The following is a 137,210-nucleotide window of genomic DNA, read 5'->3' as shown; positions in this document are numbered from 1 at the left end:
ATCCAACAGAAAATCACTCATCATACAAAGAACTAATTAAACCACGACTTGAATGAGAAAAGACAACTGATGCTGAAATGAATTAGATGTTGGAACTATCTGACAAAAATTTTAATGCAACCACCACAAAATTGCTTCAGCAGGTATTTACAGGTTCCCTCAAAGCAAACAAACAAACAAAAAGAAAACCTCAACTAAGAAATAGAAGATATAAAAAAGAACCAAATAGAAATTGTAGAACTGAAACATATGATCATTGAAAAAAAAAAGAAAGAAAAGACTTGTCAGATGGGCTCAATAGTAAAGAGGAGAGAACATAAGATAATATCAAAACCCCGAGGGTAGATCAATAGAAATTGCTCCACCTGAACAATAGAGAGAAAATAAACTGAAAAAAAGATGAACATAACTTCAGGGACCTATGGAAAAATAATGAAAGATCTAATATCTATATCATTGTAGTCTCAGAAAGAGAGGAGAAGGAATGTGGGGCTGAAAAAGTACTAGAAGAAATAATGACTGAAAACATCTCCAATTTGGTGAAAGATGTAAACCTATAGATTCAAGGAGCTGTTCAACCCCCAAAGAGAATAAACCAAAATAAATCCACAACAAGATACATCATAATTAAACTTCTGGTAACTAACGACAAAGAAAACAATCTTGAGAGCAACCAGAGAGAAACAATGCATTACCTATAAGGAAAAATAGTTCAAATGACAATGATTTCTTATCTGCAACCATGGAAGTCAGAAGGAAGTATCACACTTTTCAAGTGTTGGAAGAAACAAACTGTCAAACTCAAATTCTAGAACCACCAAAACTATCCTTCAGGAATGAAGAGGACATAAAGACATTCTCAGACAAAGGGAAACTAAGAGAATTTGTCATTAACAGATTTATCCTTAAAGAATGGTTAAAAGAAACTCACAAAACAGGAAGGAAATGATAACAAAAGAAGACTTAGAACTTCAGGAATGAAAGAGCAATAGAAGGCGTAAAATTAAGGATAAATATAATAGACTATCCTTCTCCTCTGAGATTCTTAAATCATATTGGATGATAAGAGCAAAAATTATAACATCTGTTGTGGTGCTTAATGTATGTAGAAGAATCCCTGGGACCATTAAAAGTGGGGAGAATGAGGGGACAGAAATAGAAGTAAAGTTTCCATACTTCACTCAGAATAGCAAACCTCAAGACCAGCAAGCTGTGATCAATTATGAACATATATGGTGATACCTAGAGCAATTGCTGTAAAACTATAAAAAGTGATTTGCATTTTACATACATTATGCATTTTAATATTTTAATAACATTATATCTGTACAATAAGCATTTTAAGATATAGATTCTTAAAAACTGCTCAGGTAACTCACAGAAAGCCGGGTAAAGAAAGCTGTCTATAAGAAACTCGCTTCAAACACAACAAAACAGGTAGGTTAAAAGTATAAAGATGAAAAATGATATATCATGCTAACAATTCTTTTAAAAGCAGTAATAACTATAATATCAGATAAAGTAGGCTTCAGATCATAAAAATATTAGTAGGGACAAGAAGGGATATTACATAATGATAAAAGGATCAATGCACCAAGAAGACATAGCAATCCTAGTTATGTATGCACCAAACAACAGAGCTCTCAAGTGTATAACATTCAAATTGATAGAGCTGAAAGTAAGATAGATAAATCCACAATTACAGCTTGGACTTCAACACCATACCCTCAGCAACTGATAGAACTACTAGACGGAAAATTAGAAAATATGTAAAAGAACTGAACAACAGCATCAAACAACAGGAGTTAATCGACATTTATGAAACACCCCTTCCAGGACCAGAACACACGTTCTTTTCAAGCACTGAAGAACATTCACCAAGATAGATGCATCCTGCTTCATAAAACAAACCTCCATAAATTTAAAAGAATTGAAATAATCCATAGTATGTTCTCTGACATAATAGAATAAAACTAAAATTCAAACATAGGAAAATCTTCTAACACTTAGATATTAAACAATGAACTCCTTTAAAACAAAAAAAAAAATGGGTCAAAGGAAAAGTATCAAAAGAAATTTTTTAAATACATGGAACTGAATTAAAAATGAAAATACAACATATCAAAATTTGTGGAATGAGTGTGAGAGGGAAATTTATAACATTAAATGCTTACATCAAAAAAAAATAAAAAATAATCTCAATTCCTACTTCAAGAACCTAGAAACAGAGCAAAAGAAACCCAAAAAATGAAGGAAGGAAATAATAAAAATGAGAGCAGAAATAAATGAAACACAGAACAGAAAACAATAGAGAGAAAAATAAATAAAACCCAAACTGGCTCTTTGAGAAACAAATTGATAAACCTTTAACAATAGAAAAAAAATTCATAGAATATAGAGGGGGATGTCACTACAGATTCAGCTGCCATAAAACACATAATAAAGGAATACTATGAGAAACTTTACTCTCATAAATTCAACAACTCAGAAGAAATACATCAGTTGCTTGAAAACCACACAATACCAGATCAATCAGATGAAATGGATGACCTAAATAGTCCTATAGCCATTCAAGAAATTGAATTTGTAGTTTAAAAGTTCACTAAAAACAAATCTCTAGGCCCAGATGGCTTCAATGGAGAATTTTTACCAGATATTTAAAGAAGAATTTTTACACCAATTTTTACATAATGTCTTCCAGAAAATAGAAAAGCAGAGACTGCTTCCAATTTTCATGAGGCCAGTATTACTTTGATACCAAAATCAGACAAAGGGAACTAAAAATATATATATAAATTGTAGATTTATATCTACATATATCTCTCAGGAACTTAGATGTAAAAATACACAACAAAATATTAGCATATCAAACCTAACAATGTACAAAAGGAATTATACACCATGACCAAGTAGAAATTTATTCCAGGCAAGCAACACTACTTAAACATTCAAAAATTAATCAATCAACCATATCGACAGGCTAAAGAAGAAAAATTATATGACTATATATATAACCAGAAACAGAAAAATCATTTGACAAAATCCAACACCCATTCATGAAAAAAGTAATCTCTCAGCAAGTTAGGAATAGAGGGAAAATACTGCCACTTTATAAAGAGAATCTACAAAAAGCCTACATCTAACATCATATTTAATAGTGAAAGATTGAATGTTTTTCCCCATGATATAAGGATAAGACAAGGATGTCTACTCTCATCAATTCTTTTCAACATTGTACTGGAAGTTCTAGCCAAGGCAATTAGGCAAGAAAAAGAAACTAATGGCATCAGATAGGAAAGGAAGAAATAAAGTGTCCTATTTGCAGATGACATGATTATCTACATAGATAATTCAAAGGAATGTCAAAAAAAATCACTCCAAAGAAAGTGAAATGCCTAGATAGCCACTTAACAAAACATGTAAGGATCTGCAGGCTAAATATTACAAAATGTTGATGAAAAAAATCAAGGAAGACCCAAGTCAATGGAGAGACATATCATGTTTATGAACTGTCGGACTCAGCAGAGTAAAAATGGCAATTCTCCCCAAATTGATGTACAGTTTTAATGCAATTACTATCAAAATCCCAGAAAGGTGTTTTGTAGACATAGACAAGCTTATTCTAAAATTTATATAGAAAGGCACAAGCACTAAAGTAGCTAAAAGAATATTGAAACAGAAGAATCAAATGGGAGGAATCACTCTTCCCAGTGCTAAGGCTTAGTTTATAGCTATAGTAGTCAAAACAGTGTGGTATTTGTGGAGGGGTAGACATATAAACCAATGGAATTGAACAGAGAACTCAGAAATAGACCTATACAAACATGCTTAACTGATTTTTGACAAAGGAGCAAAATTTATTAAATGGAGGAAGGATGGCCTTTTCTTTTTATTATTTTTTTCTTTTTTGCTTGAGGAAGATTAGCTCTGAGCTAACATCTGTGCCAATCTTTCCTCTATTTTGTATGTGGGTCACTGCCACAGCACAGCTTGATGAGCAGTTTAGGTCTGCACCCGGGATCTGAACCCACAAACCCGGGCCACCAAAGCAGTGCACACCAGACTTAACTACTATGACATGGGGCCAGTCCCAAGGATGTCCTTTTCAACAAATGATACTGTAGCAGATGGACATCCATGAGCAAAAAAAAATGAACCTTGACCTAGTCTCACACTTTATACAAAAATTAACTCTAATTGGATCACCAAATTAAGTGTAATAAAATGTAAAAATATAAACTTTCAGGAAAAAATGAGAGAAAGTCTAGGCAAAAAGTTCTTAGACTTGATAGCAAAAGTACAATTCATAAAAGGCAAATTGATACATTAGACAATCAAAATAAAACTTTTGCTCTATGAAAGACCCTGTTAAGGGGATGAAGACAAATTATATGATGGGAGAAAATATTTGCAAACCATATATCTGATGAAGGACTTGTATCTAGAACATATTTTTATCTTTTGTTGCTGTGGTGGTGGTGGTTGTTGTTGTGTTGCTGAGAAAGATCCACCCTGAGCTAACATCTGTTAACAACTTTCCTCTTTCCTATTAAGATGAGCCCTGAGCTAACACCTGTGCCAATCTTCCTCTATTTTACATGTGGGTCATTGACACAGCATGGCTGATGGGTGGTGTACGTCCACACCTGGGATCCGAACCCACCAACCTGGGCCTCCAAAGTGCAGCACACTGAACTTAACCACTAGGCCATGGGGCCAACCCCTATATTTTAATCTTTTTATCCAGCTTTATTGAGGTGTAACTAAAAATAAAAGTTGTATATTTTTAATATGTACTTCTTGATGGTTTCATATACATATACATTGTGAAATGGTTACCACAATCAAATTAACACATTCATCACCTCACGTAGTTACTTTTTTTGTATGAGAATACTTAAAGACTACTCTCTTAGCAAATTTCATGCATACACTTCAGTATTAATTATCTCACCATACTGTACTTTAGATCCCCAAACTTATTCATTATATAACTGAAAGTTTGTACACTTTGACCAACACCTCCCCATTTTCCCCAACTCCCAGCCCTTTGTAACACAGTCCAACTTTATTAGACTCCAAGTATAAGTGAGATCATGTAGTATTTGTCTTTCTCTGGCTTATTTCACTTAGCATAATGTCCTCCAGGTTTATCCATGTTGTCACAAATGTAAGTATTTCCTTCTCTTTTCATGGTTGAATAATACTCCATTGTATATATATCCGCTCATCCTTTGATCCATATCTTGGCTTTTATGAATAATGCTGCAGTGAACATGGAACCACAGACATCTCTGCAATATAGTGATTTTATTTCCTTTGGATGTATACCCAGAAGTAGAATTGCTAGATGATATGGTAGTTCTATTTCGAATATGCTGAGGAACTTCCCTATTGTTCAACACAATAGCTGTACCAACTTGCATTCCCACCAGCAGTGTACATGGATTCCCCTATCTCCACACTCTCAGCAACACTTGTTAGCTCTCATCTTTTTGATAACAGCCATTCTAACTAGTGTGAGGTTATATTTCATTGTGGTTTTAATTGGCATTTCCATGACGATTAGTGATGTTGAAACTTTTCATCTACCTGTTCGCCATGTATGTCTTCTTCGAAAAAATGTCTATTCAGGTCCTTTGCCCATTTTTTTTTTTTTGGAGAGGATGATTTGCTCTGAGCTAACATTTGTTGCAAATCCTCATCTTTTTTTTTTTTTTTTTGCTTGTGGAAGACTAGCCCTGAGCTAGCATCTGTGCCAATCTTCCTCCACTTTGTATGTGGGATGCCTCACATACACAGCATGGCTGTTGAGTGAAGTAGGTCTACACCCAGGATCAGGACCTATAAACCTGGGCCACCAAAAGTGGAGCACTCAGCCATGGGACTGGCCCCTTTTCCCATTTTTCAATTGGGTCGTTTGGTTTTTTTGCCATTGAGTTGTATGAGTTCCTTATATATTTTGGCTATTAACTTTTTATCAGGTATCAGGTTTGCAAATATTTTGTCCCATTCCCTAGATTTCTTTTTTATTTGCTGATTGTTTCCTTTACTGTCCAGAAGCTTTTTACGTTGATATAGTCCCACTTGTTTATTTTTGCTTTGTTTACTGTGTGTTGGCACCATATCCAAAAATCATTGCCAAGATCAGTGTCAAGCTGTTTTTCTTCTATGTTTTCTTCCAGGAGTTTTATGGTTTCAAGTCTTACATTTAAGTCTTTAAGCCATTTTGAGTTGGTTTTGTATAAGTTATAAGATAAGGGTCAAATTTCATTCTTTTGCATGTGGATATCCAGCTTTCCCACAATTTATTGAAGAGATCATCCTTTTCCCATTGTGTATTCTTGGCTCCCTTGTCAAATATTACTTGACCGTGCATCCATGGGTTTATTACTGGGCTCTCAATTCTGTCCCATTGGTCTATGTGTCTGTTTTTAAGCCAGTACCATACATTCTGATTACTATAGCTTTGTAATATAATTTGAAGTCAGGAAGTATGATGCTTCCAGCTTTGTTCTCTTTTCTCAAGATTATTTTGACTATTCAGGGTCTTTTGAGATTAGATACAAACTTTAGGATTGTTTTTTCTATTTCTGTGAAAAATGGCATTGGAGTTATGACAGAGATTGTTTTGAATCCATGGATCATAGTACAGACATTTTAATAATACTAGTTCTTCCAAACCAGAACGTGTGATATCTTTCCATTTATTTGTATCTTCTTCAGTTTCTTTAATCAATGTCTTATAGTTTTCAGTGGATAGAACTATCACCTCCGTGGTTACATTTATTCCTAAGTATTTTATTATTTTGATGCTATTGTAAATGGGATTGTTTTCTTAATTTCTTTTTCAGATAGGTTTTTCTTAATGTATAAAAATTCAATTGATTTTTGCATGTTGATTTCATATTCTGCAACTTGACAAAATTTGTTCATTAGTTCTAACAGTTTATTGGTCGAGTCTCTAGGGTTTTCTATACACAAGATCATGTCATGCAACCAGAGAGAATTTTATTTCTTCCTTTCTGATTTGGATGTCTTTTATTTCTTATTCTTGCCTAATTTCCTGGGCTAGGACTTCCAGTACTATGTTGAATAGAAGTGGTGAGAGTGGACATCCTTGTCTTCTTCCTGATCTTAGAGGAAAGATCTTCAGTCTTTCACCATTGAGTATTGTGTTAGCTGTGAGCTTGTCATATATGGCCTTTATTATATTGAGATACGTTCCTTCTATACCCAATTCATTGAGAATTTTATCGTGAAAGAATATTGAATATTGTCAAACTGTTTTTCTGCATTTATTAAGATGATTATATTCTTTTGATCCTTCATTCTGTTAATATGGTGTTTTACATTGATTGATTGGAGTATGTTGAACCATCCTTGCATCCCAGGGATAAATATTACTTGGTCATGGTTTATAATAATTTTAATATGCTGTTGAATATAGCTTGCTAATATTTTGTTGAGGATTTTTGCATCTATGTTCATAAGGGATATTAACTTTAATTTTTTTTCTCATACTGTTCTTGTCTGGCTATGGTGTCAGGGGAATGGTGGCCTTATAAATCAGTTTGAAAGTATTTTCTCTATTTTTCAGAAAAGTTTGGGAAGAATTGGCTTTAAATGATTGGTAGAATTCACTATCAAGCTTATGGTCTTGGCTTTTCTTTATTGGGAGGCTTTTTACTACTGCTTTAATCTCCTAACTTATTATTGGTCCGTTCAGATTTTAAGTTTGGCAGATTGTGTGTTTCTAGGAATTTATCCATTTCTTCTATTTGTTGGCATATAGCTCTTTGTTGTAGTCTCTTATGATCCTCTGTATTTCGGTGGTATCAGTTTTAATAGCCACTCTTTGTTTATAATTTTATTTATTTGAGTCCTTTCTCTTTTTTCTTGGTTAGTCTAGCTGAAGGTGTTTCAAAATTGTTCATCTTTTCAAAACAACCAACTCAGTTTTGTCATTTTTTCTATTATCATACTATTCTCTATTTCATTTATTTCTGCTCTAGTCTTTATTATTTCCTTCCTTTTGCTCTCTTGGGCCTATTTTGTTCTTTGTTTTCTAGTTCCTTAAGGTGTAAAGTTAGGTTGTTAATTTGAAATCTTTCTTTTTTCTTAGTATAGGCATTTCTTAGTGTAGTGAAGTTCACTATAAACGTCCCTCTTAGAACTGCTTTTGCTCTATCCCAGAAGTTTTGGTATGTTGTGTTTCCATTTTCATTTATCTCACAATACTTCGATTTCCATTTTTATTTCTTCTTTGACCCATGAGTTTTTCAGGAGTGTGTTATTTTCCACATATACGGGAATTTTTCAATTTTCCTCCTGTTATTGATTTCTAATTTCATACTACTGTGGTCAGAGAAGATACTTAGTACAATTTCAATCTTCTTAAATTTGCTAAGACTTGTTCTGTGACCTAACCTTTGGTCTATTCTGGAGAATGTCCCATGCATGCTTGAGAAGAATGTTATTCTGGAGCTGTTGTATGTAATGTTCTGTGTATGTCTGTTAGTTCATTTGGCCTATAGTGTTATTCAAGTCCATTATTTACTGCTTGATTTTCTGACTAAGTGATCTATCCACTGTTGCAAGTGGGGTTTTAAGTTCCCCATTATTATTGCATTGCTGTCTATTTCTCCCTTCACTTCTGTTAAGATTTGCTCTAAGTATTCAGGTGCTCCAATGTTGGGTGCATATATATTTACAATTGTCATATTCTCTTGATTAATTGACTCCTTTATCACTGTATAGTGATCTTCTTTGTCCCCCGGGACTGATTTGACTGAAAGTCTATTTTCTCTGATAAAAGAATAGCTGATCCTGCTTTCTTTTGGTTACCATTTCTGTGGAATAGCTTTTTCTATCTCTTCACTTTCAGACTATGTGTGTTTTTAAAGCTTAAATGAGCCTCTTGTAGGCAGTGTATTGTTGATCTTGCTTTTTTCAAATCCATTCTCTGTGCTTTTTGATTAGAAAAGTTAATCCATTAATATTTAAAGTAATTATCAATAGAGAACTTACTATTGCCATTATGTTGTTTTCTGACTGTTCAAAACAGTTCCTTTTAAAGTTGCCTTGTTTCTTTTATCCTCCCTTGCTGTCTTCCTTTATGTAGTGTGATATATTTTTCTTTTTGTAGTGTGATGTATTTTTTGTATACTTTAATTCCTTTCCTTAGCTTTTGTGTATCTATTAGAGGTTTTTTCTTTGGGGTAACCATGAGGCTTACACAAAACATAGTTATAGCAATCTATTTTAAGCTATTAAAAACGTACCTTCGATTACATACAAAAACTCTACAGTTTTACTTTTCTTTCCCCCACATTGTGTCACAGTTTACACGTTTTTATATTGTGCATTCATTAACAAATTAGTGTCGCTATAGTTATTTTTATTGCTATTCTTTTAACTTTTATACTAGAGTTAAAAGTGATTTATGCATCACCATTCAGTATTAGAGTATTCTGAATTTGACCATCTATTTAATTTACCAATGAGTTTTATACTTTCATATGTTTTCCTGGTGTTTCCTAGAGTGCTTTTATTTCAACTTGAACAACTCCCTTTAGCATTTCTTATAAGGCAGTTCTAGTGGCGATGAAGTCTCCCTGCTTTTATTTGTCTGATTTTTCTCCCTCCTTCAATCTGAAGGACAGCATTGCTGGGTATGGTATTCTTGGCTGGCAATTTTTTCTTTCAACACTTTGTATATATCATCTTACTTACTCCTGAACTGGGAGTTCTGCTGAGGGGTTTCTGAACTGGGGGTTTCTGCTGAGATATCTGCTGATAGTTTTATGGGGCTGGGGTGTCCCTCGTATGTGATAAGTTGGTTTTCTTTTGCTGCTTTCAAAATTTTCTCTTCGTCTTTGACTTTTACAATTTGATTATAATGTATCTCAGAATAGTCTTCTTTGAATTGATCTTGCTTGGGGTCCTTTGAGTTTCATGTACCTGGATGGCCATATCTCTCCCAAAGTATAAGGAGCTTTCAGTGGTTTTTTCTTTAAATAAGCTTTTTGCCTCTCTCTCTCTCCATATTCTCTTTCTGGGACATCTATGATGTATGTTTGTTCACTTACTGGTATCCCATTATTCATGTAGGCTTTCTTCACTCTTTTTCACTCTCTTTTCCTTTTCATTCCACTGGCTAAATTCAAATTACCTGTCTTCAAGTTCCCTGATTCATTCTTTTTCATGATCAAGTCTGCTGTTGAAACCTCTATAAATTTTCAGTCTGTGATTGTGTTCTTCAGCTCCAGGATTTCTGTTTGGTTCTTCTTTATGGTTTCTATTCCTTAAACTAATTTTGTTCATACATTGTTTTCCTGATTTTGTTTAGTTGTCTATCTGTGTTCTCTTGTACCTCATTCAGCTTCTCTGAGGTGATTACTTTGAATTCCTTGTCAGGAAATACATATATCTCCTTTTTTTTGGCTCAGTTACTGGAACTTTGTTGGTTTCCTTTGTTAGTGTCATGTTTGCCTGATTCTTCATGATCCGTATAGCCTTGTGTTGGTGTCTGTGCACTTAAAGGAGCAAACACCGCTTCCAGTCTTTACAGACTGGTTTTGTCAGGCAAAGACCTTCTACTGTTGGTTCCCCAGGCTGATGAGATTACCTTTGGAATCACAGTCAAGCTGTATTGGAGCTGAACCACAGTGCCTTTTCTAGGCCTGCAGTGGGATTTGTGGTTGGCAGGCCTGTTATAAAGGGCTTGGGCAGGCATGGATTCTAGCTGGTCCATGGTTGGACATGAGAGTCTCCAGGACCCAGTTCAGCAGGGCAGGTTCTGAGGCAAGTGTACAGTTTAGGTCCACAGTTAGGTCTACAGACAGCAGGCCTATTACCATATGCAGGGATGAGTGTGGCTCCCACCAGATCCTTAGGAAATCTCCCGTCAGGACACTGAGTGAGCCCTGGGTAGGCAAACTGGGCCCAGATCATGGCTGAAGGGGGCTGGAACTGAGTTGTAGGGCTGCTTCAGGGTTCACAGCCAAGACTAAAGTCTCCTGGCCTGGTTCTGGAGGCAAACATGGGTGTGTCTCCTACTTGGTATCTGGGTGGGAAGGATTGCTCATGGATTGTGACTTGGATGGGCCAAAGCCAAGTAATAGGGCTGTTTCATAATCTGCTGTCATACCAAGGTTGGCTGTCCTGCTTCCAGGGGCACTGACTGGCATGCCTCCAGGTATGTTCCTATGCTGGCAGAACTGCCTGTAGATGGCAGCTCAGAGGAGCTGGATCGAAATTACAGGGCCATGTCATCATCTCAAGGTATGCAGATAAGCATGTCTCCCACCAGATCCCTGGACTGGTAGGACAGTGCAGACTGCAGCTGGGAGGGGCTAGAGCTGAGTTAAAAGGCTATCTCAGGATCTCAGACAGACAAAGTTCAGCAGGCTTGCCTGCAGGGGCTCCCGGACTGTGACTGAGAGGGCCAGGAGCTGGATCACAGGCCACTTCAGGGTCCACAGCCAGGACAAAGGTCTGTGGACCTAATTCCTGAGGTGTGGACAGACATGACTTCTCCCAGGTTCTTTGATGTATAGTGCTAATAGTAGGATCGGGGCCATACAGGGATATATCCAAGTTCATATGAAGACAGATGTGTTTCAAAGTCTGTAGCCAGGACCATAGTTGGTGAGTCAGCCACCTTGGCATGAGCCTGCATTCTCAAAACATCCTTCCTTCGTCTTCAACTCCACCAGGATTTAGCAATCTCCTATCTGGATCCCAAAGCTCCTACAAAGGCACTTTTGTCCACGGATGACTCCCAAATTATTGCTGCTGAAGGGAGATATGAGCAAGGAACCTCATATTCCACATCTTGCTGATGTCACTTTGCTAGAATACATATACTTTTAACTCTAAAAACACAATAGTAGAAAAGAAATAGTAGAAAATGGGCAAAAGACACAAAGAGGCATTTCAATGGAGAGTATATAGAAAGCAAATAAGCACTTGAAAAGATACTCAACTTCATTAGTTGTGAGAGCAGTGCAAATCAAACCACAAAGAGATGTCACTACACACTTATCAGAATGGCTAAAACAAAAATTATGATAAAACCAAATGTTGGTGAGGATATGGAGAAACTAGATCTCTCATACCTTGCTGGCAGGAATGTTAAATGGTATAGTCCCTCTGGAAAAAAATTTTGCAGTTTCCTAAAGAACTAAGCATGCAATTATCATTACAATCCAGAAGTTTCCCTCATGGGTATTTCCCCCAGAAAGACAGAAATTTATGTTTACACAAAAGCCTGTACATTAGAGTAGAGCTAGAGGAAAGATGGCTGAGAGGATGCCCCAGGAATCCATCTCCCCACTTAGACAACAATTGCGCTGACAGAATCTGTCTGATGAAGCTATTTTGGAACTCTGGACCCTATTTGAAAGCATAAATTCCAGAAACTTAGACAGCAAATTGTGATTAATTTTGGCCCATTTCAGCTCTTAGTATGCTACTAGCCACCCATCTTTGACCCCCTAACCCTAGCACCATGGCAGGCAGCCATGCATGACTTCTGGAGAAATTTACACTCAGTTTTCAGATGCAAGGCGGGGAATAAAGACTCTGTCCTCCAAATGTCAGGGATCTGTGCTCATATTGCTGATTGCTGCTTTTGATGACAGAGGTGCAGAAACAGAGACAGGCAGCCGTTGTTGCAATCCCCACCACAATTGTTGCAACACCCTCACCCTCCAGCCAAAGTGACTTCCAGGGGATTTGAAGAGACGGAAACTTTTTCCCCGCTTCACTTTTTTCTTTTCCCCTTTTTGGGAGCCAGATTTTAAGGATTAGTACATTTAAAAGCAGTCACATATGCAGGAGAATTTTAAAAGTCACCATGTTTGTTCAAGCAAAGATGCAGGCTCAGGTTAGACTAGAGAAGACCTTAAGTTTACTCCTTAATCTGATCCCCAACACAGAGATACCCTCTGAAAAATTTTTTAAAAAACAACAAAATCAGGGAACTAGTGAAAATCTGATTTCTAGAGTTACCACTTACAAGATTCAAATTCCAGTTTTCAACAACAGCAAAGGGTACACGGCATACAAAGAAACAGGAAACTACAGCCAATTGAAAGTGAAAAGGTAAATCCACAGAAACTATGCCTGAGAAGACAAGATAGCGGACATAACAAGACTTTAAGACAACTTCTTAAAGATGTTCAAAGAGCTAAAAGAAGACACAGACAAAGTGAAGAAAATGCTGTATGAACAAAATGGGAATATCAATAAAGAAATAGGAAACATGACAAGAAACCAAAAAGCAATTCTGGATTTGAAAAGTACAATGGCTGAAATGAAATTTTCACCAGAGGGGTTCAAAAGCAGATTTGAGCAGGCAGAAGAAAGAATCAGCAAACTTGAAGATAGGACAATTGAAATTGTCAAGTCTGAGGAACAGAAAGAAAAAATATTGAATAAAATTTAACAGAGCTGAAAGGACCTTTGGAATACTATCAAGCAGTCCAACATATGCACTGTGGAAGTTCCAGAAGGAAGAGAGAAAGAGAAAAGTGCAGAGAGACTATGGAAGAAATAATGGCCAAAAACTTCCCAAATTTGATGAAATACATAAATATAAACATCCAAAAAGTTCAATGAACTCAAGGCAGGATAAGCTCAAAGAGACTCATACCAAGGCACATTATAATCAAACTTTCAAAAGACAAAGACAAAGAGAGAATCTTGAAAGCACCAAGAGAGAAGCAAATCATCACATATAAGCAATTGCCAATAAGATTATCAGTAGATTTCTCATCAGAAACCTTGGAGGCTAGAAGGCTGTTAGTAGATATATTCAAAGTGCTGAAGGAAAAAAACTGTCCACCAAGAATCCAATATCCAGCTGAACTATCATTCAAAAATTAGGGTGAAATTAAGAAATTTCCAGACAAACAAAAGCTGAGGAAGTTTGTTACCACTAGACCTCCCCTGATTAATGCTAAAGGGAGTCCTTCAGGTTGAAATGAAATGACATTAGATGTAACTCAGTTACATAAAGAAATAAAGATGTCTGATAAAGGAAAATACATTGATAATTTTTAAAGCTATTATTCTAACAATTATTTTAAATAATCATTATTTTAAGCAATTTTAAAAGTTATTATAACTTTGGTTTGTAACTCTACTTTTTGTTTTCTACATGATAGAAGAGACTAATGCATAAAAATAATTATTAGTCTATGATTTTAGACACATAATGCATAAAGGTGTATTTTGTGACATCACTAACAGAAAGGTGTGGGACAAAGCTATATAGGAGCAAATTTTGTATGTTTCTGAATTTAACCTGGTATAAATTCAAATTAGAGTATTATAACTTTAGAATATTAAATGTAATCCTCATGGTAACCACAAACAAAATCACTCTGGAATACACACCAAAAAAAAAGAAAGAAGTGTAAATGTTTCACTACCAAAAAATCAATTAAACACAAAAAAGGCAGTAATGAGAAAATGAGGGACAAGGGATATTTAAGGCACATAGAAAATGAGTAACAAAATGACAGAAGTCCCTCCTTATCTATAGTTACTTTAAATGTAGACAGATTAAACTCCCCAATCAAAAGACAGAACTTAGCAGGATGGATTTTTAAAAGTATGAGCCATTATGTGTTAATTATATCTCAATAAAGCAGGGAAAAAAGTATGACCCAACTATATGTTGTTTACCAGAGACTCACTTTAGATCAAAAGATACAAAAAGGTTGAAAGTGAAAGGATGGAAAAAGATATTCCATGCAAATAGTAACCAAAAGAGAGTAGGGACAACTGTACTAATATCAGACAAAATAGACTTTAAACCAAAAAAGTTGACAAGAAACATAAAAGAACATATTAATATGTGTATGTATTATGTACATTTGTAAATATTTATTATTTGTGTACATACATACATAAATACATATGTAATATGTAAATATTTAATACATTAAATATTAATGTATATTAATAAAAGATTCAATATAGCAAGAAGATACAATACTAATAAATATTTGTATACCTAATAACAAACTACCAAATATATGAAGCAAAAATTGACAGACTAAAGGGAGAAATAGAATTCTACAATAATAGTTGGAGAATTCAGTACCCCATTCTCAATAATGGATATAGCAACAAGACAGAAGTAAGGAACGGACTTCAACAACACAATAAGCTAACTAGATCTAACAAACATGTACAGAACTCTCTACCCAACCACAATAGCATACACATTCTTCTGAAGTGCACATGGGACATTCTCCAGGTTAGACCATATAATAGTCCACAGATTTAGTCTCAATAGATTTAAAATGATATCATGCAAAGCATCGTCTCTGACCTCAGCAGAATAAAGTTAGAAGTCAATAATATAAGAAAAACTGGAAAATTCAGAAATTGGTGGAAAATAAACCCATTCTTAAACAACCAATGGATCCAAAAAGAAATCACAAGGTAAATTGGAAAATACTACATACCAAAACTTATGGGATGCAGTGCAAGCACTGCTAAGAGGGAAATTCATAGTTGTATAAAGTACCTACATTAAAAAAGAAAAGTAATCTCAAATCAATGACCTACATTTATAACTTAAAGAACTAGAAAAAGAGTAAGCTAAACCAAAAGCTAGCAGAAGGAAACGATGAGATTACAGCAGAGACAAAATAGAGAATAGAAAAACATTAGAGAAAATCAATGAAACCAAAAGTTGGTTCCGTGAAAAGATCAACTAAATTGACAGACCTTTAGCTAGGTGGATTAAGAAAAAAAGACAATCAGAAATGAAAGCGGAGACAATACTACCAATATTATAGAAATAAAAGGATATAAGAGAGTACTATGAATAACTATATGTCAATGAATTGGATAACCTAGATAAAATGGACAAATTCCTGGAAACACAAACCTACCAAGACTGAATCACAAAGAAACAGAAAACCTTGGGGCTGGCCCCATGGCTGAGTGGTTATGTTAGAGTGCTCCGCTTTAGCAGCCCAGGGTTTCACTGGTTCGGATCCTGGGCGCAGACACGGCACCGCTCATCAGGCCACACTGAGCGGCATCCCACATGCCACAACTAGAAGGACCTACAACTGAAATATACAACTATGTACTGGGGGGATTTGGGGAGAAAAAGCAGGAAAAAAGAAAGAAAGAAGATTGGCAACAGTTGTTAGCTCAGGTGCCAATCTTTAAAAAGAAAAAATAGAAAATCTTAATAGACTCACTCTAGTAAAGAGATTGAATCAGTAATCAAAAACCTCCTAGCAAAGGAAAGCCCTGGACCTAATGGCTTAATTGCTGAATTCTACCAAACACTTAAAGAACTAATACTAACCCTGCTCAAACTCTTCCAAAATATTGAAAAGGGAATATTTCCTAACTAATTTTATAAATTCAGCATTACCCTGATACCAAAGCAAGACAAAGAAACTACAAGAAAATGAAACTTCAGACCAATATCCCTGATGAATATTGATGCAAAAGTCCTCAACAAAATACTAGCAAATAGAATTCTACAGCATATTAAAAGGATTATGCACCACAACCAAGTGGGAAATATTCTTGGAATGCAAGGATTGTTCAACAAACAAAAATCAGTCAACGTTAAGATGTCACATTAACAGAAAGGGGAAAAACACGAGCATCTCAATTGATGCAGAAAAATCTTTTGAAAAATTCAACCCACTTTCATGATAAAAATACTCCAAAAACAAGGAATGGAAAGAAACCAACTCAACATAATAAAGCTCACATATAAAAAATCCACAGGTAATGATACCGACCCTGATATCAGTTTCCTCACATTAAACCCAGCATATATGAGGTTAAAACCAAAACACTCATTCCCTGCTTACTCTCTGGCTTCCTGGCTTCAGAATCCGCTATCCTCCATAGAGACAGACACCGTCAAGGACAAGCACCTGGACCATGTCCTCCCCACAAAGAGATACGGGCTGGTGGGAAAGCTGCTGACCAGCAAGGTCACGGGCTCCCTCCTCTCTGCAAGTTGAGTCTTGAGACTTCAAGGCCAAAGACAGGCTGGTGGGAAAGCTCTGACCAGCAAGGCCATATGCTCCCCCTCCCCTATCTAAAGCCCCAAATAAAAACCCTTCCTTTTAGCTTTTCGGGGAGTTTGGGATTTCAGCGTTAGCTGCCCTCTCTCCTTGCTCAGCGCCGTGCAAAAATAAAATTCCTACTTTCTTCCACCACACCCGGTGTCAGAGATTGGCTTGCTGTGCAACGGATGAGTGAACTCACTTCAGGTTTGGTAACAGTAATATCATACTCAATGAGCAAGACTGAAAGCTTTTCCTCTGCGATTAGGAAGAAGACAAGGATACCCACTTTCCCATTTTGATTCAGCATAGTATTGGAAATCCTAGCCAGAGCAATAGGCAAGAAAAAGAAATAAAAGGCATCCGAGTTGGAAAGGAAGACATAAAATTATCACTGTTTGCAGATAACATGATTTTGTATGTAGAAAACACTAAAGATTCCACACACACACCAGAAACCTGTTAGAACTAATAAATAAATTTGGCAAAGTAACAGGATACAAAGTCAACACATAAAAATCAGTTGCATTTCTATACACTGACGATGAACCAAACAAAAAGGAATTTAAAAAAATAACCTAATTTACAATAGAATCAAAAACTATAAAATACTTAGGAACAAACTTAACCAAGGAGGTGAAACACTTGTACTTTGAAAACTACAAAACATTACTGAAAGAAATAAAAACACAAATAAACAGAGAGACATCCCATGTACACGGATAAGAAGACTTAATATTGTTAAGATGCCAATACTACCCAAAGTAATCTACAGATTCAATGCAATCCCTATTAAACCATATGTCATTTTTTGAAGAAAGACAAAAATCTGTCCGAAAATTTACGTGGAACTTCACATAACAATAGCCAAAACAATATTGAAAAGGAAGAACAAAGTTGGATGTCTTGCACTTCCTGATTTTAAAACTTATTACAAAGCTACAGTAATCAAAATATGTAGTACCAGCATAAAAACAGACAGATAGATCAATGAAATAGAATAGAGAGGCCAGAAATAAACATTCACGTGTACAATCAAATGATCTTCAACAAAAGTGCCAAGACTATTCAATAGGAAAAGGAGTCTCTTCAACTAATGGAGCTGGGAAAACTGGATATATACGTATGAAAGGATCCAGAAGATGGACCCTTACTTTACACTATACAAAAAAAAAAATGACTCAAAATGCACCAAAGACCTAAACTTAAGAACTGAAACTATAAAACCCTTGGAAGAAAACATCACGAAAATTTTCATGACATTGGACTTGGCAGTCATTTCTCATATATGACACCAAAAGCACAGGCAACAAAAGAAAAAAATAGATAAATTGGATTAAATTAAAAATTTTTGTGTACCCAAGGACAAAAACTACAGAGTGAAAAAGTAACCCATAGAATAAGAGAAAATCTTTGCAAATCATATATCTGATAAGGTTTTAAAATCCAGAATATATAAAGAATATCTACAACTCAACAACAAAAAAAACTGATTCAAAAATGGGCAAAGGATTTAAATAGATATTTCTCCAAAGAACATATACAAATGGCCAACAACAAGCATATGAGAGGATGCTCAGCTCACTAACCATTAGGGAAATGCAAATCAAAACTACAATGAGATACCACCTCACACCCATAGGATGGCTACTATCAAAAAAAAAAAAAAGAGATTAACTACTGATGTGGAGAAATTGGAACCCTTGTGCATGCTAATGGGAACATAAAATGGTATAAATGCTATGGAAAGCAGCATAACAGTTCCTAAAAAAATTAAAAATACAATTACCATATGATCCAGCCATTCCATTTCTAAGTATGTGTCCAAAGAATCAAACGCAGAGTCTCAAAGAGATATTTGTACATCCAAATTCACAGCAGCATTGTTCACAGGAGTGGAAAGGTGGAAGCAATCCAAGTGTCCATCCACAGATAAACAGATAAACAAAATATGGTATATTCATTGAATGGAATTTATTATTCAGCCTCAGAAAGGAAGAAAATTCTGATACATGCTACGTTAATGAAACTTGAAGACATTATGCTAAGTGAAACATCAGTCACAAAATGACAAATACTTTATGATTCCACTCATATGAGGTATTGAGAGTAATAAAATTCATAGGGACAGAAAGTAGAGTGGAGTTTGCCAGGCACTAGGTGAAGGGAGAATGGAAAGCTATTATTTATGGGTAGGGAGTTTCAATTTTGCTGAATAAAGTTCTGGAGATGGATGGTGGTGATGGTTGCACAACAATCTGAATATACTTAATGCCACTGAGCTGTATGGTTAAAATGGTAAGTTTTGTGTTATGTATATTTTACCACAACTTTTAAGATAGTATTTTTAAAAGATTTGGGGGTGGGGGTCGGGAAGAGCAAAAGATGACACAGAACTCCATGTTGCACAACTACAGAGGGCGCCATTTACATAGACCACACTGTGAAGGCATCTCTCTGGAGTTATCTGGCTTGGCAGCCCTGAATCCCCAACTCTCCTACCCATGGCAGACATCATTAATCAATCACAGGCCTTGCTCATCCAGCACTGGGCTCTCAGATTCCTTCTCCACACGGGATTCAGACAACCCCTGGTCCTTCAGAGCTGATTTATGAGATGCCAAGTATTTGCCATCATTATCTCAATGACCTCCTTGAAATATGTCTGACAAAGAGAGCTGGGGACAAAGATATAACAGACCTGATCATTCCTTTATTGGAAAGGGTATGCATTGTTGCACTTTACAAGCCTGTGAGCCCAAAGTGATTTCAAGTTGAAGATTCAGTTGGTTTTCTTTGAGGTCGTAATGGCCCTGAATCAAGCCACGAGTGTGGCAACTATGCCAGCGCCAATAGGCCTGGATGATGTGGACAGCATGGAGCAAACGGCAGAAACGAAGGCGGATGCGCCACATGCGGACCCAGGACTGCAGCTTGACCACTGCCCATTCCTCCTGCGCATATAACACCAGGGCCACCCGCCGCTTCCTCTCCAACAGTATGGCCAGCTGCTGCTTCCACCAGCACTGAATGACCCGTACTCTAAGCGCCAGGTGCAGCAGCGTCCGACGCACCAGGGTGCCCCGCCACCAGGCCTGGATGAACACGACTCGTTCATTTTCCGTCGTCTTCCTCGTCGTCGTCGTCATCACAACCTTCACTTTTTTGGGCCCTTATAAGACAAAACAGAGACACTTAGGAAACATACATTTCAGCACTAAGGAAGGGGCCTTATCCTCTGTCAACACTCGACCCTTTCTCCGACGTTCAAGAGAGCTGTTGTGGCTAACAGCTAGTCCTAGGAAACAAGTAGCATCCTGCTTCTGCCACTCTCTGATTAATGGATGTGGACACATCCTCTTTCCCTCAGGGTCTCAGGGTCTCCATCTGTAAAATGGAGGTACACCTGCACTTGCAACCAAACCCAGTTTTACGTGGATCTGGTTGGCCAGTCTAGAGCAAGAACACCATGATCTAAAGATGAAAGAGATACAAGTTTCACCTGGACCTGACCACCTAGCTGAGATCCATGTCTCTTCTCTTCAGGTCCCTCCCATCTGCTGAAGAAGTGACATCCTTTGCTCCCCCTGCCCTCTCACTTCTGACTTCAGGTTAAACCCACAACATGCTGTCTCTTCTCTGCCTTTCCAGAGTATTAAAAGACTCCTCCACCTCACACACTTTGTTAAGAGCCTAAACACCAGTTAACACATATATCAGCACAAAGATACACATGAACACACACTTCTAGACCTAGTCTCCCTATACCTTGACCTTTGCATTCCCCAAACACAGTCCCCACCTTGTAGCTCCCAACTCTATGTGATCTGGGTTCATATTCTTTGCCCCCTCCTTGGAACTCCTTGGCCAGACCCACATCTCTCAGCCCAAGGAGAAAATGGAGGGAAAGGACAGCCCAGGAAGAGTCAACCACTGTTCATTCCAGCTCTATGTGTGTGACTATTCATCCCAGTTTACCTGGTACGTACTGGGTTTACACCTGTTGTCCTGGTGTAATGTTGATAAGTGCTCCTTTCACTCACTGAAGTATCTCTCTTTGGACAATAAGTCACGTGGTCAGAGACCTTTGGGTCATTCCACTGGACCACAAGGGTAAGAAATGGCACAACTCAAGGCTCCCCAACACAGCAAAGCCTGGATCCATCTACCCATTGGAGGGGTAGGGAGGGCAGTGGCAGTGGTATAAGTGGGGGTATCAGGGGTAGAGTCGCTTCCTCTTCTCTCCTTTGCTCCTTCAAGCTCTGTTCTATCAACATGATTTCATCATTTGATTATAATTTGGAAGGTTTGCTGACCTTCTGTAATCAGAATTTCAAGAGAAATACATGAGAGAAAGTGAGGGTGCTCTCACTACCACTAGGCACCAAGTCAACCACACACTCAGCTTCCAGGCCTTTCCTGGGACCTTAGACATGGAGGAAGGACCCCATCCTGAGGTAACTGTGGGAAATGTACTGCCCTCCCAGAAAGCCTGGGTAGATCTGACTGTCTCTTACAAAACATTAAATGCCCTTGACTTGGAGTGTATAGCCAAATCCCCTCAGATATGCACTCTACTAAATTACCCATGGTTAGGGGCTTGATGGTCACATCCCTCTCCGGTCTGTTCTCCTTCAGCCACAGCTCTGGCAGGAAGAGTGGAGGAGGGGAGAGAGCCATGATGTCATAAGGGCGCCTATGACTTGGACACCAGGATGTCTCCCAACAGGTGAGCCCCCTCTAAGGAGAACCTGGAAGACCCATCCTTTCTTTCCTACCAGAATGGCTAGAGTTCTGGCTACAAACAAGAACACCTCAAAAACTGACCCAGTGACACAAAAGTATATAATGATACTCATTAAAGCCTGGCTGGTATTCATCAAATGGATTTAAAGAATAGTATATACAATTTCATTTAAACAATGGTATACCAAATAACATGAAAAAGAATGAATGTGCTCTCTATGGACAGATATAGAGGAGTGTACAAGATTTAACAAGATTAGCAAGTTCATCAAATCAAGACAAATTCAGTACAAGTAAATATTTATATACATGTATTATAAAGGTGTTATTTTAAAAGGGGGTGAGGATTATGAAGATATACACAAAAATTAGCAGTGATTATCTCTGATGAGGGTAGAAGAGTTGAGGGAACAAAGTAAACTCCCTCACCAGGGCTAGAGCTCCTGTGTCTGGCCCATCTATAGATCACCTAGTTATCAGGCCCCTGGGAAAGCAGGACCCATGCAGGCCAACTCATGAAGCCCCCAGGACCAGCCAGGGCCCCTATCTCAGGCTCATGTGGCCTCACGTACCCTTCTGTCTTCCTCTTCCCCTGAGGGGCTCAAGGGTACAGTCAGGAGATGGGTGAGGGTCAGCCTCTGCACAGAAAGGGGCCCACCTTTGCCCATTCCTGGCCTCTGAAGACCCTCCTGGTCATCGTGAGGCCCTGTTTCCCTCTTGGGATCACAGTCCCAGGGGTCACTGAGAAGTGTATTTGCAATGTGTAGATTAAGTATGGGAGAGGCCAGGGTGGAGCTATGAGGGAGATGTAAAGAAGGGGGTTGCGGGGCTGGCCCCATGGCCGAGTGGTTAAGTTCATGTACTCCGCTTCGGTGGTCCAGGATTTCGCTGGTTCGGATCCTGGGCGCGGAGATGGCACTGCTCATCAAGCCATGCTGAGGCGGCATCCCACATGCCACAACAAAAGGACCCACAACTGAAAATACACAACTATGTACCTGGGGGCTTTAGGGAGAAAAAGAAAAAGAAAATCTTTAAAAAAAAAAAAAAAAAGGAAGGGGGGTGCATTTAAAGCTGGAGGGCGTCAGTGTAAAGTTAATGGGATGAGAGAGGTGAAGAAGACAGGAGTAAATTGGAGAATAGGGGAAATAATCAGGTATGGTGTGCGGAGGTGCAGGAAGCATCTGTTTGAAGATAAAGGTGTGGGCCAGGCCCCCAGCAAACCCACATCAGTTTAATGCCTCCATTTGTCTGGCTCCAGAGTCTAGCCCCTAATCACCACATTCCACTGTCTACAGTAACAGCAATGGAGTGATGACATTTACCCCACTTCACAGATGAGCAAACTGAGGTGCAGAGACGTACATGGCTTACCCTGGTTTCACAGCTGATTAGTCATGGAGCCAGCATTATCCCAGCTCTGCTCCACTCTGAGACCCTGCTCTGAACTGCTACACCTTGTGAACTCCAGCACCTCCATGCTTTTCTGATGCTTCTGATCCTCATTTTTCTAGAAAAAAATCTAAGAAACTACCATCCTGAATCTTTAAAAATTAGCTAAGTGAAAGAAGCCAGACTCTGAAGAGGGCACACTGTGTGAATCCATGTATGTGTGCTACAGGAAGGACAACTGTCGTCAATGGGGACGGAGCAATGGTTGCCCTGACTTGGGAGTGGGAACCGTATGGGAACTTTGTGGATAATGGAATGTTCTATATTTTTATTGTCATGGCAGTCACACATGTTTATAGACTTGTCAAAAATACCACTGAAATGTACTCCTAAAATGGACACATGTTATCATATATGTGCAAATTATACCTCAATAAGAGTTGATTTAAGTACCTTCATCTATGTTGACTATAATGCAGAGGGCCTCGTGCTAGGATCTGAGTATGTTTGAAGTGGTAGGGGAGGGATTCAAGTCCTGCACTCCAACAGCACAGGATAGATCCCAGATATGGAGCCCAGGGCAACAAGGAGACTGGGGCCCAGGATAGAGGAAGACTCACACAAGGAAGAGGCCAGGAGCTGGGGTGTGTGTAGATGTGGTGACCCTAAGGGCAGGGAGAGTGCTCGGCCCTTGAGTGCCACCAGGTCCAGATTCAAGCCAGTTGGCAGAGAGAGCCACCCTATCATGTAGTCACTGTTTGCTGACCAGCCTCTTCCCTCTCTGGTGCCTGGAGAGCAGAGCCTGAGCATTTGTCACATTCATGACCCCAGAGTCTACACAGTATAAGGACATAGTAGGTGAAAAATAATTGTTCACTGAATGAGTATTGAATGGATGAATGAATGAACTATCCACCCCTAGCCCACTTCTCTGAGGAGACCCAAAGCCCTCAGGGCCTATAACCCTTCTCTTCATTCCTAGATAGAGTCTGTCATGCCCTCCCTTCTCCCCTCTGCCCTGGTAGGGATGGGAGTGGGCATGGGCTGGTGCTGAATATCCCCAGGTGAGATGAGGACTTTGGCAGTGGGAGAGAAGGGTGACACTGGGAAAGCAGGGGATGGAGCGAGGAAGAACCCTGGGAGGGAGAAGAAAGAGGAGAAATGTGGAGACTTGGGGTCTGAGAGAAAGGTGGGAAGAATGGAGGAAGAATGAGACAGAAGGTGACTTTTCCAGCCTACACCCAGTGGAAGCCCTGAAACCTCAAGCTCTCCCCACTGAAGAGTCTTGTTGCTGCTGTCTTCTATCCACTCAATGCCCACTGCCCCTGCCAGGAAGTCCTGGCAGGTAGATTTTGAGAATGAGTCCAAGACTCCTTAGTAGCCCAAATGAGACCCTTGCTCTAGGGCTGTGGGTGGGGCAGTTGCCCACTGAAGACTCTTCCTCTATCCTTCCTCATGTTCCCCAGCCCAAGCCTGAGCCTACCATGGGTCATCAAGTCCTGGAACCACCACAGACCCCATGAATTTACCTCACTTGGAATAAGGCCCTGGCCCAAGAGACACATTTTCTTTAACACTAGGCCCCAGACTTGACAGTCCTGTAGAGTCTCCGTATTGCTTATTTAAGGTATTGTGGGGTCAGGAAGCTCAGGACTGCATAGTCCTTGGCAGCTGACTGCCATGACAATATGGCAGACCGGGGTGTTCTTTGGCCCGACCTGCCTTATACTGGGTTCTCTAACACAGACTCCAAGATGGAAAGTTGCGTGTGGATGTTTAATTGGAGAGTGCTCTTGGGAGATACACTTCCAAGGAAGTGAGGAACACAATATTGGGCAGAAGGGAGAAGCTGCCCTACAATATATTTACAACTGATCTCAGCCCATCCTACAGAGAGCTTGGCAGTTGGGATGGCCCTTCAGAATTTTTCCAAATTCAGGCCCGGGCACTTGGCCTTTGTATCCAACTGTTTAGTTTGCTAGGGCTGACATAACAAAGTACCACGAACTGTGTGGCTTAGAACAAAGAAATTTGTTGTCTCACAGTTCTGGAGACTAGATGTCCAAAATCAATGTGTTGGCAGGGCCATGTTCTCTGTGAAACCTGTAGGGGGAGGATCTTTCCTTGCTTCCTTCCAGCTTATGGTGGTTTGTTGGCAATCTTTGGAGCTCCTTGGTTTATAGATACATCACTCCAATCCTCTTTCTTCAAGGGACATTCTCCCTATGTCTTCCTTCTGTGCACATCTCTGCTAAGACCAATGTGTTTTCTTCTAGGATTTTTATGGTTTCAGGTCTTACATTCAAGTCTTTAATCTATTTTCAGTTAATTTTGGGGTATGGTGTAAGATAATGGTCTACTTTCATTCTTTTTCATGTGGCTGTCAAACACCATTATTGAAGAGACATTCCTTTCTCCATTGTATGTTCTTAGCTCCTTTGTCAAAAATTAGCTGTCCATAGATGTGTGGGTATATTTCTTGGTCCTCAATTCCATTCCGTTGATCTGTGTGTCCGTTTTTCTGCCAGTACCATGCTGTTTTAATTAATATAACTATTGGTAAGGATGTAGTTATTGACATTTTGTTATTTTTTCTAGATGTTTTAATAGTTCTCTGTTCATTTCTTCTTCTCTTGCTCTCTTCTCTTGTGATTTGATGGCTTTCTTTAGTGTTATGTTTTGGTTCCTTTCTCTTTATTTTTTGCATATTTATGATAAGCTTTTGGTTTGCGATTACCATGAGGTTCATGTGTAATAACCTATGTAAATAGCAATTTATAGTAAGTGGATTGTCTCTTAAGTTTGACCTCTTACTAAAAGCTCTACACTTTTACTCCCCACCTGCCATGTTTTTGATATCATATTTTACCTTTTTAATTTTTATGTATCACTTAGCCTCTTATCATGGAAATAGATAATTTTGGTACTTTTGTCTTTTGACCTTCATACTAGCTTTATAGGTGGTTGATCCATTACCTTTACTGTATATTTACCTTTATCAGTAATATTTTTTCTTTGATAATTTTGTTATTCCTATTTGTGGTCTTCTCTTTTCCACCTAAGTAAGTCTCTTTAACATTTTTTGTAAGCCTTGTTTAGTGATGATGAACTCCTTTAGTTTTTGGTTGTATGGAAAATTCTTTATCTCTCCTTCCGTTCTGAATGATAAACTTGCCAGGCAGAGTATTCTTAGCTGTATGTTTTTTCCTTCCAGCATTTTGAATATATCATGCTACTCCCTTCTAGCCTGTAAGGTTTCTGCTGAAAAGTCAACTGATAGCCTTATGGGGTTTCCTTTGTATGTAACTTGTTGCTTTTCTCTTGCAGCTTTTAGGATTCTCTCTTTATCTTTAATTCTTGACATTTTAATTACAATATGTCTTGGCATGGGCCTCGTTGGATTTATCTTGTTTGGTACTCTCTGTGTTTCCTGTATCTGGATATGTGTTTCCTTGCCCAAGTTAGGGAAGTTTTCGGCTATTTCTTCAAATAGATTCTCTCCCCCTTTTCCTCTCTCTTCTCTTTCTGGGCCACCTATAATATGGATGTTAGTATGCATGTTGTTATCTCAGAGGTCCCTTAAATTGTCCTTGTTCTTTTTAATTCTTTTTCCTTTTTTCTGTTCAGCTTGGGTGATTTCCTCTATTCTTTCATCCAGATCACTGATCCAGTCTTCTGTGTCATCTATTCTGCCTTGGATCCCTCTAGTGAATTTTTCATTTCCATTATTGTATTCTTCAGTTCTGAATGGTTTTTATATTTTCCAATTCTTTGTTGAAGTTCTCACTGTGTTCTTTTCTTCTCCCAAGATTAGTGAGCTTCCTTATGACTATTAGTTTCTACTCTTTATCAGGTAGGTTATCTCTGTTTCATTTAGTTTTCTTTTTTTTCCTGAGGATCTGTCCTGTTCCCTTATTTGGAATATACTTCTTTGTCTCCTCATTTTGCCTACTTCTCTGTGCTTATATCTATGTATTAGGTAGATCAGCTATGTCTCCCAATCTTGGAAACGTGGCCTTATGTAAGAGATGCCTTATGGGGCCCAGCAGCATGCTCCCCTCTCATCACTTGTGCCAAATGCTCCAGGAGTGTCCTGTTTGTAGGCTGCACTTGCCCTTCTATCATGGCAGGTTTGCTATTGCTGTTGGCACATGGGTAGGTTAGGCTGGCCTCCAGGCCAGCTGGTTGTAAGGGTCAGCCACATATAGCGGCTATGGTCACTTTATTGGGTGGGGCAAGCCCTGACACAGCTGGCTGTGAGGTCTAACAGCATACAACTACTTCTAGTTTGCTGTTAAGCGAGTCAGGCCCCCAGTGTGACTGGTTGCTAGGCATAGGGGCTCACAACTGCTGCAGGCCACCAGTGCATCTCCCTGTAGTGTGCAGTTGTTGTTGGCTCTCTTTCAGGTAAGGTGGGCCTCTGGCAAGATCTGGTTATGCTGCCCTGCAGTACACAGCTGCCTCAGGAGCACAGATGGGTGGAGCCAGCCCCAGGCACTGCAACACACAATTGTTTCAGGCATTGGGAGGCAGGGCAGATCCCCTATGTGGCTGTCTGAAATGGCCAGCAGCACAAGCCTGCTGCAGACCCACTTGCCTCACGACCAAGGTCCTACATGCCCCAGCTACCTGGGCCCACAAGTTTGCTATGGGGTTCCTGGTGGGCAGAGCCAGTCCCTGCAGTGGATTACCTGCCTTGGCTGTGCTCGATTGCCTCAGGTGCTCTAGTGAGCAGGGCAGACCCCTGCACTAACAGGCTAGGAAGGAATCTGATGGTAGCTGCCAGCATCTGTGTTAGCACAACTGAACTAGGTCACAATAATGTGTTTCAGTCCCTGGGAGGTGGACCCAGCCACCTCCTGCCTCTCTAAGATGTACTCAAGCTTAGTAAGTGAGTCTCTTTTACCAATAGACTATGCACTTTTCTATCGGTATTTTTGTGCTGGTTTCTGGATTGAGTGAATCCATGCATGGGCCCTTTAAGAGCAGGTTTTTCTTTCTCTGAAGTCCTATAGTTTTCCTGGAAATATTCCCCATTGGTTTTCAAAGCCAGGTATTATGGGATCTTGTCTTGGCTGTGCTGAATTTAAGGACTGGGATACCTAAGGTGGAGCTCAGTTCCCCTGCTCCTCTGGGAAAAACTCTGTACCTTTGAGATCACTCTCAGCCATAAAGTGCCATGGCTAGTGATGCGGGGTCGGTGAGCCGAGGAGTCGAAAGAAAGATTTCTTAGACTCTTAAGATCTGGCAGTAGTGCTCTTTTATTTAGAGAATAGTATAGAATAGCATGGGGACAGGACCCATGGGCAGTCAGAGCTCCTGCTGCTGCCATGGGGACAGGACCCATAGGCAGTCAGAGATGCTGCTGGCATGGGGAGCTACTGCTGCTGCCGCTGGCATGAGAACAGGACCCATGGGCAGGCAGAGCTGCTGCCGGCATGTTGCTGCTGCTGCTTCTGCTTCCCCTGGCATGGGGAGTTGCTGCTGCTGCCGGCATGGGGACAGGACCCCTGGGCAGTCAGAGCTGCTGCGTGGGGACAGCACCCATGGGCAGGAGGAGCCGCTGCTGCTGCAAAGTTGGTTGGAGAGTAAGGCTAAATTTAAGGCATAGGTATGTGAGTTATCGTTTTACAAGACAAAGAATATGTAAAAAAGTTAAAATGGGCCATTTGGCGGTCCCACAACTTTTAGGTAAGAATCAAACCAGATTGAGTAAATGGCAGAAGTCACCGCTTGAATATTATCCTCAGCTAAAGACAAAGGAGGATTGGGGGGTTGGGGGTCAGTTACATGAGGTTGCCAGACAGTAAACAACTTAAGTTCTTGCCTTCCCCTTTAAGAGTTTCCAGAGATGAGGCCATCCCCCTTCTTCCTGGCACAGAGAGGGAGGCATCTTTACAGGTAGAGGTTTCCCTTAGAAATGTAAATGTTTCCCAACAAAGGGGCAAGCAAATTCCACTCCTCGGAGTCTGCTTCTCATCTGTAGTTTTAAAATTAACCAGCCTAAAAATCCTCATCATAAACCGTTTTAAAATTAAGCAGCCTAAAAATCCTCATAAGCTAGGGTGTGGTTTTTTCCTCAGCAGGACTGTATTCCTGCCTCTTCCACCCTGTCAGTGTTGTCCCTTGTTTTGAAGGTTTTTTTAAAATCCAGTTTCCAGATCTCTCTCAGAGGAAATCGTTCCACAGGTAGTTGTAAATCTGTTGTGTCCATGGGAGGAGGTAAGTTCAGGGTCCTCCTATACCACCATCTTCCAAACTCTTCCTCAAAAAGAGGACTTTAAATGTCTCACTTTTAAGACAATGGCAAAGTGTTGTGTTCATTATGCAATGACACTATAGCTGTGCTAAAAGAATACAATAGTATGCATCTACATTACCAGACTAAGCAATCCACAGTATTCCTAAATCACAAGAAAGCAATGATCATAAAATTTAGAAATTTAAATTGTAGTATGTCATCACAGTAGAATTTCTTCACTAAAATAAAAAATAAAAATGAGGCTGCAAGCAAATTAAGTTTCCACATTGCTCATTTGTTGGCCAAGAAAGAAAAGATGTTTACTACTGGTGAGTTAATTAAATCATATTTAATTGCAGCCTCTGAAAAAAATGTGTCCAGAGAAAATAAACCTGATCCTATTAGACTTTCAATGAGAAAAGCTTCTCCAAGAGTTCAAGACATTGAGAACAAAATGATAGCCAGTTAAAAACAAGGCAAATGATTTCAACTGGCTTTTCTTGGCTCTAGATGAGTTGACAGATGTTACCAATATGGCTCAGCTGTCACTCATTGAATGGGTAAATACCAAGTTTGAGGTGACTAAAGAATTAGGCTCTCTGAATAGTCTACATGAAACAAATACAGCTAAAAATATTTGTTACATAGTCAAGAAAACACTAATTCAGTACAACCTGAAGTGGAATCCATTAAGATGTGATAAAACTGAAAATGTACGTGGAACAGAAAAAAGGCTTAGTTGGACAAATTTACAAAGTTTATGAAAATATAAAGTGCTAAGGCTTATGATTACTCACTATATTATTCATCAGTAGGTACCTCGTGGAAAATATTTGAACCAGTAATGTCAATGGTAAGCTTCACTTGCCAATATTGACTCAACTATCATTAGTTCCACAAATTTTTGTCAGAAATTAAAGCTGAATATTCTAACTTACCCAACCACACAGGAGTTCCATGTCTCAGCAGTGTTAGTTTTATTGGGGGACTTTTAGGTTCAGGGTCAAGATTGAAATTTTTCTGAATGAGAAAAACTGCCTTCAACTACTATGATCAAACACTGAATGGCATTAGAAATAAGCTTTCGTTGTCGTCTTCATGTTTTTTAATGAATTAAACCTTAAGATGACTGGCAAAACAATGCTTTTGTGTGAAATTTATACTGTGGTAAAGTCGTTTTGAGAACAAGTAATTTTAAATCATAAGCAATGTCAAGCTGCTTTATGTGTTTCCTGAGCCATCAAAGGTTAAAACAAGATGGGAAATAACCATTCCCACACAAGTTTGCAGTGGATATATTTTCTGAGCTCAAACTACAGTTCCAGTAGTGAGAATTTTTCAGACATCCATTCAAGTGTGAGAGGAGTTTCCATATTTCTAAATTTATTTATCTAAGCAATTAAGGAGCAACGACCTGAACTTCAATTGGAAGTAATTAATCTGCAATGTAATGACATGCTGAAAAGCAACTATCAAGAGAAGACTCTAATAGAAGTCTACAAATGTCTTCCAAGTGAGGAATAGTCTCAATTAAAATCCTATGCTCATGGATTTACATCAGTATTTGGCAGTACCACATATTTCAGACAGCACCTGTGTGTGTAAAAAGACATTTTCAAAGATAACATACGTAAAACTTCATCACAGACAAGCATTAACAGGTAAACATTTGCAATTGATTCTGGTGAGAGGGAACACTAGCTTTCAGCCCCAACTAAACTAAATGTTATTCCCCTCCCACCAAAAAAAAAAAAAGATGCATTATTCTTATTAGTAGAACTGTACTACAAAAATATACTCAATTATTACTGTATTTTGAATTTAATCAATAATTTGTTTTTTCTCTTGTTATGTAACTATCTACACATAATATTATCTATTTTTCTTCTTAGCCTATGAAGCCTAAAATATTTACTAACTGCCCCTTTATAGGAAAAGTTTGCCAACTCCATTTCTCTAATGGCTACTGATGTTGAATATCTTTTCATGCACTTATTTGCTATCTATATATCCTCTTTAGTGAAGTTTCTGTCCAAATCTTTCATCATTTTTTAATTGAGCTGTTTATTTTATTCCTGATTAGTTTTTAGAATTCTTTATATATTATGAATACAAGTTCTTCGTCAAATATGTGATTTACAAATATTTTCTCCCACTTTATTTTTTCATTCTTGTAACACTATCTTTCATAGAAGAAAAGTTAGTAATCAAAATTAATGACTTTTAGGAAGCCCAATTTATCAATTTTTTTCTTTTATGAATCCCACTTTTGTTATCATGTCTAAGAACTCTTTGCCTAACCCCAGGTAATAAAGATTTTCTCCTATGTTATCTGCTAAAATTCTATAGTTTACTTTACATTTTATATCTCTGATCCATTTGAATTAATTTTTGCATAAGGTATAAGGATTAGGTTGAGATTAATCCTTATGCATATGGATTTCCAATTGTTCCAACACCATTTGTTGAAAAGACTATCCTTCTTCCTTTGAAATCCTTTTGTATCCTGTGAAAAATTGATTGGACTTGTTCGTGTGAGTCTATTTCTGAACTCTCTATTCTGTTCATTTATCTGTATTCTTTATCCCTTCACCAATACCACAGTCTTAATTATTAGTATAGCTTTACAATAAGTCTTAAAATCAGATAGTATGATTTATCCAACTTTATTGTTTTTCAAAATTGTTTTGGTTATTCTAGCTCTTTTGATTTTCCATGCAAAAAAATTTTAGAATCAGCTTGTCTATACCTATAAAAATCCTCTTGGATTTTGATTGGAATCTCACTAAATATATAGGTAACTTTGAGAATAATTAACATCTTTACAGTGTTGAGTCTTCCAATCCATGAATATGGTGTGTTTCTCCATTAGCTGGATCTTCTTTAGTTTCTTTCATCATCATTTTGTAGTTTTCCACATACAGATCCTGTATGCATTTTTTTAGATTTATACCTAAGAATTTCATTTTATGGAGCTAGTGTAGATGGTATTGTATTTTATATTTTAGTCTCCAATTATTCATTGCTTGTGTACAAAAATACAGTTGACTTCTGTGTGTTGACCTTGTTGCTCACAACCTTACTCAATCCTCTTGTCAGTTCTAGGAGAACTTTGGGTTTTGTTTCATAGATTCCTTGGGATTTTGTACATAGACAATCACGTTGCCCACAAATAGAGATAGTTTTATTTCCTTATATCCAATCTTTATATCCTTATTTCTTTTTCCTCCCTTATTGCTCTGGCTAAGACTTCCAGTAAATCGGATTGGTGAGAGAGAACATCCTGGCCTTGTTCCCAATCTTGATGGAGAGCACTCAGCTTTTTGCCATTAAGTAGGATATTAGCTACAGGATTTTTGTTGATGGGCTTTGTCAGGTTGAAGAAATGCTCTGCTGGTCCTAATTTGCAGACAGCATTTATTATGGATGAATGTTGAATTTTATCAAAAGTTTTTGTGCATCAACTGACATGACTATGCAGTTTTTCATCTTTAAATTGATAATATGGTGGGTTACAGTGACTAGTTTTCAAATATTGAAATTGCATTCCTGAAATATTGAAGTTGTGCATTTCTGAAATAGAGCCTACTTGGTCATGGGGGGGGTGATGTATAATTATATACTTTATATATAATATATGCTGCTAAGTTGTATTTGGTAATGACTTTTCTCCTATGTTCATATGGTATATTGGTCTGCAGCTGTCTATTATACTCCCTTTGTTTTTGCTATCGGGGTAATGTTAGCTTCATAAAATGAATTGGGAAGTATCCCCCTCCTCTTCTATTTTGTAGAAGAGATTGTGTAGAATTGGTGTTATTTATTTATAAAATGTTTGGTAGAATTTGACAGTAAAACCATCTGGAAGGTTTTAACTACAAATTCAAATTTTAAAGTAGCTATAGGATGATTCAGGTTACTTATTTCATTTTGGACAAGTTTCGGTAGTTTTTGGTTTTCAAGGAATTGATCCATTTCATCAACGTTGTTGAATTAACGTGTGTATAGTTGTTTGTAGTATTCCCTTATTATCCTTTTAATACCTATGGAGTCTACAGCAATAGCTCCTCTTTCATTCTGATATTGATAATTTGTGTCTTCTCTTCTTTTTCTTGGTCAATCTGGATAGTTTTATCAGTTGTATTGATCTGAGGCAATGTAAGATCCCATGCAGGCGGATCACTGTGTAAACCCTTAGATTGTTGGGGGAAGTAAAGGTAAACTCATAGTCATAATATGTGTCTATCACTGTCAGAACAAATCACTGGCCCTTCCCAAATTGGAAGAGCCCAATGTAATCAACTTGCCACCACCATCTGGCCATTGGGTCACTTCAAGGAAAGATGTCATATTAGGAATTCATTGTTGGTCTCTGCAGCTGACAACTTGAACACAGCAGTGGCAGTAGCTACATAAGCCTTGCTAAATCAGAGCCTATGCTGTTGGGTTCATACGTGGCCTCTATCTCTGCCTCCATGATCACCAGGACCCATTGTGCCAGCACTAGAGTGAGTGACAGAGGCTGCCTGACATCAATCAGTCAAGGAATTTTATCTGCTTCACTGCTTAGTGCCTGTTCTGTGATGAATGCTCCCTGGTAGTGGGTGTTAACATGTGAGACAAAGATTTTTACTCTTTGTGCACACTCCCATGGGTTCATCTATCTGCTTCTAGCCCAGACTTCCTTGTCCCCAGTTTTCCAATCTTTTGAGTTTCCAGGAAACCAACCAATAAGCCATTCACTAATGCTGAAAAGTCCATATATGTTCTATCTCAGGCCACTTCTCTTTCTATACAAAGCGGACACGTAGCCTGAAACTCTGCCTATTGAGAGGACTTTCCCTTACGACTGCCTTTCAAGGCTACTCTTGAGTGAGGCTGTAGTTCAGCTGCTATCTATTTTGGGATAGCATGTACATACTAAGCATAAAAATCTGCAGAGCAGGCTCAGGCATTTTCTTCTTATGTCATCTGGTCCTAAGGGGTTCCCCATAATCCCACAGGAATGAGCTGAGAGGAGATGATGGTACAACAGTGGTGAGTTACTCAAGAGTCTAGGCTGCTTGTCCAAGTAGCTTACTTCTTCAATTTCCCATTGTCTGTCCCCATTGCTATTATGTCACACTTCTTCAGACTCAAAGGGCTCAGGAAGATCTGGGAATTCAAGTTTGGGGGCGGGGGGGGCATCAACCCAAATGATCCCATCTCATGTGTAAGGGTTCCATTCTTTCTCCTGCCCTGATCTTGGCAAAACACCCTATCTTAGTAGAGAGTTCAACCTTCTTAATAGTTTTGTCACTCTGATGATTAAGTCCTGGGCCTGCCCTTCAGCTTTCTCTGCCCTTCCAATGTAGATGAGAGCTTCTTTATATGCTACCAAGGAGGACTTCTGGATTTTACTCTTGACTTTTAATTTCCTATTACTTGTTCTCAGCCTTTTGTTGTCTTTTTCTAGAGCTTCGATAGAGCTTAGAAATAGCCATCCAATCCTCTGTAGTTGATTCCCCCATGCTTTTCAAATATCTGCCATGTCACACCAGCTAGTGCATTCCCTACATCCTATATATGATCCCAGTTCACCACCTGTGAAAGAGTTAACATTTAAACCACCACTTTATGCCCAGGGCTACCTGTGTTGCCCTTACCACTAATATTAGGGTCCTCACAACCAACCAGGCAATGATGAAGTGAATGATCCTGCTTCGAAACCCCATCTTATTTTCTGTTGTCTCAGAAAACCTCTGGGATCAACCATTGCAGTTTGGGTTCCCCAGGAAAGGAGACTCTGAGATGGAGTGTAGTGTTCAGGATGTGGAGTATTTGGAGCAAATCAGTATCTATCACTTCTGCCCCAAATCAGTCAAGAACTTCAGCCTAATTTTCTTTTCTTCACCCACTGCCTCCAGCAAGCTCACATGTGGGTATAAATAATTTTTTGTGGAAAATCTTGTTTGTAACAATAAATTTTACTGGCATCTGTACTCAGCACTACTTTTTGTGTCATTCTCCTGAGTTCATTTTTCTTTGTCATAGAGTTCACGTCCCAGAAATATTTTGAGAGACTTTTGATGTAAACTTTGAATTAATAAAAATGTCTTTGAATTAATAAAAATGTCTTTCATTTTGCCCTTACACTTAGAATGACATTTTAGGTGGTACATCATTCAGTGCTTACATTTCTTTTTTTCAGCATTGAGGATGTCGCTCCACTTTCTCCTTGCACCCAGTGTTCCTGCTGAGAAGGCTGGTGTCAGTCTGAAACATTCCTTAGTGGGTAGTTTGTTGGGTTTTTTTTCTTTTTAAATATGTAAGCATTTTATCTCTATCAGTTATGAGACTGTGCCACGACCTGTTTGGAGCTCCATCTGTTCTCCTTCACCTTTTTAAGGCAATCTTTAAACTCTGGGAAACTCATTAATGCTTTGAATGTTCTTGCTCTCCATCTCTGTCCTTCCTTTCTCAGAAACAGTAATTCAGAACCTCAGGATTGATGCTTCATTCTTTTATTTACTTTTTTTTAACCTTTTCCTTTCTCTGCTTTTTTGTGCTACATTCCAGGATTCCTCATGTCAAACTTTCCACTCACTAATCTGCACTTTACGTCCATTCTGCTATTCATCCCATCTATCAGGTTTTAATTTTAACATTGTTCCTAAGATCCATAAATGGCTCTTTTTAATAATGGTTTGCTCTTTCATGGCCGAGATATCTCCTCCCACTCACTGAGAATATTAATTTCACTTCTTTAAATTGCCTTTTTAGTCTTCCCCTTGGCCATCATGTTTCCGACTGTTGAGTTTAGGGATGCTTTAGCATGTTGTTGGTTTCCTCCAAAGCTTGGTGATTCTCAGGTAGGTGCTCATCTTTGTTTCGAGATTTCTTCTTTGTCTGTTGATGAGTGCCATGTGCCTGATTCCACAGACCGCAGGGGAGATGTTGGCTGTCAGAGGTGGGTGGTCTCCTGGGCGGGGGTCTTCCTGTGCAAGGGTGTCACATGGCACCGGACCCTGCAGCACATCCCCAGGCCAGTCACAGTCCCTCCCTGGAGACAGGCCCTCTCTTGCCAACTGCATGATTCAACTGGAGAGTCTGCTGCTCCTCCTATAGGAATTCTCCAACTAGCCCCCGCAGTAGCCCACAGACCCTGCTGCCCCTGGACCAGCTGCCTCCGAGCTTGGAGGGACTTCATGGCCACTGTTTACTTTTGCATGAGACTTTTTTAGAGTTTTGATTTCTTTTCTTTCAGTCTTTTCACATCTGCCTTCTGTCCTTTAAAGAGTCTGCATAATTTCTGTTCACTGAAGTCTTCTCCCCAAATTTTTTAGGTACTATTAGAGATTTTTTAAATAAATATATTCTTTCACTGTTATTCCTATGAATTTATACCAAGAGAGGAAGACCTGAGCCTGTGCTCAGATATTTTGACTCGTTTTCTCAAGGACATTTTCTGAGGTTTCTTTTTTTTTTTTTAAAGATTGGCACCTGAGCTAACATCTGTTGTTAATCTTCTTTTTTTCTTCTTCTTCTTCTCCCTGAAGCACCCCAGTACATAACTGTATATTCTAGTTGTAGGTCTTTCTGGATCTGCTATGTGGGATGCTGCCTCAGCGTGGCCTGAAGGGTGGTGCTAGGTCGACACCCAGGATCCAAACCAGTGAAACCCTGGGCCGCCAAAGCAGCGCACGCGAACTTAACCACTCTGCCATGGGGCCGGCCCCTGAGGTTTCTTTATGGTCATGTTTCCTTGAGGTTTGGGATGAAAATGTTGAAGCAGATTTATCTAGTGACTGACAATTTTCTTCTGCAGATGGTTTGTCTCTACTCTTTTTAATTGCAAATTTAGTTTCCTCTTGTCCTTTCCTTCATTTTCTTCCCTTCCCTTCCTGAACAATTCAGTCTGAAAGTCATTAAGCTGGGCAGTGCAATGTAGGTGCACCTCGGGGGGAAGAGAGCCACCAAGCTCAGAGAGGGCTGTGAATCCCAAGAGGGTGAGGAAAGTGTTGGCATAGGAGGGCTGCCTAGCATGGAACCCAGGCAGGGCAAGGAGGAATCCACACAGGGGCCTGCTTTCACAGTGTCAGAACCCAGGCAGGGTGAAGAGGGAGTCCAAACATGGGGGTCCAAGGTCAAGGCAGTAATGGGTACCTTGTGCAGGAAGAGGAGGGCATCCTTAGTGGTGTAGGAAACCAGAACTTGAGCACAGCAAGGATGGTATCTGTGCAGAGGGCACCATGACATTTCATGTCATCCCAGGTTGGGTGAGATATTCACATAGGACAGCAACCAATGTGGGAAGCCAGATTCTGAGCTATATGGAGAGGGTAATGGCCCAGTGGGGTGTCAGAGCTCAAGCAGATTGAGGATAGTGTCTGCATGGGAAAGAGGCCAGCAACTGCTATAGAAGATTAGTTACACACAGGGAAGATCAAATAAGAAAATAATTTATTAAGGACAATGGGAGCCAGATGTCTTAATCTTGGAATCGGAAGGTAGAGGAGAAACTAGCATGAATGCTTTTATTTTATTTTAATTGAAGTCACATTGGTTTATAACATTATATAAATTTCAGAAGTATGTCACTATACTTCGACTTCTGTATAGACTGCATCATGTTCACCACCAAAAGTCTAGTTGCCATCCATCACCTACACATGTGCCTCTTTACTCCTTTTGCCCTCCTCCTGCTCCCTCTCCCTCTGGTAACCACCTATCTGATCTCTGTATCTATGTGTGAATTCTTTGATTTTAGATTGGGATTTGAGGTATCAGTGTGAACTCATACACTTCAACATAGGTGATAGATGACGGATTAGATAGATGATAGAAAGGTAGATAGATGATAGAGAGATACATGGATATAAATGTGTGTACATGCATAAACATATATTCCCTAGCTCTGTCCACTGAGAGGCCTGGGACCAGTGGCATCCCAATAATGATGAGCACACTTTGATATGTTTTGGGGGTCCACTCCACTCCATCCTATAAATTGCTGTTTTTCCCTGGCTGCCAGTTTTTAAGGTTTGTGGATGTGACCTTTTTCCTCATTTTATTGCTGATGCTGAATTTTTATGGTCCTTGACATTCACACTGAAAGATGAGGATCATTAGCCCAACTTCACAGCTCAGGAAACTGGGGTTCAGAGAGGGAAAATGATGTGTCCACCGCCACACGGTAGTGAGTGGGGGAGCCAGGGATCTGACCAAGGTTGGTCTGGCTCCAAAGTCCTTGCTCTTTGCTCAAAGGCACTGAATAAAAAAGAGAAAAGGAGGCAAAGAGAGAAGACACAAAAATCCTTCAGAGCAAGAGTGAGAGACCAGGACCTGAGTGAGACACAGGGAGCAGGACACAGAGGAAAAGAGCAGGAAGTACAGAGATCATGCCCCAGTGCAAGACAGACAGGTGGAGCCTGAGACCTCCGGGTAGCATCTCAGAACCTCTATGAGCTGAGGGACCAGCTCTCCAGGGTAGAGTAGGTGGAGCAGGGCTGGACATAGGGCTTCTGAGCTTGCAGCTTTGATGGGGAATAACCCAAGACCTCAGACCCCTCACTCTCTGCAGGAAACCGTGGGACAACAGTGTCCATATGGGCAGAGGGACAGACGAACCTTGATCTCTTAATCATCACCTAGACTCCAATCCCACCCCAAGTGGCAGCTGTTCACAGAAAGGGACTGTAAGAAGTCCCAGCTCCACCTTGACCAGCCCTTGCAGAGACTGGCCCTGGGCAGAGGGTGAAGGAGACATGGCCGATGCCTTCTCAGCTCTGGGTCTGTGCTAGCCTAGGGCCTGACATTCACCACAAGGGTTGGCTAGCAGCAGAATGCCTTCCTTCCTCATCCCCACACCTATGGTACCTCCCATTCCCACCAAGTCTGGAGGAGAACGAGTTCTAGTCTCCATTTGGAGCAGGAGGGTAAGGGACAGACAGAGTTTGAGGTCGGAATGAGGACTGGGGCTACGCACTCTAACAATTTCCAATTTGGGTCTCAATTCTAACTTGGAGGACAAGTATTAGGATATAGCCCCCATTTGGGCAGGGAGCTGTTAGAGGAGGTCATTGAGAGGATGTGACTGCCAGTTGACCTATAAGCTGGACCCGGGCAATCAGAGGCTCCTCACCCCTCCCTTGTTCTTGGAATGTATGTTGTGCCCACTGTTCCCACAGTGGGAGCCATTTTCAAGGATGCAGCCTTGAGAGAGCAATGTATTGTTGAGACCATCTGGGTGGTATATTTGACTGAATTCAGTTAAGGCCTCTACATATACCTTTAAGATTCTGGTGGGCAGGTGCAGAGATCTACTCGTCTTGCAGCTGCCCAAGACAAGCCTCATATGTAAGTTCCCTTGCTTATTAAATTGCTACCTACCAATCTGGAGTACCTCTTTCTTGGGTCTCTCCTTGCCCTCCATGTATGGGAGCCAGCCCAACAGGAGCCAGAATCAGAGCTTGGGGTGGGTGGGCTCTTCTCAATCATGGGGGTGGGAGAACAAGCCTTGAGCAACTAGACCTAGGTGGGTAAATTCCTGGCAAATACGCTGCCATTGTCATTACCAACCCCACTCCCCTAGGCTTGCATTATACACAGTCTGGGAGAGAGACACCATTTACATAGACCAAACATGAATGATGTTCCCTGAGTTGGCCAACATGGCAGATATGTACCTCCAACCTTCCTATTTATGGCAGACATTGCTAATCAGTCAGTCTCTGCTCAGTCTAGTCAAAGGCTCAGAATCCTTCCCCTGAGACAAACTCAGGGTCTCAGACAGCCATTGCTGATTCCTCAGAACTAACATATGAGAGTCTAAGTATCTGCCATCATTTACCCTGATGTCTTGGAGCCTGTCAAACAGAGAGAGGCTGGGGAAAAACCACTTCACTCTTTTATTGGGAGGGGAATACACTCCGTCACAATGCAAGGCTCTGAACCCAGCAAGATCTCTAGCTCGAGATGCAGCTGGTTGGCCGTGACTCTGTAGTGACCCTTGATGAAACCCTGGGTAGCACAGGAGTGGCACCTCCAATAGGCCTGGATGATGCGGGCAGCGTTGAGCAAACAGCAATACCGCCGATGGATGCGCCACATGCGGACCCAGGACTGCAGCCTGACTGCTGCCCACTCCCTCTGTATAAAGGTCTCCAGTGCCATCCGCCGCTTATCCTCCAGCAGCTTCACTAGCTTCTGCCTCCACCAGTTCTGAATGATCAAAGCTCTGAGGGCCGCATGCAGCAGCGTCCGGCGCACCAGCGTACCACGCCACCAGGCCTGGATCTTTACGACTTCCGGATCACTGGTAGGGGGTTTATTTTGGTTTCCTGTGATCTAGCAAGAAAAAAGAGGAGACATTCAGAAAATATTTCCCACCTACTTCAGCCCTAGGGTATGCCAGGAACAGACTCTGATTCCCTATCAATAATCATCCCTTCTTCTGAACCTCAGAAGCACTGGGCAAGGCACTGGCTGGAACCAGAAGACCAAAAGTTGTCTTCGCTAGCCCTCTCTGGTTAATGGACGTGGACACATCACGTTGACTTCTGAATCTCAGAGTCCCCAACTGTAAAATGGGAGTACATCTGCCCTGGCCACCAGTTTTACACAGATCAAGTTGGCAAGACTAAGGCAAACGCTATGATCTATGAGTCAAAGGGTTACCATGTTCCACGTGAGCCTGCACTCCCAACCAAGATCTATAACCCTTCCCTTCAGATCCCACCCATCTGCTGGAGAAGTGGCATCCTTTGCTAATCCTGCCCTTTCATCCTTGACTCCAGCTCCAATTCACAACCTACTCTCTTCCTCTGTCATGCCATAGTATTGAAAGTTTCCCCCATCCCAAAACGTTCTACCTCTCTTATCTCTTCCCCATCTTCACTTCTCTTGACTTTCACACTTTAAATCTTAACAAGCAAACATAGATGTACAAGCTCAAACACACACACACACACACACACACACACACAATATTGATTAAGCCAAGCTTCCCAAATGTTGGCCATTCCATTCTGCAAACACGGCCCCCATATTCCCAGCCCCAGCCCTGTATGGTATGCGGAGAGGAGGTGATACTTCTCTGGGGGTCTTATTAGCATCATCCACTCTCTTTGTCTCAACCATATTCATAGGGTTAGCCTGAAAACAAAATGATGAAAGAGGACAGATAAGAATGAGTTAATTCCTGCTCTTAGCTCTGGACCATGCAAAAGACACTAGCCATAAGCACTAAGACACAAGGACCAGAGACATCCAAGTCAGGGCTCCTCCTACCTCCATATTCTTCTCTGAGGTCAGTGGTGCTGAAGATAAACCATTCAGTTCCCCTTTCTCCTGAGGCTCATCTTTAGTGTGTTCATTAATTTTTTTAGGCTGGTCCTTCTCCTGAAATCAGCGGTTAAGGGAAAGGCAAGAGTAAGGCTGCTCTCTCTCGTACTTCATCCAGTATCCCACATATTCCCAGCTTCCAGGGTTTCCCAGAGTATTATTCAAATGTCAGAGGGTTCCCTCACCCAGAGAGATCTATAGGGACATCTCTAAAAAGCATGGTTTGTCTGTCTCTCTCTTACTCACCACTGGTCCCACATGGATTGGGTGCAGATGGTTCAAATCCCCTCAGGTCTATGTTCCTCTAGCCATGGTGTGGGTAGAAAAAGTGGAGGGGAGAGACCTATGATGTCATAATGGCAGCTATGACTCAGGCACCAAGATGGCTCCCAGTAGTTTAGCCCTCTCCAAGGAAAAAATGACTAGTGAGCATGCATAGAAAGCAAGTTGACTCTGCAGGCTTGGGAAAAAGTGCACAAACTTGAGCATTCAGCACCACCCTAGGGAAAACAAATGGGAGGCTATCAGAATACAGCCTGACTTTGAGGGTTGAGAGAAAGCATACAATCTTAAGAGTCCCTCCCCTCAAGTGGGAACAAGAAGTGTGGAGCAGGCAAATGCATAGAAAAGCTCTGAGAAAGCATCAGAATCCTTAGCAGGGCTGACAGACAGAAAGGGGAAGAAAGCTCAACTAAAGAAATAATAGCTGAGAATGTCCAAATCCAGGAAAAGATTTGGACTTCCAGTTCATGACACTCATAGGTCCCCAGATTCAATCCAAAGGGATCTTATCAAAGACATAATATTGCAAAACTGTCTAAAATCAAAGACAAAGAAAGAATTTTAAAAGCAGCAAGAGAATAAAAAATTCTCACATATAAGGAAACTCCCACAAGGCTATCAGTGGATTTCTCAGCAGAAACCTTACAGGCCATGAGAAAGTGGGATGATATATTTAAGTGCTGAAAGAAAAATCTGCCAACCAAGAATACTTTACCCAGCAAAGCTGTCCTGTAGAAAGGAAGGCAAGATAAAGACTTTCCCAGACAAAAGGTGAGGGGGTTCATCACCACTAGACCTGCCTTACAAGAAATGCTGAAAGGAGTTCTTCAAGCTGAAATGAAAAAGGACACTAATTAGTAACAGAAAACATATGAAAAAATAAAACACACTGGTAAAACTAAGTATATAGTCAAATTCAGAATACTCTAATACTGTAATTTGGTGATGTGTTAATTACTCAACTCTAGTATAAAGGTTACAGGATAAGAGTATTAAAAATAGCTATAGCTACAATAATTTGTTATAAATACACAATATAAAAAGATGTAAATTGTGACATCAAAAACAAAATTAGGGGAGGAGTAACAGGGTGGGGTAGATGTATGCAATTGAAGTTGCTATCAACTTAAAATAGACTATTATAACTATAAGATATTTTATGTAAGCCTCAAAGTAGCCACAGAGTAAAAACCTATAAAGATACACAAAAGATAAAAGAAGGGAATCAAAGCATATCGCTATGGAAAAACACCAATTCACAAAGGAAGAGAGCATGAGAGGGAGAAAGGAACAAAGGAACTACAAAGCTGCCAGAAAATAAGCAATAAGATGGCATTAATAAGTCTTCATTATCAATAAGTACTTTAAATATAAATGAATTAAGTTCTCCAATCAAAAGATAGAGAGTGGCTAAATGGATTAAAAAAAAAAAAAAAAAAGCCCAACTATATGCTGCCTAACAAAGACTCACTTCAGTTTTAAGGATAAACAAAGGCTAAAAGTGAAGGGATGGAAAAAGATATTCCATGTAAATGGAACCCAAAAGAAAGCAGGGACAACCACACTCATATCAGACAAAATAGACTTTAAGTCAAACTATAATAAGAGACAAAGAAAGTCATTTTATAATGATAAAGGGATCAGTTCATCAAGAAGTTGTAACAATTTAAAAGAACACTGGAGAATCTAAATATATTAAGCAACTACTAACAGATCTGAAAGGAGAAGAAAACAACAATATAATAACAGCAGGGGACTTCAACACCCTACTTTCTACAATGGATAGGAAAATGTCTCCATGGACATTGACACCTTCACCAACTTGAACCCCTGTGTGCTGCTGTTGGGCCCTGGGGGCTGGCTGAAAATCAATAAGGGAAAATTGGACTTGAGCTATACTTTAACCAAATGGACCTAATAGACATATACAGATATATACAGAATATTCCAACAGCACAAGAATACACATTCTTCTCAAGTGCACACAGAACATTCTCCAGAATAGATCATATGTAAGGTCACAAAACAAGTCTTAACAAATTTAAGAAGATTGAATCATACCAAGTATCTTTTCTGATCATAATGATATGAAACTAGAAATCAATAACAGAAGGAAAACTGGAAGACTCACAAATATGTGGAAATTAAACAACACACTCCTGAACAACAAATGGATCAAAGAAAAAAAATCATGAAACAAACAAAAATGGAAACACAACATACCAAAACTTATGGAATGCAGCAAAAGTAGTTCTAAGAGGGAATTTTGTAACAATAAATGCCTACATTAAGGAAAAAGAAAGATCTCAAATAAAAACCTAACTTTACACTTCAAGGAACTAGAAAAAAAATTAGCCCAAAGCTAGCATAAGGAAGGAAATAACAAAGACCAGAGCAGAAATAAAGGAAATGGAGACCAGAAAAAAACAATATAAGAAATCACAAAAACTAAGCTATATTTTTAAAAGACAAAAAAATTGACAAACTTTAGTTAGACTAAGAAAAAAAAGAGAAGACTCAAATAAATAAAATCAGAAATGAAAGAAGAGACCTTACAACTGATACCACAGAAACACAAAAGATCATAAGAGACTACTATGAACAACTGTATGCCAACAAGTAGGATAACCTAGAAGAAATGGATAAACTCCTAGAAATATACAATCTACCAAGACTGAATCATGAAGAGATAGAAAATCTGAACAGACCAATAGTGAGTAAGAAGATTGAAGCAGTAATCAAAAGCCTCCCAACAAAGATAAGACCAGAACCTGATGGCTTTACTGGTGAATTCTACCAAACATTTAAAGACGAATTAATACCAATCCTTCTCAAGCTCTCTCAAAAAATTTAAGAGGTGGGAACACTTCCAAACTCGTTTTATGAAGACAGCATTATCCTGATACCAAAGCCAGACAAGGACGCTACAAGAAAAGAAAACTACAGGCCAATATCCCTGAAGAACATAGATACAAACATTCTCAACAAAATAATAGCAAACCAAATTCAACAGCACTTTAAAAGGATCATACATCACAATCAAGTGGGATTTATCCCTGGGATGCAAGGATGGTTCAACATATGCAAATTAATAAATGTGATATACCACATTAACAGAATGAAGGATAAAAATCATATGATCATCCCAATAGATATAGAAAAAGCATTTGAAAAATTCAAAATCCTTTCATGATAAAGACTGTCAACAAATTTGATAGAGATGAAACGTACCTCAACATAATAAATGCCTTATATGACAAGCCCACAGCTAACATCACACTCAATAGTGAAAAGCTGAAAACTTTTCCTCTAAGATTAGGAACAAGATAAGTAAGGGTGCCCACTCTCACCACTCTTATTCAACATAGTAGTGGAAGTCCTAGCCACAGCTATTAGGTGAGAAAAGTAATAAAAGGCATCCAAATTGGAAAAGAAAAATTAAAATGATCTCTAATTGCAGAAACATGATCCCAAATATTAAAAGCCCTAAATTCTCCACCAATAAATTGTTAGAACTAATAAACGAATTCGGTAAGGTTTCTGGGTACAAAGTCAAGACAAAAATCAGTTGTGTTATTATACACTAACAAGAGCAAAAGATACCTGGAGACAAATGAAAATGAAAATACGACATGCCAAAATCTATGGGATACAGCAAAAGTGGTTCTAAGAGGGAAGTTTATAGCAATTCAGGCCTACCTCAATGAATAAGAAAAATCCCAAATAAAATAAGCAGTCTAACATTGCACCTAAAGGAACTGGAAAAAGAAGAACAAACTGCTTCCAAATTAGCAGAAGGAAGGAAATAATAAAAATCAGAGTGGAAATAAATGAAATAGAGACTTAAAAAAAACAATAGGAAAAGTGAATGAAACCAAGAGCTGGTTCTTTGAAAAGATAAACAAAATTGAAAAACCTTTAGCTAGACTCGCGAAGGAAGAAAGAGAGAAGCCTCAAATAAATAAAATCAAAAATGAAAGAGGAGAAATTACAACAGACACTTCAGAAATACAAAAGATCATAAGAGAATACTATGAAAAGCTATACACCAACAAATTGGATAATCTAGAAGAAATGGATAAATTCTGAGAATCATACAACCTTCCAAAACTGAATGAAGAAGAAATCAAAAATTTGAATAGACCAATCACCAGTAAGGAGATTGAAACAGTAATTAAAAATCTCCCAAAAAATAAAAGTCTAGGACCAGATGGCTTCCCTGGTGAATTCTACCAAATATTCAAAGACTTAATAACTATCCTTCTCAAATTCTTCCAAAAAATTGAAGAGGAGGGGAAGCTTCCTAACCCATTCTATGAAGCCAACATTATCCTGATACCAAAACCAGACAAGGACAACACAAAAAAAAGAGAATTACAGGCCAATATCACTGATGAACATAGATGCAAAAATCCTCAGCAAAATACTAGCAAATCAAATACAACAATACGTTAAAAGGATCATACACCACGATCAAGTGGGATTTATTCTCGGGATGCAGGGATGGTTCAACATCTGAAAATCAATCAATGTGATACCCCACATTAACAAAATGAAGAATAAAAATCACATGATCATCTCATTAGATACAGAGAAAGCATTTGACAAAATACAGCATCCATTTATGATAAAAACTCTAAATAAAATGGGTATAGAAAGAAAATACCTCAACATGATAAAGACTGTATATGACAAACCCACTGCTAATATCATTCTCAGTGGAGAAAAACTGAAAGCTATCCCTTTAAGAAGAGGAACCAGACAAGGATGCTCACTTTCACCTTTCTTATTTAACATAACATTGGAAGTCCTAGCCAGAGCAATCAGGCAAGAAAAAGAAATAAAATGGATCCAAATTGGAAAGGAAGAAGTGAAACTGTCACTGTTTGCAGATGACATGATTTTATATCTAGAAAACCCTAAACAGCCTCAAAAAAACTTTTAGAAATAAGAAATGAATACAGTCAAGTTGCAGGATCCAAAATCAACATACAAAAATCAGTTGTGTTTCTATACACTAACAACAAAGTAGCAGAAAGAGAAATTAAGAATACAATCTCATTTACAATTGCAACAAAAAGAATAAAATACTCAGGAATAAACTTAACCAAAAGGTGAAAGATTTTTACACTGAAAATTATAAAACATTGTTGAAAGAAATTGAAGAGGACACAAAGAAATGGAAAGATATTCCGTGCTCTTAGATTGGGAGAATTAGTTAAAATGTCCATACTTCCTAAAGCAATCTGTGGATTCAATGCAATCCCTGTCAAAGTTCCAACAACATTTTTCACAGAAATGGAACAAAGAATCCTAACATTTATATGGAACAACAAAAGACTCCAAGTAGCCAAAGGAATCCTGAAAAAAAAGAACAAAGCTGGAGGTATCACACTCCCTGATTTCAAAATATACTGCAAAGACATAGTAACCAAAACAGCATGGTGCTGGCACAAAAACAGACAGACAGATCAATGGAACAGATCCGAGAGCCCAGAAATAAACCCACACATCTACGGACAGCTAATTTTCAACAAGGGAGCCAAGAATATATAATGGAGAAAGGAGAGTCTCTTCAATAAATAATGGTGTTGGACAGCCACATGTAAAAGAATGAAAGTAGACCATTATCTTACACCATATACAAAAATAAACTCAAAATGGATTAAAGACTTGAATGTAAGATCTGAAACCATGAAACTTCTAGAAGAAAACACAGGCAGCACACTCTTCAACTTCGGTCTTAGCAGCATTTTTTCCAATACCATGTCTGACCAGGCAAAGGAAACAATAGAAAAAATAAACAAATGGGACTATATCAAACTAGAAAGTTTTTGCACAGCAAAAGCAACCATCAACAAAACGAAAAGACAACCTAACAATTGGGAGAAGATATTTGCAAATCATATATCAGATAAGGGATTAATATACAAAATATACAAAGAATTCATACATCTCAACAACAACAAAACTAACAACCCAATTTAAAAATGGGCAAAAGATCTGAACAGAGATTTCTCTAAAGAAGATATACAGATGGCCAACAGGCATACGAAAAGATGCTCAACATCATTAACTATCAGGGAAATGCAAATCAAAACTACAATGGGGGCCGGCCCCATGGCCAAGTGGTTAAGTTTGCGCGGTCTGCTTTGGCGGCCCAGTGTTTCACTGGTTCGGATCCTACATGTAGACATGGCACCACTCATCAGGCCAGACTGAGGCAGCATCCCACATGCCACAAGTAGAAAGACCCACAACTGAAATATACAGCTATGTACTGGGGGGATTTGGGTAGAAAATGCAAAAAAAAAAAAAAAGATTAGCAACAGTTGTTAGCTCAGGTGCCAATCTTTAAAAAAATAAAACTACAATGAGATAGCACCTCACTCCCACCAGAATGGCTATAATTAATAAGACAGGAAATTTATTTACTAATAAGCATTAGAGAGGATGTAGAGAGAAGGGAACCCTCATACACTGCTGGTGGGAGTGCAAACTGGTGCAGCCACTATGGAAAACAGTATGGAGTATCCTCAGAAAATTAAGAATAGATCTATCATACAATCCAGGTATTCCACTGCTGGGTATTTATCCAAAGAACTTGAAAACACAAATGCATAAAGATCCATGCACCCCTATGCTCATCACAGCATCATTCACAATAGCCAAGACTTGGAGCAACCTAGGTGCCCATCAAGGGATGAACGGATAAAGAAGATATGGTATATATACACAATGGAATACTACTCAGCCATAAGAAATGATGAAATCCGGCCATTTGTGACAACATGGATGGACCCTGAGCGTATTATGCTGAGTGAAACAAGTCAGAGGGAGAAAGCTAAATACCGTATGATCTCACTCAGAAGATAAAAACAACAACAAACAAATACATAGCAATGGAGATTGGATTGGTGGTTATCAGTGGGGAAGTGGGGAGGGAGGAGGGAGAAAGGAGTGATTAGACACAAATGTGTGGTGATGGATTGTAATTAATCTTTGGGTGGTGAACATGATGCAATCTACACAGAATTCAAAATATATTATGATGTACACCTGAAATTTATTGTTTAATGTTATAAACCAATGTTACCGCAATTTAAAAAAAAAAAGGACGAGAAAGGCCAGCCCCATGGTGTAGTGGTTAAGTTCAGCGCACTCCACTTCTGTGGCCCAGGTTCATGGGTTCAGATCCTGGGCACAGCCCTACACCACTTGTCAGCCATGCTGTGGTGGTGACCCACATACAAAGTAGATGAAGACTGGCACAGATGTTAGCTCAGGGCTAATCCTCCTCAAATAAAAAAAAGAGGAAGATTGGCAACAGACATTAGCTTAGAGCAAATCTTCCTCAGGAAAAAAAAAGACAAGAGATAACAAGACCTGGTGAGGCTGTAGAGAAAAGGGAAACTTTGTGCACGGTTTGCGGAATGTAAATTGGTACAGCCACTACAAAAGTAGTATGGAGTTTCCCCCCAAATTAAAAATATAACTAGGATATGATCAGCAATCCCACTTCTGGATATATATCCAAAGGAAATTAAATAACTATCTCAAAGAGAAACCTGTACTCCCCTGTTCACTGAATCCACATTAGCCAAGACATGGAAACAACCTACGTGGCCATCAACAGATGAATGGATTTTAAAAATGTGATATATAGATGAATGTGTTTATATCTATAGATAGATAGATGATATAGACAGATACAGATATATATTGGAATATTATTCAGCCATGAGAAAGAAGGAAATCCTTCCATTTGCAATGACATGAACCTAGAGGAATTATACTAAGTAAAATAACTCAGTCAGAGAAAGACAAATACTTTACCATCTCATTTCTATGTGGAGTCTGAAAAAAAATCGAATTCATAAAAACAAGAGTGATTTCTAGTGGTTACCAGAGGCTCAGGGGTTAGTAAGATGGGGAGAAGCTGGTCAAAGGATACAGGTCTTCAGCTATCAGATGAATAAGATCTGGGAATCTAATGTACAGCATAGTGACTATAGTTAATAACACTATATGCATATTTGAAATTTTCTAAAAGGATATCAAGTGTTCTCACCAAAAAAAGAAAAAGGTAACTATGTGAGGTGATGGATGTGTTAATCAACCTGATTGTGGTAACAATTTCACTAAGTATACTTATATCAAATCATCCTATTGTATGCTTTAAATATATTTGTCAATTTTACCTCAAAAAAAGCTGGAGGGAAAAAAGTCCAAGTGAACCAAATTTAAACAGAAGTTGGTGGCTGCTTTCATGCCTGTGAATCCTTACTAAATTTCTGGATACAGCGACATGGAGGGGTGAGTCTGCCATATGCAGAGACATGTTGATAAGTAGAGCAGAAACCAGCTGAACTTTCAACTGATGCGTGTGAGCTATTAGACTAATGGCTCCCTGGAAAAGCCCCACACGCAGAGTCGTCTGCAATCACCACTCTTCTCATCGGGCTTCTGCTGGATCAGAGAGCCGGTGACTGAGCTGGATGGCAGAGAGTGATCTCGAGTCTCACAGTGCTAAGATTCCACAGTTCTTAGGAAGAAAGGGGTCTTATCCCACCCACAAGACACTTGAAACTGAGGTGGATGACAATTAACTAAAGTGGCAAGCCAGTCCCAATCCAACAGAACTCCTGATTATTTGACAAATGGCCTGCCTTCATCTCCACTGCTTTTATCCACAGTGCTTGGCACACAATTTAAAAACAAGACACATGAAGAAGTAGGAAAATATGACCTGTGATCAAAAGGAAAAAATCAATAGAAGCAGATCCATAGATGACTCATATGTCAGAATTAGCAGACAAGGACTCTAAAATAACTAATATGATATAAATGTGGATATAATGGATAAAGAATTTAGAGTAAAAGGTAGACAAAATGAGTGAAAAGATGGAGGATTTCAGCAGACAAGTAGAAACTCTAAAAAACAAATAAAAGAACTAAGTAGAAATTCTAAAACTGAAAAATACAATATCCAAAATATATACTTCACTGGATAGGGTAACAAAAGAAAAGATTGTTGGGCTGGCCTGGTGGCACAGAGGTTGAGTTTGCACATTCCGCTTCGGGCGCCCAGGGTTCGCTGGTTTGGATCCCGGGTGCAGACATGGCACCACTTGGCAAGCCATGCTGTAGTAGGCGTCCCACATATAAGGTAGAGGAAGATGGGCATGGATGTTAGCTCAGGGCCAGTCTTCCTCAGCAAAAAGAGGAGGATTGGCAGCAGATGTTAGCTCAGGGCTAATCTTCCTCAAAAAAAAGAAAAGATTATTAAGCTCAAAGACAGGTCAAAAAAGTACACAAACGTGATAAATACAAATGAAACCACATGTAGGCACAACATAGTGAAATTGCCAAAACAGATAAAAAGAAAATCTTTAGAAAGAAATCAGGGGAAAAGGTTGCATTACATTTAGGGGAAGAAAAATTAAAATGATAGATGACTTGCCATCATAAAGAAACAGAAGCCAGAAGAAAATGGAATGACATTGTGAAGTGCTAAAGAAATGGGGAAAAAGCCAACCTAGAATTCTATACTCAGAAAAATAACCTTCAAAAATAAAGATATGGAAATAAAACAAAAAAGTCTGCTCTTACCACTTCTATTTAACAATGTACTAAAGGTCCTAGCCAGTGCAATAAGGTAAGAAAGTGAAACGCAACGCCTAAAAAGATATTTTAAAGAATTGTGTCTGTGTTATTTGCAGACAGCATGATTATGTACATAAAAATTCCCAAAGAAATATACCCCAGAAACTACTAGAACTGTTAAGGGAATTTAGTAAGCAAGGAAGACACCCATGGTGTTCTTTGCACATATTTGTGAATATACTAAAAACCATTGAACTGTATACTTTAAATGAGTGAATTGTATGGCATGTGAATTATATCTCAGTAAAACTCAATAAAGTTTAAAAATAAAAAGCACCCCCAAAATTGGAAGATACAAGAGGAATATGCAAAAATCAACTATATTTCTATACATCAATGATCATTTGGGAAATTCTTGATATAGAAGTGCAAAGTTGAAGAATTTATATTATCTGATTTCAAGACTTACTGTCTTGAAAAACAATAAAGTTACTGTAATCAAGACAGTGTGGTTTTAGTGTAAGAAGAGAAACAGATCAACAAAACAGAAAAGAGAAGCTAGAAATAGACTCACATTTACACAGTCTATTGATTTTTTTTAATGTACCAAGATAATGCAATGCAAAAAGGAAGTGCATTTTTCAATGGAAAAGAAAGAATTTTGATCCCTATCTAACATCATAGATAAAAAGAAATTAATTCAAGATGGATCATAGACCTAAACAAAAACTAAAGCTAAAACTGTAAAGTTTCTAGAAAAAAATCCAGGACAATTATTTTGTGACCTTAGAGTTGACAAAGATTTCTTAGGACAAAGCAAGTACTAAGTATAAAATATTGACAGATCGGACTTCAACCAAATTAAAACTGTCTGCTTATTGAAAGACAGCATTTTTTAAAAGTCACAGGGGAAAAGAACATTAACAATATGTATATCTGACAAAGGACTCATATCTAGAATATAAAAACTTCTACAACTCAATAATAAAGACTGGCAACCAAAAAGAAAATGGACAAAAGGCTTAAACCAATACTTCACAAAAGAAATATACAAATGACCACTAAACACATGAAAAGTTGCTCAACATTACTCATTAGGGAAAGGTATGGTTTAAACCACAATGGCAGGGGCCAGCCCAGGGGTGCAGCAGTTAAGTTTGCATGTCTGGCTTCTCGGAGGCCGGGGGTTCACGGTCCGGATCCCGGGTGCGGACATGGCACCGCTTGGCAAAAGTCATGCTGTGGCTGGCGTCCCACGTATAAAGTAGAGGAAGATGGGCACAGATGTTAGCTCAGGGCCAGTCTTCCCAGCAAAAAGAGGAGGATTGGCAGTAGTTAGCTCAGGGCTAATCTTCCTCAAAAAAAAAAAAAATCAAGGTATAATTTATGTATAGTGAAATAAGGAAATCTTAAATGTGCAGTTAACTGAGTTTTGGCAAATGCATATATCCCATAATCTAGACCTCATCAAGATATAGAACATTTCTATCACCCCAGAAAGTTTCTTTGTGCCTCTTTCTAATCAACCTCAACTACCAGAGGCAAACACTGTTCTGATTCCTTTCGCTATTTATTAGTTTTGCATGTTTTAAAAGTTCATATAAATGGAATTATACAATATGTTCTGTTTCTTTTTCTGTAAGATTGGCCCTGACCTAACATCTGTTGCCAATCTTTTATTTTTTTTTCTTCTTCTCCCTAACGCCCCCCAGTGTATAGTTGTATATGTCGTAGTGGTAGGTCCTTCTAGTTCTGCTATATGGGATGTCGCCTCAACATGGCTTGATGAACGGTGCTAGGTCTGCACCCAAGATCTGAACCGGGGAAATCCTGGGCCTCCAAAGCAGAGTGTGCGAACTTGACCACTTGGCTACCGGGCAGGCCCCAATATATCGTATTTTGTGTTTGGCTTTTTTCCCTCAACATCATGTCTGTAAGATTTATCCATGTTATTGCATGTATCATTAATACTTTGCTTTTTATTGTTTAATAGTATTACATTTTATGAGTATACTCATAAAATTTATTTACCATTCTCCTGTTTATAGACATTTGACTTGTTTCCAGTATTTGGCTATTATGAATATAATGCTGCAACCATTCCTGTACAGGTCTTTTTGTGAACACAAATGTTTTTATTCGTTTGAGTAAATACCTAGGAGTGGAATTGCTGAACCACAGAATAGTTGTAGGTGTATGCTTAATTTTATCAGAAACAGCCAAACTAATTTCCAAATGGCTTGTTCCATCTTGCCAACACTTGGTTCTGTTTTTTTTTTTTCTTTCATTTTAGCCATCTTAATGGATACACAGTGGTATCCTACTGTGGTGTGTTTTTTTTTAGGAAGATTAGCCCTGAGCTAACTACTGCCAATCCTCCTCTTTTTGCTGAGGAAGACTGGCCCTGAGCTAACATCCGTGCCCATCTTCCTCTACTTTATACGTGGGACGCCTTCCACAGCATGGCTTCTGCCAAGCGGTGCCATATCTGCACCCAGGATCCGAACCAGCGAACCCTGGGCCGCAGAGAAGCAGAACGTGCGAACTTTACCACTGTGCCACCGGGCCGGCCCCATATACCTTGATTTTTTTATGAAGTTGAAATAAAGACATTTTCAGAAAAACAAGAGTTGAGAAAGCTTATCACCAGCAGATTCATACAACAAGAATTGCTAAAGGAAGATCCCAAATGGAAGCCCAGATCAGCAGGTAGGAATGAAAGGCTCAGAAGTGGTAAATGTGTGAGTAAACAAAAAAGATCATCTTTTAAAATTTCTTTAAAATACTGTTGAGTCCAGTGCTGTCAAGATGGAGTAAGGGTACTACAGCCAATCTTTCCCAATGACTACAAAAGAAAACCCTGGATCGAATACAAAAAGCAACTGGGTTCAGAAAAAGAAACAATAGCAGGCAGAATGGGGAAGAGTCAAAACTTGAAGAACAATTAGTTCCAGTTTCCAGGTCAAAGTTGAAGGCAGCCCGAAACGCAGAACTGCACAAGTACGGACAGCAAATAATCTAAGACAAAGCCCCTCTTTTTACAAGAAAATCAGAAAAAGACACTTCCTCAAGCCAGAGACTATGGCCAGCATCCCTTTTTGTTTCTGTTTTCCTTTCTTCTCCCATTGTCCTACCCCAAGGTTGAGCCACAGAGCTGCACTGCCACAGTGGTGGTGCTATGAGCTCCTGAAAAACCATCTCCTTGGCTAGTGGAAATGTCTAGGATACAATCCAAAATTACTCAACATACGAAGAGCCAGGAAAATCTGATTAATTATCAAGGACAATTAAATGTTTGAAGTATCAGACAAAGACTTTTAAGCAGTTATAAACATCATCCATGAGGTAAAGGTGAACCCTTTCTAAATGAATGGAAAGATAGGAGTTCTCAGAAGGGACATAAAAGCTAAAATAAAACAAAACAAAAAAGGAGCCAAATGGAAACTTTATAACGGTAATTACAATATCTAAAATAAAGAATTCACTGACAGGCTCATTAGCAGAATGGAGATGACAGAGAAATCAGTTACTGAGCTTGACTACTGAGTAATAGAAATTCGATAAGCTGAACGGAGAGAAAAAGTATTGAAAAAAATAAAAAGAGCCTCAGCAATCTGTGGAACAATATCAAAAGATCTAACATTCATGTTATTGGAGTCCCAGGAAGAAAGGAGAAGGAAATTGGTGTAGAAAGAGTTTTTGAAGAAAATAAAGGCTAAAAACTTCCCAAATTTTGTGAAAGACATAAATTTACAGATTTAAGAATCTCAGCAAACACCAAAAAGGATATATTCCATCAACAACAGCAAAACAAACAACCTGATTCAAAAATGGGCAAAGGACTTGAATAGACATTTCCCCAAAGGAGATATACGAATGGCCAATAAGCACATGAGACAATGCTCAACATCATTAATCATTAGGTAAATGCAAATCAAAATTAAAATGAGATACCACCTCACACTCATTAGGATGACTACTATCAAAAAACCATAAAATAAGTGTTGGCAAGAGTGTGGAGAAACTGGAACTTTTGTGCACTGTTGGTGGGAATGTAAAATGGTACACTCTGAAAAATAGTATGGAGGTTCCTCAAAAAATCAAAAATAGAATGACTATATGACCCAACAATTCCACTTCTAGGTATATACTCAAAAGAAATGAAAGCAGGGTCTCGAAGAGATATTTGTACACCTATGTTCATAGCAGCATTGTTCACAATAGCTAAAACGTGTAAGCAAGCCAAGCGTCCATTGACGGACAAATGCATAAGCTAAATGTGGTATATACATACAAAGGAATATTATTCAGCTTTAAAACGGAAGGAAATTCTACAATATACTACACATGGATGAATCTTGAGGATACTATGCTAAGTGAACTAAGCCAGTCACAAAAAGACAAATACTGTATAACTCGACTCATATGAGGTACTTAAGAGTAGTCAAAATCATAAAGACAGAAAGTAAAAAGTTGGTTGCAAAAGAGCCTGCGGGAAGGGAAGAAGCAGGACTTATTGGTTAATAGGTACAGTTGACCCTCCGTATCCACAGGTTCTGTATCCATTCAACCAACCATGGACCACAGACTATGTTTATGATCTGCAGTTGGTTAGACCCTGGCTGTGAACCCGAGGCTGCTGGAGGGCCAACTAAGGTACTTGAGCATTGTGGATTTTGCTATCCATGGGGGTCCCAGAACCAATCAGTTTCAGATTTACAAGAGTGATGGGAATGGATGATGGTGATAGCTACACAACAATGTGAATGTATTTAATACCACCAAACTGTACATTTAAAAATGTTTAAGAAAGTAAATTTCACATTATGTGTATTTTAACATGATTTTAGAAAAAGATATACTCGAGAAAACCATGTCCAGATACATCATAATTAAACTGTTGAAAACCAAAGATAAAGAAAAAAATCATAAAAGCAACCAAGGAAAAATGATGCATTACTTATAGAGGAACAATGATGCAAATGACTGTGGATTTCTCATCAGAAATTGTAGAGACCAGAGACCAGGAAACAGCGGAACAACATTCTTAAAGTGCTTAAGAAGAAAAACTGTCACCCAGAATTCTGTATCCAGCAAAAATACCCTTCAAGAATAAGAGTTATTTAAAGACGTTCTCAGATGAAGGAAATAAGAGAATTGGCTGCTTAACAGATCTGCTCTTAAAGAAACGCTAAAGGAAATTCTTCAGGAAGAAGGGAAATCATACCGGAGGGAAACTTGGAACTTCAGTAATGAAGACAGTACAACAGAAATGGTAAATATCTGGGTAAATATAATAGACTCTTTTTCTTAAGTTCTTTAAAATATGTTTGACTACCGTTATAGCATTGTCTGGTGGGACTCTCAAAGGATCTAAGCGTAAGAGACACGGCAACAATTACACAGAAGGGTGAAGATAAAGAGATTGATGTGGTTGTGGAGTTTCCACATTTTACTTCAAGTGGTAAAATATTAATTTTAAGCATATTATGAAAAGTTCAGTATGTATATTGTAATCCCTGGAGCAAACACTAAAAAAAATACAAAGAAACATATCCAAAAAGCCAAGAGATAAATTAAAATGGAACACCAAAATATATTTAAATAACCCAAAAGAAATCAGGAGTGGAGGGACAGAGTGGGGAAATAACAGAAGGAGCAACAGAAAACAAATGATATAATGTAGACTGAAATCAAATTATATCAATAATTACATTAAGTGTAAACAGTCTAAATATGCCAAATAAAAGACAAGTATTATCAGATTGGATTATTTTAAAGACAAATTATAGGCTTTCTACAAGAAACTCATGTTAAATATAATGATTTAAGCAGGTTAAAAGTAAAAGGAGTAATTAATAATAAGTAAACAAACAACCCAATAAAAAATGGGCAAAGGACTTGAACAAACATCTCACCAAAGAGGATTTGAGGATGGCCAGTAAATGCATGAAAAGATGTTCAACATCATTAGCAATTAAGGGAAGGCAAATTAAAACCACAATGAGATGCCACTGAACCCCTATGAGAATTACTAAAATTAAAAATCCTGACACCCCAAGCACTGGCAAGAATGATGAGTAACTGGAACCCTCACACATATTAGTTAGAATGAGAAAAATACAGTCACTCTGGAAAATGGTGTGGTACTTTCTTACAAAGTAAGAAATATATATTTACCACACCATATATATTTACCATATGACCCAGCAAAACTGCTCCTGGGCATTTGCCCTAGTGAAATTAAAACTTATGTTCACACAAAAGTATGTACACAAATGTTTATAGCAGCTTCAATTGTAATAGCCAAAAACTGGAAATAACCCAAATGCCCTTCAAAGGGTGAACGGATTGGTACATCCATACAATGGAATATAATTTGGCAGTAAAAAGAAACAAGCTATTGATACAGACAACAACTTGTATGAATCTCAAAGAACTTATGCTGACAGACATTATGTCAGTCTCAAAAGATTATATACTGTATGATTGCATTTATTTGACATTCTTTTAAAAGCAAAACTAGTGCTAGAAAACAGATCAGTAGTTTCCAGGGGTTAAGGGTAGGGTAAGGGTTTGAATGTAAAGACGTAGCACAAGAGAGTTTCGGGGGGTGACGGAACTGTTATGTAGATCACTGGTGGTGGTTATACAAATCTATACAGGCGTAAAATTCATAGAACTATCTACAAACATTTTAAAAAGTAAATTTCACTCTATGATAATTTTTAATAAAATTATTTTTAACTCAACAGTAAGAAAATAATAACCTAATTTTAAAACGGGCAAAAGATTTCAACAGATACTTCACCAAAGAAGGTATATCGATGGAAAATAATCACGTGAAAAGATATGCAACATCATTAGCCACTAGGAAATGCAAGTTAACACTAAAATGAGATACCGTTATGTACTTATTAAAATAGCTGAAACTTAAGATACTGATAACAAGTGTGGAGCAACTGGAACTCTCATAAATGGCTAACGACAATGTAAAATGGTACAGCTACTATGGAAAGTAGTTTGGCAGTTTCTTATAAACATATACTTATAAAGTTAAACCCAGGTACATAGCTCCTTGGTATTTACCCCAGAGAAATGAAAACTTGTGTCCACAAAAAAAAATTGTACACAAATGTTCACAGAAGCTATATTAATAATCATCAAAAATTAGAAACAACCCAAATGTCCATCACAGTGTGAATGGATAAACAAACGGGAGTGCATTCATACAATGGAGTACTGCTCAGTAATAAAAAGGACACAACGATATGAATGAATTTCAAGACATTATGCTGAATCAAAGAAGCCAGTCTCGAAATGTAACAAACTGTATGATCCCATTTATGTGACCTTGTCAAAAAGACAGATCCGTGGCTGCCAGGCATTAGAGATGGAGAATTTGACTACAAAGGGACAGCACAGGGAGTTTTCTTAGGGTTACATAACTGTTCTGTATCTTGATTATGAAGGCAGGTACACAAATTTACACATGTGTTATTTATAATTTATAAAACTGTATGCCCCCCAAAAAAGTCAACTTTACTGTACAATAATTTTTTTAATTTGTTAAACCTCTTGTATCACATCAAACAAGTTTATTGCATGTAAATTTTAAAAATAACTCAGAGGCATCATGCTGCTCATTCTTGGCTCCATGCGCATTTGAGGTGTGAAGGGAGAGATTAAAGTCCCTGCACTCAAGGGCACAGGAAAGATCCCACATATGCAGCACGTGGAAACAAGGAGGCTGGGGCCCAGGATGAAGGGGGACTCAAACAGAGAAGATGCCAGGGGTGACCCACAGAGCAGGAAGGGTACTGGGGCCTTGAGTGCCACCAGGACCTGCTCAGACTCAAATCAAGGGCAGGGAGAAGCCACCCCAGGGGCTAAGGAGCAGAGGGGTGACAGCATCCAAGGGGAGGTTTTGAGGGTGTGCTGAGCAAGGGGCCTGGGGCAAGCATGATGGGGGTGAGCTTCCTGGAGCTGCAGTAAGGACAATATACAAGTTCCTCTCAGGACTATTGGGGGTGATCCCCAGGCACAGAAGTACCAGCATTTGGGGGTCTCTCCCCATTGTCCCACCCCATCCCCACCATTCTCCACTACCGCTATCAAAGTTCCCCCCGCCAGAGGTTCTCAGTAAGCCCCTTCAGGGAGGTGTGGGAAAGAGAGAAGAAGGGAAGGGTAAGTGAAGGTCTTGGTGGGATCAGCCCTCTGAATGTGCTCCAGCTCCAGAGCCTGCAGGGGAAGGAAGGCAGCTCCGCTGGGAGTGGCCCATGATAAGATGGCCCTGCGCATGAGCCCCTGCCTTGGTCATTTCTTCTGCAGCAGCTCCACCCTTAACCCCAAATAAGTGATCCTTGTGATGCGGGGTCGGTGAGCCGAGGAGTCGAAAGAAAGATTTCTTTAGACTCTTAAGATCTGGCAGTAGTGCTCTTTTATTTAGAGAATAGTGTGGAATAGCATGGGGACAGGACCCATGGGCAGGCAGAGCTGGTGCGTGGGGACAGGACCCACGGGCAGTCAGAGCTCCTGCTGCTGCCCCGAGTTGAGGGTTAGGGCTAAATTTAAGGCATAGGTATATGATTCATCTCTTTACAAGACAAAGGAAAGAACATGAAAAAAAAAGTTAAAATGGTATCAGTGCAGGTGGGGTCTGGTCATTGAGTGATCCCATGACTTTTAGACAAGAATCAAATCGGATTAAGTAAAGGTTAGAAAGGTTAGACGCCACCACCCTAAACCAGTTACATGAGATTGCCAGACAGCAACCAACTTAAGTTCTTGCCTTCCCCATTAAGAGCTTCTAGAGATAAGACCATTCCCCCTTCTTCCTGGCACAGAGAGGGAGGCATCTTTACAGATAGAGGTTTCCCTTAGAAATGTAAATGTTTCCCAACAAAGGGGCAAACAAATTCCACTCCTTGGAGCCTGAATCTCATCTGTAGTTTTAAAACTAACCAGCCTAAAAATCCTCATCATAAGCCATTTTAAAATTAAGCAGCCTAAAAATCCTCATCATAAACCATTTTAAAATTAAGCAGCCTAAAAATCCTCATCACTTGCATGCAGACTCTGGCACAGCTGCCCTCCCAGCAGGACCCTGGGGGTTCACTTGGTGGATCTGCACCCTGGGAAACCCCATGGGCCCTTTTATAGCTCTCCATTTTGGTCCTCATCTGATCCTATACAGTCACCTTTTTGCCAGCCTGTCTCTTTCCTCCTCTAGCTTCTGAGAAACAGAGTCAGCATTTTCCTCATCTGTATCCTCAGATGCTAAACAGTGCTGACACCTAGTAGGTACTAAATAAATACTCATTGAATGAATGAATGAGATAGAGCAAAATAGGACCAGACTGCTTTTCTAAGGAGATCCAAAGCCCTCAGGTCCTGAGACCCTTCCCTCCATTCCCAGGGACAGGTCCCACCGCTGCTCTTCCCTGTGCACAATACCCCCAGTAGGGGTGGAGGTATACAGGAAGCGACTGGGCTGGGGTTGAGGAAGCTCTGCACTGAGGAAGGTGGGGTTCAGCACTGAGAACTGGACAGCAACCAGACTGGGGAGCCAGGAAAAGGTAGAGCTGGGGAAGAAAGAAGGGGGAGAGCCTGGGAAAGAGAGAAATGAGCCCAACATGGTGGATTAGGAGGGGAGGGGCAGGAGAGCAAGCACCTGGAGAAGATCTGGCAGCCAACCTCTCCCTGTACTAGCTGTCACTCTGTCTTCCTCAGCCCTGCCCAGGCTTTCTGTCCATACCCTTCTCCAGTCAGGAGGCACTGGGAGGTGGATCTTTGAGGAAGATTCTAGGACCCCTGCATGACCCAGTTGAGCCCCAGCACACTCATGACCGTGAGTGCGGTGGTGGCCCCCGAGAGCATCCACCCTCACTCCTTGCTTGTGGTGCCCCCACCCCTGGGTAACTGGGACCCAAGGCAGGTGGAGAACTCAAGTTTACCCCAGGCAGTAAGAGGTCTGCCTCAGTGACATGTTGGCATTGTCACTGGATCTCAAAGCTGTAGGTTTTATGTGTGATCAATAGATGGAGTGACTTTTAGAGTCTCTTTCATCAGCATATCATGTGGCTTATTTAGGGTCTGGGGATGCCTCAAATATATGTCCATGTCAGTTCCACTCTCCCTCCTTTCCCTATCCTCACCTAACCTTCAAACTATGTGCCCATATTTGTCAGTCCATTTATGATTCTAACACCAATTCCAACGTGTGTGTTTTTTCCACACCACCAAGAAATTCTCAACGCCAACTTGGTGTCCTACAATTCAACTCACTTCTGACACTGTCTACCTGGAGATAGCATCAGTTCCCACAGGTTAAGGGCTCAGTCAGCTCTCAGTAAGAACATGCGTGCTCCTTACCGACCAGCCATACATAAGAAGTTCCAATAACCCACTACTCAGGTCTGATTAATTTGCTAGAGTGGCTCACAGAACTCAGAGAAACATTCTACTTACTAGGTCATGGGTTATTACAAAACGATGCAACTCAACAGTCAGATGGAAGAGATGCACAAGACAAGGTATGTGGGAAGGGGCATGCTGCCACTCTCCCAGCACGTACACATGCTCACCAACCTGAAAGCTCTCCAAACCTTGTCCATTTGGGTTTTTATGCAGGCTTCATTACATAGGCATAATTGATTAAATCATTGGCCATTGGCAATTGAACTCAATCTCCATTCCCCTTCCCCTTTCCGGAGGTCTAGGGGTGGGATTGAAAGTTCCAATCCTCTAGTCACAGGGCTGGTTCCCTGGCAACCAGCCCCCACCCTGAGGTGACCTAGGGGCTATCCAAAAGTCACCTCATTAACATAACAAAAGACAGCTTTATTGCTCTCATCGCTTGGGAAATTCCAAGGGTTTGGGGAGCTTTGTATATGGAATGGGACAAAGACCATATATATATTTCTTATTATAAATCACAATATCACACTATTATTAGTCAAGAACCATTTGAGAGAAATTCAAACTGGCTCAAAAGGAGGGACTGGCCAGCTGAGACACAGCTAAATCCAGAGTTCAAACAATATTGCCCTGCCTCATTCTCATTCCCAACTGTCTCCATCAGTTTCTGCTTCCCAGCAGATTTCCCCTACTATGGCAGCAAAATGGCTGCGGGTAGTTCCTACCTCATCCTCACAAAGCTACTTTTCCCAATAGTTCCCAAAGAAAGTTCCAAATTTGAGTCCAACCGGACTAACTAGATTCATGTGCTCGTCCTCAAAACAATCACCATGGCTATAGAAATTTGATACTTCACTTGGCTGGGAAAGGACCCCACATGCACTCCCCCGGATGGGGGGTAAGATTCTGCTCCCTGGAATCACAGGGCTTCATATGTTATAAAACATACAGCAGTGAGCTCATTGTCTACTCAACTTCCCTACATGTACTAGACTTTGCAAATGTAATGAGTCCTCAACTAAACTCCTGATCCTCCTCCTCCTCGTCCTTCCCCGCCCAGTCTTCCTCATCTGGGTAAACGTCACCACCGTCCACTATGTTTCCCCCTTTATCTCATCCTACAATCAACCCACCAGCAAGTTCTGTTGGTTTTGCCCCCAAACACATCTCTGCACTTCTCCTCCTCTCCCTCTCACATCACCATCATCTTTTACCTGCTATCACTATAGCTTCCTAACTCACCTCCTTTCTTCCCCCTAAACTCTACCCCTAGTCAATTCTCCACACAGCAGCCAGAGGGTTGTTTTTACTTTTTATTTTGAACTAGATCATATTACTTTTCTGCTCTCAATCCTCTCATGGTTTCCCACTGCTTTTGGAAAAAATCCCAGGACTTTCCCACGACCCTGAGGCCCCACCTGAACTGGCACGGCTGACATCTCCAGCTCACTCTCTCCCCCTTCCCATCGTCCACTCCAGCCACAGTGGCCACCTGCTCTTCTTGCCTTGGAGCCTTTGCACAGGTTATCCCAAGTGTGGGGATGCTCCGCCCCCAGATCTTCCTGTCATTCAGGTCTTGCTCAACAGCACTTCTCCAGAGAGATCTTAGAGACCACCTGTCCCAGGCTCTGTTCTGTTACCCTGCTTTCTCTCTTCATAACACCACAGCACTTGCTTTATATATCTGCTTGTTTAAGTATTTATGTCCTCCAGAGTGTAAGCTGCTTCAATGCAGGAGATTTTTCTTGTTCATTTCTGCATCCCCATGGCCTAGAACAGGATCCAGGGTATTATTGGAACTCAATAGTTTTGTTGAACAGAAGAATGGATGAACATGCTATGCAGAGCAGGGATAGTTTTCCATAAGAAATTCAAGTTCTCTTTCCAGAAGCAAAGGAAATGAGTACCTGGCAGACAAAACCACAGGTACCCAGGACAGGTAATATTGTCACCATACCCGGGAAGTGGCTTCACCCTTGCCACTGCCACCAGAGGCTACATCCCAGGGCTGCAGAAAGAGGAAACCCAGGGCACATCCTGGGAAGAAGGTGGGTTACCAGCCCCATTGCCGTTCTCTCTCTCATTCTCTCTGATTCCCCTTTCAGAGTCTGGGTTGGTGGGAGCTGCCCTGAGAATGATACATGTGAGAATAGGGGGTGGAGGTGGGTCAGAGGTTCAGTCCTTACTCCTAGGCCCATTCGCAGGCAGGGGGAGGGAAAAGTGGAAACTGGCTGCTCATCTGATGTGCCACCCTCCTATAGTGGCCAGTAGTCTTGGGTCTGGTCATTCCAGCCTTGACTCCTCCTGGACCATCAGAGTCTGATATTGCCCTCTAGCAACATCTTCTGCCTACTGAGGAGTAGAAGACCACAGCTCTGGAAAGAGGGAAGGGGAGAGATGCTCTGGACTGAGCAGTAAGGTATGTGGTAGATTGATTACAGAAACGTCCCCAGTTTCTGTACCCTTTGCAACACAACTTTGCAGTTCCTCCCATCAAGAGGTGGAGCCTCTTTTCCTTAAATCTGGGCTGGCCTGTGATCTACTTCAGCCAAGAGAATGTGATATAAGTGCCAGGTCCAAGCCTGGACCTCTAGATGACTTGTACACTTTTGCTCACTTTTCTGGAACCCTGTGCAGACATGCGAAAAAGTCTGAGCTATCCTATTGGAGAATGAGATGCCATGTGGAGGAGTCCAGGTTTCCCAGCTGAGGCCTTAGACTGACCTACTGCCAGCCAACCCCTAAACATAGAACAGATCACTCAAGATCAGCAGAGCCCACAACACAAGGCTGACTGCAAAAGCATGAGTAAGCTTGGTTGAGACTGGAAGAAACACTCAGTTGACCACTAGACCAGTAACTGTTCTAAGCCACTGAGTTTTAGGGTGGTTTGCTAGTCAGTAATAGCTAACTAATACAAGAGACGTGGAGAACATCCATTCTACCTCCAAGAGCTAGGTGGGAGGCACATCCTCATGAAACAGCCAGATTGTGGGCAAAGCAGAAGGTGAAGGGAAGGATCCCAGAAGATGCTAAAGGCACAAGGTTTGCTAATGGCAGATGCTGCTCAAGAACTCAACCACATGGAATAGAGAGCCCAGAAATAAACCCATTCACATGTAGTCAGACGATCTTTGACAAGACTGCTAAGACCACTCAATGGGGAAGGACAGTCTCTTCACCAAACGGTGTCAGCAAAACTGGACATCCACACACAGAAGGGTGAAACTGGACCCCTATCTTACAAGACTCACAAAAATTAACTCAAAATGGATCAAAGACTTAAATGTAAGACCTAAAACTGTAAGACTCAGAAGAAAACACACAGTAAAACCTTCACAACACTGCATTTGGCAATGATTTCTCGAACGTGACCCCAAAAGCACAGGCAACAAAAGAAAAAAATAGGCAAATTGGACTTCATGAAAATTTTAAAATTTTATAAATCAAAAGACAGTATCAACAAAAAGAAGGCAACCCACAGAATGGGAGAAACTATTTGCAAATCATGTATCTGAGAAAGGATTAATATCCAGAAAATATAGAGAACTCCCAAAACTCACAACAAAAAAACAAACACGAGGGGCCAGCCTGGTGGCGTAGTGGTTAAGTTTGCACGCTCCACTTCAGCAGCCCGGAGTTTGCCAGTTCAGATCCCATGTGCAGAGCTATGCACCGTTGATCAAGCCATGCTGTGGGAGGCGACCCACATATAAAACAGAGGAAGATGGGCACAGATGCTGGCTCAGGGCCAATCTTCCTCACGAAGAAAACATGATTCAAAAGTGTGCAGAAACACTCAACATTACTAATCATTAGAGAAATGCAAATCAAAACCACAATGAGATAGGCCACTTTACACCCATTAGGATGGCTACTATAAAAATAAATAAATAATAAGTATTGGTAAAAGATGTGGAGAATTTGGAACTCTTGTGCACTGTAGGTAGAATTACATAATGGTGCAACCTGTATGGAAAATAGTACGGCAGTTCTTCAAAAAATTAAAAATAAAACTACCATATAATCCAGCAATCCCACTTGTGGGTATATATCCAAAAGAATTGAAAGTAAGTTCATGAGATATTTGCACATTCATTTTCATGGCAGTTATTCACAACAGCCAAGAGGTGGAAACCACTGAAATGCCCATTGACTGACGAATGAACAGACAATGCGGTATGTCCATATACTGGAATACTACTCAGCCTCAAAAAGGAAATCCTGTCACACACTACATGGATGAACCTTGAGGACATCATGCTAAGTGAAATAAAATAGACACAAAAAGACAAATACTATGATTCCGTTCATGATATCTCTAAAGTAGTTAAATTCATAGAAACAGAACATGGAATGGTTGTTAACAGAGGCTGGGGGAGAGAGGTGTGGAGTTGTTTTAATGGTTATCGAGTTTCAGTTTCACAAGATGAAAAAGTTCTAGAGATTTGTTACACAACAGTGTGAGTACACTTAACACTACTGTACTGTACACTTAAAAATGGTCAAGATCTGGGGGCCGGCTCCGTGGCCGAGTGGTTAACTTTGCACGCTCTGCTGTGGCGGCCCCAGCTTTCACCACTTCAAATCCTGGGCACAGACATGGCACTGTTCAAGCCATGCTGAGGCGGCATCCCACACGCCACTAGAAGGACCCACAACTAAAAAAAAATAGACAACTATGTACCAGGGGGGCTTTGGGTAGAAAAAGGAAAAAAATAAAATAAAATAAAACAAAAAAATGGTCAAGATGGTATATTTTGTGTTTTTGAACTGTAACTAAAATAAATAAGTAAGAGGCCAGCTATAGCAAGGAAGTCTCAGTTGACCAAGACTGAGAATAGAAGCCATAAGAGAAATTATTTTCAGTTTCAGTTCCAAGGGCATTTATTTTCAAACCTTAATTTCTCCCTGGGAATGTGCTAACAGGAAACGCATTCATCTATTAAGGAGCATTTCAGTGTTGCTTGCAATGTTATTCAGGAGGTATGTTTATGCTGTTGTTAAGCTCAGTTTGAGGCAGGACATAGAGAGTGAATTCTATCAACATCTTCTGATCCATAACAGGATTTTCAGGGGTTCGATCTGAACCTGACCCTTCTGGCCCCAGGAGAATGAAAGTAAGAGCAGGTCTGTCTGAGGAGGCCTCATGAGCATGGGAGCAGGGGGTAAGCCCCGTGGCTTCCTCCCAAGTGGACCATGCTGCCCCTTGAGAACCACAGGCAGACCCCAAATCCCAGGGGCATTCTGTCCCCTTCGGCTTCCTGATCTGGCCTGGGTGGGGCGGGTCAGCCTGACTTGTAACCTAGCTGTCTTCATTTCAGTTCTCAGACTCCACAGCCAGCCCTTACACATAACTGAACAGCATGGCTTCGTAGCTGAGGGGTCAGCAGCTTCTCACCCCCACCTGCCCAGAGCAGTTGTTGGGGAGTTGGCCCAATGAGATCATAGAGGATATTCAGGAACCAGGAGCCAGAAGCCAGCTGAGGGCTCCATCCCAGGTTCCCTGGAAAAGGATAAAAAGCCCTCAGGGCAGCAGAGGAACAGAACTGAGACCACTGGAAACCTGCCCTCCCCAGGCCTTTTCCAACCCACAATCCCCGCCATCCCCCGGTCCTCCCTACCCAAGAAGCAGCAGGAGACAAGGCCCAAAAGAGGAGGCTTTTAATACAAAGAGGGTGGGTATAGTCTAGGAAGGACTTAAATAAAGGGGATGAGATTGTCAGGAGCCAGCGGCTGGGGGTCTGGGGGCCCTGCGGAGTGGGACGATGCAGACAGAGTTTCGAGCCTCTTTGATCCGCCACCATCGGCCAAGCCTACAGGGGACAAGAGGAGCAGCTGAGGACAGGCTCAGCCCTCACCCAGTCTCCACCCCATTCCCACGGCTGCCCAACTGCCCAGCCACCCAGCCAGCGCCACCTGAGCCCACCCTCACCCTTGAAGGGGTGCCTCATACCTGTGCTCCTGCCCCACCCCAGCCACCAGGAAGTCCCCAGTGCTGGAGAACTTGAGGCTATTGATAAAGCCCACCTGAGAAGAGGGAGGCACAATGCAGTAGAAGATGAGTACAGATCCCGCCACCATAGCCCCAGCATCACAGTCAAGGGCTTGGCCGTACCAGGCCTGCGCCGCCTCCTGCCACTTGGGCCAGCCCTTTCCCCTCAGGGCCTCAGCCTCCCCATCTGTGAGATGGGGGAAGTGGAGCACCAGCCTCACAGTGAGTTTGCGAGGATTAAAGAAACAGCGTACACCAAGTATGTCAGCCTAGCCAGGGCCCAGCGCTTGGCTTCCGGCTGTGGGGCCCTGGAGAACCCATGACCATCACCATTGACCCAAGCCCTGCACTGTCACCAGACGTCACTGACAGAGTCTGCCATTCTCTCCTAGGTTACCCCAGGTCCCCACGCCTTAGCCTGGCATTAATCTGGCACCAGCCATGCGATCACAGTGCCAGGCCCTCCAGACCTTTGGCCACCCTGTTCCGGGCCTTGTACCCCAGTACCCAGGATGGTCTAGGACAGGTAGGGGACTGGGGAGAGGAAGAAGGGAGGCTTCCTGCCAGGCCCTGTGCAAGGAGCTGGGACTATAAAGAGAAGTCATAGCTGGCCTGCTCTGGGGAGGCTAAGGAGCCCGGGAGTGTGGCATAGAAGGCTGGGCATTCAAGCCCCACTCACCAGGGGGATATCGCAGAGAAGGTCAAGCCGCCGGAAGCCCTCCCCACACTGCCAGAGCCGCACGGAGGAGCTGTGGGAGCCTGGGGGGACAAGGAGACAATGAGCACCTCCTGCACCAGCCCACCCTGTGACCCCCTCCTCTCTGCCGTGGAGGGCACCCACCTGTGGCCACGAGGTCTGTGTTGAGCAGGGCTGCCACCGATGACACCCAGAAGGGCTGCTCCAAGCCCGGCTCCCCCCGCAGCCCATGGGCCTCACGTTGCAGGGCAAGTGGCCGCTTCTTGGAGAGTCCCCACAAGGCCACGGAGCTGTGAACAGGTAGGAGAGTCAGTGAGGAGGCCAGAGACAGGGCAGAAAGGCCACAGGAGCGAAGGGACCAAGTGCATACCACCATGGGAGGCAGACAAGGTCACCTCAGCTCTCTGCCTCAGGATACTCATCTATGAAAAGCGGTTATCACAGCTACAAAGCAGGGGGATCCTATGAGGCAGGTCCAGGAGCAATGGCACTGGTGGGAGACATCCAAAAGGCAGCTCTTACCCATCATCTGCGCCCGACACCATGTGCTCCTCATTGATGAGCTGGATGCTGTCGATGGAGCCCCTGGAGAAAGGAGCAGTGAGGGGCGTGCCCACCCCCACCCCTAGCCCCCCCGGCCCCCACCTAGTGCAGCAGGCTGCCTTACTGATGGCCATAGAAGACAAGCTGGGACTCCTCAGGGATCTTCCATACACGCACAGTCCCATCCCGGCCCCCAGCTGTCACACAGCACTCTCTGCTCAAGGCATCCAATGCAGCCACGGCATCCTGGTGTCCGAAACTGAAGTGGGGACAGAGGGAGAATGGGGTCACATGTGAACTCGCACACACACATCCACACACCCTCTCCCCACATAAACTCACAGTGTCTCCACGTAGGAGTTCTCCGCCACGTTCCACACCTTCACAGAGCGGTCATGGGACGTGCTGTAGAGCTGGTACGTGCCTCTGCGGAACGCCAGTCCCTATGGGTGCAAGGAGAGAAGGCAAAAGGGGACCTGGACTATGGCAGGTGAGACATAGGTCAGGCCCAGGGAGGACTTCCTGAAAAAAAAGTTACAGGGCACAAGGAGCCAGCTCCCCGTAACAGCTCTGTGGGCACTTCTGTACAGCTCTATCTGGAGCCAGGGGCACGCTCGCCTGCCCTCGAGCAGCTGGAGACTTCTCAGAGGCCTCCCTGCTCCCTAGGCAAGTTCAAGTCAGTCTCCCCAACCCCTTCCTGGCCCTTCACTCTGTTTATGCCCTTTACAGAGCCACTCACTACACCAAGAGCAGGTTCCGAGGATGGGGACCCTCTGCCCCATTCTCCCCATTCCACAGGGCCCAGCACCAAGTCTGGCCCATTTAGGCTAAGTGTCCACAAAAGGAGGCCCAGCTCACCGACACAGCATCCCGGTGTCCCGTGAAGGTGTACAGGTGCCGGCAGCTCTGGGCCTCCCAAATGAGAATGAGTTTGCTGCGGTCGCCTGAGGCCTGTGGGGATGAGGACGATGGCCACAGGTACCTACTGTGTGCCCAGACCTCTCACTCACCCCCAGGGCCAACCGTGCCTTACAAGGTACTTGCCGTCAGAGGAGATGGCCATGCAAAGGATGTGGCTGCTGTGGCCAGGGGGCTGCCCCTCAGCACCCTTCTTGGCTCGTGGGATCACATGAAGCTTCCGTCCACTCTCCACGCTCCCTGACACCGAAGGAAGAAAGAGGCTACTAGGATGGCAGACAGGACTGGCTGGCAACGCCCCCTCAAGCGCAGCATGTGGTAATGAAGTCCTAGCCTCACGTCAGATCTGGCTCAGCCCCTGGACAAGTCACCTCAGTTTCCTCATCTGTTAAGTGGTGACAATAATCCCAAAGGGCAGCCATGAAGCCCAGAAGAGAAGGGACAGCAAAGTGCTTTGACACAGATGGTGCAAGTTCTTCCTGCTGATGAACAGGATGGATGAGGACAGAACTCAGTTGTCGAAGGTTGGGAACCCAAGAGGACCAGGAACTCAATCCAATGACAGTGTCAGGGAGCTCACAAGCCCCACTCCTGAGCAGAAGCTTCTGCTGTCACACAGAAAACACCTCTTTGGGAGCAAACCTGCTTCTAGAAGCTTCCCTCATCAGGCTTCAGTTTGCCTTAATTACGGCCTCCTCCCCAGACCAGCCCTCCTGGATGACCCCCGGGAGCCACACCCTGACCCAGGCATTCACTCACATTTGATAATGGTGCAGTCTTTGGCAGCGGAAAAGATGGCCGAGTCATCTGGGGTGATAACCAAACACGTGATGGAGAGCTGGTGGCCCCGTAACATTCGAATGTCGGTTGGCGCTGGTGCCTGGATCTGGTCAGGTCGGGGCTGGGTCACTGCAACTGGGGGCAGGAAGGCACCCCTCCACGCACACACCATCCTTTCCCACCACCCTGCCCAGAAGGAAAGCCGGACCCAGGGCCACAAGGACCAGATCCTTACCTGACTCTGTCTGCGAAAATGCCCACATGTTCCAGACCAAAGACTCCACAGCCTGAGTCCTCAGTTGGGCCATCTGCCCACCAACCCAGGTGGGACCCCGAATTCCCTCCAAGGCACATCAAAGTGCCCTGCCCGCTCACCTCCTTTGCCACCGACTTCTGCAGCCTGCCCCTCTGCTCGAGCTGCATGGAGAGGAAAGAGGTGAGATCCCAGGAGCAGGACCAGCCCCATCACTTCCCTCCCATCACCCTCCCTCCACACTCACCACATCCTCCTTCAGGCGTCCCGCCACCTGGTCCTCCTCAAATTCGCGGGCCTCAGCCTTCTCCTCCTCTGTGTAGGACAGAGCAGACCAAGTAAACCCAGGCCAAAACCCCACTTTTTCCTTCCCAACCCCACCCCACCACCTCAGTTCTGGGCCCTGAACACTTAGGCTGTGTCCCAAGGGAAGTCAGCCTGCTTCAGGCAAAGGGGAGGGAAGGCTGGATGGTCTCCTCCTGCCCACTCCCTGTCTTTACTTATCAGACCAGTCTAAAGACACCTGAAGGTCTGGCTTGCCCCAGGAGGTCCATTAGAGCTCCTGGCCACCCTCCCACAGGGTGGCCAGTACTGGGCGCCCTGGCAGCCCAGCATGTACATGCATCAATCACCCATCATGTGGCTGGGACTGCATCACGCAGGCTTAGGCACAGGTCCCACCCCTCACCTGCCCAGCCCATGGGCTTACCTTGCTGCTTGAGCTGCTCAAGGTAGAGCTTGGCCAAACGCAGCTTCTTTTCCTGGGCGGTCTCCTCCAGCTCCTCCTCCTCCTCCTCCTCAGTCCTCCTGGGAGCTAGGCTATGGGCAGGAGGGGCCGGGTTTGAGGAGGACTAAAGCTGCTGCTCTGGCCACTAGGACCATACCTCCTGGCTGCTCCCCGTGCCACTCAACCGCCCCCATCCCTACCAGCCGTCATGGCCAATGATTACACATGCAGAAAACTGAAAGGGCCCACCCAGTGCCTGTCATAAGGGTGAAAATAGACCCCAAACCCAAAGGGATCACTGCGAAATCTCTCAACTCTGGAAGGAAAGAGAAGGTTCTATAGCCTCCCAAGAAAAATCAGGTTGTGTACAAAGGTCAGCAATCAAAATGACTTCAGACGTCTCAACAGCAACACTGAGAGCAGCAAGACAAAGGAGCTGCGCACACGAAATTCCGAAAGAAAATGCTAACCCCTGGAATGCCGTGCCAGTTAAACCAACAAGTGAAGAGAGTGTCAGATATATAAGGTGTCACAGAGTTGGTCCTTCCTCCTTCTTCTAAGGATGGAGGATGTGCTCCTGAACAAGAGGGTGAACTGAGAATGAGATAAGCATACAAGACAGGAAACAGGAGATACAACATGAAGAGCAAAAAGGTAGATCCCAGAACCCCCGCCCCCAGACATGGGAGAGCTGCCAGCCCAGATCCTACCCAAGGACCCGAGACAGGTTGAGAGTGTCATCGCTTCATCCTCACTGCCAGAGCACCATCCTCTACCCTGAGGACAAGATTCCAGGTGAAGTTTAACTAGTCTTGGCTTGACCTCGTGCTGGTGAAGTCCCCGCCTTCCCTTCCGTGCCCCAGGCCCTGGACCAGCTGAGAGCACTCACTTCACTAAAGTCCTACTTTGACTTACTCCTGGTCACTGGAAGTAGATCATGGGAACTAAGAAGCAGAAAACCCAGGGCAGCCTGTTCCCTCAATCATGTGCCTGCAGATCTCTAGTCCCTGACAGGTGCTCCAACTGGTTCCTAGGACTCATACATGACCTTGCCCACAACTTCCCCAGAAGGGACCTTGGAAATTCAAGGAAGCCAAGGCCAGACCATGCCCCAGGGACCATTTAGTACCCAGTGCCCAGCAAGGCTTCAGCCAACAGGATTGGTGCTGCCCTTCCCTTACAGAGCCAAAGTCAGAACTTCTACTCAGTTTACCCAAACTAATCAATCTCTTGTTTAGGGCTTCACACATAGGAGACAGAACTCTATAGACAACCAGGAGAAGTGGTCATTGTATGAGTCCCCTCATATGACATTACAGAAAAAGCAAAACTATAGGGACAGAAGTTACCAGGGACTGCGGGAAGGGAGAGGAACTGACACAAAAGACGAGGGAGGAATTCTGGAGGGTGATGAAACCCTTCTGTAGCCTCATAGTGGTGGTAGCTACAGAAATATGCGTCTGTCAAAACTCATCGAACTGTATACTAAAAAAGGTGAACGTTACTGTATGTAAATTATAGTTGAATGAGAAAATTTTACAAAAGAAGAAAAAGGAAGGAAGGAAAGAACCCAAAGAAAGGAATGGCAGTTGGGGCTTCTAAGTTTCTGCAAATGGTCTACCTCTTAACCTCAGTGTTGGGCACCCAGAGGTTCATCATTCATCATTACTCTTTCTAGTGCAAATACATTTCATGAACTCTTCCATTTCTAATACATTTCACAACACATTTTAAACACACTTGAAAGTGTTTAGCCCAGGGCCTGGCACACGCCCACTCACAGCAACCTTAGGACTAAGAAAAGTATAGAAGTCTTCCTGTGAGCAGATTAAGGCCAACACGTATTTCAGAAGCAGAATTTCCAAAGTCAACTCTTAAAGAAGGCACCAGGATTCCCTGGTATGAGGGTTGCCATTCCACAGGGTCAGGCCTGACACCCAGCTAGCCCCCTTTGAAACCCTGCAACATACCCCATCCCCGTCACCGGCAGAATGAGACAGGTATTCAAAGCCCTCCACAATCTGGATGCATCCACCACCTCTCCATCTCCCCTTCTGGTACACTTACACCCCAGACTTTTCTCTGATCCCTGAATGCCTTCCCTCCCTCTCCATGAAGGAATCCTCCTCATCTCTCTATTTAAATGTAGCCTCCTCTGTTCCCAGAACACAAGCTGTAAGATATGCATCCCATTACAACACATTTGGCTTTCACCTGCCTGCTCATCTCTGTACTTTCAACAGTGAAGCCAGTGCCTGGCATATGTTGAGAGTCAAGGGGGAAAGCAATTATGAAACCGTGGGAAAACATAATGATGAACTAGCGAGCAATGCTTGCATCCCTCTCCCATTGCCAGTCAGTCCAGCCTGTGTTCAGCTGCCTGCCATAAGCCAGGGAGGTCTCAGTGGTCTCCCACTGGGGCTGGCAGTCCCCCCAACAGAGAGACCCTGCAGGGAAGGACATGAGACTTCTCAGGGTCAGAAACTGGAGGAAAGGGCCAAGATCTGAGAGCCAAGGACCAGAGTTCTGGGTTCTAGGCCCAGCTTTGCCCCGACTCAGAGTCCTCCACACACCATGGGCCTCAGTGTTCCCTTCCACTAGGTAGGAAAAAAGAGCTCACCTCTCACTCTCTGAGTCGCTAGAGATCTCCTCATTCATCTTGCCGCCACCCTTGGACTTGCCCCTGTCCCCAGCAGAGTCGGCCTGGGAATTAATTATATGATCTTTGATCAAGGGTCCCCACCACCCCGGCACTGATCAAGGGCCCCTTCCGGTCTCTCGCGAGCCCCGGGACTGGGAAAGGCGGTGGCCCCGGCTCAAGTGCAAAGCCTTCCAGGATTCAGCTCGCGGAGAGAGGAACGAAGCTGACTCCAGCTGGGGTCCCGTGAGAAGGGCCGGGGAGGTGACCAGGGCCCGGAGCCCGCGGCTGGGATAGTGGTCCTAGTAGTACTGACCCCGACCAACAGAAGCGCCACGCTCACCTTTCGCCGCCGCTTGCCGGCCCCCGCACCGGCCCCGGCCCCCGCCCCCGAGGCCGGCTTTCCCCGCTTTCGAGCCGCCGCTGTCGCTGACATGCTGCCGGCCGTGTGTGTTGCCGCAGCCGCTGGTGAGCTCACGTGGCGACTAAACCCGCGCGGTCCGGCAAGACTCCGCGCCCTGATAGGCTCCCATAGCCCGGCACGCCCCGCCTCTCACAGCTCCATTGGGTCCTTCAGTAGGCTCTGTCACGCCCCCAAGCGCCCATAGGATAAACGCCTGTGGCCACGCCTCCTTGAGCTCCGGCCAATCTCCAATAGGAAGCAAGCCTCTTCTCTGCGCTTCCGGACCAAGGCTGCGGCGCGTGCGCTCTACTACTTAGCTGACGTCTAAAGGAGGAGTCCGACCAGGAGGGCCTTCTGTGTGATTGCGCGTCTTGTACGCTTGGGGGCGCCAGAGATACAGGGTTCCCTGTGCTGGAGCGTGCCTCCTCCCCGTCGGGGGCGGGGACAAGGGTGAACCAGCCTGACACTAGATAACGGGGGGGATCCAGGCAGCCCCGGGGAGAGGGAGGCAATGCCAGTACGCGGGCCCGAGGTCGTTGGGCAACCGGTGGACACGTATTGCATGCCTCAGGCGAGATGAGCAGCGCTAAGGGCGGCGTCAATCCCCTGGGCTTTGGCTATGTCCTGATCAAGTGTCCACCCATCCGTGGGAGAGGCTCCCCGCCCTCGGCCTGCCCAGCTTCTGACTCACCCGACTGGTGGCCACATAACTGAAATCCTACACTCCAACCTCAGCTCCACCCCTCTGGCGATTGCCGGGAAGCCTAAAGCTTACAGAGGGTTGCTAGAGGGGGCCCTGGAACTAGGACTGCCAGGAATTGCTGATAGTAGCCGTGCCCTCTCCCAGGTCTCTACTTCTCTTAGGTGAGTGTCCTATGGACCTGCCCACAGCCTTCCACAGGGCAGGGCGGGGTGGGACTGGCCCTTGCCCTCTGGCTGTACAGGGCTAGTGGTCTACAACCCTGGCTGGCACCCCAGAACTCTTGAGCCCTTTGGGAAGGGTTTTTACGCTACTGAGTCCCAAGCTCTGGAGGGACAGGTCTGGTCCAGGAGTGCTGCCCCCAGGACAGCTGCCCACTTTCCTCCATAGCTGGGGTGACTCAGCCTAGCAACTATGCCAGGTCCAAGTTAGCTGAGAGGGGGCAGGAGCAGGCAGTACCCAGCGAGTGTTCTGGAGGGAGGAGGAGCCCAGAAGTGGTGGGGGAGAGTTTCCTTTCACTTTCCCTATCATGTCAGAAACACACTGGAGAGCTAGAGAAGGTAGGGAACCACTCTTCCTTGACCGACGTGGGCAGACTGGACAGGGTCATGGCCTGGCCCCTGTGAGTAGGGAAAGGGGTGTATCTGGGGTGCAGAGAGCCAGTTTTGGTCTGGGCCTGGGAATGGGGAAGTGGAGGCAGGTGGAGGCAGTGGGAGGTCACCAAAGGGCAAACCCAGGGTACAGCATTTTGTGCTTTGCCAGCCAGGTGGGTGCGGAAGTTATGAGGCCTGAGGTCCTCCTCAGTGCCCCAGAACAGCCATGACTCCAAAGCGCAAAGCCCCTGCACAGCATGAGGGCCCTGAGAAGAAGAAGGGGCGCCAGGGGACAGAGGATGACAACTTCCGCTCCACTGCAGAGGCCCTCAGGGCTGCACCCACAGAGAAGTGCATAGTCCGAGTGGACCCTGCATGCCCACTCAGTGGCAGCCCGGGGACCCAGGTAAGCTGTAGTCCCTGGGTCTCCAGAGGCCCAGAGTCTCCTAGATACAAATACATTCAAGACCCACTCCCCTCCCCACTGGGGCTAGGCTCTGGCCACATAGCTCAAGGCTCCCAAGTAAGCTATGTTCTCCCAAGACCCCAAAGGTCTGGCAGGGCTATATCCTATCAAATCTGGGCAGGTCATGTCTGCTCTTCAGACCCCAGCACAGGCCCCTGAGCTTCTCAGGCCTCCCACCACCACACTTAAGGCAGGGTTCTGACCCCCTCAGTCTCCTCAGGACTCACCTATGTCCCCTCAAACCAGCCACACAGGGTAGGGCCATGACACCTAAGATCACCCACAGGGCAGGGTTGTGTCCCTGTCAGAACCCCCAAGGCAGAACCATGTGTCCCTCAGATCCCCAGACCCAGGGCACAGTTATGTTCCCCCAGAACCTCTCTCCATTGCCCAAGTTTAGCCATGTCCCCTCAGACTGTGTCCCACAGGCCAGAACCATGACCCCCTCTAGCCTTCACAAGCGGGGCCTCCTCTGACGCCCCAATGCAGTCTGACTCCTGTCCCCGTCAGATCTCTATCAGTGTGTGGCTGGCTGCCCCGTCCCACCCAAGGGCAGCCCAAGCCAGCCTGCCCTCCCCGTGCCCCCTCTGGCCCCAGGTGCATGAAGACTACAACTGTACCCTGAACCAGACCAACATCGGGAACAACAACAACAAGTTCTACATCATGCAGCTGCTGGAAGCGGGTGACCGCTTTGTCTGCTGGAACCGCTGGGGCCGTGTGGTGAGTGCCACCTGCCCACCTGTGCCTGCCTCCTCCCCACCTCTCCCTGCTCAACACATGCCCCCTGCTCCCCAGGGTCCCCACAGGTTTCTCAGGCCGAAAGCCCACGGCTGCTGACTGTGCCACCTCCCCACCTCCAACTGTCCAGGGGCACTCAGCACAGGGCCTGGCACAGCAGAAGCTAGCAGATGTTTGCGGTGGGCACGGTGGAGGGCATGCCCCTGAAGGCTGTTGGTTGCAGGGAGAGGTGGGCCAGTCAAAGCTCAACTACTTCGTGTTACTGGAGGATGCAAAGAAGGACTTTGAGAAGAAATTTCGAGACAAGACCAAGAACAGCTGGGCGGAGAGGGACCGCTTTGTGGCCCATCCCGGCAAGTACACACTTATCGAAGTACAAGGAGAGGAGGAAACCCAGGAAGCCGTGGTGAAGGTGGAGAGGCGGAGTGGCCAGGGAGGGTGCATGGGCCTCAGTCTGGCCAAACTCTGCATTATGCTGGGCCCTGCTCCAGGCGCAGGTGCCCTGCCCAGCTGCGCCTAGCCACATGCACCCTCTATCCCTAGGTGGATGGAGGCCCACTGAGGACCGTGGTCCAGCAGGTGCAGCCCTGCTCCCTGGATACAGCCACACAGAAGCTCATCACCAATATCTTCAGCAAGGACATGTTCAATAATGCTATGGCCCTCATGAACCTGGGTGAGAGGAGAGGAGCCAGGTAGGGTTGCAGGGGCCCAGGGGTAGCAGGGCTCTGGGGCTGAGTCTCCCCACTCTCCCCATCCCCTTAGATGTGAAGAAGATGCCCCTGGGAAAATTGAGCAAGCAGCAGATTGCACGGGGCTTCGAGGCTTTAGAGGCACTGGAGGTGGCCCTGAAAACCCCCTCAGATGGTGGCCTCAACCTGGAGGAGCTGTCTTCCCGCTTCTACACTGTCATTCCCCACAACTTTGGCCGCAGCCGGCCCCCGCCCATCAACTCCCCTGAGCTTCTGCAGGCCAAGAAGGACATGCTGCTGGTGAGGGTTGGCGGGTGGGCAGACAGTGGGGGTATCAAACAGATAGACTGGGCAGGGGAGGGAGGACAGATGGCCAAGAAGCCCCAGATAGGTGGACTGCCACAGGCAAGCCGAAGGAGGAGAAGGCCAGACAGATAGATGGGGTGGGGATGAACAAGTGGACAGACAGGTGGGGTAGCCATGGTCCTAGTGCTGTGGGAGGGAGAAGGGAGGCCAGGAGTCAAATAGACAAGCTGCTAGAGCCCATCATCTTAGGTGCTGGCAGACATCGAGCTGGCCCAGACCCTACAGGCAGCTCCTGAGGAGAAGAAGGTGGAGGAGGTGCCACACCCACTGGACCGAGATTACCAGCTCCTCAAGTGCCAGCTTCAGCTGCTAGACCCAGAGGCACCTGATTACAAGGTGGGCAGGGCCCCACAGAGGAGCTGGGCTAACAATGGGCACCGTCCCTCTGCCCATCTGCCCTCCAGGTGCCCAGAGGAGTCCCTTGCCTTCAGCCTTCTCTCCCTGTGTTTCTAGGGCCTAAGAACACGTCTCTCACCCTTGGCACACCGCTTCTGCTCTTCCCACAGGTGATTCATACCTACTTAAAACATACGGGCAACAACTACAGGTGCCCTGCTCTTCAACATGTTTGGAAAGTGAACCGAGAAGGAGAGGTGAGGGAGAGTCCCCTCACCTATTCCGTCACTACCTTATCCCATCACTTTATGGAGATGACCTTGGCTTATCTGCCCCTTAGTACTCAGCCTAGCCACTCTGATCAGTTTTGCAAGGCCTAGGTCTTGTGTGTGTGTGCGTGAGTGGCCAGAGGGGCCCTCAGCCTTGGTTGTACCCTCTGAACAGCAGGGAGAAGCACCTGAGCTTGGATGGCATGACTTTCCCGGTTCCCACCTTCTCTCCTCCAGGGAGATAGGTTCCAGGCCCACTCCAAGCTGGGTAATCGGAGGTTACTGTGGCATGGCACCAACGTGGCTGTGGTGGCCGCCATCCTCACCAGCGGGCTCCGCATCATGCCACATTCTGGTGGCCGTGTTGGCAAGGGCATCTACTTCGCCTCAGAAAACAGCAAGTCAGCTGGCTATGGTGAGATGCTGCTCAGGGCCAAGCCCTGGGCGGGTATGGAGACACTAAGGAGGACTCAGCCCAGTGCTTGCCCAACTTGTGGTGGATCTGGGAGAGGAACCCTTGAGTGGTTACTGCCCAGAGTGCTCAGTGGGGCATCCTAGGGCTTGGGGGGACTCAAGGGAGGCACCCAGTGGTCAGGGATGGCTTCCTGGAGAAGGCAATGCAGATAGGATGAGTGTGCCAACCAGACCTGGGAGGGGGCGAAAGAGGAGCCTTCGAGGTAAAGCAGCCCAGGGTGGCACAAAGGCTGGGAGGCTGCAGCAGGTCAGGACCTCCGAGCATGACCTGATCCTAAAGCTTAGAGCACGTGCCTGGGGTGGGCAGGGGCTGGGGCCCTGGAGGGTCAAGGGAGCCTCATCCAGGGAGCAATGGGGAACCCAGTTAGATTTGCGTATAACAGGATCTCAGTGGCTGCAGCTGTGGGAGGGTGGCAGAGGCCAGAGGCTGCAGGGAGGGAGGCTCTCATCCAGGCCAGATGTGATGGGTGCCCAGCCCAGAGCAGTAGAGGTGGGGGAGGAGAGAGTCCATGAGAGGGACATATGGGAGGTAGGAGGGGCAGCGTATGGGAAAGGGTTGAAAGTTTCTCTAATGACCCCCAAGTATGTTTCCCGAGGTGTCCTCACTGAGGTGACCTCCCCAGACTGGCTCCTCAGCCCAGGCTGACCCCATCATTGGAGACCACCACCACCCACCCATCTAAGAGAGCAAGTTCTAAGGATTCATCCGAGGGCGGATGGTGCTGAAGTTCTAGGATATCTGAGGCTGCCCAAGGCCGAGGGGTCCACTGGGAGGGCAGAAGAGCCTAAGAAGGAATGGAGGGCAGCCTTAGTAGAGCCAGTGCAAGGACGTCCCAGGATAAGGGGTGAAGGATGCCAGTGGCAAAATCAGCAGAACAGGCCAGGGAGAAAAGCCCCTTGCTCCGTATTTGGTCACTGGGAGGCCATTCCTGACCTTGGTGAGGGCGGCAGGGAGTGTAGAGGCCTGGCTTCAGAGAGCCGAGGAGTGGAGGAGAGAGGAAGGAGGGAGCACGGCCAGAACAAGGGGGTGTTTTTGTTGTCTGTTTGTTTTTTTAAGATTGGCACCTGCACTAACAACTGTTGCCAATCTTCTTTTTTTTCCTTGTGCTTTTTCTCCCCAAGTCCCCCCAGCACATAGCTGTATATTTTAGTTGTGGGTCCTTCTAGCTGTTGCATGTGGGACACCACCTCAGCATGGCCTGATGAGCAGTGTTATGGCCGCGCCCAGGATCCAAACCAGCTAAACCCTGGGCCACCGAAGCAGAGCACATGAACTTAACCACTCAGCCACAGGGCCAGCCCCAAGGAGGTGTTTTTAAGGATGGAGGAAGAATGGGCACTTTTCTGGCCTGGGGCAGCAAAGCCAGAGGAGATAATGATGCAAGAGAGAAGGGCCCAGGGAGTCAGCCAGGAGGGCCGAGCTGCCCACCCTGAGCCTCCCTGTGTCCCCCAGTTACTGGCATGCGCTGTGGGGCCCACCACATCGGCTACATGTTCCTGAGTGAGGTGGCACTGGGCAGAGAACACCACATCACCATTGATGAGCCTAGCTTAAAGCAGCCACCCCCTGGCTTCGACAGTGTCATCGCCCGAGGCCACACAGAACCTGGTGAGCTCCAAGAAACTGGACAAAAGGTGGGAGTGAGATGGGGGACCAGATGCTTTCAGGGAGGAGGTGAGCAGAGAAGGGGCTGTGGAGAAGGACGAAAAGAAGCAGGTTCATCACTGCAGTCAGTCATTCACTTTGTCATTCAACAAACACTCACTGGTTTAACAGATCATTCCTGGGCATCCGGGTGGGCTTCAAAGAAGAGGTCTCATTGAGCATTGAAAGATGAGTAGGCATTTCCCAGGCAGAGCACTGGGGGAGGATATTCCAGACAGAAGGCCCAGCCTGTGAAGTAGTTTAGAGGTTGGCAAGGTAGGAATGAGCAAGCATTCCCTGTAGCAGAAGTGGAGAGCTGGTAAAGCCAAGGACCAGTGACCCTTGGATAACCATGGCCCTTGTTGTGCCCTGCAGATCCGACCCAGGACACCGAGCTGGAGCTGGATGGCCAGAAAGTTGTGGTACCCCAGGGCCCGCCCATGCCCTGCCCGGAGTTCAGCAGCTCCAGCTTCTTGCAGAGCGAGTATCTCATCTACCAGGAGAGCCAGTGCCGCCTGCGCTACCTGCTGGAGGTTCGCCTCTAAGCTGTCCGCCTGCCTCCCGGGGCCCTGCTGGGGGCTGGACCGTCATCCTCAATCTTCCTGCCCATCCCTGGTGCCCCCATATCACTCCTTCCTGCTCCCAGATCTCCCTCTGTCCCAGACAGTGATCCCCCCTCCCTCCAATCCTTGTTAGCCCTGGCATGGCTAACTCCCAGTCTCGCTCCCCTCCTAAGGTGATGGGCACAATCAACTGGCGTTATTACTGGGATACAGATACAAAAGCCTATTCAAGGCTGTGTAGTTAGCGGGACACAGGCTGAGGGTGGGCGGCATCCCCCATCCACCCAGGCCATCCACACCGTCCATCCGAGAGATGTGATCACCAAGGTAGGCTGAACTTCAGGCATGCACAGACAAGTTTATTAAACATTGTATTCACTCACCTCCCAGCCTCTGCTTATCTGTGCTGCAGCTGCACCAGGCCTGGGCCTCCTTTCTCCCAACGGTGACCCACCACACCACACGGCAGCTCCAGCCCCACTCCAAGGAGCGAGCACTCGCAAGGGTTGATGTGGGTCACCCACACCCCCCACCCACCCTGGCCGATCTACATCCATCACTAAAACAACTGGCCTCCTCTGAACACTGGGCCTGCAGAGGGGACCCTCACCATCGACTCAGAACTGTTGGTCATTTGGGGATCCACCTGGTGATTCTGTCCTTTAGCCCAGACATGGCCAGGCTACGCAAGTATTGCTTATGTCTTGGCGCCAGACATCCATATGTGTCTTATATCTGAGGATTATAGACAGGTTGAGCGTGTATCTGAGGGCCACAGTTCTGCAATCAGGAAAGGAATGCCAGTTATCACCCCAGGTCACCCCACCCACGAACGAGGGGTGCAGGCACTAGAGAGAGGGCCAGGACCCAGTCCAGGGTCACATGCTGCATGTACTCGTCACGTCTCTTTAGTCTCCTTTAATCTAAAACCATTCCTCAGCCATTTTTTTTCATTCCTAACTTTGACATTCTTGACACTCCTGAAGAGGACAGGCCAGTTGTTTTCTAGAATCTCTCTCAATTTGGGTTTCTCTGATGTTTTGTCATGAATAGATTCAGGTATGCAGTTTTGGCAGGAACATATATAAATGATGTGTCCTCAGTGCATTGTCAGGAGGGACATATCCCACTCTTGGTGATGTTAACTTTGATTGCTTAAGGTGGTGTCCACCAGGTTTTGCCACTGGAACGTTACTGTTTCTCCCGTTTGTAATTAATCAGCAATCTGTGGGAAAAATACTTGGAGGTGTAAATGTCTCATTCCTCATTGACTTTCACCCACTGGCTTTAACATCCATTGATGATTTTTACCTGAAATCGTTGACTTGAATCGATTTTTGCTAAGATGGTTGCAAATGATAGTTATCTAATTCCATCGTTTCTTTTATATTTATTAATTATTCTTCTATATCAGTATGGATTTGTGGATTCTTATTTTATGCAATGGGTTATAATCCATTACTGCCATTATTTTGATACTCAAACTGTCCCAGATATGGCCAGCAGAAGGCCCTTCAAGCTGACCCCTGTGTCTACATAATTTTTTGAGCACTTCCTTACTTTCTGACATCACAAGATGTTCCAGGCTCATCTCACACAAACCTGGAATCAGCCATTTCTCCAAGGGCTCTGGTTCCCTAGAGCAGGAAATAGTATTTAGAATCTAAGATCTGGGCGGTAGATATGCTCCTTGGTAGTGGGGTGTCACTGCATTTAAGTCTTTGTAGCAAAAAGAGCTAGGAAATACGTGTATGTAAATAAATAATCTATATCCATTTCTCCAACTCCAGTCCACTACCACAGGGTTCTTCCATTCTACCCCAGATCCATATTTATACCTCCCTTCTCTAATGGGACCTTGGTTTTCATCAACATCAATGTATTTACTTATTCGTTCAATCCCACACAAAAAGGAATTTCAGAATTGCTACATCCATACCATTATAAAAAACAAACGTTCTAAGCAGAACTCAAGATTTATTGAATCTTATTCAAGATTATCTTTTTATCTGTAGACTGAGGATCAGTGGTCAACGGTGTGAACACAGGTTCAAATGTTACTTGGGTTGGTTATTTCACTTCAGTGCAGTTACGTTATTCATTTGAAATACAGGTAGGTTTATTTATTTCTGTTTATATTCACTTTTAGGGGCTTTTCCTCATCTCCATTGATTTCTTTTTTCCAATAATTAGACCATTAACATAGTTCCAAAAAGTCCAATCTATACAAAAATGTGTGCTCAGAAGAATGTTCTTCTCCTAGCCCTTTCACCCCATTCCCACCCACTTGCTGTAATTTCTGGTTTATCCTTCCTGCATTTCTTTTTGAAAATTAAAAAAATAAACTACAAAATGTTTTAAATTTTTATTTAGTTGATTTTGACGGGAGCGTGCGCTCTCCAACCCACCATAGCCCCCATCCCTTCCTGTTGCCTCCCCCAGTCCACTTTTCTCCTTTGCTATCCCCACCTGGCCCTGGTGAGCCCTCCCCAGGCCCTGGTGGCTCAGGGGCTGGCGCAGGCCTGCAGGCCTAACTGGACAGGGAGAAGGCCAACACCTACTCCTTCCTCTGAACCAAGACCTCAAAAATCCAGCTTCACCTCCTAGAGGCAAATGCCCACGTCCAAGGTGTGGCCAAGTACAGGAAGTGGTGCTTGTGTGGACAGAGCCTAGGAAGCAGGTGACCTCGGTTCCAGGTACAACTCAGCTGTGTGATCTGGGACACATTCCTTCACTCTCTGGGCACCAATTTTCTCTTCTGAATAATGGATAATTGGACCAGAGCCCTTTGAATTCCAGTAGGAAATGAGTCAAACCTGGAGGTCTATGCCCTGGTGTCTACCACTTAGATGTGTGCTGATGCTGACCATGTGCCTGTGCTGGGTTCTAGAGGCACAGGCACGAGCGAGACACAGACGAGGTCCCTGCTCTCCTGGAGCTTACATTCTACTAAAACAGGCTCTAAACAAACACATGTGTAGATGTGAAATGTAATATCAGGTAGGAAAAGTGCTAGGAAGAAAAATAAAGCAGGGTAAGAGGATTAGTGATGGGAAGGTGGAACGATTTTAGAAAAGACAGTCACTGAAGGCCTCTCTCAAGCAGAGACCTGAATTGGGTACTAGAGCAAGCCATGGAGAGATCCGAAGGAAGGGTGTTATGACAGAGGAAACAGCAAGTGCAAAGATCTTGAGATGGAAACCAGTTGACAAGTGGGAGGACCAGCAATATGACTGCTATGGCTGGAAGGATGGTAGGCAAGAAGGAGGAGGGGGAGGTCAGAGGTGGGGAGAAGTCCAACTCAGCACAGAGGAGCTGAGATTCTACTCTGGTGATGGGAAGCTCTCGGAGGGATGCGAGTAGGGTCATGATCTGATCTGATTTGGGGTTTTTTTTTTTCTTTTTTTAAAGATTTTATTTTTCCATTTTCTCCCCAAAGCCCCCCAGTACATAGTTGTGTATTTTTAGTTATGGGTCCTTCCAGTTGTGACATGTGGGACGCCGCCCCAGCATGGCCTGATGAGTGGTGCCATGTCTGCACCCAGGATTTGAACCAGGGAAGCCCTGGGCCGCCGAAGTGGAGCGCGTGAACTTAACCACTGGGCCACGGGGCCGGCCCCTGATCTGATTTGTTTTCAGAGGGATCCACTTCAGCTGCTGTGCAGAGAGTAGACTGTAGGGTGTGTGTCAGTCAAGATCCAGTCAGCAAAACAGAAATCACTCTAGGTATTCCAGACAAGGGGAATTTGATACAGGGAAGGAATTGAACTACCAAAGGGTATGGTGAAGCAATCCAAGGATTAGCAACAGCAGGAAGTTCCTACCACCCTTAGGCTGGAGGATAATGGAAGGAAATGGTATTCCAATGCCCAGCGGCTGGGGTCACCCTGCAGGCCCAGAACCACAGAGGGGGCTGCCTGAAGGAGAGAGAAGCCGTCTTCCACAGAGGTAGATCCAGAGCCCCAGGCTGAACATGAAAAGGAAAATACTCTGGCTTCTGCCCTCCTTCCACCCTCCAGCCTTCTGTTGGTAACTTCCACTGGCTGAATATACCCAAAAACCAACTGGCAAAGAAGCCTGGGAAGTACAGCTCTCTGGAAGGCAGAGCAGCACTGGGGAAGACTGGGGAATGGATCTGAGAGCAGACAGACAAACAACCAGCACAAGGTACAAGAGCAGAAGCCAGGAGACCAGTTAGGAGGATGCTGAAATGGTCCAGGTGAGAGGTGCTAGTGGCTGGGACCATAGTAGTGGTAGTGGTGAGAAATGGCTGGATTCAAATATGTTGATGGATTGGATGTGGAGCATGAGGGAAAGGGAGGCATCAGTGAAAACTTCTGAGATGGAGTTTACTAAGATGGGGAAGACTCTGAGGAGAGCAGGTTGGGAATGGGTCAAGAGTCATAGTCCTGTTTTGGACAACAGGACATTTGAGATGCCCAGTACTCAAAGTACTAGGGGAGATGCTGAAGAAGCAGCTGGATACCCAAGTCTGGGGTTCAGGGGAGAGGAAGGAGCTTCAGACACAAATGCAAGCCATCAGGGTATAGGTGGGGTTTTGCCATGGGACTGGACAACTTACCTGAGAGGCATATGCCCTACTGGAGTCACATGGCTTTCCCTGAGCCAGACACTTTGGGGGGTACCGTACACTGACTGCGCTTTGAGCCTAATCAGGAAAATGGAGGGTGGGGATCTTGCTCACTCAAACCACAAGTCCTGAGGGTTGGGGAGGGATGGTTTCCTAAAGAAAACTCGGGTGCTCTTAGCAGAACGGGACTTACTTGCTAACAGCAAAAACAAAACAAAATAAAAAAACAGCAATTGCCCCCTAAGGCCTCCTCTCACTAATTCCACACATCAGGAAGCACCTATTGTGTGCCAAGCTAATATGGCTGAGCACCTACCACGTGCCAAGTCCTGCAATTTTCCCCTCACTTTACCTAGCCTCTTCTCCAAGACAACTAGCCCTGCTGGGGGCCTGAGCGTACCTAGGGGTCTCCCTGCTCCAGCTCTTGTCTTACTAGTACCTCAGTTTCCCCTCAGTACAAAAGCTGAATGATCTGATTACCCCCACAGATGGGGGGCCACTTCCCACCTCTGGGAAAGGCAGAGCAGGGTCTGCTGACTCCAAAGCCAACGCTGTAACATCCTCAGTCTAGACTCCAGCTTGTGCCTGCTCTGGGCCCCCCTCCAGAGGTACCCCCAGCACTTCCACAGCACAGCTTCCAGCCTCCAGCTGGCAGCTGCTAGGACCCAGGGGGCTGGCGCCAGGCCCTGCCCCTCCCTTGCCAGCTCTGTGTGTCTCTAAAGGGCAACATCAGAGTGACAGCCAGTACCATCTCCAGCTGGGGCTGAGTTGCTGGGGCTAAGGAGAGAGCCGCAGTCCCAGCCTTGCACCCCTCCATGGGGCCAGCCAGGCCCCCAAGAGGATGGCAGCCTGGGTGTCGGAGCCAGCGCCTGGGCAGCCTACGAGGTGAGGGACGAGAGGAGCAAGAGACGGGTGATGGGAATGGGGGGAGGGGGAGACGCTCCATTTCGCTCTCTGCATCCTAGCACAGGGTGAGCCTGAGCGCCCGAATGGCCAACACCACAGGGCTGAACGCCACAGAAGTCGCAGGCTCGATGGGGTTGATCCTGGCGGCTGTCGTGGAGGCGCTAGCACTGCTGGGCAATGGCGCGCTGCTGATCGTGGTGCTGCGCACGCCAGGACTGCGCGACGCGCTCTACCTGGTGCACCTGTGCATCGTGGACCTGCTGGCAGCCGCCTCCATCATGCCGCTGGGTCTGCTGGCCGCGCCGCCGCCCGGGCTGGGCCGCGTACGCCTGGGCCCCGCGCCGTGCCGCGCCGCGCGCTTCCTCTCGGCTGCGCTGCTGCCCGCCTGCACGCTCGGCGTGGCCGCGCTCGGCCTAGCGCGCTACCGCCTCATAGTGCACCCGCTGCGGCCCGGCCCGCGGCCTCCGCCCACCCTCGTGCTCACTGCCGTGTGGGCCGCATCGGGGTTGATGGGCGCGCTCTCCTTGCTCGGGCCGCCGCCCGCACCGCCCCCTGCCCCGGCTCGCTGCTCCGTCCTGGCTGGGGGCCTCGGGCCCTTCCGGCCGCTTTGGGCGCTGCTGGCCTTCGCGCTGCCTGCCCTCCTGCTGCTCGGCGCCTATGGCAGCATCTTCCTTGTCGCGCGCCGCGCTGCCCTGCGGCCCCCGCCGCCCGCGCGAGGGTCCCGGCTGCGCTCCGACTCTCTGGATAGCCGTGTCTCCATCTTGCCGCCCCTCCGGCCTCGCCTGCCTGGGGGCAAAGCAGCCCTGGCCCCAGCCCTGGCAGTGGGCCAATTCGCAGCCTGCTGGCTGCCCTACGGCTGTGCATGCTTGGTGCCTGCCGCGCAGGCCGCAGTGGCGGAAGCGGCTGTCACCTGGGTAGCCTACACGGCCTTCGCGGCTCACCCCTTCCTGTATGGCCTGCTGCAACGCCCTGTGCGCCGGGCGCTGGGCCGCCTCGCCCGCAAAGCGCTGCCCCGACCCCCGCGAGCCTGCACTCCACGGGCGTGGCACCCGCGGGCCCTCTTGCAACACATCCAGGGACCTCCAGAGGGCCCTGCCCTGGGCCCTTCTGAGGCACTAAAACAAGCCCCAGATTTGGCAGGAGGGGAGAGCCTGAGCATGCCAGAGACCACCTGAGAGGAGATCTGTCTCCCAAGCTGAGCTGGGACTGGAGAAAGGAGGGTGGTTATCAGAAGGAGCCCATCCAGCCACCTGCAAAGGTCATGGCAGGTGCCTTGCCTGGACATGTGGCTCTGGAACGGGAGAAAGGAGGCCTGCAGCCTTGTGAGGTCCAGAGGCTTCTGGGAACTAGGAATCCTGGATTCTGGACCCAACTCTGCAGGGCCTTGTGCACAGACCTACCCTTCCCTAGGCTTCAGTTTTCCCATCTGTACCCTGGACCATCTCTAAGGGCTCCTCCAGCTTTGGTGGTTTGGACACTCATGGATGGTCCGCAGGCCAAGGAAAGAGCAGAGGTGGGCAGGATCACAGAGAGCCCTAAGGGCTCACAGCCAAACGGATGGGCCACGCAGGGCAAGGTCTGGATTACAGCACAGCAAGAGGAACCAGAGGAGAGACACTCAGAAAGACTTCCCTGACATCTGCACCGAGGAGAGGCTGGACAAAGCTACTGGAACTCCTCCATCAGCTTCTAAAATGCCCAGAAAACAAGCGGATCAGTTTGGTGCCAGAGGCAGAAGGCTGGACAACATGACCCCCATGAACCATAAAGCCCCAGAACTGGCATGTGCAAGGGGCCGAGGCCCAGCTGGGGCTGGTAGATTCACAGATGGGGGTCCTCTGGGGCCTCGGCTACACCCATTTTCTGAAGGTTTTGCCAACACCCACAGTGTTTCACAGCTTCCTGGTCTCTGAGAATATTTATTCAAAAACAGGGATTGAAAAAACTGTACAGAGTTTGTCTGCTGCTGAGAACTCGGCCCCTGCCCAACGCCACTCCCCCAGCTGCTCGGCAGTGCCCCCTCTCTGGGTTGCCCTCTGCCAAGCCCAGCCAGTCCATTCCAGTCAAAAGGGTATGAGTGGAAGCAGCAAGAATCTGCAGGGAGGTGGGGAAAGAAGCATGGCCCCCAGCCACCCCCCAGCCCTCCTCCCTGTCCCCCACAGGGGGGTAGTGGGCTGGGAAGCCCTATGGGATGGGGAGTACACGAGTGACCCCCCCCAAAGTGGGGGCACTAAGGATGCTCCCTGCATCCAAGCACAGAGCTACAGGGGGTGGAACCCCCTATCCTGGGGCTGCTGCAGCTCCCAGAACCCTGGGCCAGAAACTACCCCGGCTCTGAGAGCAGGAACTCCCACAGACCTGAGCCGGGTGGGGGGGTGCATCCATGCGTCTGGGCATTAGCGGCGTTTGGGACCCCAGGATGGAGTCTCCTTGGGCAGGTAGGGTGTGGAGGCAGCCCCCTGCCGGCGGTCCTGCCTGCCCCCGCACCTGTGCCTCAGCTGGCCTCAGTAGGGGGAGAATTTCTGCCGCTCAGCTTTCTTGCTCCCATTGGCCGCTGCCATCTTGGCAGTGTAGGCCGCCAAGCCCGGTGGTGGCCCTGGGGAGGCAGGTGGTAGAGCCAAGAAGGGCACAGGCTTGAGGCCGATGAAGTTGGAAAGGGAGATGGCATAGGGTGTGCCCAGCAGGCCTGGGGGAGCCGTGGGCAGGGCCGTCAGGGGCGGCGAGAAGGGGGCAGGCAGGTCTGTGGGGGTCGAGCCGGGCGTCCCCCCAGAGGTAGACTTGGCCGTTTCTAGACTGGAGAGAGGGATATGGGGGGAGATGAAGGGGAAGGTGGGGGTGAGAGAAGGCGCAAGGAATGCAAATATAGGGGGTAAGATTAGATGAAAGAGAGGAATGGACAACAATGACATGGGGCAGATGTGTTTGGGGAGAAGACAGGAAAGTGGGGATGGGAAGAAAGGACAAGCAGATATAGTATGGGGTGTGGGAAGAAATGAAGAGGCCAAAAACCCAGGGAAAAGAGCCAGGGATGGGGAAAGAGGACAAGAGGGATGGTTGCAGAAGGGGAAGATGGGGCAACATGGAGTGAGTGAGGCAGGGTTAGGGGAGACAGAGGACAGACCCAGACAGAGAAGGGAGGTCAGCACTCCCCACCCCCACCTGTACCCTTTTCTGGGGCATGTGACCCCTGTGAAATGTGATACATCCCCCAGCCGGACTCACCAGGCAGTGATGAGGTACTGGGCCAGGGCAATGGAGACCGGGGAACCAGTGATGGTCACGTGCCGTTCGCCAGCGCCTTCTGCTTGGTTCCCAATCTTGATATGTGCCCCTGACATCTGCCGGATCTCACTGATCTTGCTGCCTTGGCGCCCGATCACGCAGCCAATCAGCTGGGGGAAAGGCGGAATTCAACCCTAGGTGAGGCCCAGACCCCTGAGCCCCCCTGCTCACCCTCAAACCACCCCATCCTCTGCTCACGTCGTTGGGAACCAAGAACTCCTGTGAGCTGGTCTGCGCACCAGGATCCAGTCCTGTGGGGGAGAAGAGGGATTGGGTATGGTTCTGGGCCTTTCCTGCCTCCCCATGCCCATTCCAGGGGGGCTCCTTGGCCCCTTGGAATCTGCCCCTGCCTCCTTCTGCAGGGGCTGCTCACCTGGCACCATGCTGGGTGAGGCAAAAGGGACTGCATGGCCCGAGAGTTGCTGGAGCTTGGTGACCTGTGTCAAAGAAGAGGGGTCAGAAGTCAGAGAAGGTTTGGTTTGGGAAGTGGTGCCTTGGGCTGTGGGTCACTCACCTCAGCTGAGGTCACAGCCCCATACTGACCCTGGACAGAGAAGCCCTGTTGGGACAATGTGGGTGAAAAGGGGGTTACTATGACAGATCAGGACAGTTTAGCCAGTTACCCCTCACCCTGCTCCCTGGGTGCCCAATTCCTTCTTCTAGCCCCTCCCCCATCTCAATCCCCCTTCTCTAGTAATGCTTCCCCCTCCGCCTGATGTTTCCCCTCACCTGGTTGGCAGAGAGAAGGACGGTACCTAAGGAGAGGCTTGGGTGATATGGGATAGTGGCTCCTTTTGGTGGAGACTGGAAGGTACAAATAGGGAGGCTCTATCAGGACCCTCTCGGGCCCCACTGACCTCCCCAAGGGCCCTATGTTCTCAAGGCCCTCCCCATGACCCCCAGGTAAATGTATCCCAACATCCTAGAGCTCCTAATCCATCCCTGCAGTGCCTCCCTGCCCCCACCTGCTGTCACATGCATAGGATTTGGGGGTGTGACAAGGCAGGCCCAGGGCCCATCCCATGTCCACTCTCCCTGCCCCAGGGCAGCACCTCCAGAATAACAGCGCAGATCTGGCGCACACACAGGATGATGGCATCAGGCACCCCAGACACGGTGACAGCACGCTCTGTAGAGTTGGGGAGCAGGTCCCCCGCCACCTGCACCTGGGCACCCGTGGTCTGCAAGCAGAGAACAGGGGCCACTTCTGGCTGCTCCCATAACCCACAGTAGGGCTGCCCAGGCTCAGAGCTCCCCAGAGAATAGGAAGCCATAAGCCTAGGTCCCCACTCACAACCGGAGGGTGGGCCTCCCTGCAGGTGGTATCCCTTTCCCCTCACCTCTCGGATCTCCTTGATCTTGGTGCCGGCCTTCCCAATTAATGAGCCACACTGGCTTGCAGGGATGACAAGGCGCAGGGTCACCGGAGGCCTGGAGACACTCCCACCATTTGTAGGAGCAGCACAAAGGTCCTGGGCAGGAAGACAGTGGGTTGGCCATGCTCATCCCTTCTGATCCCCATGCCTAGAGCACCTTTCTGCTGAAGGGTGAGGAGGGAAGCCTTCCCCCAGTCCTGCTCCAACGAGAGAACCCTGCTCTGGGCTTGGCCTCCCCTCCCACCTATAGCCACTGTGTGGAGTTAGAGTCCTGGTACTCCCGGGAACCACCTTGGCCTCCCACTCCAGCAGGGCACACACCTCGTCCAGCTTGAAGGCGATCATGGAGACCGCATGGAAGACAGCTGCCGTAGACCCAGTGATGGTAGTGATGCGCTCAGGGCAGGAGCCCTCAGAGATGGTGATCCGGGCACTGCTCTGCAGGTACAGGACAAGCCCAGGGCAGCGAGCCTCCTTCTCCGCTTCCTTGCCAGAAGCCTGTCTGCCTGCCCCACTTACCAGGCCCCAGCCAAGGCTGACAATGGCCACCTTCTAGGGGCACTCACTGGTCATCGCAGATGGTGGGGTTCAGGGAGAAGGTGGAACAGGGACCTCCCCTACCCTCCAAATCAGGTACCCTGGGCTCTTCTCCCAAACGCCATCCTCACCTGCTCCCGGATCCGCTTTACAGTCTCTCCTTTCTGCAGGAGACAAGACAGAGAATGGCTCTTAGCCTAAACAGTTGTTGCCTCCTTTCCTGGACTGAGGCTTCAGGTTGAAGGGGACATACACAACAGAACCGGGCACCTACCTTCCCGATTATACTGCCCACCTCCTGGAAACAAGACAAGAGTGGAATGAGGGGGGCACCAATGCCCCAGGCCCTGCTCCTCCCACACTGGGGGCAGGGGCTCCATGGGAAACAAGCCCACTGAGATCAAACTTCCAGTTGGTCAGGCTTTGTCTCACACTGCCCTCTGCCCCCTCCCAAGCCACAGTGGAGCTCCACCCACTCACCTTCCCATGCATCAGCATCCGCAAGGTGAGAGTAATGCTGAGCTCTGGCTCCTCCTCCAGCCCCGCATCTGAGCCGCTCATCCTGTCAGGCGGGGCTGGGGCCACAGTGGCCTGGGAGTGCGTCCACGCTGCGGGTTGGCCGGCTCTAGGGCGGTGGCAGAAGAGGGGTAAGAGAGGAGCTCAGGTATCCTTTGGGTCCCCTGCCCTTACATGGGGACCCCAGGGCCAGGCTAACCAAACTCCTAGAGAGGGAGAGTGTGGACTCCCAGTGTGGACTCTCAAATGTCACACTGACCAGTGTGCTTGTGTGTAACTCACTAGCTGTGTAACACTGGACAGCTCGTTTAATCCATCTCAGCCTCAGCTTCCCCATCTGTAGGCAGGGGATACCAAGTCCTACCCGCAAAGAGTTATGAGAATTAAAATGAGATAAGCATGCATGTGGTAGGTACTTAGTCCCCATGAGTAGCCTTCCCTTCCCATCATACATTAGAAGGAAGAATTAACTAGGAGGCCTATGGGAGTCCAGAGACAGGGAGCTGCCTCTCTGACGTCTTGGAAGAGGGTCCCTGTGGATTGGGCCTTGAAGGTTGAGTTAAGGTTGCAAGGTTACTTCAAACAAGAAGCACTTGCTTCCGGGGGCCAGAGCTCCCACTGGTTAGAGCATGGAGGATAGCTGGAGAGGAAGCTGCAGCAGCCATGGGGTGCCATGGGAGGTCTTGAAAGAAGGGTGGAAGAAGGCTCTGGGAGGGGCCCTCTTGCCCCTGCCTTCCCCTGGCCTGGCAAAGGTTTGGGGGGTGGGGGACAGGCTGGGAGCCCCACATCCAGAGGCTATGCCTGTCCACTAGAGGTCACTAAAGCAGAGGCTCCCTGCAGACAGCTCTGAGCAGGGTTCATTCAGCACGGCGGGGAGGAGGGGATCGGGGATCAGCAGTCTGCACAGTGGTTTTCCAAGCCTTCTCCTACATGCCAAGGAGGTAAGAAGTGTCCAGGCTGGCCATTCCCAACCCGGAGCACTTTCTATTGTACCAGAAACAAGTCGCTTGGGCTCTGTCTCAATTTCCTCATCCATAAAATGGAGGGAATGCTTCCCCCGGGACTGGGTGATGGATAAGAAAGGGGTTTGGGGGGCTGGGGAATGTCAAGGCCATTAATTGATGGAGGAAGGAGGAGCTGGAGATTAGCTGCTGGGATTAGCCCAGCCGCCAGCCCTCCCCACCCGACCCCTTTTCATGCCCCAACTTAATCCTGCACCTTAATCCTGCTTGGAAATCCCTCTCCTCCAGCCGCTGTCTCCTGCCAAGGCTGAGCCTTGATGGGGAGCTCACTGGGGGACGAAAAACCCGAGGAGGAAAACAGGGAGTGGGACCAACTGGTGCCAAGTCTGAGCCAAGTCCAAGCCCTAACCCTGCAAATTCCTTCTGCAAAAGATTAGTGTGATGGGCCTAGAGCACTCTGGGGACCTCTGGGCACCTTCCCCTCAGCCTCCTGCCCTATCCTGACATGAGCCCTATCCAGAGCTCAAGGGCATGGAGCTCTGTCCAACGCCCTCTCACAACCCCCTTGCTAGCCAGAGCTTGGGCATGGAGTGGGAAGTGGGGTGGGGATCTGAGCCTGGCTTTCTCAGGAAGCCTGAGCAAGCCAGTGCATGGCATGAGGCCTCTGTTTCTTCATCTGTACCGTGGGGATGACAATCCTGTCCCCCCAAGCACCCAGTAACTGTTGCCTGCCCAACACCTGCTCCTCCCTCCCCTCAAGTGCTGCCCATAGGCTCTCTGGAGGTTAGAGGTCAACAGTGGATGCAGGGACTGTGCTCTGTGAGCATCCTGGCCAGCCTCACGCTGGCTGCCCTTGCTAACATTCCCCCAGCTGCCTGCACTTCCCCCAGCAAAGCACTTGTGATGACGTGCTTGGTTTCTGTCTCCCTGGACAGCCAAGCCTGGGAGCTCCTTAGAGCAGGAGCCAAGGCTGCCGCCTTCTCCTTGTGTTCCCAGAGCTCAGGCCAGAGAAGGTGCTCAGACCATACTGGTTACTGAACAGATGAATTCAGCAAGCAGGAGGGGAAACTGATGCCTAGAGAGGGTCTGTAACCTGCCCAAGGTCACAAAGAGGTGGGGCATGGTAGCCCTAGCAGGGTCCTGCCTGCTAGTGTGGGCTTTGTCACATCCCCATCTGCCTCCCCTTTCTGGCTGTCCCTCTTCTAGAAGGGGGTCTCTTCAAAGGTGGGGAGCAGGCTTTAGTAGTCCCTGAGACCCCTGCCTGGCTAGTAGACGTGGGTCATGTTTGGGAAGGTCTGACAACTTGTCCAGAGCCAAGGTCTTGAACGCCAGAATTTTCTGGAGCTCAGAGACCCCTTTGGGGTGGTAACTGGTGGAGGACCTGATACTGTCCCCATACCATTTCCACATCACCTCTTGTGGGCACAAGGCTCCAGGAAAAACAGGGCAGAAGGGCTGGAATGTGGCCAGAACTAGGGCTACTGCCCTGAAAAAGGTACCTGGGTCTGCAGCAGAGCCCCACTGCCCCAGATTCAATAGGTGACCTTTATCCACCTGTGCTGTGTATGTGTGCAGAGAGTGGTCGGGGGGAGATGCTGGTCTCTGTTTCCTTCCTGTTCTGAGGGACTCTCAAGGTCTTTCCTTAGGAGAAAACAAGGGGTTCTGACACAGGTTTCCCAAATTATTCTCCCAGGGGCCCTAAGAACAAGCAGCCCTATTAGGCACACTGTCTCCCCTTCTGTCCTCACTGGGGCTCTAGGGAGTTATTTGCTGCTCCAGCCTGGTGGGCCCTTGGTCCCTGCTGGGCCACCCACATGGCAGCCATGCGTCATGCCACCCTGACCTCCAGCTCACCTCTGGGGGTGCCCAGCCCCCTCTTGGTCAGCAGGGCTCCCTGGCAGAACATACCAGGTTCAGACCAGGCCTCTGACCTCGGTGTTCTCTCCGGCTCCCCAGGCCCCCTCCCCAGATCCAGTGCCCACTCCTTCAGTCCCTGGCTTCCTGCCACTCAGGCTGGAGGGGGCGGAGGGGGGGTGACAGCTGTGTAAGCGATGGCGGCTGCCCCTTCCTGCCCCTCCCCCCCAGCTGTCTCTCTCTCATGACAGCTGCCCAATCAAAGGGCCGGGGGCTTAGCCAGCTCCCCCCCACACGCAGGGATCAAGTGTCCACCCGGCTTTGTTCTGGAGCAAGAACAATCCGGGGGAGGGGAGGGCTCCTGGGGCCAGGCGACTCCAGTGGACTGGCCCGCCCCTTGGGGGATTCCCTTGGCTCTGCTGGCCAGAGTGTCTGGACCAACTAGGGCTTGTAGACCCACCTGGCTGGGGAGGAAAGGGGAGTCCAGTCTCCAAGTTCATCCCCCACCTCATATCCCCCAACATCCCCCTCAGCACCTCCAGCCCCCAACTAAGCAGCCTCCTTCCCACTCCAAAAGCAGCCATGCTGGCCACACCCAGTGATGCTGGGGAATGGCTTGGGGCATCAGGCGAAGCAGGGCGTGGCAGGGAGGTGGACACTGGGCCCGGGGTTGGGGGGGATCAGCTTTAAGGGATCCTGACTCCCCTCCCATCCCCTTCTCTGAGCATGCTCACCCTTCCTGATTAGCCAGGCCTCCACAAGAACTGCCCCAGCAGGCTTGGACCCTTGCGCCAGTCTCTCAGCCTTACAGCCTCCCAGGATGGCCACTCATACCCTTCTTGGGAGAGTGGGGGCAGGAGGGGCCCGCAGGGCAGCAGTCTGGGGTCTGCCAGCTCCAGCCTCTGGTTTCTTGACCCAGGGCTGTCCTGTAGACTCAGTGCTAGGCAGGGAAGGGAAGCTCTGACAAGCTGGCTGGTGCCAGAAATGCTACACCCTCCTTAGAGCATCGTTAGGCAACCCCCCAAGAGTCCTCACAGCCAAGGGAAACCGAGGCAGGCCCAGGGCCAGACTGGGCTCCAGGAGAAAGGGCACAGCTTTATAGTACAGTCCCACCCACTGGTACCCATCCCCTCACTGTCTGACTCAAACTAAAGGTCTCTAACTTCTATTCTCCATGCTGGAGACTGGGTCACTCTGCTGCTCAACAGCCATCCTTGGCTCCCCAGTACCCAAGTAATAAAGCCTGATCTACATAGACAGGCACTCAAGGCCCTTCATGATGTGGCTCTTGCCAACTTCTCTCATCTCATCTCCACCCCATCCCCCATACACACCAGGCTGCAAAACACACCCAGCACCTCCAGGCCTCTGGGCCTTTGCCCAGGCTGATCCTAGCTTGAAATGTCCATCTTCCCCACTCTCTGTCAAAATCCTTCTCAAATGCTACCTCCTCTGTGAAGCCCTGGCCAACCTTCCAAGTCAGATGTAATCACTCAGGCCTCTGTGTCCCCCAAAGATATGCCTGCAACTCATAGGAGTCCCGGGGGCATTTCTGAGGCTGCCTCTCCACAACACAGAGGGCTCCAGGAGGGCAGGAGCCAGGCCCAGGCCCAGTGTGCAGGGAGCGGATTGGGCTCACAGGGCCTGAAGGCTTCAGAGACCAGAGATGAGGCGAAGGGTCCAAGAGGAGCAGTGAGGCTCGGGTAAGAAGACCCAGGGCATGGGGACCAGCCACATGGGAGAGCCAGGATCTGCCTGGACAGGATCCCCAGTTCCCATTCCTCAGCAGCCCCGGTCCCTGCACCTGCTGTTTCTCTGGGTCTAGGGGATCCTCAGGCATGTCACTAGGGTGGGGGATTCACACGGTGCTTTGAAACTTCTGGGGGCCCAGAGTGGGTTTCCTCATGGGGAATGCAGGTTGGAAGAAGAGCTGGGGTGTGGCATAGGTTTCACAAAGTCGGGCTCAGCCTTTCACAGCTGGAAGGACCTCACCAGAGAGGAACCTGAGGCCCAGAGAGGAAGGGGCTTGTTTCTAAGGCTACATGAGAGGCTTCTGGCTGCACTGGGAGAACCCAGGGGTCCACCTGTGTGGCTCAGAGCTCTTTCCTCAAGAGGTCAGCGCCACTGGGCAATGGTGATGGAGGCTGGAGCGGGGGCAGTGATGAGAGTAGGGAGGGTGGACAGAGCCTGCCTGGGGACACAGGGTGGGGCAAAGCCAGCCTCCCTATGGCCTGGGCCTGCCAGGGTGTGTGGGCCGCCTGCTCCCAGCCCCCCACCCTGAGCATGCAAGAAGAACAATCCCCTTGTGTTTGGGCAGCCTGAGCCTGCATGCTGATGAAGGCTGGGGGGTGGGGGCTGGGATGGGGTGCCTTGGAGGTTGAGGGGGTTCCACGGCCAGGAGGGGCTAGGAGGACCTTTAGATGGGAAAAGGATAGGGTCCCAGGTGCTGGCCTGAAGCAGTGAGAGTAACCCCAGGAAACAGTGAGGGCCGGAGTTGAGGTTTAAGGTCCTGGGGAGTCCTTGGGGTCTAAGAGCTCTTTGTGGGGGAAGGAGGGCCCCTAAGGACACATGCCCTGTTGGTCCAGCATGAAGGTGATCATCCTGGGCTTGGTGGGGACCAAGGGCCCACATTCTGAGAGGAGGGAATGCAACTGGCCCTGGGTGCATCTCCTTGAAGACCACTCCCCCGGGGTGTTGGAGCCGGGCAGGGCACTGGGTGCCACAGGTCTCAAGATGGCGGGCCTGGGATAGGGGAGTGAGGAGGCGGGCACCTCCCTCTCCTGGCCAGGCAGGCATGAGGGCCAGGCTGAGGTGAATAGCCAGAGCCCCCTCCACCCCGCAGGACTTCAGCTAAGAAGCTAGGTCAGAGCTGAGGGAGTGAAGAGCCACAGAGGAAGAGGGACCACTCTGAGCCCCCAACTGTCATCTCCACACACCCCTGGCCTGGAGGTCTGTGTCTGCCCCCCCCACCCCCCCAAGGACTGCAGAGAATGAGAAGGGGTGTGTGCTGAGCCAGGAACTGCCAGGGAACGGCAGATGGGGATAGAGATGGAGCAGAACCAGAACCCGAGGCAGGAGGTCGAGAGAAGAGCAGGTCCAAAGGACAGAAACAGCAGGTGGGATGAGGGCCTCAGATCTGGGGTCTCAGGTCCAGGAAGCCCCTCCTTGGTGCTGGGGGCTCTTTGGGCAGACCAGCGCCCCCCACCTGTGCAGGCCTGGGCCCGTGTGGGACAAGGAACGTGTTCCTCACAGTCTCCCAGTCCCCCAAACCCGGGACCCGGCCTGTGGACTCGGGCGCGGGCTCCCGCCCCCGGCCGAACCCCCAAACTTCGCGGCCCGCGGTGCCCCGCCCGCCCCGCGCCCTACCTCGCTGGGGCTGTCCTGCGGCGGCGGCGGCGGCGCGGCGGCTGGGCCGCTCAGTCCCACATTGTCCCCGGGAGAGGCGGCCGCTCACAACTGCGAGTGACATCAGCTGCGAACAATGAGGGGTTTGACAGGCGCGGAGCCCGGCCGGCCCGGAGCCCGGCTCCGCGCCCCCCCCCCACCCCCCGGCCCGCCCGGCCAGGCCCCTCCCCGCCCCCTCCCCGGATCCGATTACAGCGCGGCGGGCCCGCCCCAGCAGCCCCAGTGCCGCAGCCGCCCGCCCCGCCCCGCCCCGCGCGCCGCGGTGCGCCCCGAGCGGCGGCCGCTGCTGGGAGGGCTGTGCGACCCTCCCCTCGCAGCTCCTCCAGGCCCGCGAGCCGGGGGCGAGGTGGGATCCGGCCTGAAGCGCGGTGCAGCCGCGGTCCTCCCCGCGCCGCCCGCGCTGCGCCCGACTCCGAGTCCCTCTGCTCCAGTCCTTCTGGCCCGGGCCGCCCGCCCGGCGCCTCTGCCGGGCCCCTACACCCCCTTATCGGCCTCGGCCCCGCCGCCAGCCCCCGCGCTGCCCCGCTCCGGCTCAGGTCCCTCGGAGCTCGGACTTCGACCCTCCGCCGGGCCCGGTTCCTGGCTCTCCTCGCTTCTGTGCCATCCATCCCCGCGTGGGGCTGTCGCCCACCAAGACCCGCACCCCTCAGCCACCCACAGCTTCCGCGAGGCCCGGCCCTCATCCGCTCAGGACAGGTTACCCGACCAGCTGGGGGAGGGGCCTGAGAGCGGTGTGACCCTGTGCACCCCGCCCCGTGATTCCCCCAAAGCTACCCCCAGAATTCCTTTTGGGGCTAGGGTCGCAAGGGACGCGGCGCAGTTGAGTACTCTACTCGGGGACGGGGACGGGGAGGAGCTGGGCTGTTCCCAAGCCCTCTCCTTGCCCCACTGCACCCCTGCCGCTGCCTCCTGGGGAGCAAATCTACCTCCCCCTCTCCTCCGTAATCGGCTCAGCCTGGTCCCATTGACCTCCACCTCCCCTCATAGCTGAGTCTCTTGGCACCTGGGTGTGTGTGGGTGGGGAGGGGAATCCAATCTCCCTTCCCCTCCATCTGGCCTGGTGGACAAAGGGCAGGGGGACCATCTGGTCCCGCCAGGATGGGGGAGGGGCCCACCGTGACGGTCCCAAGGCGCGGGGGAGGGGCGGCGCTCTGGAGACAGCAAGAGCCTGCGGGGTCTAATTGCATCACTTTATTTCACCGACCTCTACTCTCGTCTCCCCATCCCCCAAACCTCAGAGCAGGAAACAAGTTGGCTGAGAAGACCCAGGCCTAAACACCTGGGGAGGTGTGGAACGCCCAGAAGGGGGGAGAAAAGCAGGGAGATCTAAGGGTTGAAGGGGTGGCCCTCCCCTTTTGGGGGGCAATTCTGGTCTAGGGCCAGCTGCAACCTGTGGCTGAATGGAGTCCAGGGCTGGCCACACTCTAAGCCTGGCAGGGGATCTCTTGCAAGAGCTGACCCTTGGGGTCTCCACCTTCCCAGACACTGGGATGCTGCATGGTTGGGAGGGCATATGTGCCTGTGCAAGTGCTTATGTGGAAGCACGAGTATCCATGTGTGTATGTGCATGCAATGCAAAGCTGCACGTGACAGTGTGCATGTCAGTCCAGAGTTGCATGTACCATGTGGTTGCTCCCAAGTGAAGGGTCATATTTGGGAACACAGATGGCTCCATTGTATAAGCATGCATGTGGGCATGTATGTATCTGTGGCCTAAGAGGGAGGGGTAGGGGGTGTGAGTATCCTGCCCGAGCAGCCAAAGCAGGAGGTGGGAGGCAGGAGGGGGAGGCTGGACAGAGCAGAGGAAGGAGTCCAAGCCCAGCAGGAAAGCCTATAGGAGAAGCTCAACTAATGAATTACCCTCCACCAGATTACGTCCCTTGAATTTTTTTCTCTTGATTTCACCTCCTCAGTCTGTCACTGCAAGAGAAAAAGAAAGAGGAAAAGACAGACAGACCCCAAAAAACAAGAACCCAGATAGCCAGACAGACACACCTGTTGCATATGCACGATGAGCAGGAGCCCATGGAGGGAGTGGGACAGAATGAGAGAGAGAGCCCAAGGCAGGCAAGCAGCCCACTCCCGTCAGCAGGGCTGGGCGTCATAGCCCCTGCAGGAAAGCCAGCAAGCCTGTATGCCACTCTTCAGGTTTGTCAAGATAACAGGGGTGCCCTGCCCCCTCCATGACCAACACCCGGTGGTTGGGCAGCTGCTTCAGGTGCTCAAAGCTGGTCTGACCCATGGGGTCCTGGTCTCCATATACGATAAGAGCTGAGGTCTAGAGAAAAGAAAGGAAGGCAGAGTCAACAGGGACCTGCCACACCTGCCCTGGTCTCCTAGACATCATCTCCAGCCCTCCCCATCACTTCAGACTCTCCCCGGGTCACCCAAATGAGGAGGAGGGACAGGCTGGCCCAGTGGGTGGGGGAAGAGGCCCCAGCTCCCAAGGGACAGGGGCATGGATTTGTGTCTGCCCCAGCACACAGTTTAGGACAGGGCTTGGCACAGTAATCTGCTGCTAAGTAAACCAAAGGGCAGAGTTTAGTGGTTCAGCTCCTCCCAGAAGCCACCCCTTGGTTACCCCACCCCCATAGAAGGAAAGGCCCTGGGATGGACCCTTCCTTGCTCCAGGCAGGGGGGCAGGGGCATCTCAGCCTCCCACATAGGTGTACCTTCACACTGGCATAGTCGGCAGCACTGATTTTGTCAGTGCAGATGGGGGCCACTGGCACATAGCCCCGGACCTGGGAGCCAGGGGCCGTCAGGAAGGGTAGGGAGTACATGCCACTCAAGGACGGGCTGATCACAACTGGGGGGCCCAGGTCCAAGGCATCCACCACAGCTCCCAGAAAGCTGCTGGGGACTAGCTCCCCAATAGGTGCAGGGGCTGCTGCTTCCTTGGAGCGCCCCAGACCTGCAAAGATTCAAGTGTAGGAGAGACAACACAAGTACGGTGAGTGGGGAAACAGAGGAAAGAGGGTCCCTTCCTCCAAGAAGCCCTCCTAGGTCAATCTCTCTATGCCAGGTTCCTGCAACACAGTGTGCCTGGGTTTATTCCTACAGAAGCCTAGATCTGTCATATCTGTGGCAAACATGAGGCATTTCCCTCCATGTCTGTACCCATCTTCCCCAACAGGACAGTGTCCTGGAAAGAATCAGGCTCTGAAGGCCAACACTGCTGGGTCCAAGTCCCAATTCTCCATTTACCACCTATGTGACCTTGGGAAAGTCCCCTGAGCCCTCTCTGGGCTGCTCAGTGTCTCCATCTGCTAAAAGGAGATAACAATGGTATTCACCATTTAAGATTGTTGTGAAAACTGAGTTAACTGCTTAAGAGGCACCTAACCCAGGGTTGGCAGGGTGGGTGCCTTGAGGACAGTGGCTGAGGAGGTGGCTCTGCATTCGTACCTCCCCTCCAATTAGTCAGTCTCTACCTTCCCCAGAAAGATTAGCTCAAGACCTTTGCCTTGAAGCTCAGCCCAACCGTCAGAACCAATCCCATCCAGGCTTGCAGACCCGCCCTTGGACACTGAAACCATACCAGCCCTGGCTGGTGAGGGGAGCAGGTCAGCCATGCTGGCCCTTCCACACTTGGCACCATGGGCTGGAGCCTGCCGGTCCAGGTTAAGACTAGAAGCAGTCTGGTGCTGTCCCACCTCTCCCAGAACCTAGCTTAGGGCTTTGTATGTGGGATCATGACTGGAGGCTTAGCCTCCCACGAAGCCCTGCCCTGCCCCAAAAGGTGCCAGGAGACTCAGTCTCTCTCCTCAGGGCCTCCAACAGAGCCTGTAGTTATGGCTCTGTCAAAACATCTTACTTCCAATCAGCTGAGCGCCAGTTATGATGCGTCAGGTACTGGCCACATACTCATGTGGATAATCTCCTTTCATTCTCACTAGAGCCAGCTCCCAAAATGAGTGTGGTTATCTCCCCTTACAGATGAGGAAATAGAGGCTCAGAGACACTGAGACACTGCCCCGGGCAACACAGTTATAGGCAACTAGCCAGTGTCCAGACCACATCCGGATCAGGGCTAGAGAAGTTCGAAGGCCCTTGCTGTGTGTGCTGCGCCCTGTCAGTCTCAGCACCCAGCCTGGCTAGGTCCTCCCAGTCCCACAGCCCCCAGCCCTGGGTCCCCTTTGAGGCCCCCACCTGCCCTGTCCAGAAGCCTGCCCCAGAAGTACCTGGCAAGTCAATGGCCACAGCCCGGTAGCCAGCCTGGGCCAGCCTGTGCAGTGTGCCCAGGTTCTGCCAGGTCTCAGAGGAGAAGCGGATGCCATGCAACAGCAGCACAGAGAATCGGGCGGCCTGCCCACCGCCCGGCCGAGCCTCCCGGAAGAAGAGGCTCTGGCCCTGCACCTGGACGGTGCCCTCCTGCTGCTCCACACCTGCCATACCTGCCGTCGTGCTGGTGAAGCGCCTGTGGTTCAAGGCCAGGCTGGTGAGGAGCCACAGAACACCCTGCTCAGGTGGAGCAGGGAGAGCGCCACGGAGAGGGTGGGGTCCCTCGGGAAGCAGGAAGGAGGCTCCCAGAACTCCACAAACAGGCTTTGGGGTAAGGAAGACCTAGGTGTTATTTCTGCCTCTGCCACTCACTTAATGGTATGACCTTGGCCCTCAGTTTCCTCATCTGGAATACAGGACAATAAAGCCTACCTCAAGAATTAACGAGTTAAAAAAGCTGACGTGAAAAGTGCCTGCCCTTGGAAAGAACTCAATACATGGGGCTCCCATTACATTATTGTCCTCATTGTTATTATTCTTTTCTACAAATGGGGATAATACAATAGTACTTAGCTCATAGGGGGTTGATAGGATTAAATGAGGCCACGCATGTAAAACACTGGCACCGTGCCTAGCACCGTGCCTAGGAAATGCTCAACCAACAATAAGTAGCTGACGATTTTGTTTATCAACCTCTTTCTCTTCAAGGCACTGTTACAGAGTCGCAGGTTGGCACCGCAGGTCAGAGGGGGTCGGGGTTGGAGTAAAAAAAACATTTTCTGGAGGCGGAAACCGGAGCGCTGAGCTGGGAAAGCCTTTGGAGTTCCGGCCCGCAAGGGACGCGGAGTGCTCAGCGCACTGCCCACTGGGGCGCAACGCGCTGACGCGGCGGTCACGGGCGCGGTCACCGGCGCCGCCGCGGCTCGCTCTGTCCCCTCCGAGGACCTCGGTTCTGGCTCGCTGTGCCTGGTAGGGCGCACGCAGAAGAGGTGGGGGCAGACCCGAGGGAGGGGACCTGGGGAGTCGTGATGAGAAAGAGGAGAAACGGAGTAGGTGGGGGTGGGTTCTAACTGGAGAGAGGAAGAGAGGTCGGGGGCGCAGAGCAGGTACCTGGGGAGCGGCGTGGGCTTGCGCAGACAGCAGACAGGCGAGTGCTAACGGCGGATGGGGCCCTGGGCGGGGAAACAGGAAAGGGGCTGGGCCGGGGAAGCGGGGATGTGGCCTGGGAGCAGGGGCCGGGCCCTGCTCCTGGGCGCCCTCTTGTGGCCACAAGCCATGGCAGGTCCAGTCAATGCTGCTAGATCATCTTTCTTCTCACAGCAGCTTCAGTTTCCCGCAGCCCCTCGGCCCCTCGTGTCCTAAGCACCGGGCTGGATGCGACCCCGAAACCCTCAGCGACCTGCCCCACATGCACGTAGAGGGGATCGAGGAGGAGGGTTCCTCTGGGGTCGCATACCTACTGCTCCCCCGCCCCTTCTCATCTCCAGCCTGAACTGCCTGGGTCTAGAGTCCTGCGCCTGGCAAGCAGTTGAGACCCAGCAGGTTTGAGTGCAAGGCTCTGCCAATGTCCAGCCAGGTGGCCTTGATCGTTTTCTCAACGCCTCTGAACCTGTTTCCTTGCCTGTAGAATGGGTGTGATGTTGTCCACCTCACAGGGTGCTAATAAGGAGTTAATCCTGTGCGCTCTGCTCAGCCTCCGTGTACTAGGTCTGGCTGCCACGCCAAGCCCTGAGCCTAGGGGCAGACTAGACGTTGGTCACACATCGCCAACTAGGATAGGTGCCATAAAGAGACGTGAAGGAGCCCAGAGGCCACCGCGGGCTCTGACGGAGTGCGTGCACGTGTGTGCATTTGTAGGGGTCAGGGAAGTGGTTGAGCTGAGACCTGGAGCTGCTGCATAACGATAATACTTGGCATTTACATAGCGAGGTCCGCGCCAGACACTGTTCTAAGGCTTGTGGTGGTGACAATTATCTGTGGTCCTCAAGACAATCCTTATCCTAAACCCCACTTTACAGACGAGAGACTGAGCCAGGGTGGAGACGTTCTGGTGGGAAGAAGCCGGGTGGCTCTCCCCCGGCTCTCAGGCCGAAAACAATCCGGAAAATCTGGACTAGGGGCCCGGCCTGCGTGCTTTGGGGCGCCGTTCCCTCGTCCCCCCTCCTTCGGGGCTGCTAGGCGGGAGGCCTGCCACTGCGGACTGCGCAAGCGCGCCTCCGTGACCCGGCTGTCCGCCTCCTAGTGTCAGCAGCAGCCTGCAGAGCGGCAGCGGCAGTGCCAGGGTCGCGGCGCTATTTGGCAGCTGGTTCCGCGTGGGCGGGGCCCCTCCTGCGGTGGCTGACCAGGTCGTCCTGGTCGGCCCCGGTGAGTGTCCCCGGGGAGTAAGGCCGGCAGGTTGCCTGGGGGCAAGCCATCCTTGCTCCTCCCTTTGCCCCCACCGCTCTCGGGCAAAGTCCTGCGGTAGAGGCAGGCGCTGGGGCCGCGAGTGTGCGTGTGTTTGTGTGTTGTGTGTGCGCGCGCGTCTGCCTACGTGTGTTCCTGGGGGTTTGGGTGTACGTGAGTGTCGGTGTGGTGTGTATCAGAGTTTCTGTGCGCCTATGTTGCCGGGGTATGTTGGTCTGTCTGCCCGCTTGTGTCTCTATATGTCTATTGTGTATTTCTGTGTGTGCGTGTGATTTTGAGGGTGTGTGTCTACTTGCGTGTCTTTGTGTGTATTTCTGAGAGTCCGTGTGTGAGTGTCCTGTCTGTGCATGTATGTTTCTTGTGTGGGTGTGTGGTTTTAGGGTTGTGTGTATGACTGTGTGCTTCAAATTTCAGGGTCTGCATATGATTTTGAAAGCGTGTGTGTATCCATCTGCCTTCCTAATGCCTGACTGTATGCGTGATTTCGAGGGTGTGTATTTCAAGGGATGGGTTACGCACAGGCGTGTGCAAGGAAGCTGCCTACGTGCAGGGAATAGCTTATGCAGCAGAAAAGCGTGTGGGGCAAGACTCGATGTTTGTGTGTACACCTTTGTGTCGTTGTCAATGCGTATGCCAAGGACCTAACGCTGGTACACCTTCCTACCCCCTTGTATCTGTAGCGTAGACTCGGTTGCCAGATACCCGGCCCCTATCGTTCTCTAGTGCTCCAGCTGCCTGGGTTGCCAAGGCAACGGGCGAAGTCCCGCCCCTCCCTACTCGGAGAGGCGCCCGGGCTCCCCAGGCCCACCACAAGAAGAGGTCCAGCGAGGATGCTCCCCCTGGTGGGAACATAGGCTAACGCCAGAGGAGGCGTGCGTCAGAAGCTGTTCCGGTCGGAAAGAAGAGAGGAGCCCGCTCTTCCTCTGCTCAGCTCCTAGCTCTCCATCAGCACCGGAGGGGCTGCCACTGTCCACTCACCACCTGACCTGGGAGCCTAGGGGTGGAGGCTTGGAAAACATCCCCAAGGCGTCTCAGAGAGGTAGGTGGGGCCCGAGGTGAGTCCCCAGCTCCTAGCTGCTGCTGGCGCCCAGTTGGCACTCAATAAAGATGTGTTTACTGGAACCTGGGGAGAAGGCAGGTGTGCTCATCCTAGGCCCAAGACGTGATGACAGGTCAGCCTCGGTTCAAGTCCACTGTCTTATTGAAATCTCACAGGAGGCTTGGGAGGGCAGCCAGTGAGGTTACCCTTCTCCCCATTTTACTGACAAACTGAAGACACGCAGCCAGGAAGTGGCAGAATGGAGTCGCAAAGCCAGAGCTAACTGCTCTGTCTGGGTCCTGGGTCCTGAGGTCTGCCTTCTGGGCTAGCAAAGTACCCAGACTGGAGGAATCCATGAAGCAGGTCATTTGGCATGAAGCTGGGGCGGGGGAATGGCATTCATCTCTCCAGCCTCCATGCTGCCCTTTCCATTTCTAGGTCTACCGTGCTCCTCCCTGGTCCCACATACCCTCATACTTCAGCATTTCCTCCATGACGGATGTTCTCCGTGAGCCCTCCTCCCAATTAACATCAGCTGGGGTAGAGCACTATTCTCATCAATTGTTAAACACGTTCTGATTGTAGCATTATTATAGGCAGTGTGATCAAAAGAACCATTTCCAAACATGCCCTCAGTGGACGTCGCTTTGCACAGTCTTTCACCTTTGATGTCCTGCACCATTCTGTCCACCAGCAAGGCTCCAGTTCATACGTCACTCCCCAGCCCCGTGGTTTCCTCCTTGGCAAACTGAGTGTGGCCTGGTAGTTAGGAACCCAGCCCTAGGTTCAAATTTGAGTTCCCCCACTTGCTACTCTGCACTCTGGGCAAGAGAATTTACCTCTCTAAGCTTCAGTTTCCTCTTCTGTAAGAGACCTATAATGATATCTGCTCCCCAGTGTTCTTGTGTGGATTCATGAGCCCTTGTATGTGAAGGGTCAGCACAGGGCCTGGCTGTGATCAGCACTCAATGAACGGAGGTGGTTTTAGCTGGCACAGTGATGATGGTGGTCACTGAGCATGCTTTGTGCCAGGAGGACATCTCAGATGCTCCTTCTCACAATGTGGGTTGTCTGAGCCCTTGTCCTGGCATGTGGAGTAGTTGGATGTGAACCCCAAGACCTTTGCCCAGAGCAGAGGAAAAGGCAAGGGCTGGAGCTTTTCCTCTGCTGGGGGCTTCTGGTGGGGTTTGGGATGGGGTCCAGGGGGTCCTGTGGCGGCTCAGCCCCAGCCTCTTCTCCCTCTCCTCTCCTCCTCCAGACTATGGTACAGACCTCCATGAGCCGGTCCCAGGTAGCCCTGCTGGGCCTGGGCCTGCTGCTCATGCTGCTACTGTATGTGGGACTGCCAGGCCCCCCTGAGCAGACCTCCTGGCTCTGGGGAGACCCCAATGTCACAATCCTGGCTGGTCTCACCCCTGGCAACTCTCCCATCTTTTACCGCGAGGTGCTCCCGCTCCACCGGGCACGCAGGTGGGTGCTGACCCCAGGGTGTAATGGAAAGACTAGGCCTAAGGGGAGTCCCTTTGTGGAACCCCAGCTCAACTCAGGGTCCTCAGGGCCTGGGAGGACAGTGGGAGAAACCTCGGAAAAAAGAAGAGGGGGCCACTCCCAGACCCCCAGGACATACACTCTCCTGTGTGCCCACAGGGTGGAGGTGGTGCTGCTCCATGGAAAGGCCTTTAACTCCCACACGTGGGAGCAGTTGGGCACGCTGCAGCTCTTGGCGCAGAGGGGCTACCGGGCCGTGGCCCTTGACCTCCCAGGTGAGAGCCCCCTCCCCTGGGTCTAGGAAGGCAGCATGCAACAGGTGCAAGGGACAACTTCCCAGAGGGGGCACTTGGAGGGGTAGGAAAGCCCTAAGGTGTGGCCGGGGGGTATCTTGACCCCAATGTCTGGACAAGCAGTGGCAGGTTGCAACACAAGATGACGACACGAAAAGGTCTGTGTTTTTATTTTCTACCTTTATTTTGTTTTCTACTTGAAAACGGCGGGGTGGATTGTTACGGTCACAGAGCACATAGAGGCGTAACTCACTTCACAAGCGATTGCAGGGGGAGATCTCACTGTACTTTTTATGACAAACTACCTAACTTTTTGGTTTTTACCTACACAAATGATTTATGCCATCATTCTTGTCATTAAAAAATCAAACAAGGGGGCCGGCCCTGTGGCCGAGTAGTTAAGTTCGCGCGCTCCGCTGCAGCGGCCCGGGGTTTCCCTGGTTCGGATCCTGGGCGTGGACATGGGACTGCTCATCAGGCCACGTTGAGGCAGCATCCCATATACCACAATTAGAAGGACCCACAACTAAAATATACAACTATATACTGGAGGGATTTGGGGAGAAAAAGCAGTAAAAAAAAAAAAAGAAGAAGAAGAAGATTGGCAACAGTTGTTAGCTCAGGTGCCAATCTTTAAAAAAAAAATCAAACAAGAGTGACACCCTCAGAGGCCCACGCCACCTTTCTCTTCCTCTCGCCTCTGTGAGCAGTTTGGGGGTGCCAGACCTTTTTTGGGCATTTCCATACAAAGAGATACAGACAATATGCAGGATTGTGGTTGGGTTGCAAACATGTTTGGTGTCCTGCCTGCTTAGCGAATCTGTCTGCAACTTGGTTTTCTCTCCCTGGGCCAGGTCTCACGGATCATGCCAGTCACTATGAAGCCCCCTCTCTGTAGTGTGTACCACCAGAGGGATGGACAGGTTTTATCTGGCCATTCCTCTAGTGGTGGATATGTAGGTTGATTTAGAGTTTTCAGTGTCAGTTGAAATGCTTGAGTAATGAAGCTGAAGCATCTTTGGAATGCTTCTTTGAGCATGTGGGTAGATCAAAGGACAATTGATGGGTTAAAGGACACATATTCTTAAAAGTTTGACAAATATTACCTTACCCTTCAAAAATGCTTATGGACTTATCCTCCCAGCAGTCGTTTATGAATGTGCCTGTTTCCCCACATCTTCCCCAACACTGTGTATTATCGGTTGTTTTTAGTTTTGCCAATATGATGAGTGAAGAATGTGTCTAGGGGCTGGCCCTGTGGCATAGTGGTTAAGTTTGGCACATTCTGCTTTGGGGGTCTGGGTTCACAGCTTCAGATCCTGGGCACTGACCTACACCACTTCTCAGCCATGCTGTGGCAGCTACCCACATACAAAAAGAGGAAGATTGGCACAGATGTTAGCTCAGGGCTAATCTCCCTCAGCAAAAAAAAGAAAAAAGATGTTTTTCTAGCAGGCCTATCACATTACAAAAAATGGCTTCTAGGAAGTTTGGGGTAGCATGTGTCATGTGACACTGCTCCCCATCTCTTTCCCCCACTATGGTGGGCGGGAACTCCTAAGCTCCTGCCCAGCCTTCCTCAGCTGGTGCCTTCTGCTATTCCCAGGTTTTGGGAACTCAGCACCATCAAAGGAGGCAAGCACAGAGGCAGGGCGGGCAGAGCTGCTGGAGCAAGTGCTGCGGGACCTGGAGGTGCAGAATGCCGTGCTGGTGAGCCCCTCCCTGAGTGGCCACTATGCCCTGCCCTTCCTGATGCGAGGCCACCACCAGCTGCATGGATTTGTGCCCATCGCACCCACCTCCACGCAGAACTACACCCGGGAGCAATTCTGGGCTGTGAAGGTACTGGGAGAAGGGTCTCCAAAGGTGCTGGCTTCCTGTCCCTGACTCAAGTCATGGGGGGAGAGAACTCAGATACTCAGATCTCACTTGGAGGACACATGGCCCCATCCCTGATCTGGATAGAAGAGATGGGGTGTTTGGGGAAGATTTGCCAAGGAGGTGGCTTGAGGGTCCATCCCCCTCAGGCCCCAGGACCACGGCCCCTTGCCTTGCCCTACAGACCCCGACTCTCATCCTGTATGGGGAGCTGGACCGCATCTTGGCTCGTGAGTCGCTGCGGCAGCTCCGCCACCTGCCCAACCACTCCGTGGTGAAGCTGCGTGACGCAGGCCATGCCTGCTACCTCCACAAGCCGCAAGACTTCCACCTTGTCCTCCTTGCCTTCCTTGACCACCTGCCTTGAGCTCGCCCACAGCCCAGGCCCCAGGCCTGGCCTGAACTTGGAGGATCTGGACCAGCCTCCCACCAAAGAGGCAGAGCCGGGGATTGGAGGACAGAGGCCAGAGGGCCAGGCCCAGTGAGGATCTCTCATTTCATCTCACAGGCACAATAAAAAAAAAAAAAGCATTTTTGTCATGTCTGGGGAGTGACAGGTTCCATTTCCTGGCGTTGCTGCAGGTGGGGCAGGAGTGAGAGGCAAGTCTGGGACTGCTTCAGGTCTGGGAGCTAGAGGGCGTGCTCCAGCAGCCTGGGAAAGTTAAGAACATGGGCTACTTCCTAGCTGGCTGCCCTCACCACTCTGTGCCTCAGTTTATTCATCTATAAAATGGGCATGATGGTAACACCTAGCTCAAAGGTGGTTTTAGGATTGAATGAGTCTGGGTAAGTGGAGCACTTGGCCGCACAGGGCTGGGGGTGGAGGGTGGGAGAGGGAGTGTTACTACTGCTGCATGATCACTGGGATTTGTGGGAAATCCGGGGTCTGGCAGCTGAGCCAAGTCAGGAATGCAGGAACTATGGCCAAAGGGAGCAGGATGTGTAGAGGTGGGAGTGGGGAATGTGGTTTAATAATTAACACAGCGTTGTTGGGGAACCAAGCCTGGGTATGTGTGGGTCAGCAGGCCAGACTTAAACCCCAGGAGGGCTGGGATTGACCCCTACCCTCCAAGCTTGCCTCTTCTGGGCCCAGAGGTTGAAGTCTTCAACCCCTGCCCCTCCCCAAACTGACAGCCTCTGGAGCAGAGGGCAGAACTGGCTGAGAGACAAAGGGCAGCTGGGCACACATGTGGGCAGCTACTACTGTGGGCAGCCTGTATGTGGCCAGTGGGACACCTCCCTTTATCAATACCTCCCTCTCTGGTGACTGCAGAAGAGCCAGGGAGCCTGGCATGGGGTCAGCCAAGAGCGTGCCACCTGTATGCTTTTGTGCTGTTTCCCCACCTCTCACACTGTCCTACAGCATCACAATTACATCCTCTTGCTGCGACATCCTCCGTCACACAGACGCTGGCACAACCAACCACCATCTCACACTCCTATTGTCATACCCACTGTGTCATTGTTTCCGTGTCATTGTCACACGGTCATACCCACTGATACACACTGTTAGGTTTGCCCACACAGTGGCACGTGCACACGATCACACACTTGGTCATACGTGCGCCTGTCCGTCCATTTATCCCTCATTCCTGGCACGCTGTCCGGGCGCCCGCTCTGTGCTCCGCCAAGGACAGAATCCTACGGGTTCATGGACCGGCCTCCTGGAGCTCACAGTCTCGCAGGACAGATAGTAACCAATAACCTCTCCACACAGGGAGCTGAGGCAGGCAGGACCTCCCGGACTTGCTGACGCATGAAAAGGGGAGAAGTAGGAGACTCCCGGTAGGGGGTGGGGGGGCAGGCAGGGCCAGCTCCGGCAGGACTTCGCACCGCAGTACCCTGAGAGCAAAGGGGCACCAAGGCCGCGGCCGCGACTTTTTGAGGTCAGTGCCCGCCCTCCTTTCCGCCAATCAGGAGGTTGCAGGAGGTGGAGCCCTCTGGGGGTGGGAGCATCGGGAGTTCTGCCCAGGCCCAAGGGCGGGGCCTGGAGGGGGCGTGTCCTGCTGGGCGGGGTGGGGCCTGCGGGAGCAGGGCCAGCCGGGAGGCAGCTGCCGGGGGGCGGGATTCGAATTCCTGGCCTCGGATAACCCCGCCCAGGCTGAAGCCAGGGGCAGGCAGAGTCGCCCGCACTGACGCGGCCGTAGAGACTGGGACGGCCCTTTTCTGCCGTCTTCGGTGCAGCCCCGCGATCTGGTCCGGCCACGTGGTGGGCGGAGCTGGGCGGTTCTGAGCCTGCGACTCCTTAAGACCCTGAGTCCCGGCCACAGTTCCGGGCTGGCGTTGAGAGGCAAGCGCGGCCCTACGACCAGCAGAGAGCGAGGTGGGGTGCCCTGTAGAGGGGTAGCGGGATCTGGGACTCCCTGGCATGAAATCCGGGCAATTGGGACAATTTTTTTGAGGAGGGTGGGGGGAGTCGATGTCTGGGTTTAAACCTGGCACAGCTACTCTCCGGCTGTCCTTGAACCTCTCTGAGCTTCAGCTTTCTCCTCTATAAAGTAGGCATTCAGAGGCAAGAACTTCTTGGGGCCCTTTTGGGTATTAAATAAGCACGGCACGTGAAACGGAATGGGGCTCTGTAACTGGAAGCTCCGAAACAGGATGTCCTCCTCCTGTCGGAGGTACGGGAAACCGCCTGCCCTGAGGAGGGGCCTTGTACAGATAGAGTCCACCAGACCCCAGCAGCTGGGACTGGTAGGCAGCCACTCGCTGTGCCCCCAGCTCACCACCAGCGGCGCCATGGCCAGCAAGGGTCGCGAGGATGAGCACCCATCCGTGACGCTCTTCCGCCAGTACCTGCGCATCCGCACCGTCCACCCTGAGCCTGACTATGGTGAGAACGCGGCGGTTCCAGGGCCAGTGTTGGGGCCCCAGGGGCGGGAAGTCTGCTGCAAACACTCCCCAATCCCTGTCATCCAGCTGAGCCCCACTCTGCTTTCCCAAATGGCGTCCCAACTCCTCTAGCCAGTCCCTAGGTCAACAGATTGCTCGGCAGCCGGCCCCTCCTGGCTGTGGAGGAACCCGTTCCCCAGAGGCGGCGCTTCTCCAAAAGTTACTCCTGGCAGCCTTGTAAACAACACCACTTCACTCCCCAGGGCTTGGGGTGGGGGAGGGGAGACTGGGGCAACCACAGGGAAGAAGACTCTCCCAGAAGCCTGCTGAGGGTGGACAAAGGTCACAGCCCTTAGGGAATCAAGCTTGTCTGGGGATTGTGTACATGGATCTAGTCTAAATCACGTGCTCTGTGATTTACCAGCTGGGAGATGTTGAGTGAATCCCATGTCTCCACACCAGTTTCCCCACCTTTAAGGAAGGTAACAATGACACCTGCTTCTAATCCTGGACTTCTCACCTAGCCTTCCACAAAGGGTCACTGATTGGCCAAAAATATCAATTTCCTTGGGGACAGAAATGTAGGTGTCTCTGAGAGACGTCACATTGTGTTGAGGAGGCAGCAGCCCATCTGCGGGTCTGTTCCTCTGTCTGGATGTACCCTCCAGCTCTGCCTGGGCCAGTGGGAGGTGTGGGTAGGCAGAAGCAGCCCCAAGATCCTCTGTGCTCTCAGGGGCTGCTGTGGCCTTCCTTGAGGAGAGAGCCCATCAGCTGGGCCTGGGCTGTCAGAAAGTGGAGGTGAGCCTGGGCCCCTGCATAGGGAGGGGAGGTGGGCCTGGGGCACCTCCTCACCCTGTGCTGACTACCCCCTTCCTGACCCTCTTCAGGTGGCACCTGGTCGTGTGGTGACTGTGCTGACCTGGCCAGGCACCAACCCCAGACTCTCTTCTCTCTTGCTCAACTCCCACACGGATGTGGTGCCTGTCTTCAAGGTGTGTGCTGGGGCGGCGGGAGAGGGGGCAGGGCATGGGAAGGGAGTGGTGCAGGCCTTGGGGACAAAGATGAGGCAGACTTCCAATTGACCTCAGACCTCAGGGAGCCCACAGTGCTGGTCCCAGTCATGACTCTCAGCATCATATGGCATTGCTCCATTCAAGCAGCTTTTGTCTAGCAGCCATTCCATGCCCACAGTGGGGTGGAGGTGGGAGGCAGAGATGAGGGATGGCCATCAGCTGCCTTCTTCAGCCCTCTTCTGTCCCCCTCACCACACCTGTCACCCAACCCTACAGTGGGCTCCTAGAACAGGGCCACAGTTGACCAGAGAGTTGACCACAGTTGGATTAATGACTAAATTTGGGGCTTGGGTCCCTCTTCCCTCCTCTGCCCCCAGGAACATTGGAGTCACGACCCCTTTGAGGCCTTCAAGGATGCTGAGGGCTATATCTATGCCCGGGGTGCCCAGGACATGAAGTGTGTCAGCATCCAGTGAGTGTCTTCCATTCCCAGTCCTGCACAGTGTCCCCACTGGCCCATTGGATTGACCCAGGACACGGGGTGATTGGAGAACCTCAAAGCCAAGGAACATCTTGACCCCTTACCTTGGGCAGGAATTACTGCTGTGACTATTGCATGACAGGGAGACTGAGGGACAGGGACTTCCCAGAGTCCCCTGCCAGGCTGTGGCAGAGCAGGGCCCAGGGTTCCAGCCTGCATGCCCAAGCATCTGGTGGCTGCCCCAGCACCTGACTTACACCCTCTCCTTAGGTATCTGGAGGCTGTGAGGAGGCTGAAGGCTGAGGGCCACCATTTCCCCAGAACAATCCACATGACCTTTGTGCCAGGTAGGAGTGGCTCAGGGAGGGGCACCTTCAGAGACAGGGGAGGGTGTGTTGGGCAGGCCCTTCATCTCACATCCCTGCTGCTTTCACAGATGAGGAGATTGGGGGTTTTCAAGGCATGAAACTGTTTGTGCAGCGGCCTGAGTTCCAGGCCCTGAGGGCTGGCTTCGCCCTGGATGAGGGTAAGGAGAGTGGCAGGCTACTGAGCAGCCAGCAGGGGGTAGGGAGACTGCTAGTGGGGGCTGGGCTGCTCCACCCTCTGAACCACCTTTCCCTTTTCAGGCCTGGCCAACCCCACTGATGCCTTCACTGTCTATTATAGTGAGCGGAGCATCTGGTGTGAGTATGGGCATCAAGGGAGGGGGGTCACTCTGCAGATAGGAGACTAGGCCAGAAGAGGCAGGGACCTGCCAAGGGTCACACAGCAAGTTGGGGCCTGAGTAGGCCTTGAACCCAGGGCCTCTGCCTCTCAGCCACTTCCTACCTGAGCTTCTTAGCGTGGGCCCTAACTGTTGAGCAGAAATCAGCTCTACACTGCTTCTACACTGGTGTGTTCTGAGGGGGACAGTGCCCTGCCAGAGGAGCTTGGAACGAAGGGAAGACCCAAGCCCACCCCAGGGCTGACTGCACTTCCAGTTCATCCCATGCTGAAGATACCCCCTCCCCGCTGCATCTCCCAGGGGTGCGGATCACAAGCACCGGGAAGCCAGGCCATGCCTCGCTCTTCATCGAGGACACAGCAGCAGAGAAACTGGTGCGTGGCACAAGGGGAGGGATTTTGGAAGTTCCTGAGGCTCTATACTGAGGCCACTCTCACAACTAACTTCACACTCTCCTAGCACAAGGTTGTGAGCTCAATCCTTGCTTTCCGGGAGAAGGAGAGGCAGAGGTGAGGCAGCCTGGGCAAGGGGGCAGGGGTCTAGAAGGCTGTGCAAGAGAGGAGGGAGGCTGAGCCACCTTTTTCTCTGGTGTTCCCCCTTGCTGCCTCTGCCCCTCCATTACAGGCTGCAGTCAAACCCCCACCAGAAGCTGGGGGCTGTGACCACTGTGAACCTGACTAAGCTAGAGGGTGGCACGGCCTTTAACGTGGTACCTGCCACTATGAGCGCCAGCTTTGACTTCCGTCTGGCACCGGATATGGACTTGAAGGTGCCACCTCCACCTGGGTTTGGAGGAGGGAGCTCGGGTCCTCAGTCCTGTCCTAGAGGCTCAGGGAGAGCCTGAGAGGTCGGTTCATCTCTGTTCTCGTAGGCTTTTGAGGAGCAGCTGCAGAGCTGGTGCCAGGCAGCTGGCGAGGGGGTCACCTTCGAGTTTGTTCAGGTATTGACAGGGGACCTACGATGGGGGAATTGTGGGAGCTGGGGAGATTGGGCTTGCCAAGTGTGTGTCACCAGAGGAGTGTGTGCTTAGTGTGCCTGCATAGGTCTGGGCATTTCTGTAGCTATGAGACACATTTTATTCAACAAGCATTAGCTGTGGAGCCCACTGTGGGTGCTGGGGAATACTGTAAGGAGTTAAATTAGACACACTTCTTGCCCTTGTAGTCCTTACAGCATGAAGGGGGGAATAGACATGAGTCAATTATTATGCCATAATATTACTTTTATGTAAGTATGAACACGTGGTCCAGGAAGGGTAGGACCTTGTACGCTGAGAACTTGTAATTGGAGTATTTGACCAGTCTGAGAGGTCTGGGAGAGCCATCTTGAGGAAGGGACACTTAGGCTAGGATCTGAAGGATGGGCAGGAAGTAAGTAGATGGAGGGCAGGAGAAGGTCCCAGACCTGCAGTCTTTGAGGGACTGAAAGAGGGCCTGTGGCTGCACTGGCCAGCTGGATGTTGGGGCCAGGGGGAACCCTATATCAGGCACAGCCCACCCTATGAAGAATAGGGCCAGATGCCCGGGCCCTGTCTTGATCCTGCCATCCCTCTCCTCCCTCTAGAAGTTCATGGAGCCCCGAGTGACATCTATTGATGACTCAGATCCCTGGTGGGCGGCATTTAGCCGGGTCTGCAAGGACATGTAAGTGCACTGGCCTGCCCTCCTCTCCTTCCCTCTCCTTCCTCCACCTCCCTTTCTCCCTTCAAACCTTCCCTTGCCTTCTCCCCTCTCCACCTCCTGTTTCACCAGGCTCTTCCCTCTGCAGGAACCTCACTCTGGAGCCAGAGATCTTCCCTGCTGCCACTGACAGCCGCTATCTCCGCGAGGTGAGCCGCTTGCAGTAGAGTGGGCAGTGGGGTGGGCCTGGACACTGGCCTTCCCCCTAACGGCTCTTCCTTGCCCTCTGCAGGTGGGGGTCCCAGCTCTAGGCTTCTCACCCATGAACCGCACACCCAGGCTGCTGCACGACCATGATGAACGGCTGCATGAGGACGTGTTCCTCCATGGGGTGGACATATACACACAGCTGCTGCCTGCCCTGGCCAGCGTGCCCGCCCTGCCCAGTGACAGCTGAGCCCCATGTTCCCCAACCTCTACCCCTGGAGCTTCCACCCTGACCAGTGCCAAGGACCCCTCTTCCCCAATGCCCAACAATAAAATATGTGTGTGGACAAGGGCGACTTCTGAAGTCTAACAGCAGGGATTTTCACGGAGCAGGGATTCTCTCATTTCTCTAGGGACGTGCTGTTACCATCCCCATTTCACAGATCAGGAAAGGGAGCTTGGCTCTGGGCACTTCCCCCGACCTCATGCTGCTCTGTGCCCCTTGACACAGCACACCCATCCAGTACTACTCAGCCATGTCTGTGGCCAGGAACAAGGGGACATAGTGCCTATTCTCAATGGCCACAATACTGATATGACTTGTAAGGTTGGGGAGACCACTCCTAATGAAGGGGATGCCAAGACAAAGATCTCAGGGAACCACTCCTGGCTTTCTGGGACCACACTCAGGATTCTGAGATGTGACCAAAACTAGGGGCTAACTGGGCCCTTGCCAGATGTGAGGCAGGCAGAGGCAGCTGGCAAGGCATCACTGCTACCATCTGTCAACCCCTTAGGGTGACAGGAAGGGGGTGTTGGGAGCATGGGTTGCAGAGCAGCAGGAGCACTGGGAGACCAGGTCAGTTCATCTGAGGGTCCCCAGCACCCTGGCAGGGATCATGGGTCTGTATGTGCAGTGGCCCTCAAGCTGGGCTCCCGTCGGCCTTGCTAGGGCCCCAGGCAGTGCCAAGTCAGCCATGGCCCCAAGACCTGAGCCTGCTGCTCTAGTTGATCTGATCTAGTCCTGTTCTCACTTCCAAGAGCGTGGGGCTAGGGAGATGGGGAGGGCTGGCTTCTGAAGTTCCTAATTGTGGCCAGAAGGAAAGTCGAGAGCCTGGTTCTGTGGCCCGCAAGCTTACTCCCGGTAGTAGTAACGCTGCTCCTGGAGTTGATACGCAGCCAGGACTTTGGCCAGCTTCATCTACTTTGAACCTTCACAGCAGCCCTTTGATGCAAGTTTCACTGAGCCCCACTTTAGCTCTGCTAGAAGAGCTTGCCCAAGACCACACAGCTTGGAGGTACTGGAATCAAGATGTGACTCAAGAACTGGGGATTTGTGCTTCCTACACACAGGGCAGGCTGTGTGGAAGCAGGAGGCAGAGGGCAGCAAGCTGGCTGTCGTCTTAAGGAAGGATGGCTGGCAGGGCCAACTGGGTGGCCCAGTGGTTAAGTTCACATGCTCTGCCTTGGAGGTCCAGGGTTTCGCCGGCTCAGACCCTGGGTGTGGACCTAGCACCACTCATCAAGCCATGCTGAGACAGCGTCCCACATGCCACAACTAGAAGGACCCACAACTAAAAATACACGGTTATGTACCCTGGGGCTTTGGGGAGGAGGAAAAATAAAAGCTTTTAAAAAAAAAAAAAAGATAACTGGGGAAAGGAGTCTTCACGCCCCTATCCTAGGGACTAGAGCACAGGCCTCATTTTGGAAGCTATCTGATTTGGTGACCTCTGGCTGGGCCAAGCCACCTTCAGAACACACAACCTGCTCACGGTCCAAGACCCCACCTATCTGACACCCCCAGGTGAGGGACAATCGGCCAATCACAGAGTATGCTAGGATTGACAGTCAAGAGTCAACAGCCCAGACCTAGTTGGGCAAACTAAAACTTCCTGGGGCCCTGGGTTCCAATGCTACCTCCATCCCTTCCTTGCTCCGTGATCTTGAACAAGTTTCCTCAACTGTGAAACAAGACACTAGTAATACTTCAGAGGTTTAGGGGGGACCATATACCATGGGTTACACCTGTCACACCAGTATAATTAATATAACCCTTTCTGAGCCTCCCAAGTATGCAAGGTTGGACCACAAATTAAATGACCACTGTACTAAAAGACTGGTTTTGAGGATTAAGTGTGATCAGGAACAGTGCTCTACCTGGCGCCTTCTAGAGAAGGCCTCCACAAACGCCTATTACCACTGCACTACTTGCTTCACTGGCTGCTCTGAGGACTAAGACTGCAGGTGATGCAGGGGGCACAGCAGAGTCCAGTCACTCGTGCTAGCAAGGCAGCCACCAATGCCCTGCCTCCCAGGCCCCTAGCACTTGGGGGACCAGTACAACCTGGAGCATTGCATGCTGGCCAAGTACACGAGGAACAGCCTAAGCCTAGTACAGCTCAGGCCAGAGTACAGAATTCCTCAGCAGGGTCCTCCCTGTCCTCTGGGAAAGCTTTAAGACCTAACAAGGATGTTTGGGATTTTTCTTTCCTCAGCAGCCTACCCAGTTGAGCAAGCTATGTGCCCCAGATTCTCTAAGGCCCCCAAACATTTCTCATTTACCAGGTCCCCTTCTTGCACGCCAAGGCCCTATTTCCCCTGACTTCCACCCACGCCCTACCATCCAGAGAAAGCGAAACTCTTCTCCCACACAAAATGGAGGTACCAACTCTACCCAAACCCTGGTCCTAGCCCTGGGATCACAGACACAGGCTGACAGATCCTGCCTCAGGTTTATTTGTACAAATAGCACAGGAGGACACCAGCCCAGGGGTCACACCAGTCCTTCCGTCCTCACACTGGCAGACAGAGGTCTCTACTCTGGAGCCTTCGTGGGGGCCTGGGCACCTTTGGGAGCTGGAGCTGGAACCTGAGCCTGAGCCGCAGTTGCAGCCGCAGCCTGGGCCTTGGTTTGAGACTTGGCCTTGGCCTTGGCCTTTGGCCGGCAGAGCCTGAGACCCTTAGCAATGTGGGCACGAGCACGTTTCCCGAGCTTGGGGTGAGCAATGTAGGTAAGTCGATTGAGCTTGCGGCTGCCCCCCTTTGGGATCTTGGGCTTGACTTCCTTGGGCTTTACTAGGGCCTTGATAGCCTCAGCACGTGCACTCATGGCCTTGGCATTGTTGGCCTGCATCTTCTTCAGGCCCTTCTTGTTGTGCTTCTTGGCAAAGCGCATGTTCCTCAGGAACTTGGGGTCCACCTGGAACACAGGAAAGGTACGGGCAGCTATCAGTGCAGCATCTGGGGTCCTCCAAGTCACCCCTGGTGCCCCTGGCCATAGCAGTACCCAGAAAACTATTGGGTTCCAGTCGAGGCCTACTGAGGGCTTAGACAGCATCAAGTCCACCTTAAACGCTGATATATCCAACCCTTAGAAACCATCCGCAAAGAAACGTACCACCACCCCAAAAGCCAACACTCCACCCTGCTAATGCCACAAACTGCATTTTCATGGCTACACACCCAGAGCCCAGGAGAGCTCAAATGGGAGTTCAGAAGAAAAGAACAAATGAAGGCTGCCCTCTCTGCCAAAGCGGCTGGGCTTCAGCTGACTTTCTTTGGAAACCCCCTCAGAGCCACCCCACTTTCCCCTCAAAGAAAGGTGTCGCTTAAACACCAAACCTGGTACAACAGATTCACAGCAAATGAGAAAGAAGAAGAGACTGGCATGGGGAAACAGAGGCTTAGGGATTTAATGATTTACTCCACAGATCAGAGACCAAGGGTACAGCAGAGGAGAAGACTAGGGAGAGGGCTTAGTTCTCCTGCTCAGACCCCACAGCCTCAGCCTTCTCAGCTCATCCTTAGAACTCTGGCACAGAAAGGGAAGCTGCCCCGCAAGCCCAGCACTGTATCAGATCAAGGTCATATGGCTGGTCAACAAGGAGTGGAAGGTTCACAAGGTACCGGGACACACACACCAGGCCATTCCCTCCCCTGAAGTGCTCTGGGTGAACAAGGGAGATGGTCAGAAAAACTGCCCTCAGCAGGCAGGTTACACCTGACCAAGGGGTTACACCCTGGGCTGGGAAAGGCCAAGTAAAGCTTCACGATAGGTCTGGCAGAGGGTGAAGTCCAGGCAAGATAAGGGACAGTTAATAACAGTGCTCAGGCAGATGCTAAAGCCAGGAAAAGCCACAGGAAAGGCCCGAGTATGCAACTGGAGCCAGACAGACACACTTCTATGTAATTCAGTGCACACACTCACCCCCTTAAGAGATTCATATCTTTGTGATCGAGGTTTCTTGATGCCGTTTCTGTGCCATTTTCGGGCTGTGGGGAATAAAAGGAATTAAGATGAAAAAAAACATTTCCTCTAATAAGACCACCCAACATCTCAGCTGGCAAGCCTGGGAGAACCTTTCCCCTAGTAGGTCTTCCTGGGATCCAGGAAACTATCACAGAATGCAAAGCACTCTGAGTATCCCAAGTGGACCTCTGGCTTCTAAGTCTATAACCCCAAAAGTAGCACTGGCTGAAAACAAAATCAGAGCCAGGCTCATAGCAGACCCGTGCTCTTTGCCCTGTCCCAGCATCCCTAATCCTTGGTAGGGTCTGGGCGTGAGATGGAGGCTGGGCCAGGGGCACTTACACTGGTTGTGCGTGGTGTGGTTCTTGGACTTGGCCATGTCTGCACCTGGAGGACAAAGGGGGAGATTAGGGCCAGGCCTACTTCTGCTGCCCTGATCTGGAAGGACTTGAAGTGGGAAGCCAGAATGAGGCGGCAGCACAGACGCCTTGCATCTTCGGCTTCCACCCGCCTCGACTCACTGTGCACGAACCGACGCCAGTCCCCGCCTCTCACTCAGGATGGGGCCCCGATACCAACCCTCGCCCCCTCGCCGGCCCGGGACGCAAGGCTGCGCTCTCTCCCAAATGCGCCTTCTCCCCTTGCCATGCACTCCTTAAGAACCCAGGGGCACCACCCCTGCCCCGCGGCCTCCGCTCCCCACAGCCACGCAGCCAGTCTCCCAGTCCTCCCCAAGGCTGCCCCCCACCGCAGTCCGGGAGTGGCGGATGGCTTGGGATACCGCGCTGCCGCCACTCACCCAAGCCCGCGGCTCCGAAGCGCCTGGGACCGGAAAAGAAAGAGGAAAGCCGCGGCGCACCACGGGAAATAGGGAAGTCGAGGCCGGAAGGTACTACTGAAAGAGTCCCCTAGCACCGGGAAGAAAGGTTCCGAAGCCCGGGAGGGCACAAGCGGCACCGGGAGGCGGTGCTACGACTCTGGCCCCGCCCCCTTCAGGTTTTACCCTCCCCTCTCCCTTCTATGCCTCTTGGACCAGGCGCTTGGGGCCCAGGTCTCATTAAAGGTCCTGAAGGCGAAGGGATTCTCTGAGGAACGCATATTAGGCAGTGAGTGACAGGAGATTTGTGTTCCTAAAAAGTACCCCTGGCTACTGCATGGAGAATGGACCGTAGGGAGCAGAAGAGAAGAGAAAAGGAGAGAGAAGTGGGAGAGCTATGCAGAGGCTGGTGCAGAACATGATGGGGAGTATGGCGCCTGGACCTGAGGAGGCAGTGGGGATGGAGAGGAGTGGATAAGGAAAGAGAGTAGACTGAACATGGGATGCAGAAGATGAGAGAGAGGAAGGAGGCCAGGGTAGCCCCTGAGTTTTTAGCTTGAACATCTGGGTGAATGGCAGTGCTGTTTATAGAAATGGAGAAGATTGGGGAAGGACAGGGCTTTTGTTGCTGTGTTTTGAGGGGACCAATGATCCAGATGTTTCTTTTTAGATGCATTAAATGTGATATGCCTATTGGACATTCAAAATGAGTAAGCAGTGCCTGCTAACAACTCTGTTGCCCTCTGCACAGCTTACCCCTACAGTTCTTTCTCCACACAGCAGTGAGACCTGAGGGCACTTTTTTTTTGAGGAGGACGATTGGCCCTGAGCTGACATCTGTACCAATCTTCCTCTGTTTTTTTTTTTTTTTGTATGTGGGATGTCGCCACAGCATAGCTTCATGAGCAGTGTGTAGGTCCATGCCAGGGATCTGAACCTGCAAACCCTGGGCCACCAAAGCTGAGTGTGCAGACTTAAGCATTATGCCACCGGGCTGGCCCACCAAAGGCACTTTTTAAGATAAAAGTCAGATCTTGTCATTTAAAGTCTGCAAGGACTTCCCCTTGCATGGGAAATAAATTCTTTACCTCCCCTACCTCTGGCAACTCTCTCCTTATCATTCACTCCTCTCCAGACCCATGGACTTCTTTCTTTCCTGCCAAGCACAAATGCTTGTTCCTGCTTCAGGGCCTTTGCACTGGATCTCCCCTCCACCTGGACCACATTCTCCCTACTCTTTGGATGGTCTGCTTTCTTGAAGAGGCCTCCTTAGACCTCCCTATCTAAAATACACACCCTCTGCCCCATCTCCCCGGTTACTCCATGTTCTCTCATTCTGTTTGCTTCCTTCATATAACTTTCCCAGATTGTTTAATTGTGCTTATGTGCATTGGCACAGGCCCCATGAGTTCAGGACTGATTTGGTCACCTTTGTTTTCCCATTGCCTGACACAGCACTTGATGGAGAACAACTTAATATACATCTCCTGGATGGACATTCCTTGACAAGGCAGGTTCGTGGAGTGACAGAAGCATGTTGCAGAGAATTTGGAGTGAAGGGGAAAGGAGGATGTGGAGGCAGGACATGCAGATGACTCCTTACCGAAGCATTCCTGAGAAAGGGGAGAGAAATCTGGCAGGTGTGAGTTAGGAGAATGAAGAGCAGGGTCAGACACTGACGGGGTGGCCTAGTGCCAACAAAGAAACCGTTGAAGCCAGAGAGGAAGGTGTCTCCGCAGGAGCAAAGTCTTTTATGGGTGCTGAGGACGGGTGGAGGAGCTGGTGGGTAGAGGTGGGGACTGCAGAAGGTGGGGGTGGCATGATGCCTGCTGGTGAGTCAGGGCCTCAGCCCAAGGAGTGGGAGACTTGGGGCCGGAGGTTGACAGGGAGGAGAAGGTTTGACTGCTGCACTCTCGAGAAAGGGAAGCAAGCAGGGACCAGCAGAGGAGGATATAACAACTTTAAAGGAACCAGGCTGCTCCACCGTGTGGCCTCCCAGTTGGGCAGTAGCTCCCACAGCTCCTAAAAAGTGAGCAGAGACACCTGCTCAGGACACTGTTTTTCCAGGTTGTTATGACAGTGGCAGAGCAAGCAGTGAGCAGAGAGCCATAGTCTGACAGGGGAGACAGATGGTGGCCATGCAGCACCTTTGGAGCTACTACAGGGATAGGCCCAGGGTGAAATCCCGGCTACCAGACAAGCGGGGAGGCAGTGACAAGAGGGAGGAACAGTGGCTGTGATCTGAGGGGACCTGTTCCTGGGCCAAAGGGGACCATGACCTGGAGCCACTGACCTCCATGCTTTTCAAAGTGGGAAAGATGGTAGTGCCAGCCACCTGTATAGAGATAGTTTTCTTCCTTCCTTCCTTCCCTCCGCCCTCCCTCACCTACCTACCTACTTACCTGTCTCTCTTTCTCTCTTCATAAATGGATCTTTACTGTACAAGCTCTTCTGTAACCTGATTGTATTAATTCAATCATAATTTATGGACATCTTTCCCTGTTCATGAAAATCCTTTGTAATCCTATTTTATTTTACACATTTAAAAACATTATTCTGAGAAGAGATCAATAAACATCATCAGATGTCAAAGGAGTCTCTGCTACAAAAAAAGTGAGGAACTTAACCGTTCCTCTGGGGCTGACACACTCCCACCCTCTGTGAGAGAGCAGTTCTTGCCCCATCTCAAGTCCACGCGGAGGTCTGGGTCCACTGGCCATCTTTGGTGGTGTGGCCTTGGGCAGAGCCACTAGCTGGACTCAGCAGAGCGTCTATCATTCAGGCCCCTTGCAAATGCCTTGGGCACAAGACAGAGAGAGATGTGAGACCTTGGCAACCAGACCAACCTTGGATTGGGCAGGGCTAGACGTGAGCCGCCTGAGCCGTGTGGCCTGCAGTGATGTTGTCTTGTCCAGAGCTACAGTCCAATCCACAGCCCAAGTGGGATCCACTGGGGCCTCCTCAGTGACAACACAGGGTCGGAGACATCTGGAGTTATTTTTGCCATGCCTGGAATAATCCTAGGTGCATGTGGGGACCTGATAAATGTTTGAGAAATTAAATGCACACATTTCACAAATCCAGGCAGATAGCAGAATCGGGAGGCAAGAGGCCAGTCAGCCTGGAGGGATTTCACAGAGATAAGAGTCAGCTCTTCTACTGGGTCCAGATCTCTGCCCTCTCGGCTTCCGTTCTGAGTGTAACTTGGGGATAAAAATAGTAATTGCCTCACAGGGTTACACTGGATACTTGAGTAGAGCACCGAACCCTGTGTGGAGTACACATTAGGTGCTCAGTCACTGTTGGTCCCATCCATGCCTTTTCCCCACAAGGCTTCTGGGGATGGGGACAGGGCTTAGGGAAAGAATGTCAGTGGCAAGTGAATGGTAAAAATAAGGAGAGGATCCAAGGGAGGGCCAGGATGGAGGGAAGTGACAGTCCTCAGGTGTGATAGGTCCCCTCAGTCCTGGAGTTCCAGAGACAGGGACCGCCACCGTGCACAGATAAGAGGGACTATGAGTGGGTTATTGGAACCAGTGTTTTATCCATAGGAGAGAAGAGTAGGGGGCAGTAGAGGAGGAGGCCTTTAAGTACTAGGTTGGGTTTTGGATCTGCTTAGAAATCCCCAAGTGAGAGGCCACCTGGGCCTCAGAGGACAGAGCTATGACTGAGGGACAAATCCCAGCTCCATGCAGGGTCATTTCTGCAATCAGAATTTCCTCCAAACCATGGGCTGCTCCCGAGGTAGTAAGCTCCCTGATATGAGAGATATGCAACAGCAGTTGAATTACTGGATATGGATGTGGAGGTTGAAATATGGGGTAGGGGGTTGGAAAATAAAACTCTTAAGCTCACTTCCCTCCAACAGTCTGGGATTTGAAGCTCCTGGGAGAAGGAAATGCGGTGGGCAGCAATGCAATGCCAGGCTGGGGCTCAGGATCTGTCGAGAGGAAAGAGGACAGTTCAGGCAGAGGTTTGGAGGTGCAGCCCATTCCTCAGGCCATTGGGTATGCCTTCACAGGCCCAGACCACTGATTTTCCGTCTAGGGGGCCCCTGGCCCAGCAGTAATGTGGGGTCCCCAATCCAGAATGTGAGCTTGTCGTCCACACGGGGGCAGCATGGGACCACAGATGGAGTGGTACTGCTGGGGCGGGCTGGAGCTCCCCTCCTGTGGGAAGCCCTGTGAGTCTCCCAGACCTCTCACATCCCTGTTCCCCATGCCCATCCCCCCCACTTTCCCCACCTATGGATCAAGCCCCTGTCTTCCCTTTCTTGCAGGTTCTCTGGGGTAGGTTGTGTCTCCCCTGGCTCCAAGTACCTGGGTCGGGGGTGGGGAGGAGGGGAGAAGGGAGGTCTTCGAGAGAGGGTTCAGGGCAGAGAAAGTGGAGCTTGTGGGTACCCTTGGGTAGAGCCCCTGCTGGTCCACCTCAGAGTTACTGGAGACTATGTCTGCTGAGGGTTAAAGGAACAGGTTTTGGGTTTTTTTTTTTTTTTTTTTTTTGAGGAAGATTAGCCCTGAGCTAACTACTACCAATCCTCCTCTTTTTGCTGAGGAAGACTGGCCCTGAGCTAACATCCATGCCCATCTTCCTCTACTTTATACGTGGGACGCCTACCACAGCATGGCTTTTGCCAAGCGATGCCATGTCTGCACCCGGGATCCAAACCGGCAAACCCCAAACCGCCGAGAAGCAGAATGTGCGAACTTAATCGCTGTGCCACCGGGCAGGCCCCCTGGAACAGGTTTTGACATCAGATAGACTTGGGTTCAAATTCTGACTGACCCCTCGCCAGCAGAGCGACTTCACCTCTCTGAGCCTCAGTCTCCTCATTTGTAGTAGTGGGAGAAGAGCAGCAATCAGTGCTGGGCAGACAGGAAGCCTCCCAGAGCCTGGCGGTGCATCCATGAGACCACACAGCGGCCTTGGGAGGTGCTGGGATTCTCATCACCCTATTTCACAGATGAGGAGACAGAGTCCTGGGGCATGACTAGAGGTCCCACAGCCAAATGGAGAGTCACTGTGGTCCAGATGCCCATCAGGACCCAGAAGAGCATAGGATGGTGTGTGCCCAGTGAGGTTATGGAGGGAGCCCTGTGACACTAACCACAAGGTGACCCAGAAGTCCCTGGCCTCTGTGGCCAACAGATGCCCAGAGTGGGGGCATCTTGTGTGCTGGCCCTGCCTCCACTCGGACATACTCATCCCACCTGGAACGCGCCTAGAAAGGAAGAGGGCATTGGTAGTGGTGGTAGTGCACCGGGGAGGAGGGCACAATGGGCTCAGCTGGGCTCAGGCAGTCAGGGACTGGCAGGGTGAATGGGGAGAAGCCCAGCAGCACAGAGAACTGGCCTGCCAGGAAGGGGAGGGATGGAGTAGGTGGTTGCTGAGGGGGCTTGACAGGGTAGGTATGCATTCCTGAGAGGCTCCCACCCCTGCCTCTGAGGTGGAAAACACTCAGCAGGCTAAGGAGACTCCTTTTTCACAAAGAGGGTCTGAGAAAGAAGAAAGAAGCTGAGGATTGGGAGGGACTCCTTTCCTTTCCCTCCTCAGCAGCCTCCAGGGGAGCCACCAATGCCATTGCCATGGCAACCGCAGCCCCTCCAGCTCCCCTTTCTCTTTAGCCCTGTCCTGCCTGGATGCCCCTCTCGCCTGCACCTGCCTGCACCCTCCCAGCCCAGGCTAAGGAGAGGCTGGGGGCGAGGGGGGGACTCCTCACCCACCTAGCAGCCTGGGGTTAATGCCAGGCTGGGTCCCAGAACCTCCCCTGCCTCAGGATCAGATGGAAGGTTCTTTAAGGGGTAGAAAGCAGGATGAAGTGCCTTTGCAAGAATTCTTCTGAATGAACAAGGGGGCTGTCACCTCCCAAAGAGTTCGAGCCCCAACCCTCACAGTCCACACTCCCTCCAGGAGACAGAGGCTGTGACCCAGGGCCCCAGGCAGAGTTGAGAAAACCAGCGCTGGGGCAGGGGCCTTGAGGATCATCTAGTCCCCTCTCCAAGCCTGTGCATGGGGAAACTGAGGTCTTCAGAGAAGGGACTTGCCCTAGGACATATAGGGAGTATGTGGAAAGTCAGGGAGGGAACCAGGGAGTCAGAGCGGAGTTTGGGGGGGAAGGGGGCTCCCTACTGTTGGGCTGAAGGACAGGCAATGAGGGCATAGGAGGGCTGCAGCCCCTGGGGGTCCGGGGAGGCTCTTGGGCTGCCCTGGCCTGCTCCCCATGTAGTGCTTCAGGGATCCCATCCCAGATACCATGCATCACAGACTGAGGAGGGAGAAGGAGGCCCAGCCCTGTTTAGAGAGGCACAAGGGACACCAGAAAGAGCAGAAAGGAGCTGGGGGCCCTGAAGCTCCCATCAAGTGCCCCCTGAGTAAGAAGGGCTTGTGCCCATAGGCAACAGGCTTCAGCCCCAGCGCTGCCCTTTCCCAGCTGTGTGTCACTGGGCAAATCACTGAACTTCCCCAGGGCTGCCCCTCACTCCCGCTCCACCCCCACCGCATGTAAAATGGGGTCAACAATGCAGGCAGAAGAAGATTCTCTTGAGGCAGCAAACAGAAATGGTGACCCCTGGCTCCACCTCACACGTCTGCTGGGCCAGGGCTATTGCCATGATCACCCACTGTGTGCAGAGCCTGGGGGGATGGGAGGGGAGGAAGCTGTGGGTGCTGCACCCGAAGATACAGAACAGAGAAGGGCCCATCCAGGCCAGCAGCTTCTGGGAGTTGGAAGAGGAAGCTGGAAGCCTTCCTGGGGGAGGAGGCATGTTGCTGGGGCTCGGAGGCAGACCCCATAAGATCAGACAGAGGTGGGGAGGGGGTAAGGAGGACACAGTGGGCTGGAGGGGGCAAAGCCGGCATTCACTCCCCGTGGCTCTCTGGCACTAGATCTCAGCCGATCAGGGCCTCCCTGAGCTGTCACTGCACCCGCAAAGCCCCAGGGATCAGAGGCCTGGCCCGCCAAGAGTGTTCTCACCTTCTCAGTGCACAGCCCTAAGTCCAGAGGTCAGGCAGGGAAGGGGTCTCTTACTGGGGCCTGGAGCCAGGAGCTTTGCATCGGTTATCACTGGTCCTCATTGCACACTCTTGTTAATCCCATGTTGCAGGTGAGGAAACAGGCTCAGAAAGGTGAAGTGACTTGCTCAGGGTCACCCAGCTTCTCCTTCGCTGTCAAAGCCACTCCTGGAAGCTCTTCTGGGCTTGGACACTGCCTGAGACTCACACTGATGGCAGCTTGGGGAAAGGAGGGCCATGCCTTACCCAAGGAATGACCTTCTGGTAGATTGGGCTGCGGCATCCATGGCAGGTGACAGAGGGTGGGGGGCCATCTTATCCCCCCCAGTACAACATTGGTCAGTCCTATCTTTCTGTAGCCGCCCCACACTTGCTCATTAGTTGGTTGTCACATTCTCAAACACTCACAGTCCATCCACTGGTGAAGGCTGGAGAGCAGGACCCAGATCCTACCTTGACACTTAGCAGCCAGGTGGCCTTGAGCAAATACTCAACTCTCCTGTGGCTCAGCGTCCTCACCTGTAAGATGAGGATGAGGGCGCTACCTACTTGGCAGGTTGTGATGAGGCTCCAGGGACCCATTCATGCCGAGCACTTACTGGGGGCTGGCCCATGGTCTCTGTCCCACTCGGCAGCCCTCCTGAGACAAGGCTTGAGCCAGCCGAAGGCCAGGCAGACAATGTGGGGATCCTTCCCTGCCCCCCGACATCTCCCCTGGAAACATTGAGGCTGCCCACCGTCAAGAGGCCGTGCCCAGAGAGGGATGGGAGAGCAGGGATGCCCCCCTCCCTGTGGGCAGGGATGGCGGGGACAGGGCCAGGAGGGGGCTGACTGAGGAGCAGCTGCTGAGTGGTGACAGTGACAGGCATGTGGGGACCCCCAGCATGCCTAACAACCCGGCCCCAACTCCCAGGAGCCAGTGGGTGAGAGGCCCGTGGTCCTGGCTCAGCCTGTCTCAGTGCCGCTGCCTGCCTGGCTTGGGGCCTTGGCAGCACTGGTTTTAATCGATCCTTTTCTGCAAGCAGCTCCGGGAGGCGCGGGGGCGGCTTCCCCTTGACTAGCATCTCCTGGAGGATGCAGCTTGGCTAAAAATAACTTGAATGACTGTGCTCCCACCCTGGCAGAGAGGAGGGGCCTGGGGGCCGCGGGGGCAGGAGCCTGGAGGGAATGTTGCAGTAGCCGGCGGGGGTTCCCTGAGAGGAGATGGAGAAAAGTAAGTGTTGGCAGGTGGGGAGCGGTGCAGGACATTGACGGGATGGGGGCCTTTCTCACACACTTCGCTCCCGGCCTGCTCCCAGAGGACGGTGCTGGAGCAGAGCTGAGGGCAAAGGCTGGCCCTGACCCCTGGACTTGCATCATGGATGGGGACCAGCCGACTGAAGTGGTGGTAGTGGGCTCCTTCCAGCACAAAGTCCGTGTTTGGAGGTGACCCCCCACATACACTCAGGGCAGGAGCCCCCTCCACACCCTCCCCCCGGCCCTGCTGAATGCAGACGGTATTGGGCACGGGGTCGGATCAGGGCTCCTGTTCCCCATCTCTCCCTTCCCTGCTGTGACACTGAGTCCCAACTCCTCATCTGAAAACTGAGTGCGACTGCAGAATTAAACACTTGACTCCTGGGCATGCTGAGGCCACCTCTCCAGCCGCACCTCCTCCAACTGTCTGGAGAGGCAGCATCAGGCTGCCTATCACCCCTTTGGTACAGGGCTGAGACAGCCCATCCTGCGCAGAGTGGGGAGTGTGCTAGGGTCCGGGAGGCCCTACACCAGGCAGGACTGGCGTCCTCAGCATGAAGGGGGCTGGTCAGGGAGAATGGGGCTCTGGGTGCTCATGGGAGGGTGGGAGATAACTGCTGGGCCTAGGCTGGAGGCCAGAGTGAGGTTGCACAGTAGGCTACTGGCCCTGGTCTAGGGACAGTGACCTCTCCAGTACTGCCCTCTCCGTCATCCTCAGCTTCATACCCCAGGGCCACAACAGAGCATGAAAGGGAGCACAAGAGGCTCGAGGGTAGGTCCAGGGTCACATGGCAAAGAGAGGACAGCATGGCCCTCCCTACACACAGACCCTGCAGAGGCAGTGGGAGACGTACTGGTGGGGGACCACTCAGGCCCATGGCAGGGAATGGCTGGGACTCTGGGTCCCTGGGTAGGAGCTCTCTATGCTCTGTGCCTCAGTTTCCTCATCTGTGGAAGGGGGTGGGTGGGTTGCCCTTGAAAGCCCCTGACAGTATTTGGAGCTGGATGGAGAGTAGAAGAAGCCAAAGCAGGAGTAGGAAAACAGCAAGGGCAACAACATCAGCTCTCTCGGCCCACCACTGAGCGCTCACGGGGCTCTCTGTAACATTCTGTGAGGGCGGTCCTAAGGTTGCCCCACTTTACACAAGAGGAAACCGAGGCTGAGAAAGGAGAAATGATTCACTCAAGGGCATACACCTTGTACATGACGGACTGGACATTTTAACCCAGGACTGCACAAACGGAGAGTCTGTTTTTCTATTTCATCCTGTTCTGAACATGGGGCCTGGGGGACCCAATATACTTATTAGGGTGATCAAGGTGGGGTGCACAGGTGTGGATCCAGACATGAGAAGTACAGAGCCGCTACAGCTGGGCCCCTACCCAGACCTCCCCTCCCCCCAGGGTTGCTCAGGTCACAGGGAGCCTCATTCTGGGACACCAGTGTGCCTGGGAAGTGCCTGTGTGTGCAAGGAGTGGGGGAGAAGAAGGAGTGTGAATTCTGCCAGGATGGGAGCAAGCCAAGTGAAAACAATAATGATAATAAAATCCCCCCACCCCAGAATGTTTTTAGCAGCGCTGTTCTTAAGGAGAAACTAAGAACAACACAATATCCAGTGACAGGAGAATTGAGAAATCAACCACAGCTCCCACAGCAACACGGATGAATCCTAAACTATAACGCGGAGGGAAGAAAACAAATTACAGGAGATCCATATTCCATCTAAAGCCATTTTTATAAAGCACCCCCCCACCAAAGTAAAACTAAACAATATTGTTTTGGCATTCATAAGTATATGATAGAACCATTTACAAAAGGCCGAGAAGTCATAAACCATGATTCTTGATACACTGACGGGGAGGGCAGGAGTTGGGTAGAGGTGGAACATGGGGAGATTCCACCAATGAACATCTATCGCCGGCCCATGGGGTGCCAGGTACTATTCATGGTGCTGGGGGCGATGCAGGCATGAGCAAAACAGACATGAATCCCAGGCCTCACGAGGCAGATTTCGTTCCTGTTCTTGCACTGTGTGGTAGGTCACCAGTGTCCATTATATCATTATGCAATTATTTATGGATATTCTCTTGTATCAATCAAATATTATAGTTAAATGTTAAATAAGGAATAAATACAAAGTTAATTGACCTCTTTAAAACAAAAAGATCTGGGGCCAGCCCGGTGGCACATCAGTTAAGTTTGCATGTTCCTCTTCAGCAGCCCAGGGTTCACCGGTTCAGATCCCAGGTGCAGACCTACACAGAGCTTGTCAAGCTATGCTGTGGCAGGCATCTCACATATAAAGTAGAGGAAGATGGGCACGGATGTTATCTCAGGGCCAGTCTTCCTCAGCAAAAAAGAGGAGGATTGGCGGCAGATGTTAGCTCAGGGCTAATCTTCCTCAAAAAAAAAAATCTCACCCAAGTAAGTGAGCTCTGGATGCTGAGCTCCTCTTCCCAGCTCCTCTTATTGATATTCCATCACATTCATCCAGGAGAGCCCCAACTCCTGGACCTCCTGGACCCCTCCAATCTCCAGTCTCCGCTGAATGCTCCACAAGGTCATTCTCTCACTCATCATCAGGCAAGGGTCAAATTTGGCTTGTAGTCCTAGATTGGTAGGTGTGGCAGGGTACCCAACCTGGGGAGAGTCAGAGCTAGTTGGGGAGATAAAATGCAATGAAGAGAAGTGCAGAGCCTAGGAAAGGTCATTCCCTTTGCCCAGGGCTCTTGCATTACATTAATAGCGGGAAAGGGCACAGAAGATGAGTTGTAGCAGGTCTACTCTTTCTCAAGCTCTTCATCTCCACTTGGGGGACTCAGTCTGCCATCCATCCACTCATCCATCCATCCATCTCTCTGTCCGTCTGTCTGTCCATCCATCCATCCACCCAACCATCCATCCATCCATCCATCCCTCCACCCATTCATCCAGCCACTCATCCATACATCTATCCATCTATCCTTACATCTATATGTCCATCCAACCAACCATCTACCTATCTATTGTAGGCAGAATAATAGCCCTCTAAGATGTCTCTATTCTAATCTCTAGAACCTGTGAATATGTTACTTACCATCGCAAACGGGAATTAAGGTTACAGATGGAATTAAGGTTGCTAATCAGCTCACTTTAAAATAGGGAGATTATCCTGGATTATCTGGGTAGACCCAATGTGATCACAAGGATCTTTAAGACTGGAAGAGGGAATCAAAAGAGAGAACATGATGGTAGCACTAGAAGGACTCATTCTGACATTGCTGGCTCTGAAGATAAAGGAATGCGACCACAAGACAAGGAAAGTAGGCAGCCTCTAGAAGCTGGCAAGGTGAGGAAGTGGTGTGTCCCCTAGAGCCTTCAGTAGGAACACAGCCTGGTCAATACCTTGATTTTAGTCTAGTGAGAACCATTTCAGATTTCTGACCTCCAGAACTGTAAGATAATAGACTTGTGTTGATTTAAGCCACTAAGTTTGTGGCAATTTGTTACAGCAGCCATAGGAAATTAACGCACCATCTAACCACCCAATCCATCGTGCAACCATCTAACCATCTACCCATCCGTTTATCCATCTATCCATCCATCCAACCAATCATCCATTCATTTAACTAATATTCATTGAGTGTCTCCTTTGCATGAGCTGCCAAACTGTGAAAGAGAACAGTTGCCACCTTCCTGGAGCTCCCCATCCACTGGGGGAGACAGTCACGGGGTTTCAATCCAGGGCCCTCAGTTACTACCATGGTGGAACACGAGGCATTTGGGAATGATTATGGGAGGACTCATGGCTTGATGACTCTTGGTAGCAGGAACAGGACAGGGAACAGTGCAAGACAATTGTGAGTCTACAGGGTTGTGTGCATGTGTGTGTGTGTGTGTGTGTGTGTGTTATGACACTCTAACTCTCTGGGGAGCAGTTGGCAGGAGCCTGGAGGCCTCACATCCCTACAATAATCACCACACAGCAAATGAATGTGTTTAGCAGGAAATACCTGGGTAGCCGTGGCAATTAGTGTTGTGGAGCACAGGGTGGCTACACCAGTGATTGTCAGCAAGCCCAGCAAGTGGAAAGGGGTGAAGAGGAGGGGGCTTCAGCCACTCTGCCCCCCAGACTATGCTTCAGCTTCTGACCTCCAGCCACACTGAGTCTCAGGGTCCAGCAATCACAGTAAAGGAAGCTGGCTGAGGCTCCATTGCTGCTTCTGTAAAGTGGGATGATGGCACAGGTTCCCAGGAGGACTCTGCATGTGTATAAACACCCAGCCCAGCACCACACCGTCCGTGCTGTTGTCATCACAACTATACACAATCTTCTGCTCCCTTAGCACCCCCACCCTGCTACCTGTCTACCCTCTTCTCCCCAGATCCCCAGCCCACCTTTGGTTGGGTGACAGCCAGGAGACTTTCCAGTCAGCTGTGGCACGGTCAGCTTCATTCCTCCCTTCCTGATTCTGCTCACAGAGGTTCCTTCCAGGAATGCCCTTCCTCTCTCCCCTGCTGGTCCAAGTCCCCTTTGCTTTCAGAAAGTGCCCTCCTCCTCTCCTAACTGTCACTGACCTCCCACTCCTGTCTGCTTCTCTGACCCCAAGTCACACACACACACATGCACACACACACACAACTGCTCCATGTCTCTCCCCACTCCACTCTACCCTGCTTCCCTCACTGCCACCACAACCAGCCTCTGTTAAACCACCAATCTGTGACGCCCCAGGCCTCACCGGAGTCTTTGCTGCATTCCTGGATGCGGTGCTGCCTCGGAGGTGCCATTTGGAAGCCCAGGGTCTGGAACTTCTGGCACATTTCAATGATGCTTGAGGATAGAAAGACAGAACATTAGAAATCAGGATTGCCTCTGCTTTTCTGGACTGTGGGCCCATTTCACAGATGGAGAGACAGAAGGATTTGAGAGCAGCTACTCACAGCTGACCTCCAGTGATGTATTTCGTCTCATCTTATTCCCCCAGTAACTTGCAAGGTAGGCTCTCTTCCTACCCCCATTTCATAGATGAGGAAACTGAGAGTCTGAGAGATGAAGCTCACATAGCTAATAGGGGGAGGAGTCGCTTAAACAACACCTAACGACCCTCTACTTTACAAAAATAGCAACAGCAGGAACTTCTGGATGATTTCTGTCGACAGAGGAATACTTGGACATTCTGAGCCTCTCAGGCTGTCTGTCTTCAGGCCTTTCTGAGGGCCTGTTCTAATCTCATAGCTGCCCTGTGAGGCAAGCCCCACTGAGTCCTATTCCGCTTTGCTGGAATCACTCAGGGTCAGGGTCTCTTTGGAATTCTGGTCTCACTACCTTCCTCTGCTTTCTTCTCAGGGATGGTTTGGGGGAAGGAGCGGGCTGGAGGCAGGGCGTGCAGAGGGCTACCCTGAGCTTAGGCAGGGGGGCAAGTTTGGCATGACTTTGGCAGCCATGGAAATGAGCTTCCAAATGCTGGGGTCCGGCCTCCCGGTGCAGTCATCTCCTTCCCACCTCTCTACTATCCTGCTACCATGGCTCTTCCCCTGGCCGGGCCAGGATCTCCACAGGCAGACCAGGGTGGCTGCCTCTCTGAGGCCCACTCCAGCCAGCCAGCTAGGTGACCTCAGCTCAGCCTCTTGACCTCTCTGAACTGGAGTGTCCCTCTGAGCAGTGGGCAACTTTGGGCCTCCAAATCCCACAGGGAAATGAGGGGAGAGACTTCAATCACAGCACAGAAACCAGGAAAGGAACTAGGTCAGGGAGGGGGCGGCCCAGGTACTTCCTGCAAGTTGGCTTAGTGCTACCAAGGACATTCATGAGAGGAGGACCCACAGCCCCAGATCAGACTTTCTCAGGCCTCCTGGGGCAGGGCCAGTCTACCTGTTTCCACTGACTGCCTGGTGCGTGGTAGGTGCTTGCTGAGAGCACCTGCCTCTCTGTCACTGTTTCAGCAGAGAAGGATCCACCTCCAGGCCCTCACATGTGCTATTCCCTCCGCCTGGAGCAGCGCACCCCCACCTGGCTCAGGCTAAAGGTCATCACCTCCGGGAGGCCTTCCAGACCATCCCAGCCAGGCCAGGCCTCTCTCTCTGCACCTCTCCCAAAACCATAGTCTGTACTCTGGTTGTGCTCTATCCAGGTCCATCTCCCCTTCTGAGTGGGGCAACTTAGGCCCCCAGCATCCCCTGGGCTGGGCCAGGGCCCATGGGAGAGTTCTCTGCTTCCTCTTCTCTACCATTCCTACTCCTGAACACGGCTTGGCATTTTTTTCCCTAGAGGAGCCAGGAAGGGGAAGTCAGCCACTTCATCACCCTCCACACCTCTTGGACTTCCTTTTCTGGGTCTCTGCCCCTCCCCCAGCAGCCTACCCATCTTCTCTGAGGGCTACCAGTCATCCATCTCTTCTCTTCTGGA

The 137,210-nt window shown here is 48.2% G+C and overlaps 10 protein-coding genes and 1 long non-coding RNA gene across 44 annotated transcripts; 4 read left to right on the top strand and 7 right to left on the bottom strand.

The window, feature by feature from the left end:
* Positions 1–19,759: 19,759 nt before the first annotated feature.
* IQCF5 (IQ motif containing F5) lies at positions 19,760–21,760 on the bottom strand. The gene is made up of 2 exons (XM_008513067.2): positions 21,653–21,760; positions 19,760–20,238 (listed from the first exon to the last, which is right to left on the bottom strand). Exons 1-2 carry the CDS (start codon positions 21,744–21,746, stop codon positions 19,772–19,774), a joined length of 561 nt encoding a protein of 186 aa, XP_008511289.1. The 5' UTR covers positions 21,747–21,760; the 3' UTR covers positions 19,760–19,771.
* Positions 21,761–40,311: 18,551 nt separating this feature from the next.
* Positions 40,312–42,154, bottom strand: IQCF1 (IQ motif containing F1). 2 transcript variants are annotated; one of them, XM_008513068.2, is made up of 4 exons: positions 42,016–42,154; positions 41,716–41,826; positions 41,518–41,580; positions 40,312–40,773 (listed from the first exon to the last, which is right to left on the bottom strand). In XM_008513068.2, the coding sequence occupies exons 2-4, from the start codon at positions 41,719–41,721 to the stop codon at positions 40,327–40,329; spliced, it is 516 nt and encodes a 171-aa protein (XP_008511290.1). In that variant the 5' UTR covers positions 41,722–41,826; positions 42,016–42,154; the 3' UTR covers positions 40,312–40,326. The 2 variants fall into 2 exon arrangements, with proteins under 2 accessions (XP_008511290.1, XP_008511291.1); XM_008513069.2 differs by lacking the exon at positions 41,518–41,580.
* On the bottom strand, positions 42,131–75,127 carry RRP9 (ribosomal RNA processing 9, U3 small nucleolar RNA binding protein). 3 transcript variants are annotated; one of them, XR_011526953.1, is made up of 15 exons: positions 74,971–75,127; positions 74,610–74,692; positions 71,972–72,081; positions 71,510–71,577; positions 71,385–71,426; positions 70,989–71,115; positions 70,345–70,469; positions 70,170–70,262; positions 69,654–69,754; positions 69,436–69,570; positions 69,291–69,353; positions 68,913–69,058; positions 68,751–68,830; positions 42,767–42,883; positions 42,131–42,269 (listed from the first exon to the last, which is right to left on the bottom strand). XR_011526953.1 is itself a non-coding variant. In XM_008513070.2 (15 exons), the coding sequence occupies exons 1-15, from the start codon at positions 75,061–75,063 to the stop codon at positions 67,799–67,801; spliced, it is 1,434 nt and encodes a 477-aa protein (XP_008511292.2). In that variant the 5' UTR covers positions 75,064–75,127; the 3' UTR covers positions 67,724–67,798. The 3 variants fall into 3 exon arrangements, 2 of the variants coding, with proteins under 2 accessions (XP_070431266.1, XP_008511292.2); XM_008513070.2 differs by lacking the exons at positions 42,131–42,269; positions 42,767–42,883 and adding exons at positions 67,724–67,892; positions 68,033–68,106; XM_070575165.1 differs by lacking the exon at positions 42,131–42,269 and having other exon boundaries at positions 42,751–42,883.
* A 178-nt stretch (positions 75,128–75,305) lies between these two features.
* Positions 75,306–82,257, top strand: PARP3 (poly(ADP-ribose) polymerase family member 3). 8 transcript variants are annotated; one of them, XM_070575161.1, is made up of 11 exons: positions 75,306–75,894; positions 76,493–76,729; positions 77,387–77,512; positions 77,754–77,942; positions 78,074–78,206; positions 78,296–78,522; positions 78,778–78,924; positions 79,095–79,181; positions 79,431–79,608; positions 81,121–81,276; positions 81,688–82,257. In XM_070575161.1, exons 2-11 carry the CDS (start codon positions 76,550–76,552, stop codon positions 81,855–81,857), a joined length of 1,593 nt encoding a protein of 530 aa, XP_070431262.1. In that variant the 5' UTR covers positions 75,306–75,894; positions 76,493–76,549; the 3' UTR covers positions 81,858–82,257. The 8 variants fall into 8 exon arrangements, 4 of the variants coding, with proteins under 4 accessions (XP_070431262.1, XP_070431263.1, XP_070431265.1 ...); XM_070575162.1 differs by having other exon boundaries at positions 75,312–75,894; positions 76,497–76,729; XR_011526950.1 differs by having other exon boundaries at positions 75,363–75,894; positions 76,497–76,729; positions 80,790–81,276.
* A 4,915-nt stretch (positions 82,258–87,172) lies between these two features.
* Positions 87,173–89,322, top strand: GPR62 (G protein-coupled receptor 62). 2 transcript variants are annotated; one of them, XM_070575167.1, is made up of 2 exons: positions 87,173–87,351; positions 87,437–89,322. In XM_070575167.1, the coding sequence occupies exons 1-2, from the start codon at positions 87,308–87,310 to the stop codon at positions 88,545–88,547; spliced, it is 1,155 nt and encodes a 384-aa protein (XP_070431268.1). In that variant the 5' UTR covers positions 87,173–87,307; the 3' UTR covers positions 88,548–89,322. The 2 variants fall into 2 exon arrangements, with proteins under 2 accessions (XP_070431268.1, XP_070431269.1); XM_070575168.1 differs by having other exon boundaries at positions 87,209–87,351; positions 87,432–89,322.
* PCBP4 (poly(rC) binding protein 4) lies at positions 89,272–99,454 on the bottom strand. Of its 2 annotated transcripts, none has more exons than XM_008513076.2 (13): positions 99,266–99,454; positions 93,048–93,192; positions 92,842–92,865; positions 92,699–92,731; positions 92,352–92,468; positions 91,995–92,126; positions 91,707–91,835; positions 91,384–91,458; positions 91,169–91,213; positions 91,028–91,091; positions 90,853–90,905; positions 90,595–90,764; positions 89,272–90,165 (listed from the first exon to the last, which is right to left on the bottom strand). In XM_008513076.2, the coding sequence occupies exons 2-13, from the start codon at positions 93,126–93,128 to the stop codon at positions 89,877–89,879; spliced, it is 1,212 nt and encodes a 403-aa protein (XP_008511298.1). In that variant the 5' UTR covers positions 93,129–93,192; positions 99,266–99,454; the 3' UTR covers positions 89,272–89,876. The 2 variants fall into 2 exon arrangements, with proteins under 2 accessions (XP_008511298.1, XP_070431267.1); XM_070575166.1 differs by having other exon boundaries at positions 89,272–89,968; positions 99,266–99,449.
* Positions 99,455–100,480: 1,026 nt separating this feature from the next.
* On the bottom strand, positions 100,481–104,954 carry ABHD14B (abhydrolase domain containing 14B). Of its 3 annotated transcripts, none has more exons than XM_070575160.1 (4): positions 104,639–104,954; positions 103,489–103,742; positions 101,977–102,218; positions 100,481–101,582 (listed from the first exon to the last, which is right to left on the bottom strand). In XM_070575160.1, exons 2-4 carry the CDS (start codon positions 103,697–103,699, stop codon positions 101,406–101,408), a joined length of 630 nt encoding a protein of 209 aa, XP_070431261.1. In that variant the 5' UTR covers positions 103,700–103,742; positions 104,639–104,954; the 3' UTR covers positions 100,481–101,405. The 3 variants fall into 3 exon arrangements, with proteins under 3 accessions (XP_070431261.1, XP_070431260.1, XP_070431259.1); XM_070575159.1 differs by having other exon boundaries at positions 103,489–103,724; positions 104,639–104,721; XM_070575158.1 differs by having other exon boundaries at positions 103,489–103,852; positions 104,639–104,709.
* Positions 104,173–111,169, top strand: ABHD14A (abhydrolase domain containing 14A). Of its 17 annotated transcripts, none has more exons than XM_070575143.1 (7): positions 104,358–104,497; positions 106,612–106,970; positions 107,409–107,510; positions 108,229–108,440; positions 108,618–108,733; positions 110,358–110,593; positions 110,814–111,169. In XM_070575143.1, exons 3-7 carry the CDS (start codon positions 107,463–107,465, stop codon positions 110,994–110,996), a joined length of 795 nt encoding a protein of 264 aa, XP_070431244.1. In that variant the 5' UTR covers positions 104,358–104,497; positions 106,612–106,970; positions 107,409–107,462; the 3' UTR covers positions 110,997–111,169. The 17 variants fall into 17 exon arrangements, with proteins under 17 accessions (XP_070431253.1, XP_070431250.1, XP_070431244.1 ...); XM_070575142.1 differs by having other exon boundaries at positions 104,385–104,517; XM_070575145.1 differs by having other exon boundaries at positions 104,418–104,517; positions 106,655–106,970.
* A 1,460-nt stretch (positions 111,170–112,629) lies between these two features.
* ACY1 (aminoacylase 1) lies at positions 112,630–117,855 on the top strand. 4 transcript variants are annotated; one of them, XM_070575138.1, is made up of 16 exons: positions 112,642–112,952; positions 113,132–113,250; positions 113,351–113,462; positions 114,195–114,259; positions 114,349–114,453; positions 114,852–114,946; positions 115,226–115,302; positions 115,392–115,481; positions 115,582–115,638; positions 115,980–116,053; positions 116,139–116,188; positions 116,304–116,448; positions 116,551–116,619; positions 117,243–117,322; positions 117,447–117,507; positions 117,591–117,855. In XM_070575138.1, exons 3-16 carry the CDS (start codon positions 113,369–113,371, stop codon positions 117,753–117,755), a joined length of 1,227 nt encoding a protein of 408 aa, XP_070431239.1. In that variant the 5' UTR covers positions 112,642–112,952; positions 113,132–113,250; positions 113,351–113,368; the 3' UTR covers positions 117,756–117,855. The 4 variants fall into 4 exon arrangements, with proteins under 4 accessions (XP_070431241.1, XP_008511306.2, XP_070431239.1 ...); XM_008513084.2 differs by lacking the exon at positions 113,132–113,250 and having other exon boundaries at positions 112,638–112,952; XM_070575141.1 differs by lacking the exon at positions 114,195–114,259 and having other exon boundaries at positions 112,835–112,952.
* Positions 117,856–120,221: 2,366 nt separating this feature from the next.
* On the bottom strand, positions 120,222–122,730 carry RPL29 (ribosomal protein L29). Its single transcript, XM_008513085.2, has 4 exons — positions 122,557–122,730; positions 122,100–122,144; positions 121,716–121,780; positions 120,222–120,707 (listed from the first exon to the last, which is right to left on the bottom strand). The coding sequence occupies exons 2-4, from the start codon at positions 122,134–122,136 to the stop codon at positions 120,324–120,326; spliced, it is 486 nt and encodes a 161-aa protein (XP_008511307.2). The 5' UTR covers positions 122,137–122,144; positions 122,557–122,730; the 3' UTR covers positions 120,222–120,323.
* A 9,808-nt stretch (positions 122,731–132,538) lies between these two features.
* LOC139075934 (uncharacterized) lies at positions 132,539–135,636 on the bottom strand. Its single transcript, XR_011526947.1, has 2 exons — positions 135,544–135,636; positions 132,539–133,478 (listed from the first exon to the last, which is right to left on the bottom strand). It is a non-coding gene; the product is annotated as an uncharacterized lncRNA (long non-coding RNA).
* Between the last annotated feature and the right edge of the window lie 1,574 nt (positions 135,637–137,210).

The sequence above is a fragment of the Equus przewalskii genome, chromosome 15, assembly GCF_037783145.1.
Source record: "Equus przewalskii isolate Varuska chromosome 15, EquPr2, whole genome shotgun sequence".
Lineage (NCBI taxonomy): Eukaryota > Metazoa > Chordata > Mammalia > Perissodactyla > Equidae > Equus > Equus przewalskii.
Note: the sequence above shows the minus strand (reverse complement) of the source record. Positions and strands in the feature narration are given on the sequence as shown.

What these genes read in the sequence shown, in the direction of transcription:
- ABHD14A (XM_070575143.1), top strand. Translation starts at nt 107,463, where the DNA reads ATGACGGATGTTCTCCGTGAGCCCTCCTCCCAATTAACATCAGCTGGG. An exon ending in CCGCTCCACCGGGCACGCAG is followed by an intron (nt 108,441 to 108,617) that starts GTGGGTGCTGAC and finishes GTGTGCCCACAG; the next exon opens with GGTGGAGGTGGTGCTGCTCC. An exon ending in CGTGGCCCTTGACCTCCCAG is followed by an intron (nt 108,734 to 110,357) that starts GTGAGAGCCCCC and finishes TGCTATTCCCAG; the next exon opens with GTTTTGGGAACTCAGCACCA.
- ACY1 (XM_008513084.2), top strand. Translation starts at nt 113,369, where the DNA reads ATGGCCAGCAAGGGTCGCGAGGATGAGCACCCATCCGTGACGCTCTTC. An exon ending in CCACCCTGAGCCTGACTATG is followed by an intron (nt 113,463 to 114,194) that starts GTGAGAACGCGG and finishes CTGTGCTCTCAG; the next exon opens with GGGCTGCTGTGGCCTTCCTT. An exon ending in AGCCGGGTCTGCAAGGACAT is followed by an intron (nt 117,323 to 117,446) that starts GTAAGTGCACTG and finishes TTCCCTCTGCAG; the next exon opens with GAACCTCACTCTGGAGCCAG.
- RPL29 (XM_008513085.2), bottom strand. Translation starts at nt 122,136, where the DNA reads ATGGCCAAGTCCAAGAACCACACCACGCACAACCAGT. An exon ending in CCACACCACGCACAACCAGT is followed by an intron (nt 121,781 to 122,099) that starts GTAAGTGCCCCT and finishes TATTCCCCACAG; the next exon opens with CCCGAAAATGGCACAGAAAC. An exon ending in GATATGAATCTCTTAAGGGG is followed by an intron (nt 120,708 to 121,715) that starts GTGAGTGTGTGC and finishes CCTGTGTTCCAG; the next exon opens with GTGGACCCCAAGTTCCTGAG.
- PCBP4 (XM_008513076.2), bottom strand. Translation starts at nt 93,128, where the DNA reads ATGAGCGGCTCAGATGCGGGGCTGGAGGAGGAGCCAGAGCTCAGCATT. An exon ending in CTCACCCAGCATGGTGCCAG is followed by an intron (nt 90,906 to 91,027) that starts GTGAGCAGCCCC and finishes TCTCCCCCACAG; the next exon opens with GACTGGATCCTGGTGCGCAG. An exon ending in AGTTCTTGGTTCCCAACGAC is followed by an intron (nt 90,765 to 90,852) that starts GTGAGCAGAGGA and finishes CCTTTCCCCCAG; the next exon opens with CTGATTGGCTGCGTGATCGG.
- IQCF1 (XM_008513068.2), bottom strand. An exon ending in CTAATAAGACCCCCAGAGAA is followed by an intron (nt 40,774 to 41,517) that starts GTATCACCTCCT and finishes TTTTCTTGCTAG; the next exon opens with ATCACAGGAAACCAAAATAA.
- RRP9 (XM_008513070.2), bottom strand. Translation starts at nt 75,063, where the DNA reads ATGTCAGCGACAGCGGCGGCTCGAAAGCGGGGAAAGCCGGCCTCGGGG. An exon ending in AGACTGCACCATTATCAAAT is followed by an intron (nt 70,470 to 70,988) that starts GTGAGTGAATGC and finishes CTTCGGTGTCAG; the next exon opens with GGAGCGTGGAGAGTGGACGG. An exon ending in GTGTCGGGCGCAGATGATGG is followed by an intron (nt 69,059 to 69,290) that starts GTAAGAGCTGCC and finishes ACCTGTTCACAG; the next exon opens with CTCCGTGGCCTTGTGGGGAC.
- GPR62 (XM_070575167.1), top strand. Translation starts at nt 87,308, where the DNA reads ATGGCAGCCTGGGTGTCGGAGCCAGCGCCTGGGCAGCCTACGAG. An exon ending in GCGCCTGGGCAGCCTACGAG is followed by an intron (nt 87,352 to 87,436) that starts GTGAGGGACGAG and finishes ATCCTAGCACAG; the next exon opens with GGTGAGCCTGAGCGCCCGAA.
- PARP3 (XM_070575161.1), top strand. Translation starts at nt 76,550, where the DNA reads ATGACTCCAAAGCGCAAAGCCCCTGCACAGCATGAGGGCCCTGAGAAG. An exon ending in TATGGCCCTCATGAACCTGG is followed by an intron (nt 78,207 to 78,295) that starts GTGAGAGGAGAG and finishes CCATCCCCTTAG; the next exon opens with ATGTGAAGAAGATGCCCCTG. An exon ending in CAGAGGCACCTGATTACAAG is followed by an intron (nt 78,925 to 79,094) that starts GTGGGCAGGGCC and finishes CTCTTCCCACAG; the next exon opens with GTGATTCATACCTACTTAAA.
- ABHD14B (XM_070575160.1), bottom strand. Translation starts at nt 103,699, where the DNA reads ATGGCAGGTGTGGAGCAGCAGGAGGGCACCGTCCAGGTGCAGGGCCAG. An exon ending in TGTGGCCATTGACTTGCCAG is followed by an intron (nt 102,219 to 103,488) that starts GTACTTCTGGGG and finishes GAATCTTTGCAG; the next exon opens with GTCTGGGGCGCTCCAAGGAA. An exon ending in CCGACTATGCCAGTGTGAAG is followed by an intron (nt 101,583 to 101,976) that starts GTACACCTATGT and finishes TCTTTTCTCTAG; the next exon opens with ACCTCAGCTCTTATCGTATA.
- IQCF5 (XM_008513067.2), bottom strand. Translation starts at nt 21,746, where the DNA reads ATGGCTCTCTCCCCTCCTCCACTCTTCCTGCCAGAGCTGTGGCTGAAG. An exon ending in CATCAAGCCCCTAACCATGG is followed by an intron (nt 20,239 to 21,652) that starts GTAATTTAGTAG and finishes TTGTCTTATAAG; the next exon opens with GGCCCAAAAAAGTGAAGGTT.